The 141,390-nt window shown below is 40.1% G+C and overlaps 3 protein-coding genes across 11 annotated transcripts; 1 reads left to right on the forward strand and 2 right to left on the reverse strand.

Moving 5' to 3' along the window:
* Positions 1–6,308: 6,308 nt before the first annotated feature.
* Positions 6,309–16,880, reverse strand: Ankrd16 (ankyrin repeat domain 16). 5 transcript variants are annotated; one of them, XM_005320306.5, is made up of 7 exons: positions 15,818–16,879; positions 14,543–14,763; positions 13,700–13,742; positions 11,211–11,319; positions 9,193–9,354; positions 7,918–7,996; positions 6,309–6,507 (listed from the first exon to the last, which is right to left on the reverse strand). In XM_005320306.5, exons 1-7 carry the CDS (start codon positions 16,129–16,131, stop codon positions 6,350–6,352), a joined length of 1,086 nt encoding a protein of 361 aa, XP_005320363.2. In that variant the 5' UTR covers positions 16,132–16,879; the 3' UTR covers positions 6,309–6,349. The 5 variants fall into 5 exon arrangements, with proteins under 5 accessions (XP_005320363.2, XP_077879299.1, XP_021578727.2 ...); XM_078023173.1 differs by having other exon boundaries at positions 14,543–14,925; positions 15,818–15,954; XM_021723052.3 differs by lacking the exon at positions 7,918–7,996 and having other exon boundaries at positions 15,818–16,880.
* Positions 16,881–17,032: 152 nt separating this feature from the next.
* Positions 17,033–71,698, forward strand: Fbh1 (F-box DNA helicase 1). 4 transcript variants are annotated; one of them, XM_078023169.1, is made up of 22 exons: positions 17,063–17,192; positions 17,878–17,919; positions 29,410–29,565; positions 31,606–32,204; positions 36,277–36,407; positions 36,513–36,648; positions 37,885–38,075; positions 40,464–40,550; positions 40,847–40,938; positions 42,790–42,958; positions 43,617–43,839; positions 44,642–44,729; positions 44,811–44,897; positions 45,768–45,904; positions 50,348–50,447; positions 50,539–50,660; positions 52,386–52,461; positions 53,050–53,247; positions 53,762–53,887; positions 55,587–55,693; positions 70,436–70,567; positions 71,187–71,698. In XM_078023169.1, the coding sequence occupies exons 4-22, from the start codon at positions 31,671–31,673 to the stop codon at positions 71,355–71,357; spliced, it is 2,907 nt and encodes a 968-aa protein (XP_077879295.1). In that variant the 5' UTR covers positions 17,063–17,192; positions 17,878–17,919; positions 29,410–29,565; positions 31,606–31,670; the 3' UTR covers positions 71,358–71,698. The 4 variants fall into 4 exon arrangements, with proteins under 4 accessions (XP_077879294.1, XP_077879297.1, XP_077879295.1 ...); XM_078023170.1 differs by lacking the exon at positions 17,878–17,919 and adding an exon at positions 18,708–18,808 and having other exon boundaries at positions 17,070–17,192; XM_078023168.1 differs by lacking the exon at positions 17,878–17,919 and having other exon boundaries at positions 17,033–17,192.
* Positions 71,699–83,446: 11,748 nt separating this feature from the next.
* Il15ra (interleukin 15 receptor subunit alpha) lies at positions 83,447–116,529 on the reverse strand. 2 transcript variants are annotated; one of them, XM_040277078.2, is made up of 7 exons: positions 116,299–116,525; positions 96,011–96,205; positions 94,121–94,225; positions 91,966–92,163; positions 91,403–91,435; positions 87,274–87,346; positions 83,447–84,874 (listed from the first exon to the last, which is right to left on the reverse strand). In XM_040277078.2, exons 1-7 carry the CDS (start codon positions 116,384–116,386, stop codon positions 84,637–84,639), a joined length of 930 nt encoding a protein of 309 aa, XP_040133012.1. In that variant the 5' UTR covers positions 116,387–116,525; the 3' UTR covers positions 83,447–84,636. The 2 variants fall into 2 exon arrangements, with proteins under 2 accessions (XP_040133012.1, XP_077879300.1); XM_078023174.1 differs by lacking the exon at positions 94,121–94,225 and having other exon boundaries at positions 116,299–116,529.
* Between the last annotated feature and the right edge of the window lie 24,861 nt (positions 116,530–141,390).

The raw sequence follows: 141,390 nt of genomic DNA on the forward strand, positions 1-141,390 counted from the left end.
GCCCAGAAAGCCTGATTCTTCTCCATTGCAGATCTCTACTGCAGCTCCAATAGAATTCAGCAGCTCACTGCCAACTTCTTTCCAGGTTTTTGTCTTGCAAATCTAAAGAATGAAATTCATGAGACAATGGAAGGCAACAGTGAAAGGGAAAGGAGTTAGGATTCATTCAAGTGTGAAGAATAGAAACAGAAATTTCACACAGGCAAGAGGAGACCCCTATAGCAGTTGCTGCCTGAGTATGCTAATCTAGAGGTTTGGCACATGGGTCAACACCATTGGTCCAAATTTAATGCTATTCAGGGTTTGGCAATGTTATTGGTTAACCCTTGAGCCTGAACATTCATTCAGGTCTGCCCTACTTCCATTTTCCTGCTGCTCCATGGGAAGTGGGAGATTGAGCTTGTAGGATCACGGATGCTCCAGGGTTCTGACCCCAGAAGGACTACTGGAGTGGGATAGGTTGGCATACCCTGGCTTGCCTCTGGCTCTGGTTTGATGCACCTCAGTCCTGTGCCAGCAAAGCTGGATCCACACAGCTGAAGCCTGTGCATTCCTGACTGGGTTGCCACTCTGTCACTCTGGGACAGGGGTTGGCTTTTCCCTGACCACAATGAGTCGAGATCTCATCCAGGCTGTCTGGTACTGAAGCCTCCATGCCTGGCACACAGCGGGTATTCAGTGTTTGATGACCAAGTGAACATGGATGATCCCATTTAGGCACTCTCATTTAGAGGTGAGGAAGCTGGGGCTTAGATAGTGGTGTAAATCCTCCAAGGCCATATGATTAGCTGTTGGTTGGAATTTGAATCCAGAGCGCATACTGATAACTAAGCTATGCTGCTTCTTTCCCACCCTGTGAAAAATCTCTGAAACAGTAAAGTGAGTTATCTTTGCTATTTTTTAAAATGTTGATTCAAATACTTCACCTCTGCACCCCGCCCAAGGTGTTCTGAGCCCCTTAGAAGGGAAGCCTGGAGGAAGGAGAAGAGATCTAGTTTACAGAAGATATTGTGCAGGCTGAAATGCCAGCAGAGATGCCTAGCTTGATGTGTTCAGGCTGGAAATTGCACAGAAGCAGAAGTTAGGTGGCTGATAAATGCCATCATTCCATAATTCCTTTCTCAGGAATGCATAGGCCTGACCTCATTATGACCTGTCTAAGGGATGGTTAAAGGGGTTAGGATTTTGTAAATACTGAATGATGGGTCTAGCCATGTGTGTCAAGCCAATCTTTCCTTTCCCAGCTAATGTTAGAGGCTAGGCCTTGTTCCTACCTAATTTTCTTCTCAATATAAACTATATCACCCATTCTAATGGAATCTTGATTCCTTCTGCATGTTGCTGGTTATTGAAAGCAATTTTAAAAACTATAAGACTATTAAATAAAAGTTCCCATTATTAATTCATTATTATAGGAAATGTAATATACATATTTCATCCCCTTTCCCCAGCCCTGACATTCAGTGATTTGCCTTTCTTATTATCTTCACCAGGCCTTTCTTTTCTTACTAATCCCTCTAAACAAGAGATATTACTTCCACTTCTGCAGATGAGCCATCCCAAGGTCTCCTGACCCCGTTTCCCTGACCTGCCAAGGGACCTCGATAGCTCAGAGGGCCCAACTCGCTACTTGTTTCCTTCTCACTGTTGGTCCTCCCCTCTGACTACAAACATACTGCACTCTCAGCCCCTCTGAAAAAAATCTTCTGTCCTTCAACTACCTTATTTCTTTCATCACCATTCAACATATCCAAAAGATTACAGGCTTGCTCAAGCCCCTGCATGCATCTACTGTGCCTGGCAAACAACCTGACAGCTGTTTCCCCCTCCTTTGATTCCTGTTTTCAGTCGAATCTGACAACACCTTTCTGACTATCTTGTCTATGTCCTATCTTTAAAAGAACCTCAAAAAAACCAAAATATCTACATAAAAAAATCGACGTTGGGTTGGGGTTATAGTTCAGTGGTAGAGTGCTCACCTCGCACGTGCAAGGCCCTGGGTTCGATCCTCAACAACACATAAATAAGTAAAATAAAGTCTTGTTTAAAAAAAAAAATCGACGTAGATGATATGATGGAGCTTTACATATTGATAAAAACAAAGTTTACAAAGTTTTTAAGAGCATAAACGATTTGGTTATAATATAAAGTTAGGATGGAACACTACATATACAGTATCATCTTAACCATATACTTTTAGACAGACTGGGAGGAAATAAGAGTGGTTACAATAAGAGTGGTTAGCTGGTGGAACTATGGGGTAATTTTTTTTCCTTTATTATTTCCTATATTTTACAGTAGCCTTTTAAAGAAAAGTCTGGGAGAATACAAAGGGCATTTTTCTGGACTGCGATCTGCTGGTGAATTCCAGCAAGGCCTGGGTTGAACTGCATTTAGTGCCTGCTCCACCCTTTCTCATCTCCTGGGTTCCTTCGCTTAATTCTCAAGTTTTTTTTTTTTTTTTTCTTTTTGGTACTGGGACTCAGGGGTGCTTAACCCATTAAGCCACATTCCCAGCCCTTTATTTTACTTAGAGACAGGGTCTTGTTGAGTTGTTTAGCGCCTTACTAAGTTGCTGAGGCTGGCTTTGAACTTTGATCCTCTTGCCTCAGCCTCCTAAGCCGCTGGGGTTACAGGCCTGCACCACCATGCCCAGCAGTTCTCATGTTTCTTTAGCCTGAATTTTGTCATTTCTTGCCCACTTTGTAATTCCTTTTCTATCTTGTCTTGTAAGTATTTTCTCATATAATTTTTTGAAGGAAGTATATGTTAGGTCCTAGCTATTTCCGAGTGATTGAAATCCTTACTATTGTTGAAATTTTGGCCCTGATTGAGCTTCATTACACATACTCACCATGGGAAAGGTGTGCTTTGAGAACGGGTTGATAGCCCTCATGGAAGTGGATCTTAGTTGAGTGGCCTAGAGCCCTGATGAAAGTACAGTAAGTTATTCAGGATGAGAGGCACAAAGAACCACCAAAGGCAATCACTGACCCTTGGCTGAATTGGCAAGAGCTCTCTGGAAGCTATGTGGAGGGCAGATTTGAGAAGGACAGGACTAGAAGCAGGAGGAGTAATTAACAGGCTGCTGCAATAGTGATCTGGGGTGAGAATATGACAGCCTGAGCAGGGAGTCATAGCAGGTATAGAGTGGGTTTGACAGATTGGTGAGCTATCCAACAAATAGAACTAACTGGGACTTTTCATGGAGGGACCCCCAGGTTTCCAACCAGGATGGACAGGTGAACTGTGGTTCCCTCAGTGGAGGCAGTGAACACAGTGTGAATTTAAGCAGGTTATAGGCAAAATTAGATGTTGAGAAATTAAGTGTGAGGGTGCCTTAGCAACTCCGTGTAAAACTGTACAGCAGGCAGTAGCAAAGAAGGGCTGGAGAGAGATTGGGATGTTGCTGATAACAGGACACAGCTGAAACCAGAAGAATGGATGAGACTGCTTCAGGAGCAAATAGAACAGGGAAGAGAAGCTGGGAAGAGAAGCTGGAGCATATCAGCAATTATGGGACAGGCTCTAACAGAGGAGCTCACGAAGGAGACAGAGAAAGAAGAACCAGAAAGAAAAATCCCGGAGTGAGTTGTCACAAGTGGCAAGAATCTAGAAGATAGAAAGCACTGATGATTGGAACTCCACTTGATTACTGGAAAGGATCATAACATAAGGGCTGAAAATTCATTACTTGGTTTGGCAGGTAGAACATCCCTGGTGTCCTCACCAGGAATAATTTGCACAGAGTGGAAGTAAGGAAGCCAGACTGCAAGGGGCTGCGTGGAATCTGAGAGTCCAGGGTATCAAGGAGTGTGTATGAGACAGATGTTTCAGATGCACTAATAACTAGAAGAGGCTGCATGCAGGCACAAGAACCAGAGAACAAAGGGAGACAATTTGGGTAGGATGCTTAGCACAGATTCTAACACATAGTAAGCTCTCAATAACACAGATTGTTACTATCATCCTTCATTAACCATATATTAAAATATACTAACATTTTAACTTAATATTTTATTTTTATAGTTATATAGTTAACAAAGACAACAAAAATTCCCATCCAAGGTGCTTATATACCAATGGTAGACAATAAACAAAATAAATAACTGAAATTACATGGTATATTTGCTAGGTGTGGATGCTAAGGAGAAAAACTAGGGGAAGACGATATTAAGTGTTGAAGACAGGAATGAAATTTGAGATAAGAAGCCTTAGGTTAACTTTTAGGTAAAGACTTAAAGGAAATGAATATAGAAACTATAATTAGGAAGTAAGGGAATACTATTAATTATCATTATTATTGCAATTAGCATCCTTAATATATTATTATTACAGAAATACATTGTTATCATCTATTATTACATCTCTCTTTGCTATAATAAACATTATTATTACAATTAATGTCATCTCCAGCTGTTGAGTTGTTACACTAGTGGTAGTAAAATTTATATCAAAAAGGTATAAAGAAACTAGAACTACTGGGAAACAAAAGTGTAACATGATGTGTTAAAATCACTGGCCAGAGCCGGGTGTGGTGGTGCCCGTCTGTAAGCTCAGTGGCTTGGGAGGCTGAGGCAGGAGGATCATGAGTTCAAAGCCAGCCTCAGCAAAAGTGAGGTGCTAAGCAATTCAGTGAGACCCTGTCTCTAAATAAAATAAAAAATAGGGTTCGGATGTGATTCAGTGGTCAAGTGCCCCTGAGTTCAATCCCTAGTACTGGCTAGTTTGTATTGGCAGAAGCAAAGGGACAAATGGTAAGTGACTGTGCATGTGAGAGCTGCAAATAAGATGCTGTTCTGTGTGGTCACTAGAGGGAAGGGAAGACAGGCCAGCACCGGCCGGGTTGTGGACCCTATGTCACATATGGAATAGCCACACTTAGGATCATCTTCAGACCAAAGATATTAAAGGGCACTGACACAAAGATATATCTGAAGCAACAGGAAAATTGGCACTGGGATCTCAAATCAGCACATCTGCAAAGTGTGTGATTTAGAGGACTGTGTTTCTATTAGAACATTTATTTGACAGTCAGGGATAGGAATTCACCAATACTATCTGGGAATAGTTAAGAGGAACTGGAAGTTCTTGCTATTTACCAAGACAAGCACAATGTTGAGAATAAGGTGGGTGTATAATAAATGAATTGTACTAAATAAGAGGATTAAATCTTGCTCATAATTGATGCACACCATTTTTTAAAACTCTATTTTGGATTGATAATTATTCTTTGCAATTCAGAGAAAATGACCAAAAAAGAAAAAGGAAAGGGGAAAACAAAAGAAAACAAAAAGAAAAATAATCTGAATGCCTGAGAATTCATGCTAATCAGCTACAATATTTTTTAAAGTGATACAAGTATATCACTCATCAACAATCAGAGACTTCCCTGGGCTTATGAAAGGAGACACACACAAAAAAATATGTTTTAAGAATAAAACCTCATTCTTCAATTCAGGTTAATGGAAATTTTTGGAAACATCTTAATTGTATTTTTTTTTTTTTTTAGAGAGAGAGAGAGAATTTTTTAATATTTATTTTTTTTTTAGTTTTCGGCGGACACAACATCTTTTGTTTGTATGTGGTGCTGAGGATCGAACCCTGGCCTGCACGCATGCAAGGCGAGCGTGCTACCGCTTGAGCCACATCCCGAGCCCTTAATTGTATTTTCTAGGTGTATTTATTACTTGAAGGGGACCAAGAATTTGTCTATTTAAACAAATAGAAAGTTATAAAGTTATAAAAAATGTTATACAGATTAAAACTTTGTATTCTAACTAGCGGTATTTAGAATATAGAAAAGTTTTCATTAATTCTTTGTAAGTGTCTGTTTAAACACATAATAAGCATTTCCTAAGAAACCAAAGTTGGATCATTGTAATGGCCAAGTAAAAGTTTATGAAGGAAGAAGTTGAATAGGTCAATTATGTTTTATGGCTCAAGCTAATAGCATTTGATGTTATCATTGCTTTACCATATAGTATTTATCATAATACACTTCATAATAGTGTATATGTTACATTCATGCATGTTATATGCTTCTCTAAGCATTTCAGAGACTGACTTAATAGACATTAGCAACTTCTACTTTAAGGATAGAAAAACAAGAAATGTGGACTATGAAAAGTTTGTAACTGTGCTGGGGATTGCACAACATGTCAGTCATGGAGTCAGGAACGCAGACTCCTAGCCATCCAGGAAATCCTCAGCAAGAGAGGAACATGCCGAGGGAAGGCAGGAAGAGAAGAAAACATCAGTTACTGAATACTTTCAATGAGTCTGTTAATGACTTAAGAAACAGGATATCAATTATCACATACTTTATTGTCTCCTTTAAGAAACATCCTTATGCCACCTCACTGTGGTCAAAGCCCTGAAGGACACCTGCGGTCTTCGTGAGCTGCTGGGCCAGGGTTCCTGTTATGTCTGCAGAATCCTTCAGCCCCGACTGCAAGAGAAACTCTGCACAAACCAAGTGCTGACCTGCACAGGCCAGATGCAGGGCTGAGGGGAGATAAAATGACATGGATTTAGAACTTGACCCCCTACAGCAATGCTGACCTCATAAGTCAACTGTACCCAACAAAAATTTTGGTTCATTCAACAATTCGTATTTTATACTTTTCATCCATACCCATGACTTTACTATATTGGACTTGCAGTATTTTTTTTAACCTGATTGGGTTAAAAGATTTTTATTTTGGAGATGGGGAATACCATGGGTTGAACTCAGAGGCACTCAACCACTGTGCCACATCCCAGCCCTTTTTTGTATTTTATTTAGAGACAGGGTCTCACTGAGTTGCTTCGCACCTTGAAATTGATGAGGCTAGCTTTTAACTCCTGATCCTCCTGCCTCAGCCTCCCAAGGTGCTGGGATTACAGGCATGTGCCACTGCACCCAGCCAAAAGATTTATTTAAAGATAACAAAACCAGTTAGAAAGGATTTAAAGAACCTTTTCTAAAGCAATGGAATAAATTAATGAGAAATAGGAGACTGATCCTCCTCATCTTCACTCCTGTGTGCCATTCAAAGGCAGTCTCAATGGCATGGAAATTTTTCTCAATGTTTTATTGAATTCTTTTTCTAAGTAAAAATCACCATGAATAAGTACCACATGACAAAAAGAAAACATGTTGGCCAATATTCCCTTCAGGTGTGCTGAGAGTCTAAGAGCTTCATTGCTTCTGTGCCTAATCTTCAGGAGCTAGCCTGCATAGCTGCCTTTCCATCCCTAGAGCCAGAATCTATCATCTGCAAGTCTCTGAAGCATAAAGATCTCAGTAAACCGTTACAGGATGGCCTTTGGCTCATTGAATACTACTTAGAGGGTTTAATTCTAAAGTCCAAGCTTAAACTTAAAGCTCTGAGTGGGATTGGGGATGTAGCTTATGGTACCCACCATGCACCTCAGCAAATACCTAGCACACAGAGGCACCAATTCCCAGCACCAAAAATAAAAAAGAGAATTGGCTTTAAGAATATATTTCTGAGACCTTGCTCTTGTCCACCTCAACAGCAGGTGTCCTCATGAATTAGATACAAAGTGCTTTGATGGCACATATTGCTGTGGTTTAAAGTAACAGTAAAAAGGGCAGTGGTAATGAGCAGTGGTCATCATCATTGTCATGATAATAGCAATAGGTTTATAATTTTGCAAACAAAGGAAAATTTATTTTGAGGAAAAGTTACTGGAAGAAAAATATTAAAACCAGTGTGTGTGTGTGTGTGTGTGTATGTGTAGTCTTTTTTTTTTTTTTTTTTGTATTACCTATGTGGTTATGAGGATCAAACCCAGGGCCTGTGTCTGTTAGGCAAGTGCCTTACCCTGAGCTATACATAGCCACACCACCTCCAAACCCCAAACTAATGCTTTTAATATAAAAGTAGGTAGACTGTTTACATTTAATACCTGATCGATTTCTTTCATCTTTAGAGTTGATATCAGCACCCAAGGACAAGAGAGTCTGAATCGTGCTTGTATGTCCTTCCTGGGTGTTGAAATAAATTCATTACCACTGTGATGAGAACAAAAGAAAACCTTTACACACAAACTCTGGTGCATATTTGGCTCTTTTTAATAGTCAACTCCTAAAACCAAATTTTCATACTTAAGGAAAGACTCAGTATATCACTCTCAAATAATAAAAAAATATCTTGGCAATATTTAATTATTAGGATATAGATGATCAAGTTTGTAGGCCACATTATTAACCTAATAGAGTTGGGTTTCTGAGAATGTAAGAATTATAAATCTTATGATTTACATAGAATCCACAATTTCAAAATTTCCCAAGGAACCATATGCTTTGCTATAATCTTTAGGGTAGAGATAAATTACAAAAGATTATAACCTCTTAGAAAAGAGAATTCTATTATGGCTAGTGTTATCATTTATAATTTTTTTTTTTTTTGGTATTGGGGATTGAACCTAGGGGTACTTTACTACTAAGTTACATTTCCAGCCCTTTTTACTTTGCTTCAAGATCTCCCTGAGTCACTCAGGCTGGCCTCAAACTTGTGATCCTCTTGCTTCATCCTCCAGAGTCTCTGGGATTATAGGTGTGTACTACCATGCCCATCCATTTATAATTTATACATTCTTTGTCTAGCTAATGAGTCTGTTAGTATGTGGAGAGACCAAAATCAAGGATTCAGCTTCTATCTTTCTATGGAGGAAACTAGCTTTCTTCCTTTGGTGGTGACCACACAGGAGAGTGTAGTTGATCAGGGGGAAAAAAAAAAAATCCTACTTTTAGAAAAACAAGCCAAGGCAGGCAGCCACTGAATAATGTGTAGGTAACACACAGGACTCAAGAGCAGTTAGAACAGCTCCCTTTCTAGTGAAGAAATTTTGCTTATCTTCAGTGCTTTTACATTGGAGAGAGCAGTAAATACAATTACTTTGCTTCAGTTAAAGATCTTAACTTCTGAATTCCAGGGTAAGACTAGAGAGCTATAAACTGCATTAAATGAGTCTTTATCACATTAACATTATTCCTGAAAACAAAAAAGTTGGAAGGGAGGCATAAAGTCAGGTTTATATTTAAAGAGAGAAAGGATTTGGGAATCAGGAACATGGGCAATTTCTTTCATAGAGATGGAGCCAAACAAAGCAGGACCAGTGGAATAAATGGAATAAAGCAAGCCTACACAGGCAGAGACAACATCATGAGAACAAACCCACCTTAGCTGCAAAAAGAAGTGCTGTGAGATGGGTTGTTGTTGCTCTTGTATCTACATCAACACCAAGATCAGACACCAGGAATCGGATGGCTTCGTCTTGCCCAGTGACTGCTGCCCTGTGCAGAGCCTGAGACCCCAGGCTATCCTCAGCTGAAAAGCAAGCCTAAGAGACAGGAGGGAAGAGCAAAGGTAAGCAGCAGAGAAACCTGGATCCATATACCTGATAACATCTGGCAGTACTTATTTACTTAGTTGTCTATGTTTCTCTGGGCAGAGGATACAGAGCTTTTGTCTAAAGGACTCTAACCATAACCCCCCCCCCAAAAAAAAAGGTTAAGAGCCAGTGTTCATAAATACAGTTATTAAATATACATTGGAGATAAGATAGCCTGTTCAACAAATGGGTCCCGGGAAAACTGGAAATCCATATGTAGTAGAATGAAATTGAACCCTATCTCTCACCCTGCACAAAACTCAATTCAAAGTGGACAAAGGACCTAGGTGTTAGACCAGAGACCTGCACCTATTAGAAGAAAAAGTAGGCTCAATTCTCCACCATATTAGCTCAGGAATGGACTTCCTCAATAAGACTCCTAAAGATCATGAAGTAAAATCAAGAAATCAATAAATTTCTTCTTCACAGCAAAGGAAACAAGAATGTGAAGAGAAAGCCCATAGTCTGGGAGAAAATCTTTGCCACCTGCATCTCAGGTAGAGAATTAATCTCCAGGATATATAAAGAAGTAAAAAAAACTCAACACCCAAAACCCAAATAATCCAATCAATAAATGGGCAAAGAAACCGAACAGGTACCTGACAGAAGGAGAAATACGAATGGTCAAAAAATATATGAAAAAATGTTTAACATCTCCAGCAATTAGAGAAATATAAATTAAAACTACACCAAGATTCCATCTCATTCCAATCAGAATTGCATTTATCAAGAATACAATAAATGTTACCATGATTATTGGTGAGGATGTGGGGGAAAAGGTTCACTTACACATTGATGATAGAATTACAAATTGGTGCAACCAGTATGGAAAGCAGTACAGAGTTCCCTTAGAAAACTTGGAATGGAACCATCATTTGACCCAGTTATCCTACTCCTTGGTACTCAAAGGACTTAAAATCTGTATACTATAGAAATGCAGCCACATTAATGTTTATAGCAGTTCAATTCACAATAGCCAAATTATAAAACCAACCTAGGTGCCCCCAGGGCAAACCTACCTTAAGAAAAATGTGGTATATATACATAATGGAATATTACTCAGCCATAAAGAAGAATGAAATTATGGCATTTGCCAGTAAATATAAGGAACTGGAGAATATCATGCTAAGTGAAGTAAGCTAGCCCCCAAAAACGAAAGGCCAAATGTTCTCTCTGATATGTGGATATGTGGATGCTAACACACAATAAGGGGGATTAGGGAACAATGGAAGTTCATTGGATTAGACAAAGGGGAATGAAGGAAAGGGAGTGGGGATGGGAATAGGAAAGATAGAGAGAAGTGGACATAACTTTCCTCTGTTCATATATGAATACACAACGAGTGTAACTCCACATCACATATGACCACAAGAATGGGGTCCTAATTAGAATACGTTATACTCTGTGTGGGTAAAATGTGTGAAAATATACTCTACTCTCATGTATATCTTTTTTTTAAAAAAGCCTATGTTCCATGCTATAGTGTCAAAAGCACTGTAAGAGTCAGCTTGTTACTATTATTACTATCAAAGACCTACTATTTATTGAATACTTAACTTGCTAACTGCTCTGTGTACATGATATTATTTCACCCCTGTAGGAACCTCCTGAATAAATGGAATTTGTTCCCATATTATAGAAGGGAACATGATATACTGATGCTTAAAGAGGCCAAGGGGTACTATGAGGGGAACTTGCCAGAGCTGGGATTTGAACCTAGAATCTGAATAATGATTCAGATTCTTATCCTATAATCTAAAATTTGTAGGAAGAACCACAGGAATAAAACAAACCCATTTTTATACCTCATGCTTTTTGAGGAGCAGTCTGGCTATGTCGATGTGTCCACACTGAATTGCATCCATAAAAGGGGTGACACCACAGCTGTCTTTGCAGTCTGGTTCATACTGACACCTAGAGCCAAAACCCCAAATGACAGAGCTAAGAACATTCATCACTTCAAACACAACAGGCATGTGTGTTCTCCCTCTTCTCCCCATCTCAGTATCTCAAATGAGCCCTGAACCTTCAGGAGTACATGTTGATCTTCCCCAGAAAACACGCTCATGTCCTAGCCTTCTCTGACCTATTCGATGGCACCGTCTCCTCTCTATTTTGAAGGCTGCGTCCTTATTCCTGCCTTTCCACTACTGCCATCCTTGTGGCTCCTTATCTCTTGTACCCAGTTACCCACATCTCTTAATTCTGAAGTCAAACTACTTTTAAAACTCTGTACCCTTCCCTCTGTCTCTGCTTTCACTTCTTAAGACTAAGTCAGTTGGCAAGAGCCTCCCAATGTTCTTGGTACCTTGACACCTGTCTTGCTCTGCCATTCTCCATAGTAACTATGGTCCTCCCTCCATAATGCAATGGACAACGTCACTCCTGCTTAAACCATTCAACTGCTGCCCACTGCATGAAAGACAGGATCTCAAACCTCACATGACCTCCAAGGGCCAGAAGCACGTGGCACCTGCTCATGTCTCCAGCTTACCCCAACCCTGGGCTTGCCATGCTCCCTTCTGTTTCCTGGTCATCACGTTGTGGAGCCCTTTCCTGCCTCGGCATCCACTGGGCCTTCTGCTTGAAACATTACAGTTCCACTCTTCCCTTGGTCAACTCAAACTCTTCCTTCAAGTCTCATGTGAATGGAACTTTGACAGAGGCCTTTCTTTACCACCCCCTAATCTACACAAAGACTTGGATTGTCTCCTAGTGTTCCATACTTTTCCTTTGTAATATTACACTTTGTAATTCTATGACAATTATTTGTGGGATTATTCATCTATACTTGCTTCCATACTAGCCTACAGGTTCCACTAGAGGAAGGACAGTTTATCATCCAGAACCTAATACATGAAGATGCTTGAAAACATTTCTTAAATAAATAAAAGAAAGAATGCTTATAATCTGCAGACAACCAAGTATGTTCCCGTTAGGCAACTCCCCCCGCCCGCTCTTGGCACTGTAGGGCCAGTGTTAAGTGAATTTTAAGTGCTTTTCTCTAATGATATGCTAACCTCAGGTCATCTCTTTCACTCTGGCCTCAATTATCATTTCTATATCTAGGAGCCCCACATTTCTCTCTCTGCCCTTCTGTTTCTCTAACTCCTGCTTGAAGTTTTTGCTTGGATACCCTCAACATGTCTACAGGTGAAATTATCTTTTACCCCAACCTACTTCTCTGGTGTTCAATGTCTAAGAAAGTCACATGTGTACCACCACATTGAAAGTCATCTAGACTTCCCATGGACATCTGAAAATCATCCTTAAAGCCTCTCCTCCTTCATTCATATATTTATTGTGGTGCTAGGGATTAGACCCAGGACTTTGCACCTGCTAGGCAAGCACTCTACCACTAAGATAAGTCCCCAAGCCCTCCTTCATCCCTTTTGTTTTTCACTTAAACCTACACAGTCTACTTCTTAGACATCTCCAGATGTTTTTCTTCATCCCTCATCATCTCCCCAGCCTAGCTACTATCATTTCTTTCCCATTTCACTGCACCAGTCTCCCAAATGGAAAGTGCTTTGGAAAGCACCTTCCTACCACCCCTTACCCCATTTTATAAACCGAGGATTGAGGATCTTTGAAAATAGTTAATATCTTATTATCTCTCGACTCCAAACACTTCCATATTATCTCATGTACTTTGAACAAAATCTAAACTTTCTAACAAGGTCCACAGTAAGTATGCTTCCTTTACTGTTTAGGCTTCAGCACATCAGTTTCTCACAAGTCCTACAGTTTTTCCTGGCTCAGTGTATCCACAGATGCTGATACCTCCATCTGGATGTTCCCTTGCCTCCAAGTTGCAGCCAATTTGTATTCCTCCTTCAGGTGAGAAATTCAGTATTGCTGGGTCCTGAGATCCCTACTCCTAGGCAAGTGAGCCTTTCTGTTATTTGCTCCCTTAGGGATCCTGCAACTCCTTGCAATGCTAATCAGACATACAGAGCTTGTCAGTCTGTCTTCTTGCCAGTCTCTGATTCCATGAAGGCAGAACTGTAACTGCCTTGTATCTGTTGTAGCCCCTCTATCGATACAGAGCATACTTTATATTAGGCACTAAGTGAACATATGTATGTTAGTTGAATAGAGAAACGGATGATTTTTCCCTCATCTGTTTGATACCTATTTTGGTTTTACAGTCTAAGAATTATCTACTATGTCCTGTGTTCACTTTTCGCAAGCTTAGTTTGTTTCTTAATCTGCTTGAACTTCTTATATAAGGCCAATATTAACTCCTTGTTAGAACTAAAATATTTTCCTCCAATTTACTATTTGCTCTTACCTCTCAAGAAGCACCTTTACTGCTTCTAAACAGCCATGCATTGCTGGGAAAAGAGAGTTGAGAATTAGAGCTTTTTAGTGCATACATAAAATGCTTCTTGACTGGGGATGTAGCTCCGGGGTAGAGCCTTTGTCTAGCATACATGAGGCCCTGGGTTTGATCCCAAACACTGCAAAATAAATAAATAAATAAATAAATAGAAATAAATTTCCCCTTCTGGCTCTCCTCTCTGCCCCATTCTTGTGTGTTGTGTGTGTGTGTGTGTGGTTCTGGGGATTGAACCCAGAGCCTTGTGCATGCAAGGAAAGCACTCTACCAACTAAGCTATATCCCCAGCCCTCTGCCCCCATTCTTATCATTGTGACTTAAAGGAAGGAGCACCTAAATTGATTGTTATTGTCCTAGAAAAATAAAAACCAACTGGATAAACAGTATTTAAGTCAGCTTTTTCACGTCTGTGACCAAAAGGCCTGACAAGAACTATTTTAGAGGAGGATTAGTGTATCTGATGCTCACACTTACAGAGTTCTCAGTCCACAGATAGCCAACTCTAATGCTCTGTGCCCGAGGTAAGGTAGAACCTCATAGTGGAAAGGAGTGACTGCAGAATGTAATTCAGGACATGATAATCAGGAAGCAGAATTCCACTCACCAGGGACAAATCACAAATCACCAAAGTCATGCACTCAATGACCTATCTCCTCCAAGGATGTTCACATCCTTGATCTCTATTTTCTCAAATTGTCCATTCCTCTGTGGGTAACTTGAACAAGATGTTGGGCAGTGCTGGCTGAAGCAGGCTGCACACATGGGCCTGCATGCACACAGAGCTGTAGATTGTACCTGCAGTGTGCAGAGGAGTTCTTCTAATTTTGCTCTCTGTCTTCCATGCATCTGGGCAAACAGTGAGAAGGTACTGGAGGATCAGAGGGTCACCTTCTCTACTGGCAATATGGAAACTGTTCCAACCATCTTTGTTCTTCAGGAGTGGATTGGCTCCATGTTCTACAAGGTCCTGGATCACCTCAAGATTCTTCCTTGTGCAAGCCATCATCAGAGGAGTCCTAAGGCCAACCAGGATAAGCTGTCAAATGAAGGCAGCTAAGACATTAGCAGCAAGGTACCAGGTCTTTGGGAAAGGCACATCCTTGGCACAGATGGGAAACCTAGAGAATTCAGGGGATTGGAAAATAGTTTTGACTGGCAACTTGCCTGATGTGAAAAGCCTGGGAGAAATAACAAAAGGGAAATAATGGTGATTAATGGAAATCTACAGCAGGGAGGTACCTGAGAGGCAAAACTGTTTATGAGCCAGGATAGAATCAATTATAACAGAGCTAATAAAAGCCATAGATGATCCTCAAAACATAACTAGGTCTACTTTTTCACCACAGTGGGGAAGATGTACTTAACTATATGGCTCTCTTCCTGCTGCAGCATTGGTGTGTTTGCAGTGATGCGGATGGAATCAGTGCCTATTACCTGCTAGGAAACTGCTCTACCACAGAGCTACACCCCTAACCCTCTTTTATTTATTTAAATCAGATCAGGAATCACTTGAAGGTAGGCACTTCATAGAGTTGTAAACCTTAGGTTCTTCAATTTGAAGACACCTTATGCAGAAGGCACTAAAAATAATGTTAATTCAACAAAATGGGATTTATTTATGTGATGGTACAGTACCTTGACAGTGGTGGTTATGCAAGGCCTCACTTGGTAACATCACATAGGTTCTACTCACAGCACATGTGTAACTGATGAAATTTGACTATTTGTATTGATTGTAATAATGTCAAAACAAAGCAAATGGGGTAGTAATGTAGCTAGACAAAGTGCTAGAACTTCACATCCTGGAGCTAGGAGCGCTGCACACAATTCACTGTTTGATTATATTTCATACTGCCTCACAAAGGGAAGTTACTGTCCTGTTCAGTTAACCCCAGAGAGCAGGAAGGTTAACCTTGCTGGACGATCTTGCTGCAGAGCAGGTCTCTAGGATGAAAAACTAGCAGCGGAGAAAAGCTATACTGTCAAGGGGACAGACTTAATAAGTACACGAAAATCTGATTCTGCCGGAAGTGACAAGGCGGAATGGTTTTCTGGATCCCGGCCACCTACCAGTCGGCTTTCTTCAGGCTATCCACAGCTGCCCCTTGAGCCAGCAGGTAGCGCACGCAGTCCCGGTGGCCCATTGAGGCAGCCTCGTGTAGAGGCCTCTTGTAGTCTCGGTTCGCGGCCTCAATGTCCATGCCCCAGGCTTCGGCCAAATAGGCTAGGATGTCCCGGCGCCCATGACGGGCTGCACAGTGGAGGAGGGTGTCCCCGCCCGGTCCTCGGTAGCCTCTAGCCTCCTGCAGCTCCGCCTGCAGGGCAAGCAGCTGGCCCTCTTGCACTAGCCTGCAGAGTCGCCGCGGATCCCCGGGCCGAGCCATCACCTTTGGCCCCGAACGAGTGGGAGGGACCCCGAGCACCAGTCCTCCTCAGCTGGGGCCCCGCTATCGTAGGCTGGGCGAAACTGAGAAGTGACAAGAGATTCCGCTTTCTGAACGTGACCTTCCTCTGCGACGATGTGCTGGTGTCCAGGCCCGGCCCGATTGGGCAACAGGAGAGCAGCTGCCCCCAACACCCTCAAGCCACTTGTTCTGGATGTGGGGAGGAGCCGCGATTCCCAGTTTAGGGTGGTGACTCCTCAAGGGGACAGGATAGTCGGCGATGAGCACGCTTGTGGGGCCACTCTAGTTGGCGCGTTCCAGACGCGCGCAGTAGTCTAGGCGGAGCCCAAAGGTCAGGGTGTGGGGTGTGGTGCTCTACCACCTAGCCGTGAAGTGGGACGGGGACGGAGAAACACAAGCGGCTTGACCCGGACCCTGCACGGTGCCGAGACAGGGGTAGCTTCGGAGGAACCCGGGCCGGACCGTGGCCTGCTCATCGGCCCAGCCCATGCGGCTCTTCCTCCTGCAGCCTGGCTGGCCCACGTCGGCTGTAGGGATGAGTGTGGGGCTGCGGCGCGCTGAGCCTCCCACTGCAAAGGTCTGACTCCTACGGGCGGTGTTCCTGTACTCTGCCCACTCCTCACCCAATCAGCAGTGGTACTTGGCTACCTCCCCGCCGCTACAGCTGTAGCTCCCGCGGGAACCCAGGCAGCTCTAAGGAACTCTGGGAAAGTTTCCCCTAGCCTCTCCGCACAAGCGGAAGCACGGACAGGGCGTGGCTCGCTGGCGGAGGCGAGCGAGTTTCTATTGGTTACTGGGGCCATCCGTCAGCCTGTTCCTCCGGTTGCGAGTCTCTATTGGTTCTTGGGGCCGTCCGTCAGCTCTGGCGGCGGGTGCTTCCCTGGGCTGAGGCGGGGCGGAGCTCGCGGAGGAAGTCGGTGGCCGTCTCTGCTTGCTGTCTGGGACGGAGGAGGAGCTTGCTGCGGGGTTCGCTGGGCTGGGCGGCCAGCGGCGCGGGCCCTGAGGCAGCGTTGGCGAGGGCCCGGGTCCGGAGTGCCATAGTGCGTGAGACCGTAGACATGGCAGGGAGTCTAGGCGGGGATCCGTGGCGTGGAAACTTAACCTATGGGGCTTTGCCCGGGGGTCCGGGCCTCGGGGGTGGGGCCCTAAGTCAGAGGGCGGGGCGGGGTCGGTGGAGGGTGAGTGTAAGGGGCTTCTGGCAGGTGCTGGCGTAGAGATGTGCGCTCGGAGGAGGCCCGGGCGCCCGGTGAGCTCGGGCCAGGTCCCCGCCCCCACGGTGCTCTCTGAGGCCCCGGAAGGGCCAGCTCGTCGTTTCTCTGGGGCTGGTGGAGGAGGTACGGGGACGTGGCCTCGGTTGCTGGCTCATCTACTCTGATGTTTTGACCTTGGGCAAGTCATTTTCTGCTACTCTGTTGCTTTTCTTTCCCTCCCCCTTACCTGGATATAAGAAGATTAAGGTGATGTGGGCAGGCCTTGGGCTTTGGAAGGATTCGTTGAGATTTGAGTCAGCTGTATAAGGGGTGATGGAAATGCTTAGGTTAGATACCTTAGGAAGAACTAGTCATTTAACCTCCTGGTGTTTTCAGTTCCTTTAGGGCTAAAAAAGGGGGTCGCAATTATATGTTAGATTTAAGAAGTTATTCTTTCCGTTTTGGTATTGCACTATGATTTACAAAACACCTGACATTCGATTTCTAACCCACGAACATCATTCTGGTTTTACAGGTGGGGAAATTGAGGCCTAATGAAATTAGTGATTTTAACAAGGTATGGATGATAAAGTCTTCTAGAAGGAAGAATAGCACCAACTGTTGTGTGTGCAAGTGCCAGATACTGCTAAAATAAATGGGAGATAAAATGAAAACTCAACTGTGTGATCATGACAATAAGCTCCCTTTACTAATAAGTATATTCAATTTGGTTTATTTCCTGAATGGTATGGTTACTGGAGACAGAACGGGGTCAAGTTTGTCAAAGTTTATTGATGCTTATCCCTTCTCCAAAGTGAGATGAGGTTACAAGATGATCAAATACCAGTGCTTTTAAGTGCAAAAAGTTTTAAAACATGCCAAGCGATGTGTTACTGCAGCTGTTAGAGTCAGTGCAGATTTGAAGTTGAGGTGTCTGGTAAACTTTTTGCTGCTAGTGCTTCTCTCCACCCCATTATCTATAATAGTGCTTCTCTCCACCCAGTTCTCTTCTCCTAATTACACATAACCCCACCTTCTCTTGCCTTTTGTCTCCGGTTTCCCTGTTTTTCTTTTCTTTTTTTTTTTTTGAAACTGAGTCTAGCCATGTTGCCTAGTCAGGTCTGGAACCCCAAGGCTCAAGAGATCTTCTGGCTTCACCCCCTGAGGAGCTGGGACTACTGATGTGTGCTATCATGTCTGACTCAGCTTCCCTATTTGTTTTTAAATTGAGGCACATGGTTAACAATAAGGAGGAATATTTGAATCCAGGATAATTAATTTTTTTCTTGTTTTTTGGTACTGGGGATTGAACTCAGGGACACACAACCACTTAGTCACATCCCCAGCCCTTTTTGTATTTATTAGATACAGGATCTCACTGAATTGCTTAGCACCTCACTTTTGCTGAGTCTGTCTTTGGGCTTGTGATTCTCCTGCCTCGACTCCCTGAGCTGCTGGCATTACAGGTGTGTGCCACTGGCCTGGCAATAATTATTTAATTGATATTCCAATTTGATTCTGTCTATCCTGTCTGCTTTATGAACTTAGCTTTGGTCTCTTGTCTCCCTTTGAGTAACTAGATGATGAAGTATGTGAATCTATGCCATAGTGTCTGTGATTTTCTGGAGCAAAAGCCTGGTCTGGAGGGGGTGTGTGTGTGTGTGTGTGTGTGTGTGTGTGTGTGTGGTCTCTGCAGTAAACTTATCACCCAGTTATTTCTGGGTTCTAGCTGAATTTTTTTTCTTATTAGGTTGCCTATTTCTTTTGTGCAAACTTGGAGTTTGTGGTATGCCCTTTACTGTCTCACTTCTGTAATTGTCATTGGTGTTGTGAATAGCTACTTGACTGTTTTTCCTTTTTCTTGAACTGTATTGCATGGATATATAGCACTCAACTTGGTCACTGAAGTACTGATGATTTGATATTGCTGATTTGTAAGTACACCAGATTGTTAGACTTCAAATTCTAATTTCAAGTTTGTTTCCATTATCTTTTTTTTCTGCTTACCATTTCTCTCTATCCTTTCTAGGCTGATTCTTTTTTTGGGAACTGAATATGAATTCTGTCTTTGCTCTTCTGGCTGTGAAGTTACCTAACTCCTAGAAAATTAGCTATCATAATACCACAAGTCTTTTATCTTCATTGACTGTTCAGATGCTTTTGAGGACCAGTCTCAGTCAGAGTATCTTTTGGAGCTTAACCTGTATTCTGCAGATACTTTTTTTTTTTTAATGTACCAGGAATTGAACCCAGGGACACTTAACCTCTGAGCAGTATCCCAGCCCTTTTTTTGTATTTAATTTAGAGACAAGGCTGAGTTGCTTAGGGTCTTGCTAAGTTGTTTGAGGCTGTCTTTGAACTTGCCATTCTCCTGCCTCAACCTCCCAAGCCACTGGGATAATAGGCTTGTGCCACTGCACCCAGCCCACAGATACTTTAAAATAAAACAAATTATTTGCAAAGCTGGAGCTTTAGATCTCCCTTCACTACAGGAAAAAAACAAAACATAAACCTATTTCTCCTTTTACTCTTTAATATGGTTAATGAATCATTTTTCTTAATGTTCTCTTCATCTTGTCAAAAAAATCCTTGTTGATATTCATCTGTCTTCAGCTCAATTTCTGTTGCTCTTAGGCTTTGCCAACTCTCACATTGGTTGGTAGAGTGACTTTCTGACTAGTTTTCCTGACAGTCTTCATGTCTGTCTAAAATTGATTATGTAATGATCCTGCTTTAAAATAGATGACACCCCGAATTGCCTCTATGACAAAGGCCAGTTTCTTTAGCAGGGTGTTAATAGACCTTCATAGTCTAGCTTCAGATGCATTTTCTGGTCTTATTTCCCATTTTTCCCCATTAGTGAACCTCTTGTTCTGACAGAACCCACCTTTTTGGTCACAATAGTGCTTTACTTTGCCTCTGTGTTCTTGCACCTTTTTTTTTTTGGTGGTGCTGGGGATTGAACCCAGGGCCTTGTGCATGTGCGGCTGAGCTACATCCCTAGCCTGCACATATTGTTTCTTCAGCCTAAGGCTCAACTCTTTGTAAAACCTTTCTCATCTTTTCTCACTCTGTTTACTATAATAGCACTTGTTTATGTAACATATTGCTTTATGTTTAGTAATTTGTGTTTTTGTAGTTGCCTTATGGTCTGACTTATTCATTTTTATATATTTAATGTCTGAAATAACATTTAACATCAAGGATACCATAAGGAAAGTCTTCATGGAGTTTATAATGAAACTGGGACGTAGTACATATGTAAAAGTAGTTGTGGAATAAATTGATAGTAGAAAAGGACTTTCAAACATATAAAGATATATTTTAGACCGTAAATAGAGGTCTTCTTGTTTTTCCTTTCTTTTGTCATTCTGTTCCTTGTGAGGAATGTAGAGAGAGAACAGCCCAACCCATCATATTTCAAGGGAGCAGGAAGTATTTCAGAGTATGAGATGATTCAGGGAAGAGTGAGCCTACTGACTTGGGCCTTTGAGTGTAAAAAGAAGCAGGATGTAGTGGCTGGAAGGGACCTGGCTTTGTGTCAAGAATGATTGTATCAGACAGTGGAGCTAGGGCTGTGTGTTCTCTGTGTTTGTTTCTTTTAGAACTAAGGGGGAGATATTTTGAAGCTTTTCCATTTGAGTGTACAGTAGAAGTGATATTTTTCTTGCATAGTGTTTTCTGCATATCTATTTGTTATTAAATTTCTTTGGGACATTTCAGTGATTAAAAGAGTGATATAGGAGTTAAATATGAGTGTTTTGAAGCTGTTTTAAAGCTTTCTGGACACAGAAGGGTGAACATTACAGTAGGAAGCACACTATGCCTGTAGAGCCACAAGACTTAAGTTCTTGCTGATAATCTTCTCTCAGCCCCAGTATAACTGTGGCACAATCATGGAATTGCTATGGAGATAAAATAAGAGTATAGGGGGACTAGGGTTGTGGCTCAGAGTTAGAGCGCTCGCCTAGCACATGCAAGGCTCTGGGTTTGATCTTCACCACCACATAAAAATAAAATAAAGATATTGTGTCCATCTATGACTAAAAAATAAAATATTAAAAAAAGAATATAGGAATAATCTGCAGTAGCTATAAAGCACTCAGTTATTAAGATCATTTAAGATTCAAAAGTCAGGGAAGACAAACTCAACGTTAGAAGGAAGCCCTATAGTTTTGTAGTTGTGCATTTAAACAGCAGTTATTTATGAAACAGTTTATGTATTGGGCACTGGTGATGAGTAAGTTTTTGCTGTTTACGTTATAACATAGAGCTCTTAGCCTATGAGTGGAAGACATATTAAATATGTCCCTAGATAAGTAATTGCTATTAATATAATAATAATACCAACAATGCAATGAACATATGTTAAATTTATAATTTGTATAAGGTACAAATTAAATTCTTATGACAAGAATTTTTACAAATGTCTCAGAAGGACAGGGAGGTTTTATTACTGCCAAGTGCTGGTGAGTATTTTAATTACAGTGCTGGAGATAAGGATAACACACATTTATTTGTGTTTAAGTTGGGTTATGGTTTCACAGGCTGCACTCAGACCTGTCAAGCCCAGAATCTTACTATTATAATAATGGACTATGTCGCAGGGCACCTCTTTTATCTCCATAGGAGATACCAGGCCAGGTATTGATTTACTCATCTTTGCACACCTGTCCATCAGAAGGAAAGTGAGAAGCATGTGGAGAAACTAGCCAGATAAGGTTAGGTTACTTTAAATTATCACTAATTAGCAAAATTAGGTATGGAATTATGAGCAATTTTTCCAGTAAGGGACATTGTAGAAGTTAACTTGATTCTCCCCCCGCCCCCCCCCCACATAGTTCGAGTAGTTATTTAATGATAATCAGTCCCTCTGGGAATTCTGGGTAGTTACTATTTTCATCTTGTCCTTTTAGGTTTGTAACCTATAAGTTCAAGAGGAGTTTTTGTTATGAATTCTAATGAGTAAAGATAGGGAAAGAAAGGAAATTATGATCCTGTAATGGTTAGGTTAAGCATTGCTGCAATAATAAATATATCCAAACATGAAATGATCTCACGATAGAAGTTTATTTCTCAATTCCATAATAATCTAAGAAGGTTCCAGATGATGGGGATTGTTGGAAGTTGTGGTTTTTTTTTTTTTTTTTTTTTTGTGTGTGTGTGTGTAGATGTTTTGGTGGAGAGGAGATTTTTTTAAAGCAGTAATCTAAGGTCTCAGGCTGTTAGAGGCATTTCCATCTTGAACATGTAAGGGTAGCCTGAGGAATCAGCTGCCCAGTTAAGTTAACTGGCATAGTACGGAGGACAGGTCTTAAAAAAGGCACACACCGCTTTTATTCATACTGCATTGGCTAGCACTCAGTCTTAAGATGCCTCCAATTGTACACAGAACTGGAAAGTGTGGATAGTTTGTGCTAAGGAAGAAGAGGAACAGAAGACTGCCCAAAACCCAGAATACTCAGTTTCACTTTCTATACTTGTTTTGTAGGTTGTTTTTCAATAAAGAAGTTTAAAATAATGAAACCAGACAAAAGAAAGCATAACGGAGTAATTAAACAACATGTTTTTTGTTCAACAAGTATTTAAACATTATCTGCAGTGCTGTGCTAAGCCCTTTGAGGGATAAGTGATAGTGAATGTGATCCTTACTTTTAGTGCAAGTAGTAGAGTGTGAGTAATGAGTATAGTTCAAGGAAGACTGCGGAGAGCCTGATCTGCTCCATCAGGGATGCCTAGGGAATGATACAGGGTGGAGCAGGCTAGGATGAAATAGATTGTCATCCGAGTTAAGAGTTTGACATTTGGAAAAGAGCCAAACCGCAGGTAATGACTGCCTTAAAGTCAGCAATGACCAGGAAGACAGAGGTCCACTGAGCTGGAGCTGAAAGCTAAGGGTATTAGTAGAGGAATATCAGTTATTAGAAAGAGGGACCCTAGAGTAGGGGTCAGAGAAGTCACTCTAAGAGGGCCGTCCCATAAAAAGCAATATGGGAATGGGCTTACTCAGGCCTGGGCAGAATTGGTTTTGTTTTGTTTTTGTTTGGTACTGGGGCACTTGCCATTGAACTACACCCTCAGTCTTTTTTACTTTTTATTTTGAGACAGGGTCTCCTTAAATTGCTTGGGCTTCCCTAATTTGCCCAGGCTGGCCTTGAACTTTTGATCCTACTGTCTTCACCTGATTATAGGCGTGGCCACCTCACTTGTCTGGGCAAAGTTATTTGACAAAATGGTTTTCATACATTGTCAGTTTTTTTTTTTTTTCCTTTTTCTGGTCCTAACACCTAAAGGATATAACATTAATTTAAGTTTGGTAAGGATACAGGGATCCTTTGGTATGGAAAGAAATAATTTGAGTATTTTGTGGGGGGGTCTCACATGGTTTGGAAAGCCTCATGAGCAATTCTAGCCCTTTCCATGCATAGGAAACCTAGTTTAGACATGTTTTCCCTTTATCTGTGTACATTTATCATGTAGCATTCTTTAACTTCACTTCTTAGAGTCACAAACAGCTTCTAACAACACCCTGTAAAAGAGGTGTTAAGTACATTCACTGTCTAGGAGGGAGGAATAAAATTAGGTTTGTGTGACTCAGGGAAGAAAATTATATGGAAGAGTCGGCATTTGAGCAATTTTTATTTTGATAAAGTTGTATTTGAAATGCTTTTTAAAAAGGCATATTAATAAAAATAAAAGAATGATTGAAATTTTAGTGTAGGTTTTAAAAAATAATTTAGCAAGAACACTAATGCTATCAAAATATGACTCATGTACCTTTTAGGAGACGTTCAGATTGGTATGGTAGTCATGTAATTCTAAGAGTTTCCTTGCTAGGTTTTGACACAGATATAGAGATAGGTTTTGTTACCCTCACTGTGGGTGTCACAGTACTCACATATTATAATAGGGTTTTTTGGATTCAGTGTGATAGGTTATTATACTCCCCATTTTCATAAATTTTAGTAATACATGTACCTGCCTGCAGGAGATGGTCTTCTAACAGACTACCTGGCCTCTGGGTTGAGGCTTTGAGGAGGTATTAAATGACTTAACTTCAGAACAGATAGATTCAGGGCTCATACCTCTCACTTCAGTGTATGACAGCACTTATCTCCAAGGGACCTGAGATGCAGTTTAGTTCTTCTGTTTTTCATATGTAAATCTGATGAAAGTGCCAGCTCTACATGCCTGCAAGCCATGACTCAGGTAGCACCATTTCCAGTGGATAATAGAGGCAATTTGTTAGTACACAGAAGCCATGTCTCCCAGCTGAGGTGCCCTCCTCCTCCAGTTGTTAATCTTAGCTCCTTCTATAGAGGCTTCATATCAGAAGTACAGAAGAATGTATCAGAACTCTCTGGAAACAAAACACTTTGTTCTAAAGTTCCCATTAGCTCTCTTATTCTTGTGCTTTTATTATATTTCTGCAAACATGTAACCTTCTCAATAAGCATTTTGAATTCAAATGTATTTTATGAAGTAATACATAAATAAAAATATATACCTGCATAGACCTCACAAAAATATACCTATTTTCCCCCCAGTTTCTTTTAGGAATGAACACCTTGGATGTTCTCTTATCTATCTGGTGTACCTTTAAGGAGGTCTCCCAGTGGGTCTGCCCTTGCCAAATTCCATGTTAAAAGTCTTGACTCCTTTTACCCTATCCTTCTGGGCCATCTTTCACTCATTATTTATTTATTTTTATTATTTAAAAATATTTTTAGTTGTAGATGGACACAATACCTTTGTTTGTTTATTTAATTTTATGTGGTGGTGAGGATAGAACCACATGCCTCACATGTGTGAGGCAAGTGTGCTCTACCACTGAGTCACAACACCAGCTCTCATTATTTATTAAGCATGTGTTCTTAGTCCATTCAGACTGCTATAGTAAAATTTCTATTATAAACTGGGTAGCTTATAAACAAAATAAGTGTATTCTCACAATACTGGAAACAGGGAAATCCAAGAACAAAGCACTTGCAGATTTGGTATCTTATGAGAGCTCACTTCTTGGTTTTTGGGTGGTATCTTTTCACTTTGTTCTCACATGGGTGAAGGGGCAAGGGAGCTCTGTGGAGTTTGTTTTATAAGCACACCAGTTCAATTCATGAGGACTTAAGACCTAAACACCTCTCGTAGGGTCCCAACTCTTAATATTATCAGGTTGGGAGTTAGGATTTTAACATGAGTTTATGGGGACCTAAACATTCAATCCATAGCGTGTACTGTGTGTCTGGCACTGCTGTGTGCTGATGGTATGGCAGTGAAAAAGGCAGACTAGTTCTTATCTTGGAGCATACTAACTGTATTTTTGACTCTAAAGCACATGATTGAGACATGTCAGTTTGATGATTAGTGTACATGCCTGTTTTTCTTACTAGGGCCCCTTTGTTGTTTAGTTGGCTAGAGAAAGATGGTATGAGGCCATTCTTCCATACTTTACTGAAAAGGTTCCAAGGTTCATCCTGTATGCATAAGCATACAAATCTGTACAAATCTATATTTTCAGCCTCTCTTTTGTATAACAACAGTATATCTTTTTTTAGAGTTTTTTTTTTTGTTGTTGTTGTTGATGAACCTTTATTTTATTTGTTTGTGATGCTGAGAATCAAACCCAGTGCTTCACACATGCTGTGCCCCACATATGCCGGGCAAGTGCTCTAGCACTGAGCCACAACTCCAGCCTCTAAATAAATATTTCTAAAAGTCATATTTAGAAGTATATCATGGATTTGAACACGCATCAGAATTCTTAATTAAACCTAATGTTGTTATTGGTTATCTGTCTCTTTATTGATTTTCAGAACCCTTTTTACCTGACTTGTATTACCCCCACTAAGCAGGCCTATGACTGGCCCCCTATTTTGATGGTTTTATCTGTGAAAGCTTTTCCTCTCTAGGCCAGTTTGGCAATAGATGTTCTTCTGTTTTCATGAGATATCTTCTGTCTGTTTGTAACAGTTCTCTAATATCTCCAATTCTAATTGTAGACTATGCTTGTCAGCTCTGAAGCATCTGGAAATATTGAAGAGACTAGAGATCATTTTGATAGCTAGGAATAAGGGGTTTGATGCATGGAAGCCTGCAGCTGCTCCTCTGGGAGAGCCAAGTTGGAGCATCTCATCTAGGGCCCAGATAGTTCTACATTGGAAGGCACCTCACAGCTTTTCCTTATTTCTTTTCCATTCTTACCATAGAGCCTCTTTCAGACAAAATAATAATTGGGTTTTATTTTTGATATGAAAGGTTTAAACAGAGGTGGTAAAATTGAAGTCTTATTTTTAAAAGGGATCAGGCTTTGTTTTTTCTCACAATGTAGAAAAGTTCAAACATATCCTTTTCTATATAGAAAACTTTCCTTTTTTTTTTTTTTTTGCTTTTATGTGGGTGAATAAGACTTGTTTAGAGAAATTGTTGAAAAACAACAAAAAATTTTACAAATTCATTAAAGCAATGAAGATATTTGATTTTCTGTTAATAATGAGTAATTGAGATATTACGTGCTATTTTGTAAAGCTACTTCCAACACAGAATTGGTTGTAATTGGGCTAGCTGTTGCTGTACTTCCTGTCGTCCCATTAGATGGAGTCATCTTAATATTTTAAAGATATTTCCATGTTTTAAGAAAGTTAATCAGATAGGCCTTGTTAAATAGAGGAAGCAGATAGATATATTTTCATAGGGTTTTATATTTGACAAACAATTTTGGGTATATTTTCTCATTTAATCCTAAGTCTCTAAGAGAGAAGCAAAGTGACCTGAAGTCATATAGCAAGCAAGTGGTCAGCTGGACTCAAACCCAGTTCTTCTGTTAGGGCCATCATCTATGCTAATCAGTGCTGCTCTCATCAGAGTGAGCATTTTGTAACTGATGTTGCCATAGCTTAACAGTGGTAGTACTGCACGTTCTAAATTCAGTGGTTCTGTGGTATTCAGCATCCTTTTAGAGTGGCTCACATAACTATTTTTGTGTGTATAATTTATTTTTGAGAAGTCTTGCAATTCATGAAGTTTTTAAAAAAACTTATACCTTAAAAGAATTACTGAATTTTAAAAAAAATATTTCTTAGTTGTAGTCAGACACAATACCTTTATTTTATTTATATGTGGTGCTGAGGATCGAACCCAGGGCCTCACATGTGCTAGGTGAGTGCTCTACCGCTGAGCCACAACTCCGGCCCGAATTAGTGGAAATTTTAAGGGTGATTTTCTGAAGAGGCTGGTTACTGGGAAGGAATATTGATTAAAAAATATTAACTGTACTAGTTATACTTAGTAGTGTTTTGATTTTATATGTTTTAAAGTATAAAGGAAATGGCTAGTGAGATTCAGTTTATTTTAGGACTTGTGAAAATAAGGTACTGGTAAGGAACTGCTTTTATCCTCTTGATCATCTCCTACAAAAGGTAACTTTAATTCTATATATTTGTACTACTATTTTTTTTTTTTTTTTGGTACTGAGGATTGAACTCAGGGGCACTTGAACCCTGAGCCACATCCCCAATCCTATTTTGTATTTCATTTAGACACAGGGTCTCACTGAGTTGCTTAGAGCCTGGCTTTTGCTGAGGCTGTCTTTGAACTTGCGATCCTCCTGCCTCAGACTCTTCAGCTGCTTTACCACACCAGCCTCTGTACTTATCTTAAAACAACAACAAAAAACTATTCTACTTATAATTTTTTTTTTTGAATTTTTAATATTTATTTTTTAGTTCTCGGCGGACACAACATCTTTGTTGGTATGTGGTGCTGAGGATCGAACCCGGGCCGCACGCATGCCAGGCGAGCGTGCTACCGCTTGAGCCACATCCCCAGCCCTCTACTTATAATTTTAATGCTATGAGGAAGGAGGGGGTATTTAGATCTTACCTGCAGAACAGAGAAGCATGAAGAATCTTGGCTAAATATGAAAAAGCATTGCCTAACAGAAAATGAGTAATATAACACTAAATATTTTTGTACTTTTTTTTGTTGTTGTTGGGGATAAAACCCATGGCCTCACACATATACCAAAGCATTATAACACTATGCTATACCTCCAGCCCCTTTATTTTGGTGCTATTGAAACAGAATTTTAGGCTCAGTTGATGCTGTGATATATTGCTGAGAGAAAATAGGAACTTTCCTCCTCTGAAGGTCCTGAAAAGTGGATTCTATTCTCTTTCTCTTGGGGCCTTTCTCTTGTCCTAAGTCTATTCTCCGTACTGAGATGCTCTTGGGCCTGAGAGCTCTCTGCATTATGGTCATTCTCTTGAGTAGTTTACAGTAGTTTTATTATGTTTGCTTGCTTCTGAGACTTATAGATACTGGTGTGTGTGTGTGTGTGTGTGTGTGTGTGTGTGTGTGTGTGTGTGTGTGTGTATGGGATGGTAAATTTGTTTTTAAAAATATCATAGCCAACTCTTTTAAGTTTATATATATGTTTTTCTAACCACAATTGAAAAAAACAGTGGACAAAGATTAAATTATAAAAGTTCTTATTATTTTTTTAAAAGCTATAGTTAACTCTTAAATTTATTTGTGGTTAATGTAGGAACATATGTGGCCTAGACAGAGGCAAGGAAAAGCTGCCATATATCACTTATTCCTTAGTGGCAACTTCATTTTGAATAAATATCTCATGATAAAGTTCTCTAGGAAGTTTAAGTAACAAATACTAAAAAAAAAAAACTCATTTTAGAATCTTATAATGTCATTAGAAATTCTTAAATTTTAAGAAGAAATCCTAAGACATTGTGAAATGACTAAAAGATGGTGGGCATATGGGGAAGACAGAAGGGCTGATTGGGTAATCAATAAAATCACTCATCATAGGCTGGGGCTGGGGCTCAGTGGTAGAGTGTTTGCCTAGAAAGTGTTAGGCCCTGGGTTCAATCCTCAGCTCCACATATAAATAAATAAAGATATTGTGTCCACCTGCAACTAAAATAATAGTTTTTAAAAAATCACTCATTAGTCACTATGTTCCTAAAAAATTGAGTATAATTTGCTGACTGCCTTGTAGAATTGGTGATAACTAATGAATATCCCATTTCTTTTGCCTGTTGGTATAATACAGTGAGACGGTTTAAGCGGAAGCATCTTACAGCCATCGACTGCCAACATTTGGCTCAGAGTCATTTGACTGTGACCCAGCCCTTCAGTCAGAGATGGACAAACAGAGATCCGAATCATGGTCTCTATCCTAGACCCAGAACAAAAAGAGGGAGTAGGGGTATGTCTTCAAGAAAATATCTTACTTTTCAGAATCTGTAGTCTGTATGGCCTTTGGATAGCTTCTAGTATAAAAGAAGTTATAAATATTGCTGCTGTGATTTTGTAGTCCTGTTGTAATAGTTTGACAATTGTTTCATTATTTTTGAATTTTCTGTGAAAATTCTATCTTCTTATAATGTTGATTAAAAACCCCAGGGAACCTCTTAATTTGTGTAGTTATACCCTGATAAAAGACATGAACCAATATCACCAGTTTGCCAGTCCAGAAACATTTGTAATTACTTGAGTATTAATCATCTTTGTCCAAACTGTCACTAGGTCCACTGTGTTATTATATTTCCTCATTCAGTGCTTTCATGGCACAGTGTGCCCTGTCATCTAGTATTTGGACCATTGCAGTAACCTTTCTCCTTCAGATTTTTTTCAAATCAAGTGGAATATGTGATAATGAATTGTTGATAACTAATAAATATCCCATTATTATTTTCTATAATGTTACAGCCATTCTTAAGACTTAATATGTTTTCTTGTTAATACAATGGAATCAAATTTTTGCTTTCATTACCTAATAATTTTTAAAATTGACATATTTGTTGTCATTGACATATTGTACTCATTTGTAGGATACATATCATAATTTAATGTATATATATAGTGTGTAATGATCAAATCAGGATAATAACTCTTCTGTCTCCTCATTTTGGTATTAATTATAAACATGCAGAAATTCCACTTCTGGGAGTTTGGTTCTCTTGTTACCCTTCCCTGTACCAAATGAATTCCTGCTTTTGTTCATACCTGTTAGTATAATCTAGATTGCCTTAGTTCCCTTTGGTATGTCTAATTTCAGAATCCAATTTAAATATAATCTAGTCATCTTTAAATATTATAATATGTGTCAGTTTTGGGAACTACTGTAACCAATTTTAAACTACATATTGTCTGATATTTAGTTTGTTTTGTGTGTACAAGTGAACTTCTCATCTATGTTGTGAGTTCTGTAGCATTTGGAATATGGCACTAAGCATGTAGTAGGATCTTAACTATTAGTGTGACTGAATCTGACAATTAGCAAATAGCAGGATTTAACCAGGCCTTATTGTCTTTAAAATTCAAGATATCTATCAGAGGCAGTTATAATTGTTTTTTCCCCTAATGTAGAGGAAATATTAATTTCATTTCCATAAATTTAATTAAAGGTCAAGCCTTCTTTCAGTTTATTCTCTTACTTTCCGAAGTAAGGACTTTGGCCATAGCCATTTAGAAAGGAATGTATATAGTTGTGTATTTAGTTGTATATTTATAAGGTGCTTACTTCATTGGCTTTTAGAAATAATTTTTTTGGAGTCTGAAAATAGCATGAGGATATGGGAAATCACTATGTAGGCTTCATTACATGCCTGAAATGTCTGTGAAATCATGGACTGTCACTTTATATTTGTCTCAGAATTATGAGTAGTTAGTAAATGGTGTTTAAATAAAGTATAGAAGAGATTAAATACCACTCTAATTATATGATAATAATTCTGATTTCTTTTTTTAAAAAATAATGTATCAGCTTCACAGAGGAAATAAAAAGGGCTTTAACTCCATCAGATGAGAAGAGTAGGACTTTCCAAACTTGATAACCTAAAGCATATTCCTTTTTACTCACATAAAAGTAGACTTGTTGTTGTAGGAGAAAGCCAGGACATGCCTCATGTGAGCAGATGTGTGAATGGGAGCAGTCGTTTCCTTTCTATCCATTCAGGTGTCTTTGTGCAGCGTTATGACTTGTTGCTTGTGTATATTGTAAGCTATAAAGTTGGCCATCACACCACTAGAAGAGTGGTCTCCATCTATTTCCAAATATGTGTTTGGTACTCCTTTGAATTAACTATTTATATACATTCCTGACCCATAAACATATCCTTGTCTCTTTCCTCTGTCTACATCAATAATTGAACATTGTTGTTCAGTTAGGTTGTCTTGTTTGGATCAACTGCAGGTCAACAGTCATGGATCATTTTTGTCCATTCTGTTTGCATTTTCTCTACAGGTCAAGGATGTCAGAGATACAACCCTGAGTTCTTCCTAGCTGATCAGCAGCGGCGCACCAATGACATGGCCAAAAGCAGTTCTGTTGGCCAGGACAACTGTCAGGACTTGGAGGGTGACATGCTCTTTGCTGCAGAGAGCAGTGGTACCCTGCTTCAGGAAGGTGATGGAGAAGAGAGATTGGGTTCGTCGGGGTCTGCTCTGCCCCCCAGAAAGCGCTCTTGGTCCTTTGAGGAAGAGAGTAATAATGCCACAGGGACCAGCCACAGGGATGGAGTTGCTAAGAAAACCCCACGACATTTGTCGTCATTATGCACAAGGCCTAGGGAGGCCAGGCAAGAGACAGAGGACTGTTTGTCACAGCGCTTTGCAGAGTTGGGAGAAACTGGCCAAGACATTGAGGACATTGGTCCTGACCCCATTCCTGACTCATATTATGGGCTGCTTGGGACTTTGCCCTGCCAAGAAGTGCCAAGCCACATCTGTAGTCTGCCTAGTGAAGTCCTGAGGCACATCTTTGCCTTCCTCCCTGTGGAAGACCTCTATTGTAATCTGAGCTTGGTGTGCCACCTTTGGAAGGAGATAATCTGTGACCCACTGGTAAGTAAAGTGCTCAGTTGAGTGAAAGTCCCTTTAAAAGCTTGTATATTAGCTTTATTTAATGATCTCTTCAGAAATGGTGGTTTTTCATTTCCTTTCAGAATAATGTCCATATTCCAAAGGGCATTTAATCTATTTTTGTCCCATCATTCCAGATGTGGAGCATGTTAAAAAAAAAAAATTTTTAAATAAGCTGGGCACGGTGGTGCACACTTAAAATCCTAGCACCTTGGGAGACTGAGGCAAGAGGATTACAAGCTTGAGGCCAGCCTCAGCAACCTAGTGAGACCCTGTCTGTAAATTTTAAAAGGGCTAGGTATGTAGCTCAGTAGTAAAGAGCCTGTGGGGTAAATCCCCAGTAACACATATACACATACACACATTAAATAAATAAAAATTAAATTATAATTAATTATAATTGCATAATATATACTAAAATAATAATACTAATACAATCTCTAGGTTATGATCTCTGTCCCATTTTAATGCACCTGTGTCAAATTTGATGAAATATTCACAAAATTGAAAGCTTGGGACTTTCTAGGTTCAGGCCTTCCAGGCTTGTCCCCTCTGTCAATCTAGTCTCCTTATTTTGTTCATCTCAGCTCATCTCTCTGTTCTGTCTCGATTGTAAACTGCATGTTCCTGGCCCACCACAGTGTGCTCTAATCTCCCCACCCCACTTGAAGGGTCCGTCATGTCTGTTCAAGGCTTAACTCTGTATTCACCATTCTTTCTCATTTCATCCTGTTGAGGTTAATCATTGTTTCCTCTTTGTGTTACTATAGCAATTTATACTTCTGTTAACATAATTTATCACATACTGTATTACAGTTTTAGACAGCCTTCTTCTCTACTTAAGCTTATTTTCTCACTGTTAGAAGCTGATGATTTAAGTTGGTTATCCCATTTGTTGAAAGCTGATTGTCTTATTCATTTCTACATTCTCCATTATGTTCCACCATTTATAGAGAGAACAGGTGATCATTGAGTATTGCATTGGAATCACCCTGAGTACCTGTTGAGATTGATAGTGGGAATTTCTACTCTTAGAAAAGATTTCTTGATGCTACAGTTGGTCATATTATTGCTTTGGCTCTCTGTCCTATGTTCATTATCCTCCTTTCTAGTACAGGTTTGGGTTCTTAGGTAAACCTGAGGACTAGAGAATGTTTTGCCCGCTTATCTATCCCCTAAACACCTATAGGGGACAAATCAGAGATACAGAGATTAAATCTCCCTTCAACATACTGTTGTTTAAACATTTAGGGATGGAGTGCATAATATATTAAGATAGAAAAAATTTTTCTTCTAAACAAAAGATTTTGGAGGAAATTTCAGCATCATTCCAGCTTCATTCTTTGCTCATGATCCTAGTTCCTAGTTTCTTGAGAGAAATATCTTCCTGCTTTCATATGTGAATTCTGTTTGTGTCATTGTATTTCTGTCCACTAGTTGAGCACTTTGGTGTGAACTCAGAAGTTGAAGGTGGGAATAAGGGAGAGTTTGTTTTGTTTTGTTTTGTTTTTTCATTCTGCTTGAGAAGATTCTTGGGACAGTGTCCCAGTTTGTATTTACCTATTGAAATGGTAGATAAGGCTGTTTTTATCATTATTAACAATTACATGATGTATTTGTTTTCAACAATCTGTCATAGTTCTCAGGCTCTGTTCTTTTAGTGTCTCTGTCTGGCTTTAATATCATGGTAATGCTTGCCTCATAGAATGAGTTTGAAAATGTTCCCTCACTTCAGTTTTTGGGAAGAATATGAGGAACATTAGCATCGATTATTCTTTAAATGTTTGGTAGAATCCTCCAGCAAAGCCATCTGGTCACAGGCTTTTCTTCTTTGAAAGTTTTTAAATTACTAATCCATTTTACTCATTGATCTCTTCAGTTTTTCTATTTCTTTATGAATTAGTCTTGATAGGTTGTGTTTCTAGGAATTTATTTTCTTCTGTTACTCAATTTATTGGTATATCATTGTTCATAGTACTCTTTTATAATCCTTTTGTGTAGCATCAGTTTTAATGTCCCTTATTTTATCTCGTAATTTAGTTATTTGAATGGTCTTTTAGTCTAGTTAAAGGCTTATTAAAATTTTCTTTTTCTTTTTCTTTTTTTTTTTGGTGTGTGTGGTGCTAGGAATGAACCCAGGGCCTTGTGCATTCGAGGCAAGTATTCTGCCAACTGAGCTATATCTCTAGCTCCCAATTTTAATTTTTCTTGCCTAAAAAAACCCAGCACTTTGTGTTTTGTTAATTTTGTTTTGTTTTGTTCTTCTACATTTATTTCTGTTCTAATGTTTTTTACACATCTCTCCCCTTCCCCCAAGTGCTGGGGATCAAATCTAGGGCCTTGTACCTGCTAGGCAGGTCCTTTGCCATCATGCCACACCTCCTCTGATCTTTTAAATTTCCTTTCTTTGGCTAACTTTGGGCTTCTTCTTTTACTAGTGCCTTGAGGTATACGTACAGTGTTCGTTTCAGATCTTTCCTCTTTTTTTTTTTTTAGTGTAATTATAGCTAAAAACTTTCCTATCAGCAGTGCTTTCACTGCATACCTCTGTGTTGTGTTTTCATTTTCATTTGCCTCAGGTATTTTCTAATTTTCTTTGTGATTTATTCTTTGACCCTTTGGTTGTTTTAAGCATGTGTTATTTAAATTCTGTGTATTTATATATTTTCCAGATAAGTTAATTTTTAGTTTTATCTCATTGTTGAGAAAGATATCTTTTTTATTTTTTTATTTTATTTTTTTTAAAGAGAGAGAGAGAGAGAGAGAGAGAGAGAGAGAATGAGAATTTTTAATATTTATTTTTTAGTTTTCGGCAGACACAACATCTTTGTTTGTATGTGGTGCTGAGGATCGAACCCTGGCCGCACGCATGCCAGGCGAGTGCGCTACCGCTTGAGCCACATCCCCAGCCAGAGAAAGATATCTTGTATAATTTCATCATTTAAAACTTTTTTGGGGGGGCTGGAGATGTGGATCATCAGTAGAGCCCTCGCACGTGAGAGACCCTGGTTTTGATCCTCAGCACCACAGAAAAATAAATGAGTGAAATAAAGGTATTGTGTCCAACTAAAAAATAAATATTTTTAAAAAACCACTTTTTTTAAAACTCTTTTTTTTTTTTAATATTTATTTCCTAGGTGTAGATGGACACAACACAATGCCTTTATTTTTATGTGGTGCTAAGGATTGAACCCAGGTCCCACCTGTGCTAGGCAAGTGCTCTACTGCTGAGCCACAATCCCAGCCCATTTTCTTTTTAAGAGAACACTTCATAATTCATTGTTTTAAACTTTATTTTATTTTATTTTTATGTGGTGCTGAGGATCGAACCCAGGGCCTTGGATGTGTGAGGCGAGTGCTCCACCACTGAACCAAAACCCCAGTCCCATTTAAAACTTTTCAACACTAGTTTTGTGATCTGTCCTGGAAAATGTTCATGTTGAGAACAGTATATATTCTGCTGTTGTTGAGTGGAGCATCCTGAATATATCTGTTAGATTTATGAGTCTGTAGTGTTGTTTCAGTGCTATTTCCTTATTCATCCTCTGACGGGTTTCATCCTTTGAAATTGGGTGTTATTTCTTCCTTCAGTTTTATCAGTATTTGCTTCATTTGTTTAAGAGCTCTGGTGTTTGATACATATCTATAATTGTATCTTCTTGGTAAATTGACCTTTTTTTCATTATATAACATCCTTTAAAGTCTCATGTGACAGTTTTTGACTTAAAAATCTGCTTTGTCTGATATTAATATAGCAATAGTTGTCATATTATCTTATCCTCATTGAAACTCTATTAGTGACTTGATGTTCCAGATATAGAAACTGAAGCACTAGGTTTTCCTAAACTATAACTAGTTAGTGTTAGAAACAAGACCCAGTCCTAATTTCTAACCAAACTTTGTATAATATTTCTACGTGATCTGTTCAGCTTATGATTTGTGACCTATAACTGCTTTTCAACTGGTAGAGGATTGTCTGTGTGGGTTTATGTAATCTACTTTGTACTAATCATTGCCTGCATGTTATTTTTGTTTTTGTATTTTAACTACATAGTTCATTCCTTGGAAAAAGCTATATCATCGATACCTGATGAATGAAGAGCAAGCTGTTGGCAAGGTGGATGGCATCTTGCTGAACTGTGGCATAGAGAAGGAGTCAGACCTGTGTGTGCTGAACCTCATACGGTGAGCTTCCTTCTTCCTGTGAGGGAAATGGTTTTCCAAGTCCTTCCTCACACATCGTTGCTTATGATCATCTATCTTGTGGACTCTTCTCTGAATGTTTTACAGATACACAGCCACCACTAAGTGCTCCCCAAGCGTAGACCCTGAGAGGGTGCTGTGGAGTCTGAGGGACCATCCCCTTCTTCCTGAGGCAGAGGCGTGCGTGCGTCAGTACCTGCCTGATCTCTTCATGGCTGCTGGGGTGTGTTAAGAGGATCTGGGGGACAGGGGGGGATGGTGGCATCTTTTTTCCACTGGAAGAAAGTACATTAGTGATCAGGTTCAGCTGAAGATTATGTTCATTTTCAAAACTTTTATGTATCCCTGAATGCTTAGAAGCATTAATCTTGTCATTGGTCACCTTAGAGAAAAAAGAGGCCGTAAAATTGTAGATTCTTGAATTTGGAAGGGATTTTGCAGAAACATTTAGTTTAATTTCCCAGTCTGTTGAGGAATTCTCTGTGAAATATTCCTAAAAGAGGGTCATCTAACCTCTGAACACTCTCCGTAATAGAATTTCTTTACAAAACAGCCCATTCCATTGTCAGCTTTGGTTATTTGAAAGGCCAAAGAAATTTTGCTACCAACACAGTGAGGTAGGGAGAAGCTGGAACTTCTGAATCTTAGTCTGATTGCTCCTGAATCTCAGTCTGATTGCTCCTCACCCAGATCAGGGGTTCTCATGCTTTGTCTTGGAAGGTACCTGCACCTTTTCCAGCATTCTGTTAGCCACATAGGACTAGAAGTCCTGGCATCTGCATCCCCTTTCTTTCCTGAGTAAAATGATTGCAGATGGTGGTGCAGCACATTTTCTTTCCCAGGATGGTTGTAGTGAGAGGAAGATAGGACTTCTGTTTCTTGGAATGCATTCTTTAACAAGGAGATGTTTGGTAATGTCGGAATGATAAAGATGTGTCCATTATTGACTATTTAATAACAGAAGTAAATTAACATCACAACACTAGGAAGTTGTCAGTCTTGATGTCCTCCCTAAAGACTGCAGTCTTCGTTTGTATTTCTAACTTTTCTTCAGTACAGGTAGGAACTTGTTAGCCAGTTATCTGTTTTGATTCTGCCGAGTACTTGTGTACCTGAGGACTTACACTTACCTGGAGAGGAGAGATGGGGAGTTGAGAGGGAACTTGTGTTTTTAGAGTGTCATCTCTATGCAAGATTCTTTTAGATACTTTATAAATGTTATTTAATTAAAGAAAACTAAGATCTCAAATCCAAAAGCAAGGAAAAGACAGAATTCAGGGCAGGAAAAAAGTTCTCTTGTTTCCCATAGGTGAGTTGAGAAATATGGGCTCAGTTCTGATGGAGTAGGTAGCACGTGAACCCTAGTCTTGGCTTTCCTCACTAGTTCTCTGGTGTGGTTCTTCCTGATTGTGGCCTGTGCCTGGGCCTCTCCTCCTATCTTTTGCACCTTGCCTTGCAGGGTGTTAATGTCTGGGCTTTGGTGGCAGCCATGGTGCTCCTCTCCAGCAGTGTGAATGACATCCAGCAGCTGCTCTTTTGCCTCAGGAGACCTAGCTCTACAGTGACCATGCCAGATGTCACCGAGACCTTATACTGCATAGCTGTACTCCTCTACGCCATGAGGGAGAAGGGGATTAACATCAGCAATAGGTAATGCCCTGGAAGGGACGAGACACTGTGATAAGTGAGAAGGTCTCAGACTTGGTAATAGCCCCCATCCTGCCACTCACCAACACGTATCCAGCAATCATTAAAACTGGTTAGCTTCAGTTACGTTACTGTAGAATATCACTGAGGCAGATTTTATGTTCATGGGTATTGAAGCTTTAGGTGAAGTCCACTCATTAACAAAGGCTGTCTTTGTTCACACCTGACTGTGTTTTCCATTTCTCACTCTTGGGCTGGATGTCACAAATTGTGGAAAAGTATTATACACTTTACCACTTAGTGTAAGCAAGGTACTAGTGTATGGATTACTAATTCAGAGTGACTTCTATGGTTTCTCTTAGCAGAGTGCTGAAGTGTGCACAGGTCAGGGTTCAGAGGGATGTGTGTATCCAGCAGATACTGAGTACTTGCCACCTATCAGATAGTCATGCAGGCACTAGCAATTCATTGAAAAATATAAAATTCTTGTTCTAGTGATGGAAGATAAATACATAAGTAAATGTGGGAAGGAGCATTTTAGTGATAAGTAGTGTTAGGAAGATAGAACAGAGCAACATGACAGGGAGGTGGGCCACCCTGTTTTATATTGTTTTATATTTCTCTGAGGAGTAACATCTGAATGTCAAGGAGAAGCCGTCATTTTGAAGTTTGTATCGAGAGCCTTTAAGAAAGGAATAGATCATTTAAGGGCCCAAAGGACAGAAATGAATTTGCAACATATAAGGAAGAAAAAAGTCTAGTGTGGCAAAGTGCAGGAAATAAGAGAGAGACTCATGTAAGATAATGAGAGATGGTTGGGGAGCAGGCAAGGGAAGATCTTGTCGGCCACAGTTAGAATGAAACCCAGAGTGGGTTGGCCTGTCCTCTATGGTGAAGCCAGGCGGCTCAATAATGCAGCTGATCCAAAAGAAGCAGGAGAGCTCACGGAAAATTGCTCTTCTCTGGGGAAAGATAATGAACCCTGCAATTAGCCCCCAAAGAAATGTGACTGGCTATATCAGGTGAACCAGTCATCCTTGGTCATGTATAAGGAGGGAACATTATTTGCCAGAAATGTCCAGGTGTTTGCTGTTTTTCTGATTTGAGTTTCATTTTGTTAACTGGTTTCTGTTGTGGCCCACTACATGGCATCAAGGCAAGGGGCAAGAAACTTTATAATAGGACTCAGGTGGACAAATGATGAATAATGTTCTTATATGCAAGTCTGGACATATGCATCATCTGCTTATTTACATAGATATAGACAAGGAGCAGGAGATACGTCTTAGCTCAGGCTGCCATAATGAAGTACCACAGAATAGATGACTTAATCAACAGACTTTTGTTTTATGTTCTTGGCTGGAAGTCTAAGAATAAGGTGGTGGTATATTCCATTCCTGGTGAGGAACCAGCTTTCTGGCTTGCAGACAGTAGCTTCCTCTCTCTGTCCCTACATGCAAGGAGATAGAGCCTGGTGAAGTCTCCTCTGATAAAGACAATAATCCTTTTGGATGAGGGCCCCGACCATATAACCTCATTAACCCTAATTGCTTCTTTACACCAAACAGTCACATTTGGGGTTTGAGTTTCAATTACAAATTTCAGAGGGACACAGTTTAATCTGTAGTAGTTTGATAGCTGATTTTTGTTTCATTCATGTATGTCTTCCTGCTTTTCTGAAATAATGTGTTCCTAAAAGTATCTGTTGCATTAAAAAGAGTTGATGCCTGGACACCGGCTCCTCTCACTCTGGGTCAGCACAGCATGCTTGGTTGTGGGAATTGGTGATGCAGGGGGTTTGGGTGTGTACATGTGTAGATTTGGAGTAGCTTATGGTAGACTTAGTTTGACCTCTGTTATCATCGTGGTGACTTTGAGGCTTTTTTGATTTCTTGTGTTTGTAATCACATGAGCCACAATAGCACCTTTCCTTTAGAAGCTTAAACGCTTCTAAACCAGCATTACTTTACAAGACATGGGGAGCAATGGAACTGTTTAGAAAGATGAGGACACTAGGTTTATCAACAAGGTTGTATTATGAGGAAGGAACTCTAATTGCTGGAAGTAGGGTTTATTCTTATGTCCCCTGGTTCTTACTGCTTCTTTAATTGTCTCTTAAGGTCACAGCTAGTGCTCTTGTTGTCTAAAGGGCATGTCTTGGTCTCCCTCAACATAGAAGCAACGCACCTTTTTTAGAACTGTGTTTCCCTGAGAGTATGTTTGTCAGCTGTAGAGATGATCTAAATTATTTTCTTTCCATCTTTGTTTCAAATGGTAATAGGTATTTTCTTTTTAGAAATGATAAGGAGTTTAAATACATCTGAGAAAAAATAAGATACAAGTTATGATTTAAATTTGAAAGTCTCTAAATCTAATTTTGTTCCCCATTAGGATTCATTACAACATTTTCTATTGCCTGTATCTTCAGGAGAATTCCTGTGCCACTAAAGTTCAAGAGGAACCATCTGTGTGGCCAGGGTATGTAGAGATATTATGAATGTTTGTGTGTGGTTTTTTTTTCTATTTGTGATTCTTATACACACATAAGGAAAGGTGTTTTGCTTTAACAGATTTATTGAGGCATAATTTACATCAGGTAAATTTCTGCCTCTGTCAGAGTGTAATTCAGTGATTTTGAAGATTCACTGAGTTGTTTAACCAGCCTCACAATCTAGTTTTAGAGTATTTTTATCCCTCTAAGAGGAGTTCTGAGTCAACTTTCATTTATGCAGTTTGTCTATGGTTGTCTGATTTCTGTTCTTTAATGATTATAGAAAGAAGACCATCCAGCTTACACATGAACAACAACTGATTCTGAATCATAAGATGGAGCCTCTACAGGTGGTAAAAATTATGGCATTTGCAGGTAAGGAGCTCACCTTAATTTCTGGAATAGTGCATCAGGTTCACGATGTTATTGTTTCCTGCCTGTTACCACTACATCTCTTTATCATTACCTGCCAGAGCACCTGTACCATGATTATTATTATTTTTTTTTTTTTGGTGGTGCCGAGGAAGGGACCCAGGGCCTCATTCTAGGGAAGCCCCCTACCACTCAGCCACATCCCCAGCCCTGTACCTTTATCTTTTATGAAATTACCTTGATCAAATAATCTCAAAAGTAGTTGTCCAAGGACTCCTTGTTTTCTCCTATTACTCCAGGGAACATTCATACTGGAATTCCTATTTGGACAGGTAGCACATAGGAATTCGTTTTGGGGGTCTATCACTGCGATTGATTGAGCCAGTCATTTATTATTGCACATGTATAGTCACCGTTTGCTTCTGGCAGAGGCAGGACATGTTAATCTGCTCAAAGGGTTTCAGTAACTCCCTAATTTTGTAGGGTAATATCTAAAGGGCTCTCCCTCCATGTGTTTTTAGCTGCTTTCCTAAATATGTTGTCACTGTGGTCCTTCAGATCAGCTCAGCTGATCTCCTTACAGTCTCTCAGGTACTTGGTTAGTCTTTTGTTTGAAACTTTGTGCTCTTTTCTCTACCTGTAATCCCTCCCTTCTACTATTCTTCCTGACTATTCTGCTGACAACAATTTATTAAATGCCTTTAGTGTGCCTGCAGATTTCTTGTCCTAGCAACATTCTATAAGGTTGGTTAGTTATTCTTACTTTATGGTTAAAGTAATTAAAGCTCATATTTGCTCCAGGTCAAATAAGAAAGTCAATGATAGAGCCAGAATGCAAAGCTTTAGAGAATCTTCTCTTTGGAGAAAGATATGTCTTCTTCCCTTTTCTCTCCCTTCCCTGCTTTTTCTCCTCTTTCTCCCTTGCTCCTCACTCCACTTTTTTCGTTCTTCTTTGCCATGCTGTGTTAACTTGCACTATCTGTATCTTCTTGATTAAGCCTTCTTCAAGAGTTTGAGCTCTAAATATACATTTGCTGAACTCTAACTAATCTTCTTTTAATTACGTGGTCCCTGAATATTGTATGGTAACAATAGCCAACTCAGGTGTGTTTATCAGTATTCCACATGACTTCATCAATCTTCAGAACAGTCCTGTTAAGTAGAGTAAGAAGTACCATTTTTGTTCTTTGACAGGTGAGTTTTTTTGTTGTTTCCAACCCATATTATTTTTCAATATACTGTGTTATCAATATACTCTGATTTTTTTGTCACTTATTTCACCTTTTATTGGTATGTTATTCCCAACCAGATTGTAGCATATGTTTTTTTATATCTCATATTGCTTGGCATGCAGCTGAACATAGAAATAACTCAATAAATAGTAATTAAATTAAAGGTACATGAAATAACTGAATAATTGAAAGAATGATGGAGAGGTGAAATAGACAAGAGAGTTCAGAATGATCAAAAGAATCCTTGAGTCTCATTTACATATTCTTCTTTAGAGGTTTAAATGGCAGTTAGGTTGGCCATAGCTACCTTTTACTGAGTTCCTGCTGCTGGGTAGTTGATGATTAATTTTGCTCTTATAAACGTCACAGTTCGGTGTCCCCACATATTGCTAAGGAGCAAACTGAAGCTCAATCGAGGTCTGCTGGAGACAAAATCCCAGCCCACCTTAATCTGACTTAAAATTTGCTGCTCTCTTTGTGGCACCACTTTTATCATTTTATCTTTTGTCCTTGTCTTGGTCTCAAGCCTGAGGTGGGATAAGTCTGAACAAGACCTTATGGGCATCCTTTGGCATGTTTTCCCTGGTCAGAGGGTCACATCCTCTCCTCTTGGCTTCCACAGGCACTGGGAAGACCTCTACCCTGGTCAAGTACGCTGAGAAGTGGTCTGAGAGCAGGTTTCTGTATGTAACGTTCAACAAGAGCATCGCAAAGCAGGCTGAGCTCGTTTTTCCCAGCAATGTCATCTGTAAAACCTTTCATTCCATGGCCTATGGACACGTTGGGCGGAAGTGAGCATTGCCAGGGATGGTCATTGTCAGTTCTTTTGCCCTTTTCGCATGATGATTATTGATCACATATGAATTTGTCCCATAACATTAAGAAAATGTAATACTATTATCTTTGTTTGCAGAGAGGAAATAGATAGCTCTACTGATATGTACTTTTATCCTGTAAAATAATTTACACAAAGCAGTACCTTACTGAGGGTGCATTCTCATTTTTCTGAAACTAAGGCATAGGAAGTCAAAATGTCTTGTTTAAAATTCCTATATCCTGATCAGTTTTAGGCTTTCCTTGAAAGGTGGGTGGGGAGAAGGCTCAGCTAAGGTGCACACACCTGAGGTTTCATGGACATGGTTTCAAGAAGCTTTGAGTCCCTTTGGGAGTCACTTAGACTATGGACCACACCTTGTGATGGTGGTATCTCTGTGAGTTGATCCTCTTCTAGGTTGTGGTATGTGAGTTCCTAAAAGCCTGGTATAAGCCCTGTCAAATCAGACATGGATCTTGCAGAACTCCTATAGCTTTTAAACATTCTGTCTCATCTGTATATAATATCTGGAGAGACTTTGTGGTGTCTCTGGAAAGAATGGGGGAGACAGGGAGACACTCAGTAGCACAGTTGCAATAAAGCCAATTGCTATTCATTTGGGATGTGCATTACAGGTACCAGCTGAAGAAGAAGTTGAATCTCTTTAAGTTAACACCTTTTATGGTTAATTCCGTCCTTGCTGAAGGGAAAGGTGGATTCATAAGGGCCAAGCTAGTGTGTAAGACTTTAGAAAACTTCTTTGCTTCTGCTGATGAAGAGCTGACGATTGATCATGTGCCTATTTGGTGTAAGAACAGCCAAGGACAGAGAGTCATGGTTGAACAGAGTGAGAAGCTGGTAAGTATCTAAATGTCTTAAACATTAGCAATCTGTTATGGTTTCTGTTTTTTCACTTCTTTAGAACTGCTAATAGGAAGTTGAAGATAAGCAGGTGAGACTGTGGGCCTTTCCTGACACGTGTGAATTGTATGGTATTAGATATCTCACTTAATCCTTGTAGTAGTCCTCCCTTTTAACAGATGAGAACAGGAATTGTGTGACCTCCCACAGTTTATAAGAGCTTGTTGTGAGATGTTATGGACCCAGAATCTGACCTTATATATTGATTTACTAGTGGAAAAATCTGTATCTTCTATGTCACTATGAAGTCTTTTCAGTTGTTTGTCATTTAAAAAAAATTTATTAATTTTTTGGTACTGGGGATTGAGTCAGGGCACTTTATCACTAAGCTGCATCCCTTGCCCTTTTTATTTTTTATTTTGAGGGTCTAAATTGCTGAGGCTGGCCTCATGCTGGGCTTATAGGTGTGGACCACTGTGCCTGGCCTTTGCATTCTTTTTTGAATTAAGTATCAGTCATAAATTTATAAAAACATTTGGACTATTTTGTTATGTCAGCTGTTGCGATCTCTAATCTTTTCTCTGCCGTGCCTGGATGGCTTTAACTTACACTTATTTCTGTCCTCTAGACCCTTCCTGAAGTTCAAACATTACTGTGGGATCCTAGGAGTTTAGGAAGGTGCATGCCCTCTTTGTTTTGTGATGATGCCTCTGCTCCACTTGTGTATGTGGAAGTGAAAATATGATTGTAGTCTTTTCTGGACCCTTAAATTTTTTTTACTGTATCACATGCTTTCTAGAATGGTGTCCTTGAAGCAAGCCGACTCTGGGACAACATGCGGAAGCTAGGAGAATGCAAAGAAGAAGCTTACCAAATGACTCATGATGGTAGGCAAATTTCCAGACATTGGTCTCTTATAAATACAACTGCTTCCCTTGTGGGTTATAACTCTTGCTCCCTTCTTTCAGGCTATTTGAAACTCTGGCAGCTGAGCAAGCCTTTGCTTGCCTCTTTTGACGCCATCTTTGTGGATGAGGCCCAGGACTGTACCCCAGGTGATAAACTATTCAGGACATCAGTAGTCTCAAATACATAGAAACAGCATCATGATTATGTAAGAGGACATACATGTGGAATAAGTTGATTATTCTTATTTGTTATAAAGAAGAGGAACAAATACTAGTCATTCATAAATCCCTTTTATTTGACTTAGGATTTCAACAGTTGTCTGTTTCCCTTACCCAGAGCAGGTTTATCTTTCTCCCTATGTTTTGCTGAAATTGTTTTTAGAATGTTAACTGAGTAGGGCATCAGATGATATGATAGGGACTTAAACTTATGCTAAGTAGGAAAAGATGGGAAATTTAGATTGAAATTTGTTTAGTGTTGTATATTTCTTTTTTTATATGTTTATATTTTTTATAGTTGTAATTGGACACAATATTGTTTTTATTTATTTTTTTAAGTGGCGCTGAGGATCAAACCTAGGGCCTTGCACGTGCTAGATGAGCGCTCTACCGCTGAGCCCCAGCCCCAGCCCCTTGTTTTGTATATTTCTAAAGTGGCTACCAGAGAATAGACAGTATTATGAGCATGATTTTTAGGTAATTTTGGGGTATTATACTATTAAAGAGTGAGGACAATTTATCTCATTTTATATTTCCCTCATATTTCTTAGACTCCATAGTTCACTTAGGACTAAAAGTAATCTGCATCCCAAAGACCAGGAAATATTCTTTTTTCCTTACAGAATTATTTTTTTGATTGAATGCCTGTTCTGTAGGAAAAGACAACTTTGTTGTCCATTGTTGGCTGGCTTAGTTTTGTGAAAGCATTTTTATGCCTTTCTTTCTTACATACAGTTTCTTTTTGCTATGTATGTTTGACTCCTTGAGATTTCTCACTGTTCGCTTTATCGGTTTCAGCTATCATGAATATAGTTCTATCTCAGCCGTGTGGGAAGATCTTTGTAGGGGACCCACACCAACAGATCTATACCTTCCGCGGCGCAGTCAATGCTCTGTTCACAGTTCCCCACACACACGTCTTCTATCTCACACAGGTAAGAGCTCTGTCTCTGCTTCTGAGTCCCCAGGAGCATATAAGCAAGCATTATATTTATCCTCCTAGTTTTTTATGTGCCAGGCACTTTACAGGTAATATGCCAGGTTCACAGTACATAGCCGGTCCTTACTGCTAAGCGGTAGTTCTCAAAGCGAGATTCTCGGGAAGTCAGCATAGTCAAAACTTTTCATAATAGTTATTTGCCTTTTCTGCTGTGTTGACACTTTGTGCTAATGGTGGTGTCAAGGCCTTATCATGAATCAAGGCCTTGGCACCAAACTGGACTAGCAATTACATTCTTTCAATACATTCAGAATTAAAGAATATAAAAAAGCATTTCACTTAAGAATGACCTTGGTGATGGAGCAAGCCATAATGATTAAATTTCATGACCTGATGACCCTTGAGTACATCTTAATATTCTGTGTGCTGATGTGAGAAATACATACAAAGTATTTCCACTAAAGACTGAAGCCCATTGGTTTCCTAGTAAAAATACTGTTTTAGTTGAGTTGTGGGCTAAACTTTTTTCTTGTATGGTTTTTACTTGAAAGAATAACTGATAGACCATCTGTGGTTATTTGGAATTGAGTATTTGGCATTTTCTCAAAGATGAGTGAGATGAGCAGTGACTTCAGGAAACTAGATAAATGTGTGTTGCCAAAGATAAAATGCATACTTTCAAGTAAAATTAAAATTTAGCAAACTATGGATCTGCCACAGTGAACATGACACACTCACAGTGTCTGCAGTTATGCAAAAAGGTGATGAAACATTCTTACTTTTCCTATTAAGCATTTGTGTGAGGCTGAATTTGCTTCATAAACTTCAGTCAAGATAATGTATCACAACAGACTGAATGCAGATGTAAATGTGAAATGCTGGGTGTTAAAAAGATTTGTAAAAAAAAAAAATGCCTCTGTGCCCCTCTTGTTGTTTTTTTTTTTTTTTGAAAAATATAATAATGATTTGAAAAAGTAGATTCAAGTGTCTGCTGTGGTATAGATCACATAAATAAGTTCTTTGGAGGTCTCAGTATTTTGTGAAAATGTGAAGGGTCCTGAGACCAGCTGCTGAGAACCACTGCTTTTAATAAACTCTGTCCTTAGAGGAGATGTGTATCATTTGTATTAAAGTGTAAACTCCACTGTTTTGTTATGTTATTGAGAGGTCTGTGGACTTCTCTGTGACTGTTCTATTGAGTTCCCATCTGCTATAGTAATTTAGGGTGGCATTAGCTCAGAATAGTTTTGTTTTTAATTGACATTATTTTTTTTGGAATAATTTCAGATTTACAAACAACTTGAGATAATAGTACAGAGGATTTTCATATTCCCTGTCCTCAGTTTCCCCTACTTTTTTTAAAAACATTTTTTTTAATTTTAGGTGGACACAATATCTTTATTTTTTTATTTTTATTTTTTATGTGGTGCTGAAGATCAAACTTGGTGCTTCATGTGTGCTAGGTGAGCACTCTACCACTTGAACCACAACCCCAGCCCCTCCCCTTCCCCTACTTTTTAAAAAAATTGATTTGTTAAATACATGACAGCAGAATGCATTAAAATTCTTATTATACATATAGAGCACAATTTTTCATATCGTTGTATATAAAGTATGTTTATGTCAATTCATGTCTTTATACATGTACTTTTTTTTGCATTACGATTCTTATTATACATATATACCACAATTTTTCATATCTCTGTATATAAAGTATGTAGACACCCAATTTGTGTCTTCATACATGTACTTTGGATAATGATGTCTATCATATTCCATCATCCTTGCTAATCCCCTGCCCCCTCCATTTCCCTCCCACCTCTCTTCCCTATCTAGAATTCATCTCCCCCTCCCTATCCCACTATGAATCAGCCTCCTCATATCAGAGAAAACATTCGGCATTTGTTTTTTGGGGGATTGGCTAACTTCACTTAGCATTATCTTCTCTAACACTATCCATTTACCTGCAATGCCATGATTTTATTCTCTTCTTTTGCTGAGTAAAATTCTGTTGTATGTGTATGTATATGCCACATTTTTTTTTATCTATTCATCCACCTCTCCTACTTTTAACATTTTAGTTTAATAGGAATACTTGCCACAAATAATAAATAAGTATTGATACATCATTACAAGACTAAATTCCATAGTTTATTCAGATTGTTAGTTTTTGAGTAGTGTCTTTGGCTGGTCCAGGATCCCATCTAGGGTAACACATTACATATAATTGTGTTTTATTTGGCTTTTCTTGGAAAAGACTGTGACAGTTTTTCAGACTTTCCTTGTTTTTGATGACCTTAATAATTTTGAGAAGTACTGGGCAGGTATTTTTAATGTGCTCTGTACTGGAATTTGTTTTTAAATTATTTGTTTTAATTAGTTATACATGCCAGAAGAATGCATTTATGCACTTTGATATACATAGATAGGATATAATTTCTCATTTTTCTGAGTGTACAGGTTGTAGAATCATGTTGGTCATGTAGTCACATATACATAAAGTAATAATGTCTGTTTGGTTCTCTCTCTTATCCCCACATCCCCTCCCCTCCCCTCCCCTCCTATCACTTCCCTCTACCTAATCTAAGGTAACACTAGTCTTCTCTAGTGAATTAGCATCCGCATATTAGAGAAAACATTAGGCCTTTGATTTTTTGGGGATTGGCTTATTTCGCTTAGTATGATATTCTCCAAATCCATCCATTTACTGTCAAATGCCATAATTTTTTTTTTTTTTTTTTTTTAAAGAGAGAGTGAGAGAGGGGGACAGAGAGAGAGAGAATTTTAACATTTATTTATTTTTTCTTAGTTCTTGGCGGACACAACATCTTTGTTGGTATGTGGTGCTGCTGAGGATCGAACCCGGGCCGCACGCATGCTAGGCGAGCGCGCTACCGCTTGAGCCACATCCCCAGCCCCCCCAAATGCCATAATTTCATTCTTCTTTAAAACTGAGTAATATTTCGTTGAATATATATATACCACATTTTCTTTATCCATTCTTTTACTGAAGGACACCTAGGTTGGTTCCATAGTTTAGCTGTTGTGAATCGAGCTGCTATAAACATTGATGTAGCTGCATTACTATAGTATGCTAATTTTAAGTCCTTTGGGTATAAACTGAGGGTGGGACAGGTGGGTCAAATGGTGGTTCCATTCCAGGTTTTCTGAGGAATCTCCATACTCTTTTCCATAGTGGTTGTACCAATTTGCAGTCCCACCAGCAACATATGAGTGTACCTTTTTCCCCCACATCCTTGCCAACATTTATTGTTGCCTGTATTCTCGATGATTGCCATTCGACAGGAGTGAGATGAATTCTTTGTTTTGATTTGCATTTCTCTAATTGCTAGAGATGTTGAACACTTTTTCATATTTTTGTTAATCAATTATAGTTGTTCTTCTGTGAAGTGTCTGTTCACTTCCTTAGCCCATTTATTGATTCGGTTATTTGGTTTTTTTTTTTTGGTGTTAAGTTTTTTGAGTTATTCTGATATCTTAGAGATGAATGCTTTATTGGAGGTGCATGTGGTAAAGACTTTCTTCTGATCCGTTGGCTCTTTCCTCACATTATTGATTGTTTCCTTTGTAAGAAGAAGCTTTTTAATTTGAATCCATCTCATTTTTGATTCTTGATTTTACTTCTTGTATTGGAATTTTTGAGGGTTTTTTTTTTTCTTTTCCCCTCATGGTTACACTAGGGTTCTAGTTTGGGAAGGAAGGCCACAGAGGTAAAAGTGACATATTTATCACATGGTATCAAGGGTTCATATTATCAATATGGGGTAGGACTGGATATTGACCTTGATCGTCTGGCTAGGGTTGTGTTTGTCAGGTTTTTCCACTGTAAAGCTGTTCCTCTCCATGCTGCATGCTGGGGAAGGAAGCCCCTATACTGAGCCCACACTTGAGAACCAAGTATTGGAATATCTTTATAAATTATTTGGAATTGTGAAAGTACATCTTTGTTCCATATATATATTGTTCTTCTGGTATCAAGGAAGTGGTAAAATAAAAGTGTTTGGAAAAGATTAATGTAGCAAAGGGGGAGAGAATCATTTGTCAGGGAGGAGATTGGAGGTAAGAGGCCAAAAAGGTGAAACGTGAAGTATGTGAGTTCAGCAAAGCTAGTGGCAGGAATAAGAAAAGATAATATAGATAGGGTGATGAAGCATTGTCAAAATTTGGTTATGGGGGTAAGTGAGGAGAGAAATAGGTCATTTCAGGGTTTCAAGATAGAAAATGCTATCATTAACACTTAGATAAAAAGTTAGTGATTTTTTGATTGCCAGGATCCTGTTTGGGTACAGATAGTTTTATTTATTGGCAATTTCCGCACCCCTTCCTATGTAGAATGAGTCAGGCTTCCTTGGCAGTGATAGAAGTGAGCCCACATGCATCTAGGTGGGTTGCTAATTCCTTTTATTGTTTCCAACAGAGTTTTAGATTTGGTGTGGAAATAGCTTATGTGGGAGCTACTATCTTGGATGTCTGCAAGAGAGTGAGGAAAAAGACTTTGGTTGGAGGAAACCATCAGAGTAAGGTTTTCAGTAGCTCTTCTTTTTTTTAACAAAATTAGTTATCCTTTTTGTTTTGATTTGTCATTGAGTTTGTACTCTCTCTTCAAAGGTGGCATTAGGGGTGATGCAAAGGGACAAGTGGCTCTGTTGTCTCGGACCAATGCCAATGTGTTTGATGAAGCTGTACGGGTGACTGAAGGAGAAGTACCTTCAAGGATACATTTGATTGGGGTAAGAGTAAATCTATGTTGACTGCTTCATTCACAGAAACATTACAAAGAAACATACCCAATGAAAATGTTCAACCTCATTAGACTGATTATGCAGGAAAGCATTTGGGTTTTTGACCCTTCACCAGGCTGCACTGAGACTCAAGTCTTTACTTCTGGCCACTCTAATTATGCTAGTAAAATATTTCTAATAAGTGAAACCCCATAAAGATTGAGGATCTTTTCCTCTACTCTTTGAAAAATGAAGTTCTTCTTTAAATTTGACTGTGCATTGAGGCTGCTGGCCACCTGAGGTTTTTCTGATTGTGTGTTGTCAATTAGTATGAGAACAGCTGAGCTGACAGCACTGTTACTCTGCAACACATGGGGTTCAACACCTGGATTCTAGCTCTGGCTCTGTCACTGACCTGTGTGGCTTGGGGCAAGTCACAACTTCTGTGTGCCTCATTCTCTCCATCTCTAAGGTAAAAATAGTTCCTTTCCTTTACCTGTTTCACAGGGAAGTTAGGATTAACTGACATATTTTTAGCATTTTTAACTCTAAAGCAGAACTATGACTATAAGTTACTTATTTGTGAAAAAAAATATTTTTCAGGGCCTACTACATGCTAGACACTCAGTAAATAGTGAATCAAAATCAAATGGTGTTTTAATTTTTCTTTCTTTTTTAAATAAAAATGATATAGTCATGTTATAGAAACTTTGAGACTAAAAGTAAGAATCATAAAATCCAAGTATTTCATATGATAATTATGATTTTTGCTAATTATTTTTGTCTTTGTCCTTAATGTGTGTTTTGCATAAATGGTGTGTGTAAAAATGCATACGATTTTTCACTCAACACATAAACTTATTTTCTTTCATTGCTGTTGCAATGGCTTTATAATATCCTCTAGAAGACACAGCGTAATCTAGCCACTTTCATTATTGTAAGAGAATAATAGTTTTTGGGATCTCTATGCCAGGCATGATATAAAGTAAGTTGTTTTCATTCCCTCTCTTACCTCTATTCACTGCCTGTCTCATGTGTTATTGATCACATCTCTAGTTGAGAGGTATAATGTACATCATTTTATTTTAGTGTCCATTTTATGTCAGTATTTTACATGTCCCTCCTCAAAATATGAAAAGCCCTCGGAGTGGAGAGCCCTTGTCTTACGCCTCCTGTGCCAGGCATGGAGTCCCACAAGTGCTGGAGCCAGGCCAGTGCTCAGCAGGTGGTCCTCAACTAGAACAGTGCTAAGCTGTGGCAAAAGCAGGCCTTTCCTCCAAGAGCCAGCTTTTAGAATCGTAGAATTATCTGGACCTGTAGGTATTCTCTAGTTCTTTCTCAAAACAAACAGTGGTGGTAAGTACTCAACCCTTTGGATTCAGTTATCATTTGTATTCTTCCTTGCAACATTCCTGGAGAATAGACTTAAATTGCCCTTTTATTGATGAGAAAACAACATGCAGCTATATTTTACCTTTCTTAAAAACACATGAAGAATTTGAGGTAGTAGGTACAACTTAAAATTTGATAATTTTGAGTTTCAAGGTCACATTATATCCCAGTGCTTTGCAGTTGATGAAGTTCCCCGCTCACTGTGATGCTTTGGGTGCAATTTGAGATACGTTTCCAAGAAACCATCTCATTTCAAAATCCCACACCCACATTTGCTTTATTTTGTTTTGTTAAGAAAACAAAACAAAATAAAATAAAAATCCCACCAAAAAACTTTTTCAGGGGATTAAATCATTTGGATTGGACAGAATCATTGATATTTGGATCCTTCTTCAGCCAGAGGAAGAACGGAAGAAACGTGAGTACCTACCTGGCTTTGGAGCAGTGGAAGGCAGCACTGGAGAGACAGGGATGGGGAAGGCACAGGTCAGTCTTGGACAGTGTTCTTGTCCTTCCTGAGAAGGGCAGCTAGTGTTGCTCTTTTCCCTTGAAGAGGGGGATGCCTGAGGCCTCCGGGTTTTAGAGCTACTGATAGACTTTTCCAGGACCACCTTTTGGTGGTCTCATTACTTGTCAGCATTGGTCCCAGATGCTGTCTTCCCCCACATCGTTCTGTATGCCTGGGCAGCTTTACACATTAACACTCTGTGTGGGCCCCAGATGATATGTTCTGGTATTTCTATGGCGCTTTCCTTTCCCTTTTCATGGTGCTATCTCAGATCCCTGTGAAGTAGGTGAGGATCTAGAGTATAGGGCTCTGGATCTTCAGTTGGAGACGGAGAGGCTGCTGCACTGACTTGCCCAGGGACACACAGTGAGGTAGTGATGCAGTCAGGACTGGAACCTGGGTGTCCCACGTCTCAGAGCACCCACTGTTGTGTTGTTTAGGAATGTGCAGCTAGAGTAAGGGGAGCCTGCACCTGCTGACTGACTGTGTTCTCCTCAGAAAACCTCGTCATTAAAGATAGATTCATCCGAAGGTGGGTACACAAAGAAGGCTTCAGTGGCTTCAAGAGGTACGTGACTGCTGCTGAGGACAAGGAGCTTGAAGCAAAGATCGCAGTGGTTGAAAAGTATAGCACCAGGATCCCAGAACTGGTGGAAAGGATAGGAAAGTGCCATATAGAAGACTGGGACTTTGCAGGTAAGGAAAGCACTTGGTTCTTGCCTCCCTTCAAGAGGAGGTGGGATGTTCTTCTTACCTGCATGAAGTAGCTATGACCTTGGATGGCTGTTTATGAGAAAAGGGACAAGGCCCCAGGTTCAATTCCTGTCTCCACATAAAATAAATAAGTACCAAATTGGTAGAAAGGAGAGCCATAGGGCTCTTTATTGCTGTTCTGCTTCCAAGTCAGTAGAATGGGATTTTCTAGTCCTAACTCCTCCACCTGTGACGTTAGGCAAACCGAGCAGCCCTCTTCTGGGCCTCTGCCCTACCTGTGTAACATGCAGGGGTAGGGACAGTCACTGTGTGCTACAGATGTGATTCCTGAGGTACTTTTGAAACTCATTTTCTACTTTTCTTCTCAGTCCTTCCCCTCCCACTTTTTGGGCCTAGTTTCCTCCTTCTCTTTTACAGAGCTGCATGCAGAAAACAAACTTTTTTCTGTCCTTTTCCTTCAAAGTCCATCTAACTGAGCACTGTATTTTTGTTCTAGAGTACATTTTAGGCACTGTGCACAAAGCCAAAGGCTTGGAGTTTGATACCGTTCACGTTTTGGATGATTTTGTGAAAGTGCCTTGTGCCAGGCATAATCTTGCCCAGCTTCCTCACTTCAGAGTTGGTAAGGACACTGGTTGCTCTTGGGATCCCCTTAGTTTAGTAGTTAGGAGATGACTAGATGGCTCCTTGTGACTGTCTTGGTTTTGATCAGGTGATTGTGGCCTCCTAGTAGGTTTCTTCCATAAGGAGAGAAACACCTCCTAGTCCTAAACTTTTGACTCTTAACACTATGGTTCTTAGAAAAAATCAAACTGTAAACTGTCACAGGGCCTCCTCTCTTAGGGTTATGCTCACAGTGGCCCTCGCAACACATATCTCTTCACCTTCACATTGTCATCAGCAGCCATTGGGTGTCCCTGCTTCAGAAAAGCTTTAAAGCACTCCATTCACCTGCTTTCCGAGGTGTTTTTTCTTTCATTAATTCCCTTTCCTTTTATTTAAAAATATCAAAATCATAAGTTGAACTAGCACTCTTTATCATTGTCTGCTTTTTAATAAGTTTATACTCAAGGCTAGTTGTTAAACGCTAAACATTGGTTCTTTGTTTGATTTGAATCTTGGAATAAAAACATTTGAAGTGATGAAAATAAAAAAACTGACATTCCTTCTCTCTAGCAACTAGCCATAAGAGTGGGGAGACAACCATAAATCAGAACATAAATCAGAGTGGAAGAAGAGAGTAGGTACAATTGAGAGAGATCAGCTGCTTTTGGGGGGATGAGGGGGCAGATATTTATTTTGCTGCTACTTTTTCTCCCCCTTCTGGTTTATATTCTCTCTCTCTCTCTCTCTCTCTCTCTCTCTCTCTCTCTCTCTCTCTTTCTTTCTCCTCTCTCCTCTCTCTGTCTCTCTCTCTTCCTCCCTCCCTCTCCTCTCTCTCTTCTCTCTCTCTCTCTCTCTCTCTCTCTCTCTCTCTCTCTCTCTCTCTCTCTCTCTCTCAGGGGCACTCACCCCCAGAGCCACATCCCCAGCCCTATTTTGTATTTTATTTAGAGACAGGGTCTCACTGAGTTGCTTAGCGCCTCACTTTTGCAGAGGCTGACTTCGAACTCGTGAGCCTCCTGTTTCATCCTCTGAGCCCCTGGGATTTCAGGCATGTGCCACCATACCTGGCCATACTTTTTTTTGATGACTGCTTTTTTGAGATATAATCTACATGCCACATAGTCCACCCATTTAAATTGTACAGTTAAGTAGCTTTCACTCTGTTTAAAGACCAGATGCTCTGTTGTGCTTGGTATTGAGACTGAGATGAGAGGGATAAGCAGACACCACAGACTTACAAAATGTGGTTTTTCTTTCCTGGTTGTCCTGTGCCAGTGTAAGATGTTTCCAGATTGGGCTGTCAGTACAGAGACAGCAAAAAGAAATGGAAAGAGCCCTGGCATTGGAGACTGTAGACTTGAATCTAGTTCTGGTTTCTTTTTTATCACGTAACACCTGTAAATGCAATTTCTCCATTCGCCTCACAGGTGTTGTAATCAGTATCCATCTGGTTCATTGCGGATATTGAGTAATCAGTCAACATATTCCCAGCATTTACTGTAGCAGGGCTAAAAAACCCAGTATTTTGTACCACTAGTGTGCCAAGTTTCTGTTTGCTTTTGCAGTTGATATTTATAGGAAAATTCTATAGCTGTACCTAACAAATCTTGAGTGAATTGACTGGGTGGGTCGTGACTGAGGGGTTGAAAACTCTTAGATGGTAATTCAAGTTTTTCTAAGCAAGCTTTTGAGTTGACTTTTCCCCCTTTCTTTAGAGTCATTTTCTGAGGATGAATGGAATTTACTATATGTTGCAGTAACTCGTGCCAAGAAACGTCTCATAATGACCAAATCACTGGAAAACATTTTGACTTTGGCTGGGGTAAGAGGAATGTGAAATGTTTGGAGTTTATTTGGTTTGAATGAGAGTTCACCTGTAGGCCTTTGCAGGGCTTTAGATCAGGATATCAGACAAGAAGAAAAGGTTTCTTCAGTGTACAGAGGACAGTCATTAGAGCAAGAGGTGTTCAAACCATTGAAAAAAGTATGATTCCTTTCCAAATTCTTTCCCAGTTCAATTTTAAAAGGTCCATTTAAAATGTCAATTGTTTTCATGTGTTTCTTAATTTATCTTTTGCTCAGTTAGTCATCAACACTGTTAGGGGAAAAAATCAGCAAGAATGTTTTCTGCATCTAAATTCTGCCTTCCACTCCCTGTTCCATTTGAAATATCAGCTGCTGCTGCCACCTGTAGTTTTCCAGAAGGGATTAATCCTTCCAGGATGAATTAAGCATGCAGGTACCTGACCTAAGTCACGGGCCAAGATGCAGAAAAGTGAGCTCATTCACACACATACCTCTCTGTACTCCTATAAACAACTCTGTCCCTACTCTCCTTTCTTGTTTTTATCATTCTTGCCTTTTGCAGTCAGGAGTATGAATGATTGCATCTTTTCAACCTTGTTGGAATAGTCAACAAATTTGAGCTAACAGCAATTACTTAGTCCGTCTTTCCCTGAACCAAACATACTCAAGCCTAAAATCCAAACTTTAACTATAAAACTTAGTAGAAATACTGTTTTTTTTTTTATTTTTATTTTTTAAGTGGTCTTCGTAACATAAGATTTTGTACAACAGGATGCTTTATTCAAAGAGCTATCTTGTGCTTTCTCAAGGAGGTGAGACAGAGGTGGAGCTGTGGTGTGTAAACATTGCTATCAATGACTGGATTATACAGTAAACAGTGAGTGACGTTCAAAGTCTCAAAGTCACTTACTGATGTCAGTAGTGGTAAAACAACTTTGATAGTCATACTTTGAATATTTTTAATAACATTTCCCTTATTTTATTGGTATGTTATTATTGTGCATAATGGTGGGATCTTGTTACTTATATTCATACATGTACACATTATAACAATATCATCTAGCCCATATCAGCCACTATTCTTTCCCAATATTTCTCCTTTCATTTCTCTCCTCCCTCCCCTGACCCCTTCCCTTTTCTCTACTGATCTCTCTTTGATTTTCATGAGATCTTCCCCCAACTTTCTTCTCCTTTTTCCTGTTAGCTTCCACATATGAGAGAAAACTTTTAGGATCCTTGACCTTTTGAGTCATTTAGCAACATTCTCAGGTTCCATCCATTTTCATTCATATAACATTTCATTCAAATAACATTATTTCATTCTTCTTTATGGCGGAATAAAACTCCATTGTGTATTTTTACCACATTTTATTTATCTATTCTTCCATTGACAGAAACCTAGACTTTTCTATAGTTTGGCTATTATGTGTGTATCACGGTAGTATGATGACTTTAATTCTTCAGGGTAAAGAGAAATGGGATAGTTGGGTCATATAGTGGTTCCATACCTAGTCTTTTGAGAAAAAATAATACTGATTTTCTTAGTGGTTGTACTAATTTACAATCCCACCAACAATAAATATGTTTCTTTTTCTCCACATTCTCTCCAGCATTTATTATTATTTGTATTCTTGTTGTCTGCCATTCTGAATGTAGTTTTGATTTGCATTTCCCTGGTTTCTGATGATGTTGAACATCTTTTCATATATTTGGGCCATTTGTATTTCTTCTTTTAAGAAGTGTCTGTTTAGTTCATCTACTTATCCATTGGGTCATTTGTACTTTTGGTGGGTTTTTTTTAGCTCATTATATGTTATGAATATAAATCCTCTATCAGAGATAACAAGCTGAAGAGAACACAATACCTGACTTCATATTATACTACAGAGTTATAGTAACAAAAACTGGGGGCTAGCAAGGATTTTCTCTCATTCTGTAGGTTCTTTTTTTACATTCTTGTTTCCTCTGTTGTGCAGAAGCTTATTAGTTTGATGTCATCCTAATTATTAACTCTTGGCATTATTTCCTGAGTTTTATAAAGGAATCCTATAGAGAAAGTTGTGACCTGGGCCTATATGTTGGATTGTTGACCCTATATGTTCTTCTATGAGTTACATAGTTTCTGGTCTAATTCTGAGGTCTTTGATCCATTTTGAGTTGACTTTTGTGCAAGAGAAATATCTAGTCCCATTCTTCTACCTATGGATAACCAATTTTTCTAGCACTATTTGTTAAAAGGCTTTCTTTTTTCTAATGTATGGTTTTGGCACCTTTGTCAGGGATCCAGTGACTATTTGTATGCGTTTGTGTCTGTGTCTTCTGTACTGTACCATTGGTTTCTGTTTTTATGCCAGTACCATGCAGTTTTTGTTACTGTAGTTCTGTGTGTTATCTCCAGCATTACTTTTTTAGCTTAGAATTGCTTTGGTTATTCTGGGTATTTTTATACTTCCAAATGAATTTTAGGACTGTTTTTCTAGTTCTATGAAGAATGGCATTGAGCCGGGGCATGGTACCTCATTCTAGTAATCCTAGTGGTTCTGGAGTGTGAGGCAGCAGGATCACAAGTTCATAGTCAGCCTCAGCTACTTAGCCAGGTCCTTGCTGTCATAAAGCCTGCATCTACATTAAGAGATAGAGGACAAACATATACGTAAATAGGCATCCTCTTCACATTTTTGAGGAGGATAGTATCAGAGCTTGAAAGGGAAAGTATGCTTACATGATAAGTCTTTTGCACAGCAAAAGATTAAGCCAGGCAGTGTGTGTGCCTGCAGCCCCAGCTATTGAGGAGGCTGAGGCAGGAGGATCACCTGAGCCTAGGAGTTTGAGACCAGTCCAGGGAACATCAAATCTCAAAAAAAAACATCAAATTTATGGACTGATTAGGTTTCATTTTTATCACTTTTATGTTTCATGACTCCTTTGTCAATTTTCCTTTAAATAGATGTATTTGGTGGTAAGAATGTTTTTGGAATTTGAACTCAAGATACATTTTTCCTTAGGTACATTTCCACTTGGGCCTACCTTGACAACCCAAGCATCAGAACTTGGAACTGAAGCCCTTTTGCTTAGTTTGCATCGTTAGTGGCATCTGAGTCATCTGCATACTTTTTCTGAAAAAGGCTAGGAAGTAAATATTTCAGACTTTGCTAGTCATATGGTCTCTATCACAGCTATTCTGCTCTCCTGTTGTACCTCAAGGACAGCTATGGACACAAGCTACTGAATGAGTGTGTCTGTTCTAATAAAACTTTATTTGTAGAACCAAGCGCTTGTATAGATTTGGCATACTTGTAGTTTGCTGGCTTTAGTTTAGATCCAAGTCTGACTTTTCTTAATCTCTAAACTAGTACCCTCAAGGTGTTAAATGGAATAATAATCTTTATGTACAAATAATCTTGCCTATTATAATAAATGTTGATTATATTTTTACAAACTGTTGTACAGTTTTTTCCTAGAATTACTGTTATGCTAATGGTTAGCCGTTTAACAAAACTAAATTGTCATATTGGTGGGTATTATAGAACAATAGTATCATTTCATAGCATGGGTAAAGTTGGATTTTTTTTTTAACTTATAAAAAATTTGAGGGATTTTTTTTTTAACTTATAAAAAAGTTGAGAAAACAATACATTAAGCAACCATATACAAGTCACCCCTATAAATATTTGGAGTACTCATTTCTAAAAAAACAGACTTTTTTCTCCATAACTACAGTGCCATTTTTTTTTTCTAATATTTATTTTTCAGTTTTCGGTGGACATAACATTTTTGTTTTATTTTTATGTGGTGCTGAGGATTGAACCCAGTGCCCCGAGCATGCCAGGTGAGCGCGTAATTGCTTGAGCCACATCCCTAGCCCTACAGTACCATTTTCACATTTTATGAAATTCATAATGATGTATGGCTCCTTCATGCCAATCTATAGTCATATTTTTATGATTATATAAAAAATGCCATTTTAACAATGGTTTGTTCAAATCAGGATCCAAATAAACATTTGGTTGTTAGTCTCTTGCTTGATTCAGAGGAGTCTTGTACCCCATCCCCTCTTCTAATGCCCCTGTTTTATTGAAGAAACTGGGTCAGTTGTCCTGTGGAATAGTCCATATTCTAGATTTGTTTCCTGTGTGGTTGTATAACTTGTTCTACCATTGCCTACCCTGGATTTCCTGTAACTGGAAGTTAGCCACAGAGGTTTCCCTAGATTCAGGCTTAACTTTTTTTTGGCAGGAATGCTCCATGATAGGGATTGTGTACTGTGTCTCCTCACATCCAGAGGCACATGGTATCAGGGTATCCTTTGCTCTTTCAGTGATGCTGAGATGGTCTCTCATATGAAATTTATAATAATGTGCAGCCCCTACCACCAATCCATAATCATACTTTTATAGTTATGTCAAAAATACTTTTTTTTTAACAGTAGTTTATTCAAACAGGATCCAAATAAACATTCGGATAAAATGTTAAAATAAAACCTTTGATATTGCAGAGCTAGGGAATCTTCATTTTTGAAAAGAAAAAAATTGTTCATATTGATAGCTCTAATCCCAAATTTTAATTTAAACTTTTTGATGTTAAATATAATACAAGTATGTAAAATAACATAAATATTTTAAATGATGTAACTGTTTTAAATGATGCAGCCAGTGTTCCTAGAGCAGATCTACCACCTATTCCAGATGCCCTTCCAGTCAAAGCACCCTTTCTCCCTCTTGAAAGTAACCACAGCCCCAGACCTTACAAAGCTACAGGCTTTGTAATTGTTCTTTGACCGAGTGTGCACCATCATCCAGCCCTCTGATGGTGATTTCAACACACACTTCTAAGTGGCAAAATGAGGCACACAATAGTATATAGAGAAGGCACATTTTTTACAAAAGGAGAATATGAAAATATTACAAAAGGTACTGAAAGATAAATCAATAACTTTTTTTTCCCCAAGTATCTACTAATGGTAGAGAGAGAATAACCTGGGGTAAAATGAGACTTGTTACAAAGTTTTGACTTTGAAAACAGGATTCACACATTCAAAAAAGATAATTAAGTCAAAAAGAAACAAAGTAGCTCAGTGGTAGAATATTTGTCTTGCTTGCACTAGACCCTGGTTCAATTCCCAGTATTGAAAAAGAAAAAAGCAAATCACCATCAGTTCATAAAGCTTGCACAGCTGAGCAGTAGTCTGTGTCACTTTACTGACATAATCTTATGACATAAGTGCATAATCTTAGCTATGAGAGTCATTCTGTTTTGCCAGTATACCTTGAAGGTACATTTGTAATGAAATCTACCAAACTGTTGTATGTTCATGTATTAATATACCATAGTGAATCCCATGTGTGTGTATATATAATTATAATGCACTAATTAAAATAATAATAATAATAATAATAATAATAATAGAAAGGGGATCAGTGGAGGATATATTTCTAAAACTGGAGCTACTGGGTAAAGACAAACCCAAGTGTGATTTTTCCACCTATTGTGAAAAAAATATGGAGATTGCATCATTTAGAAGCCCACTAGTTATGTATAAGAATTAAAAAGGATTTTTAAAGCTAATTGGAAACTGGTCAGTAGCTGCGGCATACATATTATGAAGAAAGTGAATTTTCCCAATAGAAGAAAAGAATACGGAACCTAGAAAAATGGTTCCCCCCTTATGAGACTAGGTAGGGAAACATCTGTCTGCCCACAGAGTTGCTCTCAGGAAGTCCTGGGAAGCTGCCTGTTTGGGTAAACAGATGTTTAAGTCTGAAAGATCTTGCATGAGGTTCAATACTTCTGCTTTTTCTTTATTGCAATCTGTGAGTAAATGTGGGGACATCCTGTTGCAGAAATGGCTGAGTCCAGCCTGTGGTAAGAAAAGCAGGCCATAGAGGATATTGAGGACTCTGGGATGAGGGGTGAGGGAACTAATTTAGAGACTTCAAAAGCCTGTGGAGAATGGTGGAGCCATGGATATGACATTTTAGAGACATAAAGACATAAAGTCTGCTACCTGGACTGATAAGCCATTTTGATCTCCTCTATAACCAAAAACAGGTAAGGCAGCCTTCTTGTTCTTGACTCCTGTGTTAGTCTACTTTGTGTTGCAACAACAAAATATCTGAGGCAGAGTACTTTAAAAAATTAAGAGGTTTATTTGGCTTGATTCCAATGACTGAAAGAGCCAAATAGCATGTTTGCAGAATCCTGGCCAGGCCTCCTGGCTGCATTACACCATGGTGGAGGTACAGAAAGGAAACTGGCAATATGTAGAAGGGGGCAAGTGTATGGGGTGACTTCACTTTATAATGACCCATTCTCATGAGAATTCACTGGCTACTGGAGGTCAGCATAAATCCCCTTTGAGACAGTGCCCCCATGACCTAACTACCTTGCAGTAGGCGCCATCTCTTAAAGGTACCACCGCCTTAGCACTGCCACCCCAAGGATCAAGATTCTAGCACATGAACCTTTGGGGGACAAACCACATTCAAACTACAGCATCCCCTTAGAAAATATAGCTAATGTAATCACCATAAGCTTTTTTTGTTCATTTGTTTCTTTTTAAGTTTTAAGCAAGTCGTTTTGGGGATATACCTTAGTGATAGAGTGCTTGCCTTGCATTCTCAAGGTCCTGAGTTTAGTCCCTAGCACCCTAAAATAAGCAAAATAAAAAGATTTTGAGGAAGTGAAGCAAATCATGAAATCATTACATTTTTGAGGGTATAAAGTGATGTGGGGTTAGACTAGTTGCACAGAAGACAAATTCTCAGTCGTCAAGATCTTAGATTCTTAACCCAAATTTCATAAGTATATTCTCAGAACAGTGCCTCGCACATAGTTGGTGCTTAGCAAGTGCTTGCTGAATGGATGAAAGGGAGTACCCTTCCCTTCTGTGAGTTCTTCACCTTCATGGTAAAGAATGTAGGTCTGGTTCACATCCCAGTTCTTCCACTCACACCTTTGTGATCAAGGGCACGTTACTTAACCACTTTGCTTCACTTTCATTATCTGTAAAAATACATTAATAGCAATAACTGTACCTCAAAAGATGGTTTTTAACAGGTTAAGGAAACGTTAGCTATTTTTTTGTCATATTGAAGTGTATTACATTTATTTAATATTTATTTTTTAGTTTGTAGTTGGATACAATATCTTTATTTCACTTATTTATTTTTATGTAGTGCTGAGGATCAAACCCAGGGTCCTACACGTGTGAGGCAAGTGCTCTACCGCTGAGCCACAACCCCAGCCCCAAAGTGTATTACATTTAAAAAAATTTTTTTTTAGTTGTAGTTTTATACAATACCTTTATTTATTTATTTTTTAAGTAGTGCTAAGGATCAAACCCAGTGCCTTGCATGTGCTGGGTGAGTACTCTACTGCTGAGTCACAACCCCAGTCCTAGTATATTATTACATTTGATACAGTTTTACTTCCTGGATTCTACAAAGTCAAACGGAGTTCATAGTATATATTGTGTATGTAACATGCACTGTTTACAGTATGTGTTATGTTTATATGACACAGATACTATGTTCACAGTACTTATACCATGTGTGCAATATATACTGTGTTTCTGGTACATATATGTTATATATGTAATGCACAGTTAGTAGCCCATATTACACATGTAACACTGTCTATAGTCTATATTGAACATATAATAGAGTTTGCAGATGTTAGGGTGTTATTTGTGCTTTTCACTCTGATGCTTTCATAAGTGGATTCTCCAGAGGCTACTTGACATGTGATGCAACACAGATTGAATGTAGAATCAGAGATGAGAATCCAGTTGCATTTTCTCAAACCTAGGTATTAAAGGAGATTTGTAGAAATACAAAATAATGCTACTCTTCTAAGTTTGTTTATTTATTTATTTTTTTTTTAGAGAGAGAGAGACAGAATTTTTAAATATTTATTTATTTATTATTTTTTAAATGAATATAAGTATTGTTTTTTTATTGGTTGTTCAAAACATTACATAGTTCTTGATATATCATATTTCACACTTTGATTCAAGTGGGTTATGAACTCCCATTTTTACCCCGTATACAGATTGCAGAATCAAATCAGTTACACTTCCATTGATTTACATATTGACATACTCATGTCTCTTGTATTCTGCTGCCTTTCCTATCCTCTACTATCCCCCCTCCCCTCCCCTCCCCTCCCCTTTTCTCTCTCTACCCCCTCTACTGTAATTCATTTCTCTCCCTTGTATTATTTTTCCCTTTCCCCTCACTTCCTCTTGTATGTAATTTTGTATAACCCTGAGGGTCTGCTTCCATTTCCATGCACCATTTCCCTTCTCTCTCCCTTTCCCTCCCACCTTTCATCCCTGTTTAATGTTAGTCTACTTCTCATGCTCTTCTTCCCTACTCTGTTCTTAGTTACTCTCCTTATATCAAAGAAGACATTTGGCATTTGTTTTTTAGGGATTGGCTAGCTTCACTTAGCATAATCTGCTCTAATGCCATCCATTTCCCTCCAAATTCTATGATTTTGTCGTTTTTTAATGCAGAGTAATACTCCATTGTGTATAAATGCCACATTTTTTTTTTTTATCCATTTGTCCATTGAAGGGCATCTAAGTTGCTTCCACAGTCTTGCTATTGTGAATTGTGCTGCTATGAACATCGATGTAGCAGTGTCCCTGTAGCATGCTCTTTTTAGGTCTTTAGGGAATAGACCCAGAAGGGGAATAGCTGGGTCAAATGGTGGTTCCATTCCCAGCTTTCCAAGAAATCTCCGTACTGCTTTCCAAATTGGCTGCACCAATTTGCAGCCCCACCAACAATGTACAAGTGTACCCTTTCCCCACATCCTCGCCAGCACTTGTTGTTGTTTGACTTCATAATGGCTGCCAATCTTACTGGAGTGAGATGGTATCTTAGGGTGGTTTTGATTTGCATTTCTCTGACTGCTAGAGATGGTGAGCATTTTTTCATGTACTTGTTGATTGATTGTATGTCCTCCTCTGAGAAGTGTCTGTTCAGGTCCTTGGCCCATTTGTTGATTGGGTTATTTGTTATCTTATTGTCTAATTTTTTGAGTTCTTTATATACTCTGGCTATTAGGGCTCTATCTGAAGTGTGAGGAGTAAAGATTTGTTCCCATGATGTAGGCTCCCTATTTACCTCTCTTATTGTTTCTTTTGCTGAGAAAAAACTTTTTAGTTTGAGTAAGTCCCATTTGTTGATTCTAGATATTAACTCTTGTGCTATGGGTGTCCTATTGAGGAATTTGGAGCCTGACCCCACAGTATGTAGGTCGTAGCCAACTTTTTCTTCTATCAGATGCCTTGTCTCTGATTTGATATCAAGCTCCTTGATCCATTTTGAGTTAACTTTTGTGCATGGTGAGAGAAAGGGATTCAGTTTCATTTTGTTGCATATGGATTTCCAGTTTTCCCAGCACCATTTGTTGAAGATGCTATCCTTCCTCCATTGCATGCTTTTAGCCCCTTTATCAAATATAAGAAAGTTGTAGTTTTGTGGGTTGGTTTCTTTGTCCTCTATTCTGTACCATTGGTCCACCCGCCTGTTTTGGTACCAGTACCATGCTGTTTTTGTTACTATTGCTCTGTAGTATAGTTTGAGGTCTGGTATCACTATACCACCTGATTCACACTTCCTGCTTAGCATTGTTTTTGCTATTCTGGGTCTCTTATTGTTCCATATGAATTTCATGATTGCTTTCTCTATTTCTACAAGAAATGCTGTTGGGATTTTGATTGGCATTGCATTAAACCTATAGAGAACTTTTGGTAATATCGCCATTTTGATGATGTTAGTTCTGCCTATCCATGAACAGGGTATATTTTTCCATCTTCTAAAATCTTCTTCAATTTCTCTCTTTAGTGTTCTGTAGTTTTCATTGTATAAGTCTTTCACCTCTTTTGTTAGGTTGATTCCCAAGTATTTTATTCTTTTTGAGGATATTGTGAATGGAGTGGTTGTCCTCATTTCCATTTCAGAGGATTTGTCGCTGATATACAGGAATGCCTTTGATTTATGCGTGTTGATTTTATATCCTGCCACTTTGCTGAATTCATTTATTAGCTCTAATAGTTTCTTTGTAGACCCTTTTGGGTCTGCTAGGTATAGAATCATGTCATCTGCAAATAGTGATAATTTAAGTTCTTCTTTTCCTATTTTTATGCCTTTAATTTCCTTCGTCTGTCTAATTGCTCTGGCCAGTGTTTCGACAACTATGTTGAACAGAAGTGGTGAGAGAGGGCATCCCTGTCTTGTTCCAGATTTTAGAGGGAATGCCTTCAATTTTTCTCCATTCAGAATGATGCTAGCCTGAGGCTTAGCATAGATTGCTTTTACAATGTTGAGGTATGTTCCTGTTATCCCTAGTTTTTCGAGAGTTTTGAACATAAAGGGATGCTGTACTTTGTCGAATGCTTTTTCCGCATCTATCGATGATCATATGGTTCTTGTTTTTAAGTCTATTGATGTGATGATTAACATTTATTGATTTCTGTATATTGAACCAGCCTTGCATCCCAGGGATGAATCCTACTTGATCATGGTGCGCAATTTTTTTGATATGTTTTTGTATCCAATTCGCCAGAATTTTATTGATGATTTTTGCATCTAGGTTCATTAGAGATATTGGTCTGTAGTTTTCTTTCTTTGAAGTGTCTTTGTCTGGTTTAGGAATCAGGGTGATGTTGGCCTCGTAGAATGAATTTGGAAGTTCTCCCTCTTTTTCTATTTCCTGAAATAGCTTGAAAAGTATTGGTATTAGTTCTTCTTTAAAGATTTTGTAAAACTCTGCTGTATACCCATCCGGTCCTGGGCTTTTCTTAGATGGTAATCTTTTGATAGTTTCTTCTATTTCCTCAATTGATATTGGTCTGTTTAGGTTGTCTATGTCCTCCTGACTCAATCTGGGCAGTTTATATGACTTAAGAAATTTATCGATGCCTTCACTATCTTCTATTTTATTGGAGTATAAGGATTCAAAATAATTTCTGATTATCTTCTGTATTTCTGAAGAGTCTGTTGTGATATTGCCTTTTTCATCCCGTATGCTAGTAATTTGAGTTCTCTCTCTTTTTCTCTTCGTTAGCATGGCTAAGGGTCTGTTGATTTTATTTATTTTTTCAAAGAACCAACTTTTAGTTTTGTCAATTTTTTCAATTGTTTCTTTTGTTTCGATTTCATTAATTTCAGCTCTGATTTTAATTATTTCTTGCCTTCTACTTCTTTTGCTGTTGTTTTGCTCTTCTTTTTCTAGTATTTTGAGATGAAGTATGAGATCATTTATTTGTTGGTTTTTTCTTTTTTTAAGGAATGAACTCCAAGCAATGAATTTTCCTCTTAGAACTGCTTTCAATGTGTCCCATAGATTCCGATATGTTGTGACTGTGTTTTCATTTAACTCTAAGAATTTTTTAATTTCCTCCTTGATGTCTTCTAAAACCCATTGATCATTCAGTAACTTATTGTTCATTCTCCAAGTGATGCATGATTTTTCCTTCCTTCTTTTATCATTGATTTTCAGTTTCATTCCATTATGATCAGATAAGATGCATAGTATTATCTCTACTCCTTTATATTGTCTAAGAGTTGCCCTGTGACATAATATATGATCTATTTTTGAGAAGGATCCATGTGCTGCTGAGAAAAAAGTGTAACTGCTTGATGTTGGGTGGTATATTCTATATATGTCAATTAAGTCTAGGTTGTTAATTGTGTTATTGAGTTCTATAGTTTCCTTATTCAACTTTTGTTTGGAGGATCTGTCCAGTGGTGAGAGAGGTGTGTTGAAGTCTCCCATGATTATTGTATGGTGGTCTATTAGACTCTTGAACTTGAGAAGAGTTTGCTTGGTGAACATAGCTGCACCATTGTTTGGGACATATATATTTATGATTGTTATGTCTTGTTGGTGTATGGTTCCCTTGAGCAGTATGTAGTGTCCTCCTTTATCCTTTTTGATTAACTTTGGCTTGAAATCTATTTTATTTGATATGAGTATGGACACTCCTGCTTGTTTCCGCAATCCATATGAGTGATATGATTTTTCCCAACCTTTCACCTTCAGTCTATGTATATCTTTTCCTATCAAATGCGTCTCCTGTAGGCAGCATATTGTTGGGTCTTGTTTTGTGATCCATTCAACTAGTCTGTGTCTCTTAATTGGTGAATTTAAGCCATTAACATTTAGGGTTATTATTGAGATATGGTTTGTTCTTCCAGCCATATTTGTTTATTAATGTTACTAAACCTAATTTGTTTTCCTCTTTGATTATTTTCCCCCCTTTACTGTCCTACCTCCCACTGTTGGTTTTCATTATTATTTTCCATTTCCTCTTCCTGTAATGTTTTGCCAAGGATTTTTTGAAGAGATGGCTTTCTAGCTGAAAATTCTTTTAACTTTTGTTTATTGTGGAAGGTTTTAATCTCATCTTCCATCCTGAAGCTTAATTTCGCCGGATACACGATTCTTGGTTGGAACCCATTTTCTTTCAGTGTTTGAAATATGTTATTCCAGGATCTTCTAGCTTTCAGAGTCTGTGTTGAGAGATCAGCTGTTATCCTGATTGTTTTACCCCTAAATGTAATCTGCTTCCTTTCTCTTGTAGCTTTTAAAATTCTCTCCTTATTCTGTATGTTGGGCATCTTCATTATAAGGTGTCTAGGTGTGGATCTCTTATGATTTTGTACATTCGGCGTCCTTAATATTTATTTTTTTAGTTCTTGGTAGACACAACATCTTTGTTGGTATGTGGTGCTGAGGATCGAACCCGGGCCGCACGCATGCCAGGCGAGCGCGCTACCGCTTAAGCCACATCCCCAGCTCTATTTATTTATTTTTTAATATGGTTGTTTAAAACCATGTTTTTTAATATGGTTGTTTAATATGGTTGGGGTTTTTTTGGTACCAGGTATTGAACTCAGGGGCACACGATCCCTGAGCCACATCCCCAGCCCTGTTTTGTATTTTATTTAGAGACAGAGTCTCACTGAGTTGCTTTGTGCCTCACTTTTGCTGAGGCTGGCTTTGGACTCTCGATCCTTCTGCCTCAGCCTCCCAAACTAGTGGGATTATAGGTGTGGTGTACACCATTGTGCCCAGTGGCTATTATTATTTTTAAAGAGGATATTTCAAAATTTTTTTAGTTTAAAACTCTAATGACAAATATTAACAACTCATATATACATAATCTCCTTGGAGTCCTTAATGTTTAGTAACATAAAGAGCCCTGAGACCAAACTGCACTGCTGCTCTAGAGCAGTATTTTTTGAAGTGTAGGTTGTAGTTAATTCATTATGATTTATTAATTGTGTATTATGACAAGTTTTTTTTAAAAAAGTGAAATGGCATAAAATCTTAAAATGGATGCATTGCATGTAAGGTTCAGTAGCATTTTATGAAATATTTATTTTTTAATTTCTTATACATGTGTGCATGTGTAAAATGTCAATGTAAGTGGGTCAAGGAAATTTGAAAACCAGTCCTGGAAAAATTCATACAGTAGAAACGTACAAAAATATTAATTGCCATTGCTGGAAATATTTGGAGACAATTTGAATATCCACGCTAAGGAAAGGGATAGATAAAATGTAAAAGAGTGCTAGGATTGAGTTCTATGCATAGCACTCGAGAAAAATGGCTAGGTGAGAGGGAGACAAAAAGTGTGACACCCATAAAATGCTGCCTTGTGTTCTTGAACATATATGTAAAGGCAAAGAACTATTTTGCAATGGGTCAGAAAGAAGACATGCCAGAGTCGTGATGATGGCTGCTTCTGGGAAAGGGAATGGAGATACCAGGCAAAGGGAGACTTCAGCAAAATCTGTAATTTTATTTTAAAGAAAGATTTCATACTGTCCACTGTCAGTGAATATTGATTGACACTTGAGTATTTATATTTTCTGTTCTTTTCTGTAGCAGGTAGGCAGGTTTTCCAAGAGAGAAAAACAAATAAATCAAAGCATGCAGCATAGTTGTGGGGAAAAAAAATCCATAAATAGCCACTTTTAGTTCAGAAAACATGAAATCATCATTTATTGATGGGCAAATACTTCCAGCCCTGTTAGTACAGCAGCACTGTGTGGAGTTCCTTGAGAGCAGCAGCATCTGTCAGATCCCTGGCCCCGTGGTCAGTTTAGGAGATGATCAGCACTTTATCTGGGTGCCACCTTTCCAGCAGGTACAGTTAAACATACTTTCATGTGTCTTACTCATAGCAACCATATAAAGTAGATACCATGTTGTTATGCATTTTACAGATAAAGCAGCTTGAGGCTTAAGGGGTCATTTGCCCCCTGTCAGCCAGTGGCCTGGGGGGATGCAAATATGCAGGGTTGATTAGGGAAAGTTTTTTTTTTTTTTTTTAAGGTTTACAGTTTCAGCTTCCCTGTGTCATAAAGTGAACATACAAATAATTTTCTATTGGTGCAGTTAGGGATGGGTTAGTGTAAGATGTTACCCAGAAGTAGTCCTGAAATCCTATTGCAACCAGTAGTTTTTACAAGTTTGTCCTTTAAATCTTTTTTTTTTTATTGTTTTTTAAACTGGTAATTTTACCAGGAAACCCATCAGACTGTCCTGAGTATTCTCTCTTGGCAATAGCAGTTTTGGCGGCAGAAGAAGTTAGAGAAACTTCAAGGAAAGCAGGAGAGTCAGGGGTTTTCTCATTCTGGATATGTCCAAAGGGAGTTTACAGCTTCATAATTGTTGGAGTTTCCAAGTAGGAGGTAGCAGAGGTATGGCTGTTGATCTTTTCCTCCTTTCTTCTCAGGAATACTTCTTGCAAGCAGAGCTGACAAGTAATGTTTTAAAAACTGGAGTGGTTCGCTGCTGTGTGGGTCAGTGCAACAATGCCATCCCTGTGGACACCGTCCTCACCATGAAGAAGCTGCCTATCACTTATGTATGTATGTTTTCTGTCTATAGAATTTAGTTCAGTCATGTGCATTTTATTGCTTGAGAGCTATGTGTTTGCCTGGATTTTGGGTGAGGGAGATAAAGGAGACATTTGTGTAATCTTTCCTAAGGGCTTTAGACATGAGAAGCATCATAGATATGAGGTCTGCCATTGGTCACACAGTATAATCTGGAGTCAGGGTGGGCAGTACTGTCTGACTGAGCTGAAGCTTTCCTGTCTGGTAGTTGAGGCTGTGACCTAACACTTCAAAGGAGGACTATTTACCTAGAGGGCTCAGTTTGTTTTTTCTTGGTGTGCTGCTCTCCCCCTTTCCTTCTTTGTGCTGGGGATCAAACCCACTGAGCTACCCTCCCAGCCCCCAGTTTTTTATCTCTTCACTAGATAAATGGCAGTTACTACCCTAAAAGAATTTTGATAGAGTTAAGTCTATTGTTAATAATGGTGCTGTGGGAGTTGTTACCTCTGAGGGTTTGCACATGTCTGAAAACATCAGAATCTTAATAGTGCCTTGTCCCTGGGCAGCTATGACAGTATTTGATCACTATGTAGGAAAAATCCTCATCCTTGGGTTTTTCCCTTACCTCTTTTTCTCATCTATCACCAGAGCAACAGGAAGGAAAACAAGGGTGGCTACCTTTGCCACTCCTGTGCAGAGCAGCGGATTGGGCCTTTGGCATTCTTGACTGCCTCTCCAGAGCAGGTGCGCTCCATGGAACGCACTGTGGAAAACATAGTGCTGCCAAGGCACGAAGCCCTGCTCTTCCTTGTCTTCTGAGACCAAGACGAGTGTTCTCTGCACAGAGGTTTGCCGTGGACTCCCAAGTGCTGAAGAAAGCCAGCGTGGGTAGGGTCCTGCTCACCTGAGACAATGAATTCAATCACAGAGCATTTTCTGGGGAAGAGGAACCCAACCAGAGTTGGACCTGCCATTTCTCTGTTCTCTACAGATAGCCAGTTTCCACTTGCCTATCTTCCATATGCATCAGGTCAGGGAAGTGGGGGATGTTCTTTTGATAAAAAACAAAAAAAAAAACCAAAAAACATTTTATGTATTTAAACTTTTATTACAAGGTTTCAATTAAACAGGCATTGCAATGCTGGCATGCCACTGTGACATCTAGCTTCAGCACTGTCATTTTTAAACTTTCACTTTTTACTATTTTTTCTTTTCAGCAGCTTGTCACTTTTCACATAATATGTCAAGCAGAGAATGAGCTTTTCATGCCATGGAAGTCACAAATATATAAGACATAGTGTGAGTCTTTGTCATTATGGGGCTCACAGTTTAAATCGGGTAGCGGCATTATACATAAAATACAAGTATAAAGTGACAGTAGCTAGACTTCTTGTTTTTCCAGCAGGTACAGTTAAACATATGGGTAATACTTGTAAGGGAAAGTGGAGGTGGGCGACTACTGTAGAGGAGGTAGGAGCGAAAAGATGGTACCCTGTACCCAGTTCACTAGACTTGTGGATTCTGAGTGAATGTTGTAATAAAGTTGTAAATTTTTACAGAAATGACCATTGATGACACATCCCATAGATGTACATAGATTTGGTATTCAATATTTTGGCAAATGGCTGTTGTAGGATGCTGATGGCAGGTGAAGGGGAGACATGGCACCATCAAAGAATTCAGCACATTTTTCTCCAAATTAAACCAAATGAGTTCAGGATCTTCTGACATCAGATCTTTTTTAGGAAGATCATTCCAGATATAGTTTGGAAGATGTTTTAAGGTGGTCAGATAAATAAAAAATACTTGGGATATTAACAAGATATAACTAGGGCTGGTGATTAAGGAATGGACACACATATTTGTGTTTCTGAAAGTGTGGCCCCCAGACAGGCAGCATTGGCGTCACTCGGGACCTTGTTGGAACTAAAATCCCTAGTTGCCACTTCAGACTTAGAGGTCAGAAACTCTGGGTTTGAGTCCCAGAAGTTGGTATTTAACAAGTCATAAGTAATTCTGATGAACTGTTCTTGATATTAGGAAGGTAGAATCACCCAGGCATGGTGGTGAGTGAGCACTTGTAATTCCAGTGACTTAGGAGGCTGAGGCAGAGAAGTTTGAGGCTAGCTTCAGCAACTAAGGCTTTAAGCAACTTATTGAGACCCTGTTTCTAAATAAAAAGGGATGGGGATGTGGATTAATGGCTCAGTGGATTGAACCTCTGGATATGGTCCCGGGTACCACAAAAAGAAGAAGGTGGTAGAATCAATAGGTCTTAGTGCTTAGGTGGGTTTGGTGACTCAGTAATAGAATCTCAATATGAATCCCCACTGTCTGGCTGATTGATCTTGTAGATGAGGGCACCCTCCATTGAGAAAGGGAATATGCGAGGTGTAGGTTTGTATAAAAACAATAATGATTTTGATATTCAAAATGTTGAGTTTGTGGGTGATTATGAGAAATCCAAGTATGGTTGTCTAGCAGGCAACTGTGTAAACACATCTGTACTTCAGCAAAGCATAGGAAGGTGTTAAGAATGAGAAGAGCAGAGTCTAAGAAGCCTGAGGAACTTGAGACTTAGAGGGTTTTGTGAAGAAGAGTGACAGCTCAATCAGGAGGATTGGCCACCATCATGGTGGAGTTGTGACTGAGTTCAAGAGAGGGCATGGACTTGAGCATCCAGTGCTTTAAAGAAACGAGACTGATAGTGAAAGTCAGCCGTGATGTTAGCTGATTAATTTCGGTAAGGCTGGAAGCCAGACTGCTGTAGATTTAAATGTGAGTGAAGAACTTGCGGTTATTTGATGAATTAATCATATGTATTTGCTTTGAACTTTTCTGAAGTCATACTAAAATGATAGTTGAAGGTGTTTTTCTTTTTTTAAACCATAAGGGCAAAGAAATTAAGAGATGGCAGCCACAAAAATTTTCAAGTTGGAAAGTATATATTTGTCCTCTAGGTAGAAAATGGAGATTTTTCTGTAGGGAATTCAGCCAGCTTCAGTAGAAATGCTGACAATGACATTGGAATTCCTAAGGAGACAGGCTAACCAGTTCTCCCAAAGATGTCAGATTGCAACTGTCAAACCCCACCCAGGTGCTTACTGTCCATCATGTCTTCAGTGTTCTGCCCTCAACTAGGAGCAATAAACCAAGGATTGACAGACATCTGAAAACCACCTTGTTTTAGTCAGATTTTTTTGTCACTGTGACCAAAAGAACTGACAAGAACAATTTTAGAAGAAGAAAAGTGTATTTGGTACTCATGGTTCCAGAGATCTCAGTCCATAGATGACTGACTCCACAGCTCCAGTCCCAAAATGAGGCAGAACATCATGATGGAAGGGTGTGGTGGAGGAATGCAGAAGGAAGCAGAGAAAGACCTTTGCTCAATGAGGACAAAAATCCCAAAGGCATGCCCTCAGTGACCTACTTCCTCCAGCCATACCCCATCCTCCTTCAGTTACCACCCAATTAATCCATATCATTGGATTAATCCACTGATTAGGTTAAATTTTCAATTCAGTTTTCTTTGAACATTCTTACATTATCTCACACATGAGCTTTTCAGGGACAATTCATAATTAAACCATGTCACATCTTCGGGATGAAAGTCGAAATTCATTAAAACCAAAGAATCATCTTGGAGGAAGAAGAAAGCATCTAAATATGTTTAGTATATTTAAAGAATGAGAGAAGATAGTGCATCCATGAAATAACAGAATCACTTTATATACATGAATGTTTGGGGTTAAAAATGTGAAAGAAGTGAAAGCCCAGTAGAATTTTTGGAAGGATCATCACTTGAGAAAATGTCAAAAACAAGAATTTAAGCTGGGTGCACTGGCACATGCCTGTCATCCCAGAGGCAGGAGTGGCAGGAGTTCAAAACCAGCCTCATTGATTTAGCAAGGCACTAAGAAATCCTGTGAGACCCTGTCTCTAAATTAAATATATATGTATGTATATATACATATATATATATTTTAAGAGCTGGGGATTGGCTCAGTAGTTAAGTACTCCTGGGTTCAACACTCAGTATCAAAAATTTAAAATTAAAAAAAAAATCAAGAAGCTGAGCTTCTATCCTCATTTAAGCTGATATGGAAAGATCACCTAGAGTCATTAAATAGAAAAGGCAACTTGAACAGTAGTGTGTATGGTATATATCATTTGTGTAAATGGTGAGAAAAAAATTATGGTACACGTTTTTTTCTTTCCAAATCATAAATAGAAATCAGAGGCCAGGAGATTAAAAAATAATAGTACCAGAACTGATAGAGGTTTCTGGATTGAAATGACTTGCTAAATACCCAGCAAAATGGGTGAAAATAGACCTCCAGTGAGTATAAAGTGTCAGGCAAACATGATAACGCCTCCACTACAGAAATGAGTAAGTTGCGAAATTTTCAGAATATTAGTGACAAAGTTCTAATAAGTTCCCCAAAAGAAAAAAAGTTATATTTACATAGAGGAATCAAAATGTCCCCAGATTATACAATAGCTATACTGTGGAGCCATCCCTTAAATAATTGGGAATTATTTCCAACCTAGAAATCAAGGGCATTATCATGCCTCCCATTTTTCATTTCTTTCCTTGCCTATCATGCAGCTTTTCTCCAGAAGCTACTGGAGGTTATAATTTGGGAAGATAAGGGAATAAGCCAAGATTGGGGAGGTGTTCCTTGAGAAAACTATTGGGTGTACAAGGGAGAGGATGCCAAGACTTCGTGCACAGTGGGCCCCAGGTGGCTTTGGAGTAGGTGGTGGGGCCCTGGGGGCAGTCTCTTCAAGATGAACTTAGTAGAATACCGGAATGTTCCTGAACATCTCAATGGGAGGTTTAGATAATTGTCAACGTGTTCAGGCTGGAGTTAATGCTAAGTATAGAAAGCTACGCAAACTGAAAGGACAACTATTTGGAAAAACCTGGTCCTATTATGTGAGAATCGGCTGCCAAAGCAGGTGGAAGGTGCCATGAGACCAAAGAAAAGACTCAGGCTTGCACAAAGTTCAGTTTACTAGGGATTTAAGCCAGAAGTGCATCTCAAGCAGCAGCAAGTGATGGTGGGTCCTCGCACCCTAGTGCAAGAAGAAGGGATTTATATACTAAGCTAGACAAAAGTGGGCTGCTACCATCCAGAAAGTACCTGACCTTTCTCAAGAACTTGGTATGTTCATATGCCAGTTAAGAAACTGTTGGTCAGCACAACATGCTCTTCTCTTGAGAATGTGGTTGGTCCTATAGGATTTGGGATGCACATCAGGGTCACCTGGCAGGCAAAATGGCAATTACAACCAGGATGGTGTCGTCATGCAAGCTGCATCTCTGCAGCAATTATCAGTTCTTTGGGAAGCAAGAGATGGCAGAAGAGGGGAGAAGCACTTTAGTTCACTCCCCAGCTCAGCTGTTTCTAAGTCTTAATCTGTTCTACACACACAGAGGAGGGAATGTGTGAACCTGGTGGAAGAGGGGAGTGAGCTAAATCTCCTGCCTCCACATTGGGAGGTGAGTTTCAGGCACTGAAAAACTAGAAGTTGAAGCCAATGCCAGCTTATTTTTAAACAGGAAGATACATAGCAAAACAACCATTGAAAAGATTTAAACTATTCTTGGAGGAGGGAGGGTAAAGCACGTTTTGGGTATGGTGCCTTATTTAACCTTGACTCTAAACTGTGCATCTATATGATAAAACTATAAAATGTAAGTGGGAGGTGAAGAAGCACTGGAAACCAGTCTCAACAAGCAAGGCTAGTAAGAGTGTAGATTGAGGATGACTTTGGGGAGTGGTTTTTGATTTTAAAATACAAGATTTTGAACAGGCTTACATTTGAAAGAAAAAGAGGGGAGACTGCAGATACAGTGAGGGGATGGTGGTTTGATGGAGAATGGGCAGGATTAGGACACAAGATATAAAGGAAACAGCCTGAGTGTACATTATACGGGATTAGGATGTTTAGGTAGCCCTCACCCAATAATTTTATTTTTCTAGTGAAGTTAGAAATCAGATCATCTAGAAAGATTGTTGAAAGTTTGGGGCAGGGCTGGGGCTGTGGCTCAGTGGTAGAGCTGCTCACCTAGCATGTGAGAGGCCCTGGGTTCGATTCTCAGCATCACATATAAAATAAATTAATTAAATAAAGGGCCACTGACAGCTTAAAAAAAAGCTTTTTTTTTTTTTTTTTTTAAAAAGTTTGGGGCAGATGTAGAAGAGAATGGAATAGTAGATGATAAAAACAGAAGATTGCTGGGCAGCATTAACCCATTTGAAGTTAAACATTATCCTTTTAGTTGATACATATATTTTTTCTTCCGGAAGCTTAGGTGTGGGAGCAGAGTTGTCAAATGGTTAGATTGAAACCATTCAGTAAACACTAAAGTAGACAAAATGACAAAGTCCCCTATGGGACATCATCCTACCCAGGAAGGATGGTCACTGTGCCCTGCTGTTCCCCACACTACATTTCTATAGTGGCATCTGGTTGGCCTCTGGGAGCAAGTAATTGGATTGAAAAGGAACTTGGACACACCTAGAATCTGACTTGTGAGTTAATGTTTTTCTTCATCTTTGTCCATCACACCTTCCTAGTTATCCTGAACCTCTGGGTTTTTAGGAATGTGGAGTATATTGAGAAACCAAAGCCTGTTGCTTTGGATTTTTAGTGAATGAGTATAAAGCTATTCTGAAATGAGGCAGGCAGAGTTCCTACAGCTCACTGCCCAGATAAAAGACCCCACTACATACATACCCTTTCTCAGGTCCTTCTAAGCACCTTCACTCACTTAGGGTATGAGGGCTTTCTAAGCATTTGGTGGAGACTTCCTTTCCCCAAGCTACTTAATCATAGATTCTCCCCAAGAGAACCCCAAAGTTGCTATCCCCACATTTCACATCATCAGTGATTTTTGTATATTTGACGTTTCTATTGTTCTGGCCTAAGTCATAGGATAGATGGACAGAGAGCTTCAAACTTGAATATGTAACTTCTTTGCTTGATTACTCCCTTTGATATCAATGTCTCAGACTTGAAATATCCAAAATCCAGACTTTGATTTCTTCTGCCCCAGTGCTTGCCCCTATTTACCTTTACCCACCTTGGTAAACGGCCTCCAGTTGGAACCCAAGACTCTGATCTTTCACTTTCCGTTACTCTAATTCACCTGTAAATTCTTGTGACTTTACCTCTAAAATATATCATGAATCCATCCCGGCCTTCCTAGCTATCCTGCTTCCTAGACTAGGCAGATGCTATGGTGTTGCATTGTTGAGCTATGGAAACTTTTCTGATTGTTCTCTTTACTTTTACTGTGGCCCATGTCTTGACTCTGCATAATGGAGGATCTCAAACCTTAAAATGAAAACTGCTTAATACCCTTCACAGGCTTCTTGTTGCAGTGGAATGGCAGCACACGTTGGACTGCAGGCAGAAAAGCCATACTTTCTCTTCTCCCTTTCTGTTAAGCTAACCCTCCACTGGCTTGGGTACTGGGGGTTGCTATACCACTGAGCCACATCCCCATCCCTTTTTATTTTTTCCTGCTCACATCCTACGTGGGGAGGGAGTAGGTAACCATCTGAGGTGTGGGGCGGCTGGAAATAATAAAAGCCTAAGAAAATAATATTAAGAAATAAACATAAAAGATGAGAATTATATATATATTCAAAGAGGGGGTAACCCAGGTAGAGACCCGATGGGGTCTGATCCTAACAAGGGGAAACCCACAAGTGCTTTATTTATAGTAAAACACATCAAAGGGATTCAGTGAGGAGTTTCTTCAGGAAGATCGGAAAAGAAGGGGAAAACAAGTTGTTTGGGGATCTGTAGGCAGCTGCCTCTGACCTAGGGCTATAAGCTAAGGAGGGTGGCTAGGGGAATTTCACCCAGGAAATCCCAGAAAAGTAGCCTTCCTGCCTTGTGATAGCTCAAACAAACCCATAATTTATACATGGCTTTCAACACTATCCTTCCCCCACCTACCATACTGGGGGTGAATCCAAGGTTGCCACATCCCTTGCCCTTTTTATTTTTTATTCTAAGACAGGGTCTCAATTACCCAACTGGCCTCAAACTTTCAATCCTCCAGCTTCAGCCTCCACCTCCTGAGTCACTGAGATTACAGGCATGCACTCCCACATACTCTGAACATCTTTTAGAGGACTGTACTGAGGCCCCCCAAACAGTGGCCAACACAGCATCAACATCCTGGATTGTTTTTCTGTTGCCTTTTTTTAAAATGTATAACTCAGTGGTTCTGGATTTTTTTAGCAGTGATTTTCCTAATACGTGTTTTCCTAATCTGGACCCACAGGCAATGCTGGGATTAGTTGTTTCACAGCACATAACCAAGGTCACTGACAGCCTCACACAGTAGGGGCCTTATGACCCTGTCTTGCCAGTTTCACATTTTAGGGTCTGTTATGACATCTATGCTTTAAACACCAAATTCAGTATTGAAACACATTGTGTTGTGAGTAACCCAAAAGCAAGACTGTTAAGGGCATCACACAGGAAATGTGATGATTTCATACAGGCGTGCTGAGGAGGACAGGTTGCAGGGCTGCTCATCTCAGCAGCTTGGCCTCTGTTAGAGTTCAGATCAGGAATGTGCCACGGGATCATTATGTTGGAGGCTTGGTCCCCAGTGCTGCAATGTCCAGAGGTGGGGCTCTGGGAAAGTGATGGGGTTGTGAGGGTTCTGTCCTCCTCAGTGGACTAACCCATTGACAGAATGATTTGATGACATTAGAGAGAGGTGGTTGAAGCTGCAGGGGGTGGAACCTAGTTGGAGGGGGAACTTCAGGGGTGTGCCCTTGAGGACTACATTTTGTCCCCAGCTAATTCTGTCTGCTTCTTAGTTGCCACGAGGAGAGAGCAGCTTTCCTCCCACACACTCTCCCACCATGAGGTTCAGCCTCACCTCATGCCCAGAGCAATGACCATGGACTGAAACCTACAAAACTGGGAGCCCAAACAAATCTTTCCTCCTCCACGGTGTTCTTGTCAGGTATTTTGGTCACTGTGACAAAAATCTAACACAGCATTGTTATTAAGAACCCGGGCGTGTTTTCCTCTTCCTGTCACCTTCAGTGTCAGCTTTGACTGGGCCAGCTTCTCCTATGACCAGCTGTCTATAGCATCTCAGGCATTGCATTCAGACACTGCAGTATTGGAAGGGGTAAACTTTTTTCTGTGTCTTTTAGTAGCAAGAAAACCATTTCCAGAAGCTTCCCTAGCCTACCTTACATCTTGCTGACAAGAGCTGGGTCACCTGTCCATTCCTAAACTACTCACTAGCAAGGAGGGATAGCTTAAAGTCACTTTCATTCCTGGAACTTGGGGTACAGTCAGCCTTCTTTTGATGCTCATGACTTTGTAAAAAAGAAAAAACCCTAACAAAGTGAGAATTCATTTTAGAAGGAAGGAGCAGGGAAGGCAGCCACTACTGGTCCCTGATTATCCATTGCATACATAAAGAAATCTCATTTAGGAAATGGAATCAGCATTTATGAAGTGCCTCCTACCAGGTAGCACTATTAGGCCCTTTTGTTCAGTATTCCACAGAATCCTCCCCTCCACCTGGTTTGCAGCCTCAGCCTCCTTTTGCAGAGGATGAAACAGGCTTGATGAGGAATTGGGCCAGGACCACTAGATATGTTTTTATTCAGTATAACTTCAATGAAAACTCAAACTCAGTCCCCAGACCATGGTCCTTCTTCAGAAAAATAGGAAAAGAATGGGACCATATGAAGAGCCAGAATTGAAGCTCTTCACAGAAAGGAGACCACAGTTTTTAAAAACAGCATTGAAGATTTTTTAGATGTTCCTTGCCATGGAATTCTCCAGACCGAATTTTACTTCCAACTGAAAGTATAGCTGCTGTGATTATAGAGGACTGAGGGCTCTGTGCACTTGCTGCCTCTCAGCTGCCTTGCATTCTCCAGGACTTCTGGAATACCTTGAAAATGCCAACAGGCACATGCACTCCAGCTGGCCGAGGACCACTTTTGTGCTGGAGTAACTTGGGTACCTGCTGGGGTGCATTTGCCTCAGAGGGTTTTGAAGATTATACACTTGTTTTGTAATTAGGACTTTTGGCTCTTTGCCCAGAGAAAAAAAAGAAACAGTCCTAGAAAAAGCATTACCTATATTTGTGGTGAGGATATTTGCCAAAAGTGGGCAGCTGGGTGGAGCCAGAGACATGGCCTTGACATTGGCCAAGGTTCTATTCATTGCAAAACCTTTGTTCTTTCAGGCTGCTTTGTTTTGGTTTTGTTTAAAGCAGTTACTGAGCAGTCTTCCCAGAACCCTGCTAATATGGAGGCATTAAGAAATATGATGCTTCCGAGCCTGCTGTGGCCTTCTCATTTTTCTCAGCCATCTGCCCAACTCCTTTGCCCTTCCTTTCTTGAATGTGGTGCTTGGGTCCCCTGTTTAGAATGCTCCCTGAGAATTTATTTAAATTCCACCCATCCTCCCATTCATGTCCTGACTCCACAGTACTTCTCAGATCTTGAGGACTTTCACTGATGTCCATTTCTACACAACTTGTGTGACAGTGTTCACACTTCACCTGGTATTTACTACCTACTGCTTTGTAGTAGAAGGTTTTTGCTATGGTATGATGATTTTGACATGTTCCTTCTGACCAGGCTGTAAGCTTCTCGAAGATGAGAACTAGGTCTTAAATGGGAGCTCAGACCTGTGTGAGAAGGTCGATAACATGTGTTATCATTCACTTCAGAGCAAGGCAGTGCCAGTGCATGTAGCTCAAGTGACAAGGCCAGCAAATGGTAGAATGAACTGAACACTTGGCACTCAGTTTGCCTAGGTAATGTCATTTCCACTGCACCAAGGTAGCGTTTGGCAGAGCAGAGAATGAATGTTACAAGAGCTCAGAGGCAGATGGTTGGTGTGCCTCAGTAGTTAACATGCGAAGATACGATTTGAGCTGGCTCTTGAAAGGTAGGCTGGATGTGAGGCTGGTGAGCAGTGATAGATGGGCCTGACCCATGAGGAAGCAGGGGTATGACCCCAGAATACAGTGGGAGGTGAGGCTTGGGGTGAACAGGGAGTGTTCTGCACGGCCTTTGGGGAGCACTTCACTGCATAGCCTGCTTTATGTGACCCAGAGAGTCTAACTAGGATACTCAGGGAACTAACTCCCTTCCTTTGCAGACCAGGAGCTCAGGAGAGGGTCATGTGGAAAACAGGCTTCTTCTTGAAGAAACAGCTCCTCAACCATGGAAGAAATGTTAGGGTGTTATCAGACAATATGGGGCTGCTTTTGAGGACAAGGGTGGGCTTGGGGTACATGTGAGCCCCAAATTTCCCCAATGTTTTCCTTCTAGTACTGGGGTCTCATCTTTATCCAGTGAATGTTCAACCCTTCAGCTAGGAAGCCTGGTGGGACTGCAAACTGAGCAGATCAGAGGCTCCAACTCGTGAGTTGGGTTTACAGGTATCTTGGCCATGCATCTTGAAGGGATAAAATTCAGCAGGGAAATCTCTAGGTTTCAGCCTCTGGCTTGAATTGGGATTTGAGAGGTTTACACTGTTATTTTCTAAGTTTTTCAGTGCCATTAAAAGTAGCCACTCATCTTGGCCCTGGGTCTCCTATAGCCGCACCACTTTAGGTCAGCAGCAATGCAATCTTCCAGAGGTAGGCCTTCAGTGGGTGTACCTTCCCAGAATAACTTCCGGTGAACTAATTTACCATGTGCTTGGGCTGTTCAGTTGTCACCTGAGAACACCAGTAGTACTTTCAGTTTTCTCTCCCCTGCCCAAGGCAGCTAACCAATCACAGATTTTTATTTCCCTACTTCTCTGTAATTTGTAATACTCACGCCTGGCACTGAATTCTACATCGTTAGGAACTTTTCAATGACATGTAATAGAAATGCAGTCTGTTGTAAGCGAAGAAAGTATATTGGAAGAATATCATGGGATCATTGATTCACAGAAAGTGGAGGATTAGTTTTGGAAGAAGGATTACAGTTAAAGCAATCTGGAAAGCCAAGAGTAGGAAGCATAGCAATCACTCTGATGTTTCTGGGCCATTGCTGGGAACTGCTCTGTACATTCACCTATATTTTATTCATTCCCTCTGTATTCAACAGTTCTGGGTACTTGGCAGGAGGCAACAATGGACCCAAGTGTTATGCTTTGGTGGGAGCAGGGAGAGGGGACTTCGGGTCCTCTGCATTTGTGGGCTACAAGGCACTCCAACACTGCAGGAAACTCTGAAAAACTGAAGAGGAGAGGGTGGATAGCTAAGAATAGCAAAAATAGAACAGGGGTAGATTTATAATCAGGCACCAAGGGAAGGAAACCAGAAAGTGTATTTTCTCATAAATAAAGTGCCTCATGTGTGTATAAATTCTTTTTTTCTTTTTTTGGTACCAGGGATTGAACTCGGGGTACCTGAATACTGAGCCACATCCCCAGCCCTATTTTGTATTTTATTTTAAGACAGGGTCTCACTGAATTGCTTAGCGCCTCCCAGTTGCAGTTCTCCTGTCTCAGTCTCCCTAGCCGCTGGGATTACAGATGTGTGCCACCGCGCCTGACTCATGTATGTATAAATTCTGGAATAATATTCACACATTGGATTCTGAGATGTGCCAGGCAGTGGAAATGTTGGGGATGGTATGGTCTGAAATGGGCTGCTCCTGCCTCAAGGTTGCACAGATTTGTGGGAAAGCAATGAGTAGATTTCTGAGACTAGGGTGTGTAGGCTCAGCTAACAGTATGAGGTCCTTGAGGAGAAGTGGATGGTAGTTGGAACATGAGGTAGTCTTCAAGTGTGTCTTTCTGTTCTCCTTTTACTTTTTAATGTCTAGACATGGATTTTAAAAGAAAAAGAGTAAAAGAATTTTATTTTATTTTATTTTTTTAAAGAGAGAGAGTGAGTTTTTTAATATTTATTTTTTAGTTTTCGGTGGACACAACATCATTATTTTTATGTGGTGCTGAGGATCGAACCCAGTGCCCCGTGCATGCCAGGCGAACGCGCTACCAGTTGAGCCACATCCCCAGCCCAAGAGTTTTATTTTTTGATCTAGGAAAATCAAAATAAATGGGAAAAGATGAGGAATCACTTTTCTTCATAGCAAATATTGTGCAGAGCAAGAGGGGGAAGTGTGAATTTTTTAGATCTATAGCTAGATAAGGACATCTGGCTGAAAGTTTAATAGCTTAGAACTTCCAAGTCCTATGAAACTCTATGTCCTTTTTCCATCTAAAAATAAAAAAGATTTGCTGGGTGTGGTGGTGTATGCCTGTAATCACAGTGGCTCAGGAGGCTGAGGCAGGAGGATTGCAAGTTCAGAGCCAGACTCAGCAATTTAGAGAGGCTCTGAGCAACTTAGTGAGAGTCTGTCTTTAAAGGGCTGGGGATATAGCTGAGATCAATCTCCACTACCAGTATAAATGAATAAAAGAAATAAAATAACAACACACAAAGAAAACTTGAGCTCACTCATTTGGGACTTTGCATTCCCATTCTTTGTCTTCTTCCTTCCTTTGTGGAACATTTCTTGTTGGTGATTCTTTCAGTGCATTTTTTATATTGAAAATAGATATTTTATTTTGTCTATACAAAGCACACTTTCAAAATACAAATCATATATAATATGTAGGTATAATATACAAGGAAGTATAAATATGAACGCGTACATATGTAAAATGTCACTGGGTTCAGATTTCTCTCTGAATCTGTTCTGCCTTCCCTTGCTCCCCTTCAGTGAACACAGAGCACTGGAGACAGGATTGTTAGGAGCACAAATGCTGGAGTCTTCCCTGCAGATATCTCCCAGTCCAGGAGGAGCCGTGGGATGAATTGAGAGCCTAAGGTTGACTCCTGTCCTCTGTAAACTACAAGTCAGAATAGGGACAGAATAGATGGTCCAGCAGAGAAGCTGTCCTGAGTCAGTGTAAGTGAAACCAGCAGCTTCCTGGAGCCTTTGGCCTCCCAGGAGAGCTTCAGCAGCTGAGAGTTTGGGAAGCAGGCCCCTGGGTCCCTGAGTAGTGTCCATATGAGTGCTGGAGAACCTACTCACTAAGACAAGAGGCACCCAGGCACAGTCCATATGGGTCATCACATTTGATGATCTTGGTGGGCATTTTCCTGATGCCCATCTCCTTGTATATCTTCCAGGCCCTCTTTAGCTACAATAGAGCTGGCTCCTTGGCTCCATCCTTTGCTGTGCTGGTTTCCAGGAGTTTCAGAGTTTTGCGGGTAGTTTCTATGGTCTTCCTCTCTGCTGCTGCTCCCCCTAGTCATTGGCATCGCTTCCAAATTCTCTATTTCAACAGCAGTTGGCTGGAAAATTCGCCTGCAAAGCCAATGATTCACAGGTTTTGAAAAGAGGACACAGTCATCCCCCAGTCAAAGATACTTCTTATTGAAAGTGTATGTCCAGCACTGGGTGGGTGACATAAGCAGACATAGGCCCTGCCTGCAAGTGTCATAAAATACCTAATCCTCAGTGGTCTGTGTTGCTCAAAGACTGGCAAAAACCTAAATGTGCACATGGTATCTAAATCCTATTTTGGTATTCTCAATTCCTCATCTGCAAAGATTCACCAATGCTGCTAGAGAAATTCCCACCCTCACTTCCCACTAGCCAAATCCTCTTCCTAAATAGCCTTGCAGATAGAGGGACAAGAAAAGGAAAGAGTAACCAGGGGCCTGGTTGAACTAGGCTTGATCATGCTGGTAAAAGTGATTTAATATTCATGAAACTTTTGAACCAGTTCTTAGAATTTAAGAAGTATTCAACAAATGAATAAATAAATCAGTTCCTGGATAATAAGAATAGAGAGACAGAGTCCGATTACATTTGCCTGCCTATCATGGAGCTATCTCAGTGTTCAGGCCCTGAGTGGCTACCTCAGCATTTTCTTCCATGGCTTATGGAATGTCCCGCCTGCAGATGAACAGCTCCCTAGGCCATGAGAAGAGAAGCAGTTTGAGTTTCTTGGAACGGGAGCTAAACTAAATGAGGACTTTAGGTCAGTTTGCCAAAAATTTGGTAAAAAAACAATTTGTTGGATAGCAAATGTACCTATTATCCAGTTTAAAAAAAAAAGTTTATGGAAAGTCAATTCACGAAACGACCAAGAAATTACATATATTTATCAGTTCTTCTTAAAGACACATTTATACATTTTTAATATAGTAAATAAATTGATATTTTCCTCTTATGAGCATATTTATTGGTTGTATATATCAAAGTAAAAAATTCTTTTTTTTTTAAGGATATATTTTAATATACTTATTAGAAAGATAGTATGGACATTCCTGTTAATATAGTCAATGAATATATTTAATAGATGTAAGTTCTTAAGAATATAACTTTAATTACAGCATTTTATATGAAAATTATAACAATATTTTGAAAGTCCTTTAAAAAATAACTTTCTATTTTGTCGATATTTAGTATTTTTTGAATTGTTTCAACAAATTCTTGAGTAATAAATAAATCATTTATTATGTTTATTGTATTTCTTATTAGTTGGTCTGGAATTATCAGCTTTTGAAGATTTATGGAATGTTTTCGATAATTGCTTTTCATTTTGGCTTGTCATGGACTCTTTATTTTGTTAAAATCAGGCTCCAAGGGTCATTTAATTTTATATTGACATAACATGTACTATTTTACTAGTAGAAACTAAAAATGAGTTTTAACAAATCTGACATTTATACATAGAATAATGCTGAGGAAAAATTCAGAGCAACCTGTCAGTATGGAATACTGAAATACTGGTACTGACAGAATTACAAAATGGGGTTTTGTATATGTTATTGAAAGAAAGATAAAATGCCTAAAGATTAGAAAAATGAAAATATAAAAACAAATGTCTGTGTGGTGCAGTGGCATAAACCTGTAATCCCAACAGCTCTGGAGGCTGAGACAGGAGGATAACAAGATCAAAGACAGCCTCAGCAACTTGGGGAGGCCCTAAGGACTTAGCGAGATCCTGCTCTAAATACAAAATAAAAAGGATTGGGCATGTGGCTCAGTGGTAAGTGCCTCTGGGTTCAATCTCTAGTACCAAAAATATAAAGACAAAAAAACACAAAAGAACAAATGTTGACAAAAAACAGACTTTTCATAAATGCTGAAATGCAGATTTCAATGATTAGAAATACAGAATTAATTGCTGGTGAATGAATATATTTATAAGAAATCATATTTAAAAAGTACATATGAGAAGAAAATATTGATGTCATAAGAAGAACTGATACAAATTGCGTATTCATTCAATTTGGCATTGGGTGTATTCTTTCTTTTTCTTTGGAGGCAGGGGTGGGTGCTAGGCTTGAACCTACAGCCTTGCACCACACAGTCTAAGCACCTGCTCTATCCCTGTGCTGTATGCCCAGCCCCATCCTTTCCTTCTGACTTGGGAGATTGGCCCCTGCATGGCGGACCTGGTTTCTGCTGCTCCCATTTCAGAGCAGTGGTCTGAGAACTGTGGGAAGTGAAAGGCACTCTAGGGTTCTCTAGGGCTCTCTAGGTCACTCTAAGGCTCTCTAGGGCTCTCTAGGACTGGCTTAGTCCTGCTCCACTCTGAAGCTCCTTTTGGCTGATACAGAAGGGGCTCAGCGTGAAAGTCTATGGCTGGGAAAGGGATTCTTCTTTGTGAGGGCATCCCAGAATCATTCTGATGTAGCTCTTTTCTCTTGGGAAGAAAGAATCTGGTCCTGTGGTTCTCTTGTGCCACTTACCTTAATTTGATGCACGTCACCAGGGCAGACACCACAAACACAACAGAAAGAGTGACAGATGTGGAGATGATCACTGTAAAACAATAAAACTAAGCTTAAACCATCTGAGAATCCCAGGATCATGTTCATTGCTAAGAATTGGTAAACTCTTGGCAATTTACATTCTTATAGAATGGTCTAAATGCCTTCCCATTAGCTTGCTGTTACATTTCTTGAGGGCCATGCAATTTGATCTATTCCACATCTGGGCAAAAATGCAAGCATAGAAAAGGTGTTAGAAAAGAAATAACAGAAACTTAACATTAGTTATCATTAGGACTTAAAAAAAGAAGTCATATAATTTTATTTATCTATAGCAGAGATGTTATACTCAATGGTGAACTATGTTCCCACATTGGCTAATAGGCTTGACATGCATTTACTGTCTGTGGAGAGGTTTATGGGAAAGGCGAGTGGATAGAAATGATGGTTCTACTTTCACAATGTTTCTTCCTGTTTCGTTTTGAATAAAAATAAAAACAGAATCAAAAGCAAGGGAGAGGAGGGCTCCTGGGTCAATGATGAAACAAAGCCATTGGAATTCAATGACTTAACCCAGGTCTTGAGCCTCTCTGTTTTGATTATAGCCAAGCAAAGTTAGTAAAGAAATGGAAGCCAGAACCATGGAAACACCTGCCAAGTTCTCTACCCTTTTGCTTCCTGTAGGGTGTGGACTGGAGAAAAAGGAAGAGAAGAGGGAAGGAAGGAGAGGGTGGAGAAGCTGGTGCTTATGCGGAAGGCCACTGACTTCAGCCCATGGTGCTGATCTAAGCTGGAGAAGGCAGCTGAGACAGCCAGAGCCCAGGTTCAGTAAGGATGGAGAAGTCATTCCCTGGTAGCTCTTCAACAGGCCAGGCCCAGCACAGGGTAGCAACGCCCACCACGCTGAGACCACAGTGCTATGTGCCTGTGTCAGATGGAGATGATTTTGAAAGAAATCATCAACCATTGCTCCTGGGCAGGTGTTTCTTTTTCTTTCTCATTGCCGAATGTCAGGTTCAGGGCTAGGAGTAGCTCATTTGTAGAGTGCTTGCCTAGCACACGTGAGGCCCTGCATCCCATCCCCAGTACCACCAAAAAAAAAAAAAATGTATTGGGTTTGAACTAGAAAATAAATACTTAATTGTTTGGGTTCAACCTTTAAAATTCCAAAACTGAAGTGACATTTGATTTGTAATGAGAAATCTGCATTTCATAGCAGTATGGGGCCATACTTGGTACAGAATAAGAACTTAATTTATACTGAGGGTAGATGAGTGACATGACAAGAGCAGCCCCTGTCAAAGGCACAGTAACATTCTGAAAAATAAACCCTTCATTTCTAGTGTACTAAATGGGCATGGCTGTGTGGGCCGCTGTATTTTGCTTGCTAACCTCTTATTTTACAACCAGCTTCGTTAGGGCCAGAGATGTGATATTGGAACAATTGAATAAATTTATTGACAAAAAGGGCTGCCAAGTGAGCCAATATATGTTTAAAAGAATGGAGCTTTGAATCACATTTCTTAAATATTTATTAAAATGTGCAGCACTCAAATTCATTTATTCATTTGCCTACCCATTCAATATTTATTGAGCATCTGCTGTGGACCATTTTCTACTGAATTAAAAGAGCAACTCTTTAAAGCAATGATAATCATTCATTTAACTCATTTAAAAAATATGACAATGGTAGATCAAAAGGTAGAGTAAAATGTCAATTTTTACTAAGCAACAATGATGGACAAGCATTATTAATATTTTTATAGAGATGAACTCAACTGATTGCTTACTCATGCAGAAATAACAGCAGCCCCAATGTCCAGTGAGCATCTTGGCTACACATAATGACTTCTCATTCACAGGGTGGCTGGGGTGGATGGCATGTGACATACTTTGAAGGCACCATTACTTAGAATTTTTAGAAAACTAACACAATTTTTATTTTAGTATCTCTTATTAGCAGATAAATTTAGCTCTCATTTTCATGCCTAGTGACCATTTGCTCTTATGTTTAAGCATCTTAAAGGAAGGAAACCATATTCATACATGAAAGACATGTTTTTTTTTAATCTTTGTATTTTCACAGTTCCTCCCATAGAATTATCTTTGTTCATTGTAGATGTTCAGTTAATGTTTATTATGTCATATTTCAGACATTTGAGAGAATTTTTGGTATTTTAACACAGTGAAAGTCCTAAACTAGAAAAAAAAATTGATGACAGATTATAGCCTATAATCAAATAGTTTGTTCAAAGATCTACTTAGAAAATTTTGCATGTAGGATTTTATCCTATAGGTACACTCTCACCAAGAGGTTTACAATTGCTATTCATAATATAACCAAAGTATACAAGTAATCACATGCCCAAAGAGCAAACTGACTAAATAAGATGTGACAGATCCATAAGATGTAGTTGTTAAAAGCTTGAAGTGGGAGTTATGTATTGATAGGGAAAGATCTCCAAGATATGCCACTAAGTGACAACTAGGGGCAAAACAGTAAAAAAACAAACAACAAAAACCCAGCTGTCAGCATCATTTACTTTTTATGTACTTGTTTATATACAGCCTGTGTGGGAAGATGCACAGGTATCTGTTTCCTTTCTGCAAGATTTTGAGTCAGATATAGGATTTGATTTTTTTTTTTACTGCAGATCCTTTGTAACTTTTCATTTTTAGACCTTGTGAAAATATTACCAATTTTTAAAAAGTAAATAAAAAATGTAAAACTATGCACAAAGATTAATGTAGATTGTGATGTCAGGAGAAAAATTAGGTTGGCTATTTACTGTTGTTGTTGTTGTTTTCTTTTTTTGTGGTACCAGAGATTGAACCCAGAGGTGCTTAACTACTGAGTCACATTCCTCTTTTATTTATTCTGAGACAGGGTCCTTCTGAGTTGCTTAATGCCTTACTAAGTTGCTGAGGCTGGCTTTGAAGTTGTGATCCTCCTGCCTCAGGCTCCCAAGCTAATGGGATTGCAAGCATGTACCACCATGCCCAGGTACTGTTCTCTTAAATAATGAACATATTTTTGTTTCCATATCCCTGTCACTAAATGGCACAGTTTTTCTCTGAAAATATTCCCAAAGAGGCCTTCTAAAATGTCTTGCCTTGGCTTATGTTTTGATCCTTAAAAAAAAAAAAAAAGGATTCTAAAAACAATTAACTACTAATATGCCCAATGTTACTTTTTTTTCCCAGATGACACCTGACACAAGTAAAATGAGACCACAAAAAATGTGAACTTATGACTAGAAAGAAATAGTTTTTACCCATTTCAAATTACAGTTGTATTACAGTTGTGTTGTTCTTTTTGTTCCTTTGAAAGCTCATCAGACTACTAAGTATTAGGTTTTTTCTTGCTATCTGCATCTGTCTCCGAGCATCTTGGGTTTTTTGTTGTGTCTGCAGTGCTGGGGATGAAACCCGACCCCTGGCAGGCCAGCACTTTTCCACCAAGCTGCACACCTTGCTCTCTCCCTGCCCCTGGATCTCCCATAGAATTATCTTTGTTCATTGTAGGTGTTCTCTCCTCTCTTTTCTGAGCTATCTTCTGTCTTCATCTTTTTCTTTCATTCTCACACTTTTTTCTATTTTCCTCTTAGACTCACTTGCACATTCTTTTTCTTTCTCTTGGAGTCCTAAGCTGTGCATCTAGGGTAAACAGCCTTCTTTACTGAGAAATCTTGGTAGTTTCTCCGGACAGTGCACCATGCCCACCCTGAGAGAGGTCAAGGCAGGTTCTGACAAAGAATGATGTCATGTTAGTAGCAGCATCAGGCACTTGTGTCTTCCTAACAGGCCCTGAAATGAGTCTAGCCCTGCTGAGAACTAAGTAGCTGATCCACAAAGCCCTTGGTGCATCAGTTCCGTCAACATCAGTAGCTTGACAGAAACTATCACTATTACGAAAAACAGTTATATCACATGAGGAATGTGATGAATGTCCCCATCAGATAATGGAGACATTTCTGAGAGGGAAATGGGAAGCCTCCAGTGAACATGCTGGGACAGTGGCATGGGCCGTCCAGGACAAGGACTGTTCAACACTCTGTGTCTGCAATCACCCTGGTCATAAATATACTGGTCAAAGGACAGTACTTACCAGTGGTCTCTCTGGAGCTGTATGAAGAAGCATCTGCAGAGAAGAAAGGACAGCTCAGTCAGGGATAGAGTCCTAAAGGTACTAGTGTGTCATGAAGCTGGAGAAATAAGGGACAACTGAGCTACCATCTTAGACCCTTAGGAGATTCATGGCTGGCATAACCAAACTCTTCTTAGCCAAGAACAAGCAGGGTAATTGACTGAGGTGCTGGATCATGCCTAAGAGTTGGACATGCTTTCCAGAAGGGCCCTCCCATGGTGGAGGCTGCAGATGGCATTTAGAGTCAGTCCAGTCTCTGCAGTGCTGGCTAGTAAGGTTAGCCATGCCATATCTGGGAGGGGGATTTCATTTCCAGCTGTCGCAACTGGACCAGGCCAGGTGGAACATCAAAAACAGAGACCAGGCAAGGGGCCTGTGGGAGGCAGAGGGCAGGAGGGCAGCTCTGTGAGTCGCAGCTTGAGATTGAATGTTATAAAGCCATGCAGTTATCTTGGGCCAGGTCTCAACCCAAGTCTCAGAAGCAGCCCCTGAGGAACTGGTTCTCATGCAAAGCTAGTGCTAACCTGGTGTCTCGTGGGAGTTTGAGGGTGTAAGTTCCAAGGTCTTTGCTGTAGTCTGGATTGGGGCTTGGGAGGACTCATGGCTGCCTACGCTTGTGGTTCCTGAGGAGGTTGGTTGGGATGGCATCGACTGGGAGCCTGGTACCATAGCTGTCTCTATGGCCACTGTGGTATCTGACTTGGGAGATAAAACTGCTGGCTCTGTAGGAAATTCCAAGACAGAACATAAATATTTAGACTAGTGCCTTCTCAGCTCCAGCAGAGGGTGGACCTAAAGACCTACTTTGGTGAACCCACCGTGGCAGCCCATTCACTCCCAGCAAACTGTCCTTTAAGTGAGCAACATATCCTCCATTTGAGTCATGGGATGTGTGATAACTCTAAAAAATACTGTTATTTACCGTGGTGCATAGAAAGAAAAGATCCCTCACAGTTAAGTACATTCAGCTGTTTCCTAGAAAAGCTCATGAAATACTGATAGACTTGGCTCCAAAACACAAGTAGAGCTGTATTTGCTGAAGGCAGCTGGGATGCTGATTATATTTTTTCATCAGGCTCTGGATGCACAGTTGTGGCCTGAGTTCCCATTCTTTCCCAGCCACACACATTGTGAGAAGTCCTCATACCCTCCAATCTTTTGTCACTACCTCCCTTCCACCTAACCCTACCCAAGCTGCCCACACTACAGGTGCCCTGCAGATCAAGACACTGGAGCATTCACATCCAATCACCCACAGTCACATAATTTGTGTTAAAGGTTTCTCTTACATCTGAGGTTTGTCTCAGCAACAGCTATTTGACCAAGTGTTGGGGGCATGGAGGCAGGACTGGGAAAGGTTACTTGGTCATTCTTATCTCTCTGAACTGTGTGTGATTCAGATCAAAGGAGTTTGGGAGTTACCCTCAACATAAATGGAGCTAATACTTTAACTCCTTATTTTTGTTTGCAAGCAACCCATTACGAAGAGGAAGCCTCCCTTCAGCCTCTCTGTCCTGCTTTGAGCAATGGTCCTTAGCCTGGGCTACCCTAGAACCACATGGTTCTTGTTCTATAGCCTCTGACTCCAGATCATTCCCTGGACCATGTGGAGTTTCTTGGTATTCTCACTGTGCCTCCAAGGCTGAGAACCAAAGCTCTGGGAAGGTGTGCCTGAAGAGAACAGAATGAATGAAAAGAAAGATAACCACATCTGGCGAGAAGGAGGGAAGAAAGATCCAGGTAAAGTCACAGATTGAATGATTTGGCCCTAAAAAAACAAGAGTTAAATGTAAAATAAGGGTGCCATTGGATATGAGGCATATTAGCCAAGATATTTAGCTTCCAAAGTTTCCAATTGAGAAAGTGTTAAGGAAATTGGGCTAAAAGATTACCCAAGACTTAGTTAAAATACAGAACATTGGTGGTTTCATGCAGTGCTTCTATAATAGAGCACTATTGTTAATTTGGTGATGCCTAGGACCAAGGGGTGACAGCTCTTCCTGGGTCCCTCACATTGCTACACATCTTGCAAACAAAGGCCTGACAGACCTTTCTCTGAACTATATGCTTAAGGACACATATATTGCAAGTACCTTTGAAGATAGAGACAGTGCCTCTTTCTAGGAAAGGGCAGACATATTTGCAGCCAAGTATAAAACATTCAGATTCCCTGAGTTCAGCCTTCCTCCCAGACAGTGCAGCCTGCTGAACAATGCATGCATTTATTTAGGCCCATCGAAGTTGCCCTGTGGGCCTGAGTCAAGGGATTGTTGCTAACATGCTGATGCTCTTGCTACTTGTGCCCCAAGTGAAAAAGTTATTTGTTTACCCTCCAAGAATGTCAGCACCCATGACAAAGTGACAGACTAACAAACAAGTGAGGTCAAATTTCAGACTGTTTCCAATTCTTGACAATGATAAATGTGTACAACTAAATATGGTTTGGCATATTAATAGTGGATTCTAAATACTATTATTTATGTACATATGAAACCTAGATCTCAAGCCACTTTGACTTAAACAATTAAGCTATTCTAAGTCTTATTTTTGATTTTAATAAAATTTTGCTCTATCACTCAAGTTGTCACTGGAACATCATCAGAGGTCCATGAATCTGCAGGATTGGTGGAGAAGGAGGTATCTAGATGGTAGTTCCTAAAAATTTTCCTTTATTCCTACCTTTTCCAGAAGGGGAGGGGCTCTCTGGCTGTGGGGTCACCCTTGCCGTCACTACTGTGGAGTGTGGCACTGGCACTGGCCTTTGGTGAGTCAGGGAGGGGTCTCCTAGAGAAAGGACAACCACATGGCATTTATGATCCTGAGCGTGAACACTAAGGTGGCATCAGAACTGGATATAAATAAAAGATCAATACATAAATTTACAATGGAAATAGCTGGCTTCTTAGGACAGGTTAGAAGCACAGGAAGGAAACAGTGTTTCCCAACCCAAATGCAAAGACAGATTATAATTTTTCTAGCATTTCTAAAAAAAGACTGCACAGGTGAAACATCAAATTTATTTTTGGTTGGAATACATCTGATATCAACTCAGGTTTATAATCCTGGTTTTCCCATGGGAAAATGAGTGATCAAAATAGATTCCATTTGCCTAACAGAAAAAAAAAATCATCCAAAGCATAAGGGATTGGGAAACACAATGAACAGAGTTGGTAGTGGTAAAGATTTGTGAGGGAGGAAACTTTGGTCCAGAGGAAACCTAAAGATGCCTCCAATCGGTGGGCTCTAAAATCTGGTTTAAAATTCTTTGTTTCCTCTCCCCTCTTGGCCCTGTTCAGAGCCGTACTTCTTCTCCATCCTACTCATTCACCCAAAGATGTGGAGCTTTGAGTCAACATAATTTTCCCAACACTGAAAAAGCCCTGATTTTTCCACTTCTGGCTCCACGGACACTGCTTGTCCCTGGCCACCCTGGGTTTTTCCCTTCAACTGTACCCAATGCCGTGGAGTGCAGTGTTCTCCAGTCCTGCAGTTCCTTGGAACTAGTGGTAAGATTCCCTCCTTCCCTTCTCTTGACATCTGTATAACTAACTCATTCTGAGCAGCTGGAAAGGGAGAGGGGTAATCTAACACTACAAATCCAGCAAGAAAGTATGGCTCTTATGGGAGTTTCCAACAGAGGAAATTTGCTAAAGGACCCCCACTTCCCATCCTGTGTCCCAGAAAGGAGTCAGACATCTCCACAGATGTTCTATGAAAATGTATCTAGCTGCTGTTGGGCAGCAGTGAGCATGTCATGAATGTTTGTTCAATCAGAATTCTCTTGGAAGACCCTGGGTTAACGTTTATTTTCCCAGAGGAATAAGGAGAGCAGAACAGGACTTAAGTATTTCTGGAAATATCACTGAATGGCTTAGTTTCCATTCCAAAATTATTTGACTTCCTCTGGGATGGCAGTTAAGTAGAGGATAGGTACTTTTTATTTTATTTTATTTTTTTAATTCTTGTAACTTCCTCATCTCCTTGCTCTTGAGAATTGGCTGAATACCAAATATGGTGACTAGGCCAAGAAAAATTCTGCTGTCTGGGCCTACTTCAGCCTACTGGGTTGGGTACCAATCATCAAGATCTCAAGAGAGTTCAGCTTCTCATGAGAAATCCAAAAAGCTCTCCAGGAAGCAAGCACACCCTTGTTAGGGATGTGATTGAGAATCAGAATCAGCCAATTCTCTTGCTGATTTTACAACCCACATGGATAGTAGTAATAGCTCATATTTACCAGGCTCCTTTTAATCCTCCTACAACCCACAGTATTGACATCAGGTTCATTTTCTAGATGTCCAACCAGAGTTCCAACAGGCTAAAAGCCTTGCCGGAGGCCTCAACGTGATAAGCAGCACAACCAGTATTTGAACCCAAAATTCTGTGACCCCAACACCTAGTATCTCCACCTCTGGCAGATGTTGCTCAGCCTCATGGGCATATTTAGCCTCAGACCCCAATACTATCTCTTTGCCCAGAGACCGGCTTGTCCAACCCCCACAATGCCGCTGTGCTCCGTGTTAAGCCTGGGCAGAAGGGGTGGGGACAGTCCTGGTACTGGCCACTTACTGATGCACTTGAGACTGGGCGTAGTCCAGTGGGCGGTGTTCGTGGTCTTGTTCAACACACACTCGGTGAGGCTGGATGTGCCGGCCTTCCGCTTGAAACCAGAGTTACAAACGTACCGCTCCCTGGAGTTCAAGGTGTAACTCTTGACCCGGATATCTGCATGTTCAACAGATATGGGGGTAGGGCACGTGGTGCCTATGAAAGTGCACAAGAGAGGAGAGATGAAGAGACCTGGGCATGTTAGGAGGTGTCCTCCAGGGGACCTGGAGGCAACAGGAAGTGATTATATAGCCAGGGTCCACTTAGCCAAGAGGCCCCTCCAAGCATGTGGAAGGTGATCAGGAAAGGCTCCCCTTCTCCAAGGCCTGCCAGGAACTTGTCTTAAATGCCAGTCATCCAGACAGCCAGAGACAGGGAAATCATTCCCATGCCCACCCCTCCATTTTCTACCTGTTTCCAGCTCTCACTTGCTCTCAATCTGGACCAAGCCTCTGAACTCATTTGGTGGTGTCACATTTTACTGATTTGCTGGTCAACAGTAATAACCTTCACAGGCTTTCCACATATCTCCTCCCCTGCCCCCTCAACACAAGCAATTGGTCCATTTCCACAGGGCAGCCAGAATAATCCTTAGAGATGAATATTTGATAGCTTCACTCCTCTCTGGCTGTATAGTTGCACCCCCCCCACCAAAAATCAAATCGTAATTAAGCTTCTCCAGCGACCTTAGACTAACTGTTCTTAGACTATTAGCAAGAATTTCTGTGAGAGTTTTCAGGTGGGAAGTGTGTTTATAGAAGCAGACTGTGAGAAGGGAGACTAACTCAAGGCCTCTAGCCAAGCCTTGCCTTCACAGGGCTTCAAAGAAAAGCAATCGGATCCCAGGGAAAGTCCTTTACAATCCGAAAGATAAGAGTGAATGGTGCAAATTAGGTTCCTATGGTTCCTTGAAAACCAGCTGGTGGGTGTGTGTGTGTGGGGGGGGTGAATGGGGGAGGGGCAGGGACCCCACAGGACTCTCCTTTTCTCAGGCATTATTTAGCAGAGTGTGTCCCTGAGTTATTTTTGTATTATTTTTGTATTCAGACCTAGGTTGGGTGCGTACTTTTATGTGGACTTCTGCAGATGGTGAGCCTCTGAGCCCCTCCCCCTACACACTGGGTATAAAAGTTCTAAAAATTTCTAGACTCGGGATTCAGAGGGACAAATTGATTTAGGCAAAAGCTGCCTCTGGACCTGATTGCAGTCAACAAACCTGATTCCTGCTAATTCCTCTGTGCCCAGCCTCATTTCTCCTACAACAACTGCCTGCTGCTCTTAAGAATAAAAACATAAAAACTGTAGGCTTTTCTTTAATGTATTTTTTTGGCACCTTTGTTTAGTATGAGATAACTGTATTTATGTGGGTTTGTCTCTGTGTCTTCTATTCTGTACCATGCTAAAGCTCTGTATTATAGTTTAGGGTCTAGTATTGTGATGCCTCCTGCTTCACTCTTTCTTTTGCTAAGGATTGCTTTGGCTATTCTGGGTTTCTTATTTTTCCAAATGAATTTCATGACTACTTTTTCTATTTCTATAAGAAATGATGTTAGGATTTTAGTTGCAATCATATTGAATCTGTATAGCACTTTGGGTAGTATGGTCATTTTGACAATATTAATTTTGCTTATCTAAGAGCATGGGATATCTTTCCATCTTCTAAAGTCTTCTTCAATTTCTTTCTATAGTGTTCTGTAGTTTTCATAGTAGAGATCTTTCACCTCTTTTGTTGATTCCCAAAGTGTTTGTTTGCTTGTTTGAGGCTATTGTGAATGGCCTAATTTCTCTTTCAGAGGATTCATCACTGATGTATAGAAATGCATTTGATTTATGGGTATTGATTTTATATCCTGCTACTTTGCTGAATTCATTAATTAATTCCAGAAGTTTTCTGGTGGAGTTTTTTGGATTCTCTACATATAGAATCATGCCGTCAGCAAATAATGATAGTTTGAATTCTTCTTTTCCTATTTATAACCCTTTAATTTCTTTCTTCTAATTGCTCTGGCTGGAGTTTCAAGAACTATGTTGAATAATTCTTAGAAGTGGCGAAAGGGCGCATCCCTGTCTATTCCAGTTTGTTAGAGGGAATGCTTCCAATTTTTCTCCATTTAGAATGACGTTGGGTTTAGCATATTGACTTTTACAATATTGAGGTATGTTCCTACTATCCCTAGTTTTTCTAGTGCTTTGAACATGAAAAGGTGCTATATTTTGTCAAATGCTTTTGGAGAAAAGATAGCCTCTTCAAATGGTGCTCGGAGAACTGGAAATCCATATGCAGCAAAATGAAACTAAACCCCTATCTCTCATCATGCATAAAACTCAACTCAAATGGATCAAGGACCTAGGAATTAGGCCAGAGATCCTGTGCCTAATAGAGGTAAAAGTAAGCCCAAATCTTCATCATAACTGATTAGGCCCCGACTTCCTTAACAAGACTCCTAAAGCACAGGAAATAAAATCAAGAATAAATGGGGATGGACTCAGACTTTTTAGTGAAAGTCTCTTTCTCTCAGTGAAAGAAGCAATCACTGAGGTGAATAAAGAGCCTACATTTTGGGAACAAACTTTTGCCACATGCACACCAAATAGAGCATTAATCTCCAGTATATATGAAGAACTCAAAAAACTTAACACCAAAAAAACAAACAGCTCAATCAATAAATGGGCTAAGAAGCTGTACAGACACTTCTCAGAAGAAGATATACATTTGATCAACAAATATATGAAAAAATGTTCATCATCTCTAGCAATTAGAGAAATGCAAATCAAAACTAGGCTAAGATTCCGTCTCAGTTCTATCAGAATGGCAATCATCAAGAATACAGGCAACAATAAATGTTGGCGAGGATGTGGGGGAAAAGGTACACTCATACATTGCTAGTGGGACTGCAAATTGGTGCAACCAATTTGGAAAGTAGTATGGAGAGTCCTTAGAAAACTTAGAATGGAACCACCATTTGACCCAGCTATCCCACTCCTTGGTCTATACCCAAAGGACTTAAAATCAGCATTCTACAGGGACACAGCCACATCAATGTTTATAGTAGCTCAATTCACAATAGCTAAACTGTGAAAGCAACCTAATGCCCTTCAATAGATGAATGGATAAAAATAAGTGTGGTGTGTGTATATATTTGCAGATAAACGGAGAATATTGTGTTAAGTGAAGTAAGCTAATCCCCAAAATCCAAAGGCCAAATGTTCTGATAAGTGAATGCTGATCCATAATGGGGGGGGCATGGGAAAAATAGAGGAACTTTGATGGAGGAAAGGGGAGGAAGGGTGGGGAGTGAGTATTAGAGATAGGAAAGATGATGGAATGAGATGGACATCATTACCCTAGGTACAAGTATAACTGCACATATGGTGTGATGCTACATTGTGTACAGCCATAGAAATGTAAAGTTGTGCTGCAATTGTGTACAAAAAAAAAACAAAAAACAAAAAAAAAAACCCTGTAGGCTGAGGATGTGGCTCAGTGGTAGAGTGTTTGCCTAGCATGTGTGAAGCCCTGAGTTCATCCCCAGCACTGCAAATAACAAACAAAACCCTGCAATCCCTTAAGAAGTCCCAAGGCTCTGTCAGGTCCAGCCCTGCCTGCCTCTCTAGCTCTCTTTGCCCTGGACACACCAGCCTTTGTTTTCCCTGTGCCACTCATCATGCCAACCCCTACTCACCCCCCTACCCAACCCACCATCATGCTCTTGGCCACCTGTCTCCACCATCCTTCCTGGCTGACTGCAACTACACCTCCAGTAAAAGCTTCCTTCATCTCCTATGCTCTGTGTTCTTTCCTTCTATAGACTTTCCCAGTTTATACCTAAGATGTAAAGATTATATAATTAACTCACATCTTATCATCTGCAATGCTATGTGAGGGTAAAGGTTCTGTTTGTTTTGCTCAACATTATATTCCTGAGCCTAGTATAGAAGCTGGAAATAGTAGGTACACATGAAAACTTGCTTAGCAAGGCATGGTGGTAATCCTAGCTACTTAGGAGGTTGAGGCAGGAGATTGCATATTTGAGGCTAGCCTTGGCAACTTAAGAGAATCTATCTCAAAAAAGAAAATGAAAAAGGGCTAGGGATGCATCTCAGTGATAAAGGGCCCCTGGGTTCAATCTCCAGTACTGGAAAAAAAATCAAACAAACTTGTTTTAAAAATGAATGAATGGGGCTGGGGTTGTGGCTCAGTGGTAGAATGCTTTCCTAGCACGTGTGAGACACTGGATTCAATTCTCAGCACCACATAAAAAAATAAAGATATTGTGTCCATCTATAGCTAAAAATATTTTTTAAAAAATGAATGTATGCTTTCTCTTCCTTAATAATAGGCTTGAATCTGACCACCGAATGCAAGTGAGTTCAATTTATTTTATTTCTACCTGTATAGCCAGCTTATTTAATTACTACCAGGAGAGAAGTGGACTGCCTTGAACGTTCTGCTTTCATAATAGTTGGAGTTAAACTCAGACTCTAAACTCTAGTTTAAAATCCCAGCAGTTATACACTAGCTGTGCTCTACAAAAAATTAAGTTTTGCACGTTAATACCTAAGGATCTAAAAAGAAAAGGAGGGGCTGTAATGTGGGCCTCTTCCATTTTGGGAGTGCCATATTTGTTGTTGACCTTCTTTCTTTCTCTCTCTCTCCCACCAACTGTCCAGATAGTACCTTGTTTGGAATCCCTTCAAAAACACCTTCCTGCATAGGCTTCATGTTCAATTTTGCAACAGCTTTTAATTTCAAATTATTGTTTGGAATCTCCTGCTCTCTCTTGGGTCACTTTTTTTTCAGTCTTCACTGTTTTCTGGATTGTGCTCAGATTTGGGATTTCTGCCAGGAAATCTTTTCACATCTTCTAAGTCTTGAAATATTCCCTCCCGGTGTTTTTCAACTCCTAGCATTTGTAGCACACTTTGAAATGAAACATTTGTGGCTGATTACTCAAGGGAATTTAAAATGTCAATGTAATATAGTCACTGCCCATGAGTTCCATGAGATTCAGTGTCACTGTGTGATTCCTTTGGTCATCTTTCAGTGCTGGTTGCTACGTAAGTGAAACAATGTATCACGTATCTAAGAAGACTGAAGGTCCTCATGTACTTCAATAAACACAGGATCTCCTTAGATGATGCTCAACCTGTTCTTTACTTTCAAATCGTTGTGAGTAGTCCTCATCTGAACTCAGCAACCTTCCTGCTAACATTGCTATTTCTGAATGGGTATTCAGTTATAGTACAACAAATTTTACATAGCTAATAGGAAGTGATTCACCGTAACTGTGCTATGTACACAAATGATACCACTGTTTTTAAATGAAAAGGAAACTCATCTGATCCTGGAGAAATAGTGACTGTTCTTCATCTGGAGATTTTTCCTCCTAAGTGTGCCTGGGCTGTTCAGGCTGGGGGTAAAGATCTAAAGTCACAGGCTGGGATTGTGGCTCAGCGGCAGAGTGCTTGCCTCGTGCATGTGAGGCACCAGGTTCGATCCTTAGCACCACATAAAAGATAAATAAACAAAATAAAGATATTGTGTCCATGTATAACTAAAAACATTTTTTACAAAAGATCTAAAGTCATTGTTATCATTCTTTTTCTTCTTGATAATCTAAAGAACTAGTTATCATCAATGAGTAAAATAAACTAAGTCTAGGTTTCCCACTGTTGAAAGAAGAAGTTTCAACTACAACGAAGGGAAAGGCCAACTAACATGTACCCTATGGTGCTGGAACATAATTGGGGTTGAAGGAGTCCTGTGTAATTACAGTGTGTGCATGTACATGTTTATTTGTATGTATGTATGTGTGTGGAGGGTATTTGGATGCTTGCCTGTGTATGTGATATGTATCCACATGTGTTTGTGTGAGTGTACATGTGTGTGCTCCTGCTCCATTCTCTGTTGGTGCCTAGTAACAATGGCATATTGGCACTAAGTACCTGCTGCCAGATCTTGGTCTGCAATGTAAGGAGTCAGGGGTCCTCAGGGAAAAGGCAGAATCTAGGGATAGGATGAAGAAAGCATAAGATGAGCCTGGAACATCTTGTTGTCCCAGAAAGTGAGGAAGTGCTCAAAGAATGAGGGTAAGATGTCAGAAGGCTGCAATAGCCTAGCTGAACAGACTCTTGCTGGCCAAATCCAGGACGATTTAAGCATCAAACAATCAAGACAAAAACAGATTATAACTAATGGAACAAAATTAAATGATACTGCTTTGTCTATGCTAATATAAATAAACAAATATGTAAGTAAGTAAGGGAGAAGAAAAAGCCCTCCTTACAGATGTTAACTAATAAACATAAAAAGAATGATGGGGGCTGGGGTTATAGCTCAGCGGTAGAATGCTTGCCTCGCACTTGTGAGGTTCTGGGTTCAATCCTCAGCACCACATAAAAAATAAATAAGTAAATTAAATAAGATACTGTGTCCATCTTTGAAAAAAAAAAGAATGATGGAATAAGAAAAGAGATCAGGGATGCTAAAGTTTGATATGGAATAAGGATTTTTCAATGAAAAGGAAACTAATACAAAGCAGGTTTTTTTGTGCGCATTTAGCTCAGCCAGATGCACATTCTCCCCATCCCTCTCTGCAGAGCTCAGTCAACTTGGTCAAAAGAAGAGAAAGGGAGTGAAGCAGGCTCCTCCCTGCTGTTGTAGCTCTGAGATCTGCTGGCCACTGGGTGTCCCCATGCTCCATGGGTAGGACAGCTCCTCTAGTGGGTGGGGTCTTTACTGCTATTTCTCACTCTTTGGCCAGGTGCCTATTTAGTTCTATAACAGGGGGCCCAGCAGGGTACCCCATCATGAATGCTGGAGTCTTGAAGGTCAAGGTTAAGAACCCACAGGGTAACAACTCAGCCCCACAAGTTCCAGGTGACTCTTGCTTCCTCCATGTCACTCTTCCCATTTAGACTGGCTTCCCACAGACTTCAAGCTCCAGGCCAGGCACACAGAGGACAGTTTGCACAGGCTACGTGACCAGTTCCAACCACTGCATGTGTGGGTTCTGTTGCTCTCTGATTCTTGGATCAGAATTCTGATGGATCCACACAACCCCAAAGTATCTTCCCACAAACCATTGACCAGAGATGATGGGGGAAATGACATTAGCTGGAAAACTCACCTTAAGCAGGAAATCAAAGTTAACAAGACCAAAACGGGACAGATGGGTATCATGTAACTCACTGAAAAGGACACATATATCATTCCTTCGGTATTCCCTTTAAAACCCGTAACTTGAATCTAAGAGGAAACATCAGAGGTACCTGCCTGAGAGGCTTTCAGCAATTAGCTGAAAACAATAGACAAGCTCAAGAGAGAAGGTTGAGGAAGCGTTCCAGCTTGAAGAACACTAGAAAGACAACCAAATGCAACACGTGACCCTGGATTAGGTCCAGATTTAGAAAGAAAGTCACTAAAATGGACAATGTTGGGACAACTGACAGAATTTGAACACGGACTGAGTATTAGATAATGATACAGTGTCAAGGTTACTTCCTGCTTTTCATAATAGTGCTGTGATACACGTGACTTTTTAGAAGAGGATGCCATTGTTGGGAAAAATACATGAAGAAGTTTGGCAAAGAAAGACATAATGTCAACAGCTTAAAATGGCTTAGAAGGAAAAGCACATGCATAAAAATATTTATGGATAGAGAGGACAAATGATAAACAGTACAATGAAAAGAGTTGGTGAAGCTGGGCAAAAGGTATTCAGGAGGTCTTGCAACTTCACTGTAAATTTGACTTTAAATCAGAATTTAAAAGTTTAAAAAGAAGCAAATTGAGTAACCAAATAAAAACCACTTGAAAGGTGGTGTCTGGGGCCTACCCTGGTTTCAGTGTGGGCTTGAGAACTCCAGTGTGAAAAACTCAATCCCCAGAGTCACATGTTGATAGTATTTGAAGGTGGGGCCTGTGGGTGGTAATTAGGATGGTCAAGGTCATCAGAGTGGGGGGGGCATAATGGTATTAGTGGCTTTATAACGAAAGGAAAATTTAAGCTAGCATCCTTGCCCTGTCTCACCAAGTGATTCCCTCTGCCATGTTACAATGTAGGAATAGGCCCCCACCAGATGCAAAGATGCATGCTTTTGGACTTCCTCCTGAACTGCAATCCAAATCAACCTCTCTAATCTGTATAAATCATCCAGTCTCAGGTATTCTGTTATATCAATATAAAATGGGCTAAGACTGAGACCTTTGAAGATCCTTCTTTTAAGAAAATTCTAGGAGTCCTTGACAACTCAGGCCAAGATTGATGAGAAATTTTTCTTAATTTCCTTAATAGTAGCTTTCAGAGTGTTGGTTTGTCCTCTTTTTCTCACCACCTTTTCACACCTTTTAGAGCTCCTTCTTCTATGACCAGGCTCTAGTAGTTTTGATTCCACTCGTTTGACATTTGATATTTCAGGGGAAGCTTTGGTTTCCTGAACAACTTCATCATTGCCACACGGGAGTCTTTGCCCTGCTTCTTATTGCCTCTCTTCATCTCAATCCTCTGGCACCAGTTCTCAGTGTTATCTTGCATCAGACCCACTGGAGGGCTGGTGAAAACACAGAGTTCTGGGCCCACCACAAAGCTCCTTAGTCAGGATGTCTGAGGTAGGGCCCAAGAATCTGGATTTGCAAGTTCCCGGTGATGGTGATATTGCTGATCCAGGAACCCATGTTCTGGGAACCAGTGCTGGATGGTACTCACAGATGCATCTCAGCAAGTGGCTTTTTAACACTAATTAAAAATTTCCCAGGTTCGGGATATAGCTCAGTTGGTAGAGTGCTTGTCAGGCATGCATAAGGCCCTGGGTTCAATCCCCAGCAACACACACACACACACACACACACACAAATAAATAAATAAATAAATAAATAAATAAATAATTCATTGAAGTTATGAAGAATGGTTTGCTCATACCCTTTTTCTGGTCATTGATGCCATTGATGAGGACTGTGTTTACACGTTCCTCTTGCTGTGCTCTTCTGAATTTCTTTTTTTTTTTCTTTTCTTTATTTTTTTAGAGAGAGTGAGAGGAGAGAGGAGAGAGAGAGAGAGAATTTCCAACATTTATTTTTTTTTAGTTCTTGGCGGACACAGCATCTTTGTTTGTACGTGGTGCTGAGGATCGAACCTGGGCCACACGCATGCCAGGCAAGCGCGCTACCACTTGAGCCACATCCCCAACCCCCTGAATTTCTGTTCTACTACTTCTAACTGGATCTAACTCTCCTTCTCCATTTCAAAACTACTTAAATCTGTATCTGTGGTGCTTTGTTGTATGTTACATGGCTGGTAAAAAATACTTAGGGGTGGAGGAGTGGGGTTGGGTGGAGAGGAATGACCATAAAAATTAACTCAAATCAACCCTGGAAATGTTTGGTAGCAAACCAGAACGGAGAGTCCCATAAAAACATGAGGCCTGCTCTGTGATAAATCGTTTCTGAGAAAGCCTGAACTGACCTTGGACCTTCGGACCTTTCTGGGTGCTATTACATCTGTGGCTTGACAGTCTCTCTCCAGAGACTAAGACAGACATTTAAGTCTCCAGGAGGAAAAGCTACACAAAGACTAGGTTTTAGTTCGCAGGACTGTGACTAACTGATATTCCTTACCTGGCCTTTCCCTTGCTTGCTTCAAATCTGGTCTTTTACATCGTTGTCTTGGGCCTGAAAGGATCTGTGAGGTCATAGTCAGCTCCTCACCTCCAGAGGACTGATGGCCCCTACCACAGGTGATTCTGCAACCTCCAAGGTCAAGGGAGCCTATGAACCCCTTCCTCACACAAATACCTCACACTTTGTTACTCCTTTCACTGGCCACAGAGGTCCCTCACTCCACATGGAGCACCCTTTTTCTGAAGGATGATGTTGCTTTCAGTTCTAATTGTTCCTTCACAAATTTTGCAGTGCTTTCTCTTCCTGGGATGAAGAGTAGAGGGAATAATGGAAAAACCAGGTAGACATAGCCCAGCTCTGCTGGAAGTGATAGACATTGTTACTTAGTTGCAAGGGCTGGCAAAAGCCCCTGAAAAAGTGCAAAGAATGGACAGGAAAATGGCCAAGTGAATGAGGGAGGAGCAGGAAAGGAGTATTCCAGATAGAGGAATGAGCGGGTACCCAAGGACCCAGGAGAGAAGAAGCTTGATGGGGAGGTGAGATGGGAGACTACCGCCTATAACGTCAATGCAGGGACCCAACCCAGTGATTTATAGTTTTTCAGGCTGTGCTTCTATACACAGAGGAGCAGACACTCTGATCCCTTCTTATCAACACAGCTGACTGTCAGAACAGGTCTCCAGGGTGGACCCCTGCCCTACCACTCTCACTCATGGAGCAGGTTAATTAATGAGGACTCAGGGGTGGGTCTGGGGCACACAGATCCAACACACTTGTTCTTGTTCCTTAAAAACTCAGACTTGGTGAATGTGGGATACGACCAGTTATCCAGTCCATCTACAAATCAACCAATGACTTCTATTTGCTGAATAAAAGAGTAATAAGAGACTAGAAGACAATAAGAAAGTTTAGTAGAAAGAGTACTGGAATTAGAGGCTGAGTGGGTAAATCTATTAATCACACTCGACTCCGGTTTCCTTATGTGTGAGCTGAGCATGATAATTCACAAAGCCACTGAGAAGTCCTAGGGCTTCTGAGCATGAAATGCACTTTGTGAACCGTGACTCAAATATAAGTAATCACCAGCTCTCTGCATACCCCTCTGTCACTCTACATTGGTAATCTCCAACTTTTTCACCAAAATACTGGGAATTCCCATCTTTCCTACAGGAATCCCCATGCAGAGCCTGGGGAAGGATACAGAAGAAATGATTCCAGCCTCTAATGAGCCTAGAATGAGAAGAACACACCAGAGAGTATTTCTCAATTAATAAGGAAGGCTTCCTTGCCACTGTAACCAAGTCAGAAACCTTTAAAGAAAATGACCATGTAAACATTTAAATGAAACAAAAGAACTAAAAGACAATTAAATAAAGAAAATGTTTACAACAAACATCAAAAAGTTAAGATTCTTAGTATGTAAAGAACTTTCACAAAATCAATACAAAGATAAGTTCCCTAATGGAATCTGGGCCAAGGATATAATGGGTGATTTACAAGTGTCTATTCAAAAAAATTTCCCAAACCTCACTACCACATCTTTGTCAGAATTCCTTGAATTCCCTCTTGCTTCTGAAGTTTGAGGATCCCATATCAAGGTTCCTTGTGCAAATCCCTTTAATGATCAGGGTGGACAGGAGTATTCTTACACTTCAGGTGGTTCTTTCAATTTAACACCTAGGGCTTCTTTCAAGCAAGAGTGGTAGTCCTTGATTTATTTCCAGTTTAGGCATTTGCTGCCCAAGGGTGGTTACCACAGCTCCCCATTGTTATGGGGACCCATCTTCATCTGGCCTGAAAGTGTGGGGCATAGGGCCAAGCTAGTCAGTTGTTGAGATGCTTTTGGGTCTTGCAGTTGCTATGGTTACTGTTGAAGCACCTTGATCTCAAATTGCTCTAGTCTTATCTGGAGCTTAGGGCGGGGACTGGAGTATCAGTGTTTTCCCCAATGTTCCTGCTGTATCCCATCTTTTATCCTATATCATAGAGGGGTTATCTTTACATGCACCCTCAGGAAAAGGCATTTGGAACCAGATTAAGGTTTTAGGACTTTCAATACTCTCAAGTAGCCAAAAAACACATACTAGCCCCATGATTATTTGTTAAGAAAGTCACCAAAACAGTGTGTAAGGCCACACCTCTTTCTGCTTCCCAGAATCTGTGAATCAGGCGTGTTTATCAAATCAGTTTACAGAGCCTAACATGGGCAAGAAGCTCTGGCCTACTCTCATATCCAGAGTTCAAAAGTTGTCAGGTTAGCCTGACCCTCCCATTCTTTAAGCAGAGCCAGAATCCATTCCAACATGTTATTTTACTTACTCTACCATTCAAATGCCTGCAAGGTGCTAGATTTCCAAAGAAGCATAAGTGTAGTTCCTGCTCTCATGAAGCTCAGAATGAAACTGACATATCATAAGAGTCTGGGCCTCTGGGCTCCCAGTAATCCATTTTCTGTCCTTGTTTTCTAGCTGAAATGCCAGCCAATTCGACACACTTCCTGGAGTACAGATTGTACTCAGCTCATGGCCCCAAACTCTTTCTCTCTCAGGGCTCAATAAACTGGTCTTCTCAACCCATCTTACTGTGTCAGTGAATTTTATTATCATTTAGTCCCTTAAATAATGACTATTAGAGACTTGGAAGGTTGAACAGTTACCAACCAAAATAAAACCAAAGGAAAAGAATAAAATACAATCTGTACCGTAGGCCTGAAGAGAACCCCTGCTCCTCTCAGTGTTGATGCTGCCTTTGTTCAGGATTTCACCGACACTGGAACTATTACAAAACCTCAGCTTAGCTTCCAGCCTCCAGATCCCTGGACTGCAGTTCTCCCGGGCACAGATCCCTCAGGAGCTCCCTACTGCCCATAAGGGCATCGAGTCTTCCAAGGAGAGCGCTTTCCAATCAATCAACCATGTGTAATGAGTAACACGGACACACCTCTAGAACACACACTGAGGAATCCCATATATTGTTCATTTAGTTTCATACAATTTTACAAAACCGACTGGGCAAAAGTGACTCACCCCAAAGGAAGTTAATTTGTAAAATGATTTGATTGAATAAGAGAATTCCCAGAGTTTTATTTCATAGACCCAAGGGGTTTCCCTTTGCTTCCTGCCCCCATCCCCATAGAGTTTATTTTCATCCAGTTATTCCTTGCTGTTTAGAACATCAAACACATTAAAATAAGCTAAATATGCAAGAATCGGGAGGTAACTGAAGCCTACCCATGATAAAGAATTGTTTAAATAATTTCTAAAACTTTATAAAATAGTATGTATAGTATTCACAGATATTAGATGTAGTGACTTTATATTAAGCAATCTGCAAAATGTGTAAAGTTATGAAAACACTGCCAGAGATCAGGGAGTACTAATAAATCAGAGAATACTAATTAAAGGTGGAGGAAAAAGTCCTAAATTGTAGATCTTTATTATTATTTATTTTGTAGTTTTATTTATTTACTTTTATTATTACAAAACCAATTCAATTTATGACAAAGTTTTTACCACTCTTTTGCTATCAATGGTGGTAAAAAAGCAGTAATAACCAGATAAAATTGGTTTGGAATAAATAATAGATGCTTCAGGCAAAGCCCCCCCAAGCTATGAAAAAATGACTTATAAAAAGCTTCATGCTTCAGCTGCTTGTAATCACAGCAGCTCAGGAGGCTGAGGCAGGAGGACTGCAAGTTCAAAGCCTCTTCAGCAAGAGTGAGGTGCTGGGCTGGGGTTGTGGCTCAGCAATGGAGCACTGACCTAGCATGTGACAGGCACAGGGTTCAATCCTTAGCATCACATATAAACAAATAAAATAAAGGTATTGTGTTCACCTACAATTAAAGTAATATTTTTAAAAAAGCAAGGTGCTAGGCAACTCAGTAAGTCCCTGTCTCTAAATAAGATACACAATAGGGGGCTGGGGTAATGGCTCAGTGGTAGAGTGCTTACCTAGCACATGTGAGGCACTGGGTTCGATCCTCAGTACCATATAAAAAAAAAAGTAAAAAAAAAAAAAAAAAACCTACAAAACAGACCTTGCCCAGTCAGTTTTGTAAAACAGTATGAAACTAAATGAACAATTGGCTCAGACAGTGGTCAAGGGCCCTTCAATCCTTGGTAACCCTCCCCTGCCAGAAAAGGGAGTTTAAGGAATATAACATGAATGAACACCCTCAAGCATACTAATACCCTATACATTCGAATCAAAGAAAAACTGGGAACCAGGGACATCAACCAATCATTACTACTCTAGTAGCTCTTGGCTAAATCACCTGTGGTCTTTCAGATGAGGATGCATTTGTTTAGGAAGTTAATGACCTTTTGCCCAGGATGGTGGATTTCCCTGCAACTTAGACCTTTTAATGAGATCTTTTAATGACAACTTCTTGCACCTCCTATGGATGGGGGCACGAAAAGGTCAGACACTATAATTTATTCAGTGATAGGAAATGTGCTGTTCTCTATAATTTCTGACCAGATCATCCCACCAAGTATCAAGTTTAATAATTTGAGTTTTCTTCCCTTCTTAGCTCATTTAAAGCCATCAGGCATCCTCAGTTTTGTCCTATGATTTCTTTGTCCATCTTTATACCAATAGTACACCGTCTTGAGTACTGTAACTTTATAACAATTCTCTCAGAGAACCTTGTTCCTCCAATGCGGTTCTTTGCCAAGCTGTTTAGGCAAAGCTACTTCTTTTTTGCATTTACTTGTGAATTTTAGAATCAGTTTGTCAATTTCTGCAAGAAAGTCCTTTAGGACTTTGATTTGGCATCTTAAGGATATTGATTGGCCCAATCCATGAACATGTCGTATTTTTCTATTGATTTATTTCTTCAAGTTCTCTAAGCAATTGTCTGTACTTCTCTGTATGCAGGTCTTTCACCTCTCTTGTCAGATTTATTGCTGAGAACTTTACACTTTTTGAAGTTACTGCAAATGACATATTTCTGAAGTTTTAATTTCCAACTGTTCATCAGGAATATACAGTAATACGACTGAAACTATTGACTTTTGCATGCTGATGTTTTGTGCCCTGCCACCAGCTCACACATGTGTGGATAACTGATATTCAAAAGATGTAAGAGCAAGTCAGTGGAGATAATCTTTTCAACAAATGGTTCTGGAATAATTAGATATTCATATGCAACAAACATAAACCACCTTCAATCTATACCCCCATTATACACAAAGATAAATCAAAATGGATCAAAGGCATAAATATAATTTATTCACTTCTAGGTGAACACATCAAAGAAAATCTTGAGCTAGGCAAAGATTTCATTATATGGTAACATAAGCATAAGATATAAAAGAACAAATAACTGGAATTCATCAAAATTAAAAACTTCTGTTCTTCACAATGCACTGCTAAGAGAAGGCAAAGACAAGCCAGAGACCGAGAGAATATTTGCAAATCATTTATCTGATAAAAGTCTTGTGTCCAGAATACATAAAAAACTCTTAAAACTCAATAAAAGTGCAACTCATTTTATAAAAGAGCAAAGAATTTAAACAGACACTTCACCAAAGAAGGTGTGTACAAGGCACAGAAGCACATAAAAAAGATGCTCAACATTTCTACATATTAGGAAAATGCAAATTAAAACTAGAACAAGAGACCATTGCATTACCTATTAGATTGGACATAATTAAAAAGACTTATCAGGGGCTGGGATTGTGGCTCAGTGGTAGAGTGCTCACCTAGCATGTTTGAGGCCCTGGGTTCGATCCTTAGCACCACATAAAAATAAATAAATAAAATAAAGGTTTACTTCCAACTACTTTTAAAAAATAAATGTTTAAAAAAAGTTTATTAAAAAAAAAAAAAAAGACTCATCATATCCAGTGCTGACCTGGACATGGAAGAACTGTAACTCTCACACTGCTGGTGGAAATGTGAAATAGTACCACCGCTTTGGACACTGCTTCGGCACATTCTTAAAAGTCAAACATCATGCCCAACATCCAATCCAGCTGCTCTTCTCCTATACATTCTCTACCCAAGAGAAATGAAGGCACATAGGGCCACAAGAAAACATGTAGCATGAACATTCTTAACAGCTTTATATGTAAAAACCAAAATAATGGAAACAAGGCAAACATTCATTAACATGTGACTGGACAGCCATGGAATGAAATACAATTTAGCAATAGAAGGGACTGAACTATTAGGCACACGTTACAATATGGCAAATTCTTTTTTTTTTTTAAAGTAGGCCAATAATTCCAATAATTCTTTTTTTAATATTTATTTTTTAGTTTTTTGGTGGACACAACATCTTTATTTTATTTTTATGTGGTGCTGAGAATCGAACCCAGGGTCTCGCACATGCAAGGCGAGCACTCCACTGCTAAGCCACAACCCTGGCCCCTAATTCCAATAATTCTATAGAATTTTCCTCATATTATTACTCCAATACTATAAGAACATTATAAGATAAGCAGGGAAGGAATATGGATAGGAAAAGCAGAACTCCAATTAACTCTACTTGAGGATGATATGATTCTATACCTAGAAGACCCAAAACAGTCCCCCAGAAATCTCTTAGAATTAATAAATGAATTCAGCAAAGTAGCTGGATATAAAATCAACACCCATAAATCAAACACCCATAAATCAATTTCTGTACATCAGTGACAAATCCGCTGAAAGTGAAGCTAGGAAAATCACCCCATTTACAATAGCCTCAAAAAAAAAATTTAACAAAAGAGGTGAAAGACCTCTACAATGAAAACTACAACATGCTAAAGAAATGAATTAAAGAAGACCTTAGAAGATGGAAAGATTTACCTTGTTCTTGGATAGGCAGAATTAATATTATCAAAATGACCATACTACCAAAAGCACTATACAGATCAATGCAATCCCAATCAAAATCCCAGTGGCATTCCTTATATAGAGGAATATATATATATAGAGGAAAACTGGGAATGGAACCACCATTTGACCCAGCTATCCTACTCCTTGGTTTATACACAAATAAATAGAGAAAACAATCATGAAATTCATCTGGAAAAATAAGAGATCCAGAATAGCCAAAGCAATCCTTAGCAAGAAGAATGAAGCTGGTGGCATTACTATTCCAGGCCTAAAACTATACTACAGAGCAATAGTAACTAAAACAGCATGGTATTGTCACCAAAATAGACCTGTAGACCAATGGTACAGAAGAGAGGACACAGTCTAACCCACATAAGTTAAGTTATATTATATTAGATAAAGGTGCCAAAAGCATACATTGAAGAAAAGATAGCCTCTTCAACAAATGGTGCTAGGAAAACTGGAAATCCACATGTAACAAAATGAAATTAAACCTCTTTCCCATACACAAAACTCAACTCAAAGTGGATCAAAGTGGTCCTTGATCTGGAATTAAGGACCAGAGACCTTGCACCTAGTGGAAGAAAAAGTAAGCCCAAATCTCCATCATGTTGTTTTAGGCCCCAACCTTCTTAATAAAACTCCTATAGCACAAGAATTATGAAGACATGAACTGGTGTGAATATACTTTGTATACAACCAAAATTGTGCTCTATATGTGTAATAAGAATTGCAATGCATTCTGCTGTCATATATAAATAAATCAGTTAATTAAAAAAACAAGAATCAATAAATGAGATGGATTCAAACTAAAAAGCTTCTCAGCAAAAGAAACAATCAGTGAGGTGACTAGAGAGCCTACAGAATGGAAGCAAATCTTTTCTACAAGCACATCAGATAGAGCACTAATCTCTAGGATATATAAAGAACTCAAAAACCTTAACACCAAAACAAAAAAACAAACAAAACACAAATAACCCAATGAATAAATGGGCCAGGGAACTGAACAGACACTTCTTGGAAGAGGATATACAATCAATCAATAAACATATGAAAAAATGTTCAACATCTCTAGCAATTAAAGAAATGCAAATCAAAATTACTCTAAAATTTCATCTCACTCCAGTCAGAATGGCAATTCTTAAGAATACAAACAATAAGTGTGGGTGAGGATGTGGGAGGAAAGGCCCACTCATACATTGCTGGTGGGACTGCAAATTGGTACAACCTATCTGGAAAGCTGTATGAAGATTCCTTGGAAAACTGGGAATGGAACCACCATTTGACCCAGCTATCCTACTCCTTGGTTTATACATAAAGGACTTAAAAACAGCATACTACAGGGACACAGCCATAACAACGTTTATAGCAGCCCAATTTACAATAGCTAAATTATGGGACAAAAAACCTAGATGCCCTTCAGTAGATGAATGGATAGGGAAACTTTGATATATATACACAATGGAACATTTAGCATTAAAAGAGAATAAAATCATGACATTTGCAGGTAAATGGATGAAATTGGAGAATATAATGCTAAGTGAAGCAAGCCAATCCCAGAAAACCAAAAGCCGAATGTTTTCCCTGATATGAGGACTCAGATGCACACAGGTATAATGGGGATGAGCCGGTGCTGCGATCATGGGAAGAATGGAGGAACTTTAGATAGAGCAAAGGCGAGGGAGGGGAAAGGAGGGGACAAGATGGTGAGAAAGATGGTGGAATGAGTTAGACATCATTATCCTAAGTACATGTATAAGAAATGAATGGTGCGAAAATATTCTGTGTACAGTGTCTTGAAAAATTGTGCTCTATATGTATAATATGAAATGAACTGCATTCTGTTATCATGTATAACAAATCAGAATAAATTAAAAATAAATTAATTTTAAAAAGATAAGCAGGAATATAAAATCTTATTTTGACTTTAACTATCATTCTGTTAGTTTAATATCTGTGAACTTTCCTTTAAGCCTAATTTCATATATGCATCTTACTCAAATGAGCAACAGAATTTTATGGTATGCCTACCATGTGACAGGTATTTTATTGTAGGCATCAAGAGTAGTGATTTAAATAAGACTATGGTCCCCTTCCTGAGCATCACAGGACTATATACACAACCATTACAATATCGTGAATTCTCAGAAAAAATACTGAAAGAAGTCAAACAAGAAAGAGTATCTATTGTATAATTTCATATATTTATATGAAATTCTAGAAAGTGTATCAAAACTATTGACAGTAATTGCTGGAGGCAGGGTGGGGTGGGTGGTAAAGATTATGCAGAGTATGAGGACAGGCGGTAGCAATGGATTATGTGGTCTCATGAGTGTAGTATTTACCTCTAACCTTATTGAATTGCACAATTTAAATATATGCACTTTATTATCTGTCAACTATACTTTAATAAGGCTATTTTTTTAAAGGAACGAACAAACATCAAGATCCAACAACACCTTTGCAAGGTCAGAGTGCAAGCCTATGTGTTGTCCACAAGCTTCAGTGCTCTCCTATTACTTTCAGATGGACAGACACCTGCAGTTGAGCTGGGCGCTGACCAAAGCTGCATTTCACTTTCACATTATGTAATAGTGCAGCCTATTGCTGGTTATTCCTAGCATCTCCTCAGAAATCATCACAGGACACTGTTTACACAGTTGGGAGGAAATGACCAAGTCTCCAACATAACTCAGCTTCTCATATGTAGGGGAAAATCCAGAATCACTGTCTCAAAAATGAAACTTCATAAAACTTAGTATTGGGGTTCAGATCAAGCCAGGCAGCAGCAACTGTGAAAGGGCTGGTTCTGGCTAAAACCCAGCAGGCAGATTTGCCCCACTGGACTGCATGTAAATTATTGGAGGTTTTGGTTAAAAGCGCATGGAGACAGTGGGGGTTGCTAACTTTCATGGATATCCTTGGGTGACATTCGGTAGGTCCTTGACCCCCAAATCCCATGAACATTTTTCTAAGTGTGTATATTCATGCATTTTTGAGAGAGAGAGATGAGAGAGAGAAGGGGGGAGAGAGGGAGAGAGAGAGAGAATTTATAGCTTTTTATCAGACGCTGATAAAGCTCCTTCACTATAAAACGATAAGAAAAACCTACAAGAACACAGTGGATTCATCTTTTCTCTTCCTTTCTATAGGTCCCGGAAAAAAAAAAAAACCCACGAGTCACTCAATAGATTCTCAGATCTACGAGACACACATTCTCGAACACACCAAATGATCACCAGCTTCGTTTCTTCCCCTTTACTAGGAGCAGCCGGTACCATCCTGGCCCCCGATTTCCTGCCCACTTAAGAACTGGGAGTTGGTTCCAGGTCCCCAGGTGTGCAACTTGCCCGACACGTTTTTCCTCCCCAGGGACAGAGTCCTTACCCTGCTCTTCCAGTTGCCCATCCATGTAATCTATTTTTGCCTGAACGTCAAGAGGGGTCATGTTCCCGGACCTCTCGGGGGACCGTGTGCAGTACCAGCCCCGCACCAAGGTGCACTCACACACTTCTGGAACTTGCCGTGCAACACTGACACTCCACTCCCATAGCCAAACCCGGCTTCTCCTTCCTGCGTGCGCAGCTGGCAGCTCTGCTCGTTGGAGCAGGGCAGACGGCGGCGCTCTTCCCTGCCCTCTCCACGACTCCTCCACGTGTCCCTCCCGCCCGGAGTCAGCACACTCCGCGTTCCTCCGGGGCCCGACTTCTGGCCCGGCCCGGGGAGGTGGGGCGCTCGGTGCCATCCCGCTCGGTGCCCCGGCCTCGCTCGCAGCCCCGCCCGAGCGCAAGCCGCTCCCTACCCGGCGTCACCGGCAGCCGGAGCAGCAGCAGCAGCAGTAGTCCCCGGAGGGCGTGTACTCCAGAGCCTAGGAACCGCCGCCGGGCCATGGCCGCGCGGCCCGCGGTGCCCCGCCAGGACGCCCCAGGACAGCCGCGAGTGCAATGCCCCAGCCTCGGGAAAGTGGCGAGCGCAGCTCCAGGACCGGCCGCCCGCCAGACGCATTCGCTTTCGCTTTTGCTTTAGCCCCCGGAGGGCTGAGGAGAGGTGCAAAGTAGTGACAGATCAGTGACTCAGCATCCCCACCCCAACTTTGGAAGAAGCCCCGGCAGCCGCCGTGACCCCTGCGCCATCGCTCCTGTAGCGGGAGAGCCCCGGGCAGTGCGCAGAGAGTACTAGGGACCTCACCTGCTCAAGCCCAGCATCTTCCCCTTCTCGCTCCTGGGGACTCCCAAAGTCTTTTAGGGCTAGTGTCCCATGCAGAGGCAGTGCACAGCCAACCAAGGGCAAACTCCTTCTTGTACACTCTGCGGCTCGGCGTTCACTCCTGACTTCTTCGGCTCCCCTCGCTCCTGTCTTCTGGTAGCTCCTACTACTCCTACTCCCAAGTTTCCCTCAGGTGGCACTGCGTTTGTCAATCTGCGCTCCGCATGGGTGGGAGACTGAGGAGGTGTTGTCCCGTGTGGCTCCCGCGGGCAGGGGCGGTGGGAACGCGGTACTGGCTACCTGCTCCCTCCAGCGGTGGCCGCGACTGACTCCGCCACTTTGCCTTGTTCCGGCTCTTCTTTCTTCCCCCAAAATAATGTCAAATGTTTGAAAGGGTCGGGGCCGGAAGAACAGGAGGAGAGGAACCCATCTTTGTGCTTGTTTTTATTTCCCTAGACTAGTTCTCCCAGTCTACCAACCTCTTTTACAGGCCTGCTCTGTGCTGGGAAAATTCCGAAGCGCGGTCGGAAATGCCCAAGTCTAGGCGTGGAGTTAGTAAGACCAGACATTCCTTCGCTTCCACCTGTGGCTTCCTAAATAAAATCTCCCAGTATGATTATGCGGCTTTTGTGAAAGAATACATACAAATTCTCTTTGAAAAGACTTGAATGATGTGTGGATTGAGGTTATTTCCCACTCCCCAGGCACAATGGAAGGAGAAGGCTTTGCCTATACTTGCTCCCTTTTCACTAAAAAGTTTATGATTAACATGATGAGTGTGAAATATGCACAGGGCTGGGGATATAGCTCAGTTAGTAGAATGCGGGCCTCTCACACAGAAGGCCCTGGGTTCAATCCCCAGCAACACATACAATAATTCAGAGGATTGGAAAACGCCCATGGTCCAATGCCAGCGTTTTGTGTGCTTCAGGCTCTTTTATTGTGGACAGTTTCGAACATTAAAAGCAGAAAGAGTGGGGCTGGGGATATGGCTCAGTTGGTAGAGTGCTTGCCTAGCATGCACAAGTCCCTGGGCTCAGTCCCCAGTACCACCAAAAAAGAAAGAAAGAAAAAAAAAAAGAGTGGCATAATGTAATCAAGGTACTCAACACCTGGCATGGCAGTGACCACAGGAGACCCACTCTCTCATCTAAGCAGGAATAGCTCCCATCTCCAACTGGGGCAAGCTTAGATATCCTTTCATTTCCTCCCTGAATTCTTAAGTATGTACAGATGATGAGGGAAAATAAAAAATTAATATTCCTTGATACTGTCAAACATATCCAGGTTTTATTGAAGGCATATTAATCACATTATGCCTAAAATGACCCTTTCTATAGTCTTTGAACTTACAAAAATAAGGATTTCCCTATTATTACAAACTCCTTGAAAACATTTTAGTGGCAGCAAATTATCATAGTTTAACACTCCCTCTCTTAGTTCTTATTTAAAATAACATTGCAGTGAATATCTTTCTACAAAATTCACCTAGTGAATTAAGTTTGTCTAAAAATAAATTTTCTACTGTGGAATTCTTGATTGGCAGGAAATAGTTTAAAGACTTTTCTCTGTCTCTTTCTCTCTTTAAAATTTTCTTCTTTAGTTGTAGATGAACACAGTGCATTTACTTTATTTTTATTTTTATGTGGTGCTGAGGCTGGAACCCATTGCCTCACACATGCCAGTCAAGTGCTCTACCATTGAGCCCAGACTTTTTTCTTTTATACAAATGCTGCCAGCTTATTTTCCAAGTCTTGTGCCTCTCTTAGTCCTTTTTCTGTCACTGTAACAGAATACCTGAGACTGGGTAATTAATAAAAACAGGGATTTATTTCTTACAGTTCTGGATACTGGGAAGTCCAAAGTTTAGGGGCCTCGATCTGGTAAGGGCCTTCTGATGGTAGAAGGTGGGAGAACAAGAACATTCCAGTGGAGAGCAAGAGCAGTGACACAGAGACATTGCTGAACTCTCCCTGTGTCAGGAACCCACTCTGGGGATAACGGTCCATTGATCTATTCTCCAGGGCAGAGTCCCCATAACACTATTGCATTATAGACTTGAGTTTCCAACACAGGAATGACAAAGTTCCTTTACTGTTCTTGCTTTATTTTTTATCCAGATGATTTTTTGAAGTTTTCACTTTGTTTCCCTATCCCTTAAAAAAAGAGACCCAACACATCTTGAATTGTACTTAGATGGAAATAAGTTTCAATTTCATTCATATTCAATGACAACTACTTTCTTGGGTTACATTGACATAACCTGTAGCTACTTTAAAAAAAACTTTTTAAAATTTGGAAATAACTATAGATTCACATGTAGTTGTAAGAAATAATACAAAGAAAACAAGTAGACCCTATATGCATTTTCCCCCAATGGTTACTTTTATTTTTTCACTAAGAATTGGACCCAAAGGCCTTTAACAACTGAGCCAAATCCCCCTCCCTTTTTTATTTTTATTTTTAAATTTTGAGACAGTCTCACTAAGTTGCTGAGGCTGGCTTTGAACTTGGGACCCTCCTGCCTCAGCCTCCAGAGTCACTGATTACAGGTGGGCCCCCTGGCAACATCTTGAATAACTACAGTACAACATCACAACCAGGATATTGACATTGATATAGCCTACAGACATTCCAATTTGCCAGTTTCACAAGCATTTGTGTGCATTTAGTTGTATGCAATTCTGTCACATGTATAGATGTGTATGACACCACTACAATCAAGATACAGAATAGTTCTGACTGAAGGATCCCTAATGAATGGCCTTTTATAGCCACAGCCATTAACCTCTCTCCCCTTCTCTCAAAGCTCTGCCAACCACCAATATGTTTATAATTCTGTCATTTCAAGAATGTTATATAAATAGAAGCATGCAATATGTAACCTTTAGATGTAATTTTTTTTCCCACTAAGTATCATTCCCTTGATGTGTTGGAGCTGTTGCATGTATTGCTAGCTGGTTTCTACCGATGATTAGTAACCAATGATGTCTTTCTGAATCCAGTGAATCTGCCATCCGGTCTCCAGCGACTCTATATTCTCACATGTGTGTTGGTTTCCCAGAGCTGCCATAATGAAGTGCTAAAGTTACTTGGCTTAAAACAGTAGAAACTCATGTCACAATTCTGGCAGTGAGAAGTCCCAGATCAAGGCGTCAGCAGGGGACATGTTTTCTCTGATGGCTGTACAGGTGACAGAATCCTTGTCTCTTCTGGATTCTGATGTTTGCTGGAGATCCTTGGCATCCCTTAGCTTGCCCCTCTGTGTCACTCAGTATTACGGTCATCTTCTCCCTGTGTCTCCTCATGTGGTCTTCCCTATGTATCTGTGTATCTCTGTCCAAAATTTCTCTCCTTATGAGGATAGCAGGCATATTGGATTTGGGCCCATGTTACCGACCTTATTTTAAATCCATCATCTCTGTAAAGACCCTATTTCCAAGTAAGGCCACATTGTAAGTGTTAACGAGTTGTGGTTCCAGCATATATTTTGGGGTGAACATACTTCAATCCCATAACAATAAGGTATCCTTATTTTTTGAGAACAAAGTTTGTTTTGGTTCAGACATAGTGTCTTCCAAAAGCTCCCGTGCCAATGCAGGAATATTCAGAAGTGAGACGATTGGATGATGAGATCTGAAACTTAATCCGTTTGAAAGGACTGAAGGGGTGGTAACTGTAGGCAGGTCGGGAGCCTGGAGGAGGTGGGTCACAGGGCTATGCTCTGGAAGGTTCATCTTCCCTGTGGCCCCTTCCCTTTCCTCTCTCTTTGCTTCCAAGCTACCATGGACAGTGTTCTTCTGCCATGCCCTTCTTCTGTGAGGTTCCTCCTCCCTAGGGTCCAATGGGATTGAGCTGGCCGACCATGGACTGAACCTCTGAAACCATGAGCCATAATCAAGTTTTCCTCCTCTCAGTTGTTCTCGTTGGGTATTGTGGTCCCTGAGACGAAAAGTTGACTAACAGAAAGTCTAAGGTTCATATTCTCCAAGGAAATAAACTGACTTCAGAATAAAAGGCTTCTTCAGGAGTGTCCACCGTTCAGAAGTGACTCAGGTAAGAGTTTCCTCTGGCAACTTCTGTCAGGGGACCCACAGAGGGGTGGGGTGTTTGCTCAGCAGTCATCACTCAGAGCATGGGTAGAGCTGAGTTCAAGGCTCCGGGGTTAGGAAAAACAAGGCCTGGTCAGAGGTTTCTCAGCCTCCGGCTCATTGCCAGGGTGATGGACCCTCAGAACTGAAGAGAGCAGGCAGAGGGCCTGGGGTTAGATTAGACCACTTAGAAGGGGAAGGAAGGGCTCAAGGCTAACAACTCAAAGCCAATGGGTCCTCCTTTCTTTGTGTTGGTCAGATTTTCATTGCTGTGACAGAATACTTGAGATAATCAACTTCAAAAGAGAAAAGATTTATTTTGGCTACCTCCTGGTTTCAAAAGTTTCAGACATGATTACTTGGGCCTGCCATTTGGGGCCCATGATGAGACAGAACATCATGGCCAGGACTGTGTGGTCAGCAAAGCTGCTGACCTCATGGTTGTTGGGTAGCAGAGAAAGAGGAGGAAAGAACAAGAGCCCAATATCCCCCAACTCCTTTCTACCTCCTAGAGGCCCCACCTCCTAGAGGTTCCACCAGATCCCGAGAGCTCCGATAGCTGGTGATCAAGCCCTTAACACACCAGGCTCTGGGGACCCCACAATCTAAACCATGGCTTCCTCCTTCCTTTCCCTTTTCCCCTCCTCCTGCTCCTCCTCCTTTCTCTTCTTCATCCTGTCATCTTCTTCAGAACCTTAGAATTTTAATTTGAATTATAATTCATTTAACCTTTCACCATTTTAAAGTGAACAATCCAGTGGTTTTGAGCATTTTCATAATACTCTGCAACCATTACCAGAAAAAAATGGCTTCCTCATTAGTGGAATTACCACTAATTCCAGAATATTCCTATCACTCCAGTAAACAAACCCAGTATCTAGAAGCAGTCACTCCAAATCTCCTTTCCCCAGCCTCTGGTACCCTCCTTTTTTTATATCTCTATGAATTTTCCTGTTCTTAACATTTTATGTAGCTAGAGTTATACAATATGTCTTTTTGTGTCTGGCTTCTTTTGCTCAGTATATTTTCAAGATTCATCCATGTTGTAGTATGTATTAGGACTTTACACCTTTTTTTAGGACAAAATAAAATTCCATTAAACATTCCATGATCTGTTTATTTATTCACCGGTTGATGGATATTTGGGTTGTTTCCACTTTTGGCTATGATGAATATAAGTACTATGAACGTTCACATACAAGTTTCTACGTGAAAATACATTTTCAGTTCTCTTGGGTATATACCAGGTGCAGAACTGATGGTTCTTCCAATCATGCTAAGATTCTCGAAGGTGAGCAGGAAGATTCAGGGAGCCCTAGGGGAGCCAGGCATAAGAGGTTCTCAGTGAACAAGAGATGCATTTCCAATGAGAGCAACTTGGCATGGGAGATATTGATTTAGGAACTAAGGCAATACAGATTCTGTGGCAGCCTGAATATCAGGATCTAGCTGCTGCAGCTAACCTGGGGACCCAAAGGCAGTGAAAATGATGTAAGAAGAATGAAAGGAAACAAGTCCAGCCAGAAGAATTTTGCTCAAGAGTAGAAAAGAATGTTGGGTGGAGAGGATGGAATTCTTCTCAATGCCCAAGAATAAAAATAAATAAATAAATAGATCATTGCATGCCTTTATTGTTGTACATCATCAGATCTGGCTCTGGCTCTCAGCTTCTGCACTGGCCAAGATCAACAACAATCTGAAATCATTCTTTTGCCTTCCCTGTAGCGAATTATTTTCTTCTCTTTCTCAGCCTTGTGTCAGGACCCAGGCAGGGCCCAGGGGGAGACAGGCAGAGGCTATGGCCTGAGTTGTCTTGGTTACTAGTAAGAAGGTCACAGTGTAAACCTGCCTTGATTCCTGGTCTCAGCAAATCCACCTGAAGCCTTCCCAGGCAGGGGCTTCAGACACTTTTGCATATTCCCCAGCCTCAGAAAATCCAGGTGGATTTGCTTGTTTCCCTGGGTATTCTTCTAGAAAGGCCGATTTGGGTCAGCCTCCCTGTATCATTCCTGACAATTAATCCGTGTACTGCAACCCCAGAACAAGACAGCCTCAGATTCTAGAACTCAAAAGCTTGCCTGCCTTTGAAGACAATTACTCCTTCATTTTTTTTCTCAGGATGCATCTTTGGTAGCCCAAATTCCCAAGTGACCAATCCATTTCTTTTTTTTTTTTTAAAGGACTTTATTGGTGTGTGTGTGTGTGTGTGTGTGTGTGTGTGTGTGTCTGTGTGTGTTTAAGAGAGAGTGAGAGACAGAGAGAGAGAGAGAGAGAGAGAATTTTTTTTTAATATTTATTTTTTAGTTCTCGGCGGACACAATATCTTTGTTGGTATGTGGTGCTGAGGATCGAACCAGGGCCGCACGCATGCGGGGCGGGCGCGCTACCATTTGAGCCACATCCCCAGCCCCACCAATCCATTTCTTAATAATTCACTCAGTTGTGTGAATTTGCAGCCTTTTACCCATAATTTAATCACTGTAGTGGGTGGAAAAATTATTCTGGATTTTAAATCTATAAATATATTAGAATAAAATGAGTTCTACAAAGACTTAAGGGTTTCCTTGTTTTTGAACTCAGAGTTGTTTTGGAATATTACTTTTTAATTGATTTGGAAAGTAAGTTCTTTCCAGTTATGTGTTTTATTGGCCAGAAGTCTCTGTTCCTTGTGGTTGTGCACACTGAGGGGACAACAGTGAACAGACATCATATGGATAAAGAGCAGCTGGGTTGTGCAATTCTCTAACCTCTCCTGAGTCCTCAAGAGCAACTGAATTACACCCACTTCTCACTGGTCGGAAGCCTTTGTCTCTCACTTCCTGCCATTTCTGTACGTATCTGCAGAATTTCTGTGAGTATCTTCTTTTAAGCAAGGAATATTGTGGGTGAGAATTACGGGGTAGAAAGGTTACCATATTTATACATACTGAACATGTATAGTCAGCCGTTGAATCTGTACCATAGAATTGCTGTCATAGATTCAACCAACCTCAAATCCAAAACATTGAAAAAAAAATTGTGTCTATCCTTAACATGTGCAGGCTTTTTTCTTGACCTCATTCTCTAAATAACCTACTCTTATGACTATTTACATAGAATTTATATTGTTTTAGGTATTATAAGTAATCTAGAGATGATTTAAAGTATGTGGGAGAATTGTATTGGTTTTATGCAAATATTGTGCCATATTGTATAACAGACCTTGTTTAGATGAAGCGTTCACAGATTGGGGGTCTTAAAGTCCTAGAATCAATCCCCTGTAGACACCAAGGGAAAACCGTGTGCATATATTTGTACACCTGACTAAGTGGGTTCCCTTGGGAAAGTCCTTAACCTCTCTGTTCCTTGATTTTCTCACTTGTAAAATGGGAATAACAGGACCTAGTCCATGAGAAGTTGCGAGGATTAAATGAGCTAATAAATGCATTTTGAACTGTGCCTAACATGTAATAAACTCTCAATGAATACTACATATATAATACATAAGAGTTGATAGACAATATATTGTCCCTTGTAAATTCTCAATAAATATTAGCTGTGCAATACACAATATTTAATAGATAGTATGCTGTCCTTTGGAAGCTACATAAGATGATTGTAGAGGATGTTGTCAACCACGCAAGTTAGGGATTGAAAAAGTGTTTGGAGAAATATTATCAGGCCACTAAGTCAGAACCATCTGTTGAGGCAGGAGGCCAGAGCGTAGAGAAGATAAAAACACCCCTCCTGGCAGTTCCAACAGCTGGGACCAATGTTCCAGATCTCTCGATGTCACTTCCCACAGCAAGGCTACACCCAACTCAGATGGTAACATCAAAAAGCAAACTGCCCAAGATGAAGTGTGTCCTGTACCTCCACCTCACCCTTCCACCATGACCATCACCCACGTCCCTCATCTATGAAGAGCACACCAAGACCCACTGCCAAGGTCACCAGCCCTTGCTCCTTCACCCCAGCCTCTTCTCTTATCCCCTGGTAAGGAGAACTCGGGAGAGGAGGGAAATCTTCTAAAAACCGGTGGCTTTCATTTTGCTTTTTGTTCATCCCTAAATAATCTGCAGATAAAAGTGACAAAACCTTAAGGTTTTCAACTCATCTGGACTTAAGGTTTTAGACTCATCTGGAAATCTCAAACTCAAATGCCTCTAAGGCCAGACTACAGGGTTGGAGAGCAAGAGAAGGGGACTGTGTGCTTCTTAGGCTGTCAGGGAGCAACGGGAGTCCAGTACCACCAGATTTTTAGTTTTTGCAGAGACTTGGGAAATATCAGACCTTGTGTAAAATCTCCTAGTTTATAAAAAGTGATTGCAATTTTAGAACAAAATCAAGGCACCATGTGAGCCTAACAAAGGCCACAAATCATAGGCTTTAATCCCAACAACTACTAGAAGTGCTTCTGTTGTCCTGCCACAGGAGAAATTAGAAAAACCAAATTTACTGGAATAAGTGTGGTTCATGAATGTGAAAATCTTGGCTCTATGACCAACACAGTCGGTGGCCATGATAGATTGAAACATTTTATGAGAAGGTTTTGCACATGTACACTTTTCTGCAGAGGGACTCCTAGCATCCATCAGCTTTCCAAAGGTGTCCTTGACCTAAAATGTTAGAATAAAATGTCTACAAGAAGTAAAACTTTATAGCCATTATATTTTTAAAAATTGTAATCATTTATGGATTTCTAAGTTAAACCAACTGTCAACTTGAAACTGTTTATTTTCTGAGTCTAGAGTTTTTTCTTCCAAATTATATTTCTCCAACTGTATCATAAATAAAATGCTAGAATGAATCTTAATAATTCCTAAGATTAGAAATGACCCAAACATGTCAATAGGGAAATGTTTGGATAAAGTATGTAACATGTACAAAGGAAGTATAATGCAGTATTAAAAAATAGTAACATTCCTTTTTGGATATGTCTCCAAAAATACATTGTTTGAAAAGCAATAATGAATGACATACAAAATTTTGTGTACTAGGTTGCCTTTTATGTTAAAAGGGAGAAAATAAGAATATATTGATATTTACATACACATTCAACAACACTGAAAAAACATATAGGAAGCTGGGTGTGGTGGTGCATGTCTGTAATCCCAGTGGCTGGGGAGACTAAGGCAGAAAGATGGCAAGTTCAAAGTCAGCCTCAGCAACTCAGTGAGGCATTAAGCAACTCAGTGAGACCCTGCCTCAAAATAAAATACAAAAAGGGCTGAGCATGTGGCTCAGTGGTTAATCCCTGCTACCAAAAACCAAATGAACAAAAAAACAAACATACAGGCAAGCAATTAATGGGCTTCTCTGTGAGGGTAAGAACCGAATAGAAGGGAATGGGGAGAGTGTATTCATCAGCTTTCTGTTGCTATGAAAAAATACCTGAGAGAAACCAACCTCAAGATTTATTTTAGCTCCTGGTTTCAGAAATTTCAGCTCATGGTCATTTGACTCCTTTGTTTCTGAGCTTGTGGTGGGGCAGAACACCATGGCAGAGGGGACATAGCAGAGCCACGCTCTTCACCTCATGGTAGCTGGGAACTGGAGAGAGGGAGGGTCCAGGGACAAATCATACCCATCAGAGGCCCACCCCCAGTGCCTCACCTCTTCCAACGAGGCCCCACCTCCTAAAGTTTCCATCACCTCCCAATAGCAGGCCCCAAGCCTTCAGCACATGAGCCCCTGGAGCACATTCCATGTCCCAGCTTTAACAGTGAAAGAGGATATTTTTCTGTACTTTTTCTTTTTTATATATTTTAATGGAAGAAAAAAAGTATATTATTTATTTTTATCTATTTTAATGTATTATTAAGCTGTATCTACGCATTTTCACTACATTTTAGTGATTTAAAATGAATTTCATTATATTTTATTTATATGGAACACACAAGTGTGTTTGTGTGTGTGTAGGGGGGGGTATTGGGGATTGAACCCAATTAACCACTTAACCACTGAGCCACATGCTCAGCCCTTTTTGTATTTTGTTTTGAGACAGAGTTTCACTAAATTGCTCAGGGTCTTTCTAATTTAATGAAACTGGCCTCAAACTTGGAGCCCTTCCTGCCTTAGCCTCCTGAGTTGCTGGGATTACAGGTGTGTGCCACCATGTCCAGCCACTTATATTGTATTTTAAAAGAGAAGCTGGTTATTGTACATAGACATAATCGACCATTGACTTTATAATGCAGTAGAAAGAACATTTATAAGGTTATAAGGCATATAAGATTATTCTTGTTTTCTACCTTTAAAAAACATATTCATACAGGGCTGGGATTGTGGCTCAGCGGTAGAGCGCTCGCCTAGCACGTGTGAGGCCCTGGGTTCGATCCTCAGCACCACATAAAAATAAAATAAAGATATTGTGTCCAACTACAACTAAAAAATAAATATTAAAACATAAATTAAAAAAATATTCATACTGATCATTTCTTCATTTAACTTGGTAAATCTGATTTAAGGGGGACATTCTGGCTAGTCATGTGATCTACCTAGCTTAATTGATAATCTAAAATTTTTGAATCAATTTTTAATTGATCTTGATTCAGGTCTTTAAAGCCACATCTGGTTCTATATACATGAACTATAACATTTAATTTCTGGATCAGAATTTAGTGGCTATTTAAAGCACCATCTTATTGGCTGGGTGGGTATATTGGCTCACCCAATCTTTATACTCAATAACGTAAGCAAACTTGTGTATCGAGAGCTATGGTATTTAATTTCTGTGGAACTCTCCTTATCTTAAGTTATGCTGAAGCAGGTGCTAAATCACATTTATAAGCAAGACCAGCTCTTTAATTTGCAAAGCCCAGTACAGAAAGAAAATATGAGATTCCCTGTTCAAATTATGAAGAATTTCAACATCAGAGCATTAAACCAAGTTCAGTCCACTACTTAAGTAATCAGGCCCCATGGGACAGCCTGGGCCACATGTCCATAAATCCAGTGGTGGATAGGACCTAAAGTGAATCAGTTCTCACACTAATCAACTGAGAGAAGATGTATGTCCATTTCTGGGTGGCAGTGTTGCCACTATCTCTACTACTATTCTTTTAAACATGAAGTAATCCAAATTACTCCAAATTACCTCCCCCAAAGATAAAATGAGCTAAGACAGTCAAAAAAGTCAGACACAGATGGTCCAGATGCTGAAATTATCAGAGGCTTTGTAATTAATAAGTAAAAGGATCTAAGGCTGGGGATGTAACTCAATGGTAGAGCACTTGTCTAGCATGCACAAGGTTCTGGTTTTGATCTTCAGCACCACAAGGTGCGGGGAGAAGGTTAAAGAATCTAGTGAAGAAGATGAACAACATGTCGGATGGAAAAATTTAGAGAACTCTAAAGAAGAAGAGTTAAATGAAATACTTGAAATGAAAATGAGCATTTTTATGGACGGAATTGTGTCCCCCTGGATTTGTTTGTTGAAGCCCTAGTTTCCAACGTTACTGTATTTGGGAATAGGATCTGTGTCAATAGGGAAATGTTTGGATAAAGTAGGTAACATGTAACCATATTCTTAGATATGAGGGATTCTGTAAATAGGCTTATTAGCAGAATGGATGTAGCACAGGAAAGAACTGGTGAGCTTGAAGGTGGATCAATGGAAACATTTCTACCCAGAAACATGGAGTGAAAAATAAAAGACAAACTATTTAAAAAATGAACAAACAAAACCCAACAACCCCCCTACAACATTCTAAAAGTGGTGGGACATTATCAACTTATCATGTAAGAGCAAGAGGAAGACACATGAAAAGATTTCCCTCAAATAAATGAAGACAACAAACCACAGATCCAAGAAGCTCACCGAGCCCTGAGGAAAACAATACAAATAACCGCAAGCCTGGGCACACCATCGATGGTCAAATGGCTGAAAATCAGCAATAAAGGAGGACATTTTGAAAAATATTAAATATTTCCTTAGGGAGACACCATGTGAGCCAGAGGCAATAGAGAGGCATCTTTAAAATACTGAAAGAGAAAGAAAATCAGCTTAGAGTCCTCACTGAAATAATATATAATATATAAATAATATATAATATATAATCAGTGAAAATATCTTTCACAAACAGATGATAGAATCTATCAACCACACACTGTCAGTAGAGAAAATGTTAGATTCTTCCAGTGGAAGGAGTATAAGAGAGAAATTTTGATCTACATATAGAGATGGAAATACATTGGCAAATACGGAAAACATTTTTTTCTCCTTTTTAATCTCTTTGAAAGATAGTTGGCTCTCTAAAGTAAAAGAGTTAAATATCGTAAAGATGAAGTTAAGTTCACTGTGAACAGAACAGTCCAGACTGAGGACCTCCTTACCCTCTTTATTAACCAAATAAGCAGTTCAGCCATGAGTTAAGGACTTTGAATTGAGTCAAGTTAATGAAGAACTTTGGGTCCGTATGACTGTTTTACAACAATTGTATTTAGAAAATAATCAATTTGCTTTTCTCTTTTGCCTTTATGAAACCATAATCTTTACCTTTGTTGGTCCAGAGCAGCTACTTGTTTTGTGGGGAGCAAGGCATTTAGGCTTATTATAGGAAAAATGTGAAGAAAAGACTAAAGCTGCTGAAGATCATTCTAAAACATGCATTAACCCCACATTTTTAACATTTCTAAGCCAGAAGCATCTTGTAGCCTACGGTGTGTCATAGTTTTAGAGGAAGAGCTCTTTTTTTCTTTCTTTCTTTCTTAGGTTTACGTAAAGTAATGGTGAATTGCTGTGACCTGCATGGCCACTAATTTAGAAACCGGTGAGGGGCTATGGGAGATTAAGAAGGTTAAAAAAAAAAAAGTACAGAGAGAAAGCTGGGACTAGTGGGACACCATCCTCTGATGGAGGAACAGTGATCCAGAGCTGGCTCAGTACATTTATTATATAGGTTTTATCATTAAAAGGGTTTCTGTGAGAAAGTTTCTTCAAAGCAGGTACACTTGGAGGTCTAAGCACCTGCAAGCAATTATAATTACTACCTGTGCTCATAATTCTCTATCCCCAGCAGCTGGTGTCTGAACTCAAGGTCAAGACTAATAGTCCCGTGCCTTGCATAGAACTTAAGCAGGGAATCACCTTAGCAATGGGGGAATCTTGACCTACATCTTTGCACAGGAAGTTCCCAGCACAAGTGCAGCCTCCTGCCTGTGGGGCAGAGACCATGATCCAAGTCACTGCTCTCCACAGTGAATCTTATAATCGATAATGTATTTCATGAAATATAGTAATTGCTTCTGATATTTGAAGTAATACCGAAGTTGTCTTTTGTTTTGTTTTGTTTTGTTTTGTTTTGTTTTTCGGTGCTAGGGATAGGACCCAGGGCTTCATACATGCTAAGCAAGTGCTTTACCACTATGCCACACCCCTAGTCCTAAAGTCTTTAACTGAGAGATACTCTATTGAGCTAAGTTCTGACAAATGCATACACCTATATCTCTATCAAGTCAGAGAAAATTTCCAAGGAAAGATACTTGATATTCCTTTTTTAACCAATTTCCATACTATGCCCTGTCCCAGCCAAGCATTGTTCTGATTTCTTTTGTCATGAATTCATTTTGTCAGTTCTAAAATCATATATGTAGACTCATACAGTATGTGATCTTTATCCCTGGTTTCTTTGACTCAGCATTGCTTCTGAGGTTCATCTTGTTACGTACACCAGTAGTTTGTTTCTCTTGGTTGCTGAGTTCTATTCCATTATTCAAATACATAATTCGTTCATTTTCTCTGGTTGATGGACATTTGGGTTATTTCCAATTTTGGTAATTATGAAAAAATGGACATATATACGTGTGTATTTAAATTTCTCTTAAAATTTTTATAAGAGAATTTCTGGGTCATATGGTAAAGTCATATTCAAAATAGTGTTTCTTTTTCCAGTGCTTTGGTAGAAACTAGGACCTCATTTATGCTAGGCAGAGGCTCCACCACTGAGCTGCATCCCCAGCTCAAAATAGGATTTTGAAGCAAAATGTTCCATAGACTTTTGGCCATACTTTCAAAGCATTGTTATTAGTGCTCCTCTAGCATATCAGATGTCAGGTTTGGTGACTAACCCTTAGAATTTTACACATGAGGTAGAGACAGCAGTAAGAAGGGGGAAGATCTGTCTGTTTCTTAGCCCAGAAGACCGGGGAGAAGATTGATAAGAGGCAGGTAAGTGATCAGGCCAGTTATAGCCACATGGTCCCAGGGCTGCAGTGTGTGCTAGAGGGAGAGAAAGGGCTGAGCTGAGCCACACTCTTTGTTCTTCTATATAGTAGGAACCCAGAAAATAACTTCGAGTCTGACTGTGTTGCTTTCTAGAGGGGTTGACTGTAGTGGGGTGAGGTGTCCATCTGGAAGCAGCAAGATAACTCAGCAGGGTTGCCAGTAGCCCAGAACTATAGGGACTGAGATCAGGATGGGTTAGTGAGGCAGTGCTCAGCCCCAGATAGTAAGGCCACAGTTTACAACAGAGGCAGGCTCTAGTTGAGACTCCAGCAATCAGTACCTGGGTCTGAGGAAAGCCAAGGTGTCAGCTTTCCCACCACCCCAAGGTCTCACCAGCCATTCTCCTCCCCACTTGCCACTTGCCCCACATCAACTAGAAACCATCATAGGGCAAGAAGTAGAGGGAGGGGGGAGGCTATTTGAGTAACTGAACATTTTTATTAAAAAGAGACTGAAGCATGCCTACAGGGGTTGTTTAAATTGGGTAGGGCATTTTGTTTTCCTGCCAACTATTGGGTGAAGGTTGATTTGTTGTTGATTAAATAAAGAAGGTACAATTTCTGTGTGCATCTGAAAGGTTGTGTGTCTGTCACCATCAGGCAGGCTGGGCGTCATTAACAAGCAGCCCCCAAATACTTGTGGCTTACAATGGCACAAGTTTGTTTTGTATTTGAGTGACATTGTATCAAAATTTAGTTAAGACTGTGCTCCATAAGTCTTCCCACTATGACAGGCTGATGGAGAAACTCAGGTACAAATTTGCTGGCCATCAAGGCATGGGAAAAGAACAAAAGAGGTTCATGTGCTGTCTCTGAAGCTTCAGCCGGTGGTGGTGCACACACTTGTCACACTTACTGGCCAAAGCAAATCAATGACCATTGCTGAACTCAAGAGAATGGTGAATAGTATTTTCCTCCCCCAAAGGGCACTGATTATTTGTGAAAAATTGTACCCATTTAGAGGTAGAGTGTCTCTTTCTAGCTAGTTTATTCCCTACAATTGTTGTTTTACAGGATTCATTGGAGCTGTAGCAAATGGTTTGTCAGTTAAAAATAAGTCACCCTGAGATATTTGGGGAGGGGAACGATTGAAGAGGAAAAGAAAAGACTGTGAATGCCAAAGAGGTTGTTTATGGAGCACATATACCAGATGATTCTCCCAAGGAGAGTGAGCAGGCGGTGGCCTGGCAGGAAGCATATTTTAAAGTCAAAACTCTCCATCTCTGATTCGGAAGCCCTGGTTGATCAGGTGCTCTCAACCGAAGCTTTCCACCCCATGCCTTTTCCTCTGTTCACTTCATTAGTTTCCAGGTCGATTATTAACTCAGAATTTGAGTTAAAGTCCTACCTCAAGGTTTTTATTCCCCTTTTCTTTGGGTACCTGCTGTGAGGGTCCCTTCAGCCAGGGGCAGCCAGGGACTGTAGGGAGGGATAATGGAAGTATCCTGACTGGTCAGACCCTGCAGGTGGGGTTTCACTTCCCTCTGGCTCCAGTGTGCCTAGATGACCCATCAAGTAGGAGCCTGCAGATCTGAGGGTGCTCATTTAATTCCTGGCACGGGCGTCCATCCCAAGTTCTGTTCCAACGTCCTGTGGGTCTGCAGAAGGGAGCCCAGGATTCTTTCTTGGTGACCCCTGGAGGGAAGGCATGCCTGTCCATGGTCTCAGTTAGCCATCTCTCACCAGTGGGCACCTCAGGATGTGTGGATCCCATTCTTTCACATCTACCCGAGGGAAACTCTGGGGACCGTCTGAAGCTCTGTCTTGCCTTTCCAACTTCTGGTCTGCAGGACTTGTATTCATTCAGGGACTCCCTTGAGTTCTGGGGCTCCTCAGTTTGATGGGGGTACTGTGTATCCAAACCTACCTTTCCTCTACAAATCACAGAGCAGCCGGAAGATGGAGACTCCTTTTCTCTTCCTTGACAACAAGCACATTGAGGTTGTGGGTGGGAAGGAAACCTGTTTTCCTGGTTGTCTCCTACTTTCTGCCTCTTGCATCTCACATCTGGTGCGGTGTTCTTGGAATCCAGCAGATCAATATCTACTGATTTTATTCTGTGTATCTGAGTGTAGGCTGTTGCGGGGGCAACAGTGTGTACTGTGTGGTGACTTAGATTCTTACTCTGCCAAAATGGAATAGTTTACAAAGCATCTGATCACACCAGCTACAGAGCTTTTTGCAGGTTTTCCCAAGGGAGTGGTGTTAAATATTTGCAAAATAAATATGTGAAGAACCTAGAATTTAAAGGTCCTAACAATGTTTTGACACATGATGGACATGGACTGGAAGTCCCTCTCACCTAGGTTTATCTGGGCATGTCTGATAACCTAAGGGGGACTAACTGCATGTTTTAAAGAAGTGAGACTGGAAGAGAAGAAAGAGGAGGGTATCTGTCTCAGAGATCATTCCATTGGTCTGACTCTCTGGCCCTATGTCATATACATAGAAAAACTAGAGGCAAAAGCTGAGGCTGTAGGCTTTGGAGGATAAGCTGGTCTTTGGATCAAGGTAACATGACTAGAGACAGAAGAGAGGGGAAAAAATATCAATTAGGTTCTTCATAAGATTGATGAGCCAGGAAGGAAACTACCATGTGAGGGATGCACAATTGCATGGAACTACTGGGATTTTCTCTGATTTCCTACTTTGAATCTTAAGTGACACATAGGCGAATATAGCGCTTGATAATTTTGTTATCTTGTGGTCAAAGATTTCTTCTTATCTCCACTGTCACATTGGTAGGATAGATCCAAAGGTACGATCCTCACTACCATAGGAGAGACTTGTGTTTGGCATCTTGCTTCCTGAAGGGGAAGTGGAAATTATATGAGCGTGAAAGTCTCAGCAGACTTCTCATTCCCGACTTAGCCAGAAAACACCATCTCGTAGGAATAGTTCCAAGTGAACCAACATTTCTGGAAAGTCTTCAGAGATGTTGCAAATTGACTGCCGTCATTCCTTGAAGATGAGTAAGGGAGCCGGCAAATTTAAAGAGACCTGGTGCCATTCTATCTTACAGACTTACCTCCTGGAGGGGGAACTTTTCAGGAGTCGACCTGCAGCAGAAAACCTGCCATTACATGAATCTGCTATGATGTTGAATGTTGATTCTTGATCCTATTTTTAATTGAAAATATTTTTATGCTAGTATGACTGGAAAAGCAGATATTTTTAGGGGGAAGTATAGGTTTATATTTAATATCAGTAGGGATGTGATTGCTAATTTTTCCCTAACAAAGGAAAAAATCACAGTGGGAATGGGTGTAATTCTGGCACGAGTACAGTCCAGGGGTACGCAGTCACAGTATAGCACCTCCGTAAAAACAGGTGTCCAGGTCCCTTTGATTTTGTGTCCCTGTTAAACTTGGCAGGTGGCTTCTTGCCACCGGTGGTTCTAGAAAAACCAAGGGCCTGTCAGTGAGAAGAGATGATGAGGGGGAAGGGCACACCCATCCTCTTCAAGGACACACCTTGGAGGCCCTTTTTGCTCACCTCTCCTTGTCCAGAACTTAGTCACAGGGTCACACTTACCTGCAAAGGAACTAGCAGATGTTACGGTCAGCTGAGGGAGGGAGGAGTTCTCTAAACCATAGGACTATTATTGCCAGTGGAAGAAGGGAAGAATAGGTTCAGGGGACGGTGGTAATCTCTGTCACAATGATTTCTGTGCCACAGTTGTAATTTCCTACTCTGATTGTCCAACACCTCAGCTGTGCCCGGGTCTTGTAATGACACTTGCATTGTCTTTGAACTGCGTTTCATCTTCTGGCATGTCTTGTAATTATTTGTTGGAAGCTGTTCAACGAGGTTCTGGGTGAGAGGAACTGAGTGAAGCAGGTCATTGGGGTGAGGCTTTATGTGTGTCTGTCTGACAGTGTTTGCTGTTTCTATAGCCACAGGTGTCGGAGGCTAAAGCTTCCTCTAGTGTCCTCGTTTTTGTCTCCCCTGTTATTTCCCCTGAGACAATTTCTTAAATAGAAATTGAGACATGAGTTCCTGGTGGCAAGAGGTGTGGCAAGGGGAAGTCTTCTCTGGTCTCTATTAGGTGGCAGCCTCTTAGTGAGCCTGCACCCCTCGTCTGTCTCCCGGAGCTTCTCAGCACCTCCTCTCTTAGGTGACATGAGGGGGAGCGGCAGGAGTTGTGCATTTCTTTTTCCTGCACGGGAGACAGAGCAGTCTGGCGCTGGGTGTTTCCCTTCCCTAGGTTGGTGAGGCCCTGATAAAATCCATGTTGGGCAGAAAAATACTTTTCCTCAAGGGCAGGTCTTGTTAAGAGAATAGAAGACCTCATTGCATACAAAGGCACATTAAAAAGATAGTGTACCATGACCCAGCGGGGCTCATCCCAGCCACGCAGGGTTGGTTCAACATACAGAAATCAATAACCAAAATTCATCAATAGGCTTAAAGACCAGAATCACATGATCATCTCAATAGATGCAGAAAAAGCATTTGACAAAGCACAGCATCCATTCGTGTTCAAAATACCAGAAAAACTAGGAATAATGGGAACATACCTCAACATTGGAAAAGCTATATATGCTAAACCCAAGGTCATCATCATTCCAAATGGAGAAAAATTGGAAGAATTCCCCCTAAAAACTGGAACAGGGATGCCCTCTTTCACCACTTCTATTCAATATAGTCCTTGACACTCTAGTCAGAGCAATTACACAGAAGAAATTAAAAGGGCTACAATTAGGGAAAGAAGAACTCAATCCCTATTTGCTGATGACATGATTCTATATTCAAAAGATCCAACAACCTTCACCAAAAACTTCTAGAACTACTCATAAATGAATTCAACAAAGTAGCAGGATATAAAATTAAAACACATAAATCAATTGCATTCCTATGCATCAGTGATGAATCAACTGAAAGAGAAATTAGGACAACTATCCCATTCACAATAGCTTCAAAGAAAATAAAATATTTTTGAATCAATCTAATTAAAAGGTGAAAGATCTCTACAATGGAAACTACAGAACACTAAAGAAAGAAATTGAAGAAGACCTTAGAAGATGGTCTTAGAACTCCCAGGTTCTTGGATAGGCAAAATTAATATTGTCAAAATGTCCATACTACCAGAAGCACTATACAGATTTAATGGAATTCCTATTAAGGTTTTTTAAAAAATAGAAATAAAGCAAGCAGTCATGAAATTTATTTGGAAAAATAAGACCCCAGAATAGCCAAAGCAATCCTTAACAAGAAAAGTAAAGCAGGAGGCATCACAATACCAGATCTTAGATTATACTACAGAATTATAATAACAAAAATGACATAGTATTGGCACCAAAATAGACATGAAGACCAATGGTACAGAATAGAAGACAAAGAGACAAACCCACATAAATACAGTTATCTCATAGTAGACAAAGGTGCCATAAACATATATTGGAGAAAAGATTGCCTCTTCAACAAATAGTGCTGGGGGAAATGGAAATCGATATGAAATACAATGAAATTGGACCCCTATCTCTCACCCTGCACAAAACTCAACTCAAGGTGGATCAAGGACGAAGGCATTAGACCTTGTGCCTAATAGAAAAAAAAAAAAGTTGGCCCAAATCTCCATCATGTTGGCTTAAGAACCAAATTGTTCAACAAGACTCCTAAAAGTGCAAGAAGTAAAATCCCCGGCACCACGTAAAAATAAATAAACAAAGATATTGTGTCCATGTATAACTAAAAAAATTTTTTTTTAAAAAAGAATCAGGCCGGATGTGGTGGTGCACAGTGGCACACGCCTGGAATCCCAGCGGCTCAGGAGGCTAAGATAGGGGGATTGTGAGTTCAAAGCCAGCCTCAGCAAAAGCAAGGCAGTAAGGGCTGAGGTTGTGGCTCAGTGGTAAAGCACTTTCCAAGCATGTGTGAGGCACTGGGTTTGATTCTCAGCACTGCATATAAATAAATGAATAAAATAAAGGTTTATCAACATCTAAAATATATTTTTTTAAAGAAGTGAGGCACTAAGCAACTCAGTGAGACCCTGTCTTTAAATAAAATACAAATTAGGGCTGAGGAGGTGGCTCAGTGATTTTGTGCCCCTGAGTTCAATTCCTTGGGTACCCACCACACCCACCAAAAAAATCAAAAATCAATAAATGGGATTGTATCAAACTATAAAACTTCTTTACAGCAAGGGAAACAATCAAAAACATGAATAGAGAGAGCCTACAGAATGGGAGAAAATCTTTACCACCTGCACCTCAGATACAGTGTTAATCTCCAGGATATATAAAGAACTCAAAAAACACCAAAAAACCTAAATAACCCAATCTATAAATGGGCAAAGGAAGTGAACAGACAGTTCACAGAAGAAGAAATATGAATAGTTTACAAATATATGAAAAAATGTTCAGTATCACTAGCAATTAGAAAAATGCAAATTAAAATTACACTGAGATTGTATCTCACTCCAGTCAGAATGGCAATGTAGCTCAGTGGTAGAACACATGCATAGCGCATGTCAGCCACTGGGTTTGATCCTCAGCTCCACATAAAAATTATTTTAAAAAGCTATCATGTCCATCTACAACTAAAAAATATTGGTTAAATAATATAAGTAACAATAAATGTTGGTGAAAATGTGGAGAAAGAGGTACACTCATACATTGTTGATGGGACCACAAATTGGTGCAACCACTATGGAAAGCAGTATGGACATTTCTCGAAAAACTTGGAATGGAACCACCATTTGACCCAGTTATACCACTCCTTGGCATATACCCAAAGGACTTAAAATCAGCACACTATAGCAATGCAGTCACATCAATGTACATAGTAGCTCAATTAACAATAGCTAAGCTATAGAACCAACCTAAACACCCTTCAATACATGAATGGATAAAGAAAATGTGGTACATATACACAATGGAATATTACTCAGCCACAAAGAAGAATTAAATTATGGCATTTGCCAGTAAGTGAATGGAACTGGAGGCTATCATGCTAAGTGAAATAAGCCAATTCCAAAAACCAAAGGCCAAATGTTCGTTCTGATATGTGGGTGCTGACTTACAAATAGTGGGTGGTGGTGGTGGGAGGGAGGAGTGGAGGCTTACTGGACTGGACAAGGGGGTGGGGAGGTGGGGGGATGGGAAAAGGAAAGACAGTAGAATGAATTGGACATTGTCACGAGTTGTCTGTGGGCTGCGTGTGGATTATGTTGCGAATAGTAGACTAATGAGGAGACAAGTCTGGCATTGGGAACCTCCCTGGCACCCCCACAGGCATGGGTAGTCTGATGCAGGTGAACTTCACCCTCAAGCTCTGCCAGAGATCCCACACAGCACCTGAGATGGGTGTGACCTGCCAAGATGCCCATCAACGTGCTAACAGCAAGACACCACGAAGCAAGACTCCACCCTTGAAACCTTATCCCTGCCTTTGATGTCCCCAATATAAATAAGGCTTCATTTTGCCAGAGTACGGAAGCTTGATCTGTCTGATTGCCTTGCCTGTCCAGTCCTCACTTTTAAAGATATGTTCTGTGTCCTGTGGTTCTTTTTTTTTTTTTTTTTTTTTTTTAAAGAGAGAGTGAGAGACAGAGGGGGAGAGAGAGAGAGAGAGAGAGAATTTTAACATTTATTTATTTTTTTCTTAGTTCTTGGCGGACACAACATCTTTGTTGGTATGTGGTGCTGCTGAGGATCGAACCCGGGCCGCACGCATGCCAGGCGAGCGCGCTACCGCTTGAGCCACATCCCCAGCCCCTCCTGTGGTTCTTTTGCTGTTCTATTTTTCTTTTCTTTCTCAGCCAGCCCATTCCCCCAGGAGAACCCATTTCTATCACCTACGCGGGTCATGTGTGAGAGGACATGACTTTCCTGTGTTCATATATGAATACATGACCAGTGTTAACGCCACATCACGTACAACCACAGGATGGGAAGTTATACTCCATGTACGTATGACGTGTCAAAATACATTGTACTGTGATGAAAAACTAAAAAGAACAAATAAAAAAAACTTAAAAAAGGAATGCAAAAACCATAAAAAATTGTCCATTGAATGGTAAAAATAAATAAGTAAATAAATAAATGAATGAATGAATAGTAAACATTTAAAAAAGAGAATAGATTGCCCATTTCAAAATGGTTCTTTCCTTTCTCTCACTGAAAAGTGTGTGTGTGGAGGGGTGCAGATTCCTCTGATCTTCACCATGAGGAGCTCAAGCATCTGTGAGAGGCTGGGGCCCAGGGACCACGCTTCCCTGGGGCTCTCAGTGTGGAGGAGGCCATGCCAAGCCTCTAACAGCCATCCCTTAAGTTCCCATTTCCTAACACACAAGGAGTTTGAAAAATGGTGACAGGAGCCTGTCTTTCGTCAATCAGGGGCAGTGATTTGCCCTGTGACCTCACTTCATGTACAGATCTAAGATCATGTGTTGATTTTCAGTTTATGCAGGTTTTCGACTCACAACAAATTAAGTTGACTGTGGGGAATACATGTTGAGGCGCCCCTCTGAAAGTACTGACAGCACTTTATCATTTAGCAACCAATGACCTAAATCAACTCAACAGAGGTCCTGTAATAATCAATACAGCATGCTTCTGGGGAGCTATGCAAATATGATGTTCTCAATAAATATGGAATGAAGTCTTCAACCTTAGTGATATATTTTTAAACTTTAATAATAATTTTAATTTTTGAAAACAAAAATTCAGGGTCTCCTAGTAAATCATCTAATAGAATAAGTAGGACTCCATAAAAACTTCAGGAGGACCTTCCTGGCCCTGCACAGTGGAATGAGGACATATCTTTGAGAATCATGAGTGAGACCATCAGGATTCAAATATTTTGGTCTCAGGTTCTTTTTTAAAATTTTCATTTTTTTAAATGAGGTTGAATTCACAAACATGAATATCTACTATAAAGTATGCAATCCAGTGACTTTCAGTGTATTCACAATGTTACACAATAACTTCTCTTTAGTTTCTTTTTCTTTTTTTGTACTGGGGATTGAACTCAGCAAAAACGAAGCAGCCATTTACTGAACTCAGGGGCACTCGACCACTGAGTCACATCCTCAGCCCTATTTTGTATTTTATTTTGAAACAGGGTCTCACTGAGTTGCTTACTGCCTCACATTTGCTGAGGCTGGCTTTGAACTTGCGATCCTCTTGTCTCAGCCTCCCTGGCCGCTGGGATTATGGGCCTGCACATGCCTGGCTTCTCTTTAGTGTCAAAAAAAAATTTTTTTTAATCATCCAATACTTTTTTAATCATTCTATACCCATCAAGTAACCCCCATCCTGTCCACTGTCTTTATAGAATTGTCTCATTATAGACATTTCACATAAAAGGAATTATGTGCAACTTTTTTTTGTGTCTGGCGTCTTTTCTTTCATTGAGCATTCAAACCCAAAGAATGGATTAAGAGACACACAGTATAGCAGAAAATTGAGGCTTTAATGACAGTCTTGTAAGATTGGGTGTCCCCCGAGGGGCAGGCACACCCAGGTCTGGTACAGTCAGCACTGTACCCTCCAGAGCTTGTGATCCCCTTAGCCCCGCATTCCCCTTTGGCTGAGTACCCAAGGGTGTGCAGTCTTGGAAGGTCACCTAGGTTTCACTGTCTCCTGTTGGGTTATTTAATACCTTTAGTTGTCCTCACCTCTCCTGTTCTCTAGTGCCTAAAAATTTCCCTTGGATTAAACATCTTTTCGTATGCACACAACAGAAATAGTTGTGTACATGTTTCTGTTTGGACCCTTCTCTTTTGAGAACATGAATAAGAGCAGAATTGTGGAGTCAGAGGATAATTCTACATCTAGTGATTTGAGGAATCCCCCAATCTCTCTTCCACAGCGGCTGCACCATTTACTCTGCCCCCAGCACTTTATGATGATTCTTCCCCTCCTTCTTTTGTTGAAAGTCTCCTTGATGGACATAAAGTGATAGGTTTTTTTTTTGAGGGGGGGTACTGGGGAATGAACTCAGGGGCACTTGACTCCTGAGCCACATTCCCAGCCCTATTTTGTATTTTATTTAGAGACAGGGTCTTACTGAATTACTTAGCACCTGGCTGTTGCTGAGGCTGGCTTTGAACTTTGGATCCTCCTGCTTCAGCCTCCTGAGCTGCTGGGATTACAGGTGTAGGCCACCACCCTGTCTTTCCTTGAGTTTTAAAATTTGCCTTTTCAAAATACCTGTGCAATTGATGTGCTCCCTAGTCCTTCATCAGGCCCTCTTGCCATATCAACGTTTATAGCAGCACAATTCACAATAGCTAAACTGTGGAACCAACCTAGATGCCCATCAGTTGATGAATAGATAAAGAAAACGTGGTATGTATACACAATGGAAACCTATTCAGCATTCAAAGAGAATAAAATTACGGCAGGGAAATGGATGGAGTTGGAGAAGATAATGCTAAGTGA

The sequence above is a fragment of the Ictidomys tridecemlineatus genome, chromosome 10, assembly GCF_052094955.1.
Source record: "Ictidomys tridecemlineatus isolate mIctTri1 chromosome 10, mIctTri1.hap1, whole genome shotgun sequence".
Lineage (NCBI taxonomy): Eukaryota > Metazoa > Chordata > Mammalia > Rodentia > Sciuridae > Ictidomys > Ictidomys tridecemlineatus.

Coding starts and splice junctions, on each gene's coding strand:
- Fbh1 (XM_078023168.1), top strand. Junction 29,566..31,605: donor AACAAAAAGAGGGAGTAGGG/GTATGTCTTCAA, acceptor TTTTCTCTACAG/GTCAAGGATGTCAGAGATAC. Junction 53,248..53,761: donor AGAAGACTGGGACTTTGCAG/GTAAGGAAAGCA, acceptor TTTTTGTTCTAG/AGTACATTTTAGGCACTGTG.
- Il15ra (XM_040277078.2), bottom strand. CDS start 116,386: ATGGCCCGGCGGCGGTTCCTAGGCTCTGGAGTACACGCCCTCCGGGGA. Junction 92,164..94,120: donor CCCCTCCCCTTCTGGAAAAG/GTAGGAATAAAG, acceptor AATTTCCTACAG/AGCCAGCAGTTTTATCTCCC. Junction 84,875..87,273: donor GTGACGTGCATCAAATTAAG/GTAAGTGGCACA, acceptor TTGGCTTTGCAG/GCGAATTTTCCAGCCAACTG.
- Ankrd16 (XM_005320306.5), bottom strand. CDS start 16,131: ATGGCTCGGCCCGGGGATCCGCGGCGACTCTGCAGGCTAGTGCAAGAG. Junction 13,743..14,542: donor AACTCCTCTGCACACTGCAG/GTACAATCTACA, acceptor CTCTTTTCCCAG/CAATGCATGGCTGTTTAGAA. Junction 9,355..11,210: donor TGCTCCTCAAAAAGCATGAG/GTATAAAAATGG, acceptor CCTGTCTCTTAG/GCTTGCTTTTCAGCTGAGGA.